Source organism: Papio anubis, chromosome 11 (genome assembly GCF_008728515.1).
Source record: "Papio anubis isolate 15944 chromosome 11, Panubis1.0, whole genome shotgun sequence".
Lineage (NCBI taxonomy): Eukaryota > Metazoa > Chordata > Mammalia > Primates > Cercopithecidae > Papio > Papio anubis.
Window position 1 is genome coordinate 89,068,224 of NC_044986.1, and position 144,179 is coordinate 89,212,402.

At 38.5% G+C, this 144,179-nt stretch overlaps 2 protein-coding genes, 1 long non-coding RNA gene and 1 pseudogene across 15 annotated transcripts in view; 3 read left to right on the forward strand and 1 right to left on the reverse strand.

The window, feature by feature from the left end:
• Nucleotides 1-4,682: 4,682 nt before the first annotated feature.
• ZNF248 (zinc finger protein 248) lies at nucleotides 4,683-34,299 on the forward strand. 13 transcript variants are annotated; one of them, XM_009214299.3, is made up of 7 exons: nucleotides 4,683-4,780; nucleotides 6,251-6,344; nucleotides 6,442-6,483; nucleotides 25,129-25,255; nucleotides 25,539-25,634; nucleotides 30,136-30,224; nucleotides 31,937-34,299. In XM_009214299.3, exons 3-7 carry the CDS (start codon nucleotides 6,469-6,471, stop codon nucleotides 31,964-31,966), a joined length of 357 nt encoding a protein of 118 aa, XP_009212563.1. In that variant the 5' UTR covers nucleotides 4,683-4,780; nucleotides 6,251-6,344; nucleotides 6,442-6,468; the 3' UTR covers nucleotides 31,967-34,299. The 13 variants fall into 13 exon arrangements, 12 of the variants coding, with proteins under 12 accessions (XP_009212563.1, XP_003903605.1, XP_021798899.1 ...); XM_009214298.4 differs by lacking the exon at nucleotides 4,683-4,780 and adding an exon at nucleotides 5,164-5,609; XM_009214300.3 differs by lacking the exon at nucleotides 4,683-4,780 and adding an exon at nucleotides 5,164-5,213.
• Nucleotides 34,300-34,755: 456 nt separating this feature from the next.
• LOC103887429 lies at nucleotides 34,756-63,831 on the reverse strand. Its single transcript, XR_001906284.3, has 3 exons — nucleotides 63,213-63,831; nucleotides 36,768-36,822; nucleotides 34,756-34,868 (listed from the first exon to the last, which is right to left on the reverse strand). It is a non-coding gene; the product is annotated as an uncharacterized LOC103887429 (long non-coding RNA).
• On the forward strand, nucleotides 42,371-46,853 carry LOC101015028 (annotated as a pseudogene).
• A 79,673-nt stretch (nucleotides 63,832-143,504) lies between the features above and the next one.
• Nucleotides 143,505-144,179, forward strand: part of LOC100998409 (ankyrin repeat domain-containing protein 30A-like) — an 86,851-nt gene continuing 86,176 nt past the window's right edge. The window contains 1 exon segment of the mRNA XM_031652378.1: nucleotides 143,505-144,001. Coding sequence (XP_031508238.1) covers nucleotides 143,882-144,001 — 120 coding nt within the window. The 5' untranslated portion in view covers nucleotides 143,505-143,881.

The window sequence follows — 144,179 nt, forward strand, 5'->3', positions numbered from 1 at the left end:
TCTGTCTCGGGGGGTAAAAAAGAAGAAAAGAAAAGAAAAATACATATGCAAAGAAACAAGCAAACAAGAATATTGACTTATATTTCAATGTCATAAAAAATTATCTCAAAATGAATTATAGGCTTAAATACACTTAAAATTCTACAACTTACAGATGTATACGTAGGAGAAAGTCTTTGTGGCCTTGATTAGGCAAAGAGTTTTTAAATTTTACACAAACATCACAATTTATAAAAGAAAAAAATGATAAATTAGACTTTATTAAAATTGAAACTTCTTGCTCTGTGAGAAGATACTGTGTAGAGAAAAAAAGAGAAAAAAGGTTGGGTACGGTGGCTCACACCTGTAATCCCAGCACTTTGGGAGGCTGAGGCGGGTGGATCACCTGAGGTCAGGAGTTTGAGACCAGCCTGGCCAACATGGTGAAACCCTGTCTCTACTAAAAGTACAAAAATTAGCCGGGCATGGTGACAAGTGCCTGTAATCCCAGCTACTCAGGAGGCTGAGGCAGGAGAACAGCTTGAACCTGGGAAGCAGAGGTTTGCAGTGGGCTGAGATTGCGCCACTGCACTCTAGCCTGGGTGATAAGAGTAAGACTCCATCTCAACAACAACAATAACAACAACAACAACAACAACAACAACAACAAAAAGAATGCAACCATTTGTCTTTCACCTACCTTTGACCTGGAAGCACCCTCCCTGCTTCCAGTTGTCCTGCTTTTGCCACCTTTTTGGACGGAACCAATGTTCATTTTACATATGTTGATTGATGTCTCATGTTTCCCTAAAATGTATAAAAGCAAGCTGTGCTCTGACCATCTTGGGCACATGTCAGGACCTTCTGAGGCTATGTCACAGGCCTGTGTCCTCAACCTTGGCAAAACAAACATTCTTTTTTTTTTGAGACAGAGTATCAGGCTGGTCGTTAACTGCTGACCTCATGATCCATCCGCCTTGGCTTCCCAAAGTGCTAGGATTACAGGTGTGAGCCACAGCACCCAGCCGCAAAACAAACTTTCTAAATTAACTGAGACCTGTCTCAAGTTTTCATAGTTCACACAGGAAATCACCATTTGGAACACCACAGTAATAATGGTTGCAGCCAAGATCCACCAATGATAACTAAAATCAGTGGAAAAGCAGAAATAGGGTATTTACATAGTCTCAAAGAATCTCTCCCTGAATTTACTAATCAGTGTGGTAATTTAAAAATATAACCACAAATTTAAAATGGAGCTTATTTCCTTTCCAACTGAGTGTGGGCTGGACATACAGACCCACTTACACATACAGACTAGAAACAGAAAAATAGGGAGAATCCTATCCGACACCACCTTAACCAAGTGTTAAAAGACAAATTTTAGAAAATTAAGTTTAGCCGAGTTCATTTCAGCAAAGAAAGATTCTTGAATCAGACAATACTCAGAACTAGAAGAGGTTCAGAGAACTCTATAAAGTGGGCAGGGAATATTTGTAGATAGAAAACAAGCTAGGTTTTGTTTGTTTACATACCAAAGTAGGTTGCGATTCCTTACATCGGCCCTAAAGGTAGGGAGGCAGCGTCAGTACAAATTTAAATTAATTTAATACTTGTAATCATGGTCAATCAATCAGTAAAAAGTCATGTTGAGATCATGCCATCTGATATCACACTATGGGAAAGCCACATACTGTTTGTGGGGTGCTTCCTAAAAACTCACAACCTCAATCTAATCAGGAGAATGTTACCACCTAACTGGGTTATTCTTGGCTGCTGCCTAGAAAAAAGCCAATAAACTGAGAACGATAAGATTGCAGCACAAAAAGAATTTAATAATTGCAGGGTGGCTAAGCAAGTAGGATAAGAGACAATTCTCACATCTACCTTCCTGAGAATTTGGAGGCTACAGTTTTTCAAGGATGAAAAACTTTGAACCTCTCTAGCCTTCTGCCCACCAGGAGGCTAGAGAATGGGGAATGCTGATTGGGCAGGTCAGGGATGAAATCATAGGCGTGTTAACTGTCTTCTTGGGCTGAATCATTTCCTGAAGGGGGTCACAGGATCAGCTGAGTCCATTTTTTGCTGTGGGTTACTGGTCCCAGTGGCACCAGTTGGTCCATCAGAATGTAAAGTCTGAAAAATATTTCAAATACTAGTTTTAAGTTTTACAATAGTGACATTATCTATAGGGACAATTGGAGATGTTATAAATCTTGTGACCACTGGCTATGTGACTCTGGAGTAGTAAGTAGTCACAAAAAGGCAGGTTATAAAGCAATAACTGGTTAGGTTTATGCCTACATCTTACAGAATTCAGGTCCCTATCATAATTCTAAACTTGTGGACTTCCACTAGTTTTACAAAGGTGGTTTTTGTCCCCAAACAAGGAGGGGGTTAGTTTCAGGAATGGATCATTATCATTCTTGTTTTAAAGTTAAACTATAGGCTGGGTGTGGTGGCTCATTCCTGTAATCCCAGCACTTTGGGAAGCCAAGGTAGGAGGACTGAAGTCAAGAGAGCATGCTTTCGTCTCCACATCAAGGTCATGAAAGACAAGGTAAGAGCAAGAAACTATTATAAATTGGCCAAGGCTAAGACATGACAAGTAAATGTACTGTGATATTGAGAGACAGGACTAGGATTTCCTAGGCCAAGAATCCCTAAGCCAAGCTGGGAAGGTGACCACATCCACCTTTAAACATGGGGCTTGCAACTTAGCTCACACCTGACCAATCAGGTAGTAAAGAGAGCTCACTAAAATGCTAATTACGCAAAAACAGGAGGTAAAGAAATAAATAGTCAATCATCTATTGCCTGAGAGAACAGCAGGAGGGACAATAAGCCAGATATAAATCCAGGCATTCCAGCCCACAAGGGCTACCCTCTTTGGGTCCCCTCCTTTTGTATGGGAGCTGTTTTCACTCTATTAAATATTGCAACTGCATTCTCTTCTGGTCCGTGTTTGTTATGGCTCCAACTGAGCTTCATCCATCACTGCTGTTTGCCGCCTTTGCAGACCCATCCGCTTTCTTCTATCCCTCTGGATCCAGCAGGGTGTTGGCTGTGCTCCTGATCCAGTGAAGCGCCCACTGCTGCTCCCGAGTTGGGTTAAAGGCAGGTCATCTGCTGTGCTCCTGATCCAGCGAGGCGCCCACTGCTGCTCCAGTCTGGCTAAAGGTTTGCCATTGTTTCTGCACAGCTAAGTCCCGGGTTTGTCCTAATCGAGCTGAACACTAGTCACTGGGTTTCAGTTCTCTTCCATGACCCACGGCTTCTAATAGAGCTATAACACTCACTGCATAGCCTAAGATTCCATTCCTTGGAATCTGTGAGGCAAAGAAACCCAGGTCAGAGAACACGAGGTTTGCCACCATCTTGGAAGTGGCCAAGCACCATCTTGGGAGCTCTGGGAGCAAGGACCTCCGGTAACAATATCCTTGATTGGATGCTGGAACAGAAAAAGGGCATTAGTGGAAGAACTGCTTAAGTCTGAATAAACTCTGCAGTTTATACCCATGGTATTTTCTTAGTTTGATAAATATACCATGGTCATGTAAAATACTAACGCTAGTAGAATCTGAGTGAAAGGCATATGGGAACTATCTTTGCAACTCTTCTGTAAATCTGAAATTATGAGCAAATGAAAAGTTTAAAAAAAATGGACAGTGACCAAGGAGTTGCTTTTTTGAGGTAGTCTCCTGTGTCGCCCAGGCTGGAGTGCGGCAGCGATCTCGGCTCACTGCAAGCTCGCCTCTCCGGGTTCGCCATTCTCCGCTCAGCCTCGAGTAGCTGGGACTACGGCGCCCGCCACCCGCCGGCTAGTTTTTGTATTTTAGTAGAGGCGGGGTTTCACCATGTTAGCCAGGATGGTCGATCTCCTGGCCTGCGTGATCCACCCAGCCTCGGCCTCCCAAAGTGCTGGGATTACAGGCTTGAGCCACCGCGCCCGGCCTGAGTTGCTTTTTTAAATGAAAAGTTGTAACACACCCATATGCTCATAGTGTGCTGAAAATGCCAGATATGCACATGAAAGAATGTATGCGTAGTTTTGGGTAAAATAAGAGCGTGCTTTTTCTTCAAATACGTTACTCAAAGAGCTTTTTTTTTTTTTTTTTTTAAACTTATAAACAATTTTATGTTTGGGTCTTGAATTGCTAGCTTCTATTTTTCCTTATTCCAGATAATAACCATACTGGTCACAGACGTTATTCTCTTCTAGTCTTTCAGTTAAACATTAACATGCATGTTCGTGAATGAATTCAAGCACACCTTTCCTTCTCCTGGCTTGTGTCTAAAAGGCACATTGGTTTGATCCACAACCTCTGGGGGTACTGACAGAATCCTGGTTCCAAGCAAGAGTGGGTAACTGAGACAGTAATCTCTCAACCCACTAAACAAGGCTGTTTTGTAGGAAAGCCTCATTTATGATGACCAGCATGATACAAAATGGGGAATCTTGAGAAATATACTGAACAATGTATGTGTCAGACACCGGTTTAAGTGCTTTTACAACGTAAGCGCCTCCAATTCTCATAAAACTCCTACTAGCTAGGCACTATCATTAGCCTCATTTTACAATTGAGGGGTGCGGCCAGAGCAGACCAACACCCTCCTGGGGCTTCGCTTCTAGGAGGTAGCGCCGCTTCCATGCCCCGCAGCCACCAGCCTAACTCGGGCGCTCGGCCGCTCCTTCTGCGCATGTGCATCCCCGCCTTCCCCTTCTGGCGTGTCCTTCCTCGGCCTCCAGTCCGTTGTGGGAAACCCCTCGCCTCCGGGTCCACGCGGCGAGAAGCGGCGGGTGAGCCCCGGAGTACTGGGCCAGGGCCAGGGGGTCCCCGCGCTGCCCCAAAGGCGGGCGGGCAGCGGCTACAGCTCGAAGGTGGGGAGGGATCCCTGGCGCCTGCGGCGTTGAAGGGACTGTGGGGCGAGGGCGTCTCTATCATAAAAGGATGAGGTCTGGCGTGGGAACGTGAGTTCCGGGGCTCGCGGGGGTCCTTATGCGTCAAGTTCCTGCGCTGGCGCCCAGCTGAGTCTTGTAGCAGCGAATGGATAGTGCGCGTTAGCCCGAAGGGGAGGGAACTGGCTCCGGGGGGCGGGGGGAACAGCCCGCGTGCGTAGCGCGTGACGTTTGCCGTGCGCGTGCGCATGGCGTTTGATATGTGCGTGTGTGCTTTTTGTGCGCTGGGCCCGCGGGGAGGGGGCGGGGCTGCGGGGGAGAACGACTGCGCCGGGTGCGTGACAAATGAATTAGACACAATTACCCACGGGAGACTCGGTTTTCCTCTCTGTAAATTGCGGATATCTGGAATACTTGCCGCCTTGGGTTGTTTTGAGCACTTTCGTTGTTTAGGTGCTGTATTTACTGGGTGTGCGTTTCCTGGGAGGGTCCGGGGGAGACGGCGCCTGCACCGGCCCCAGGGCCTCTCTGCGGGTGGAGTGCAGGAGCAAAGGGGCTGGCCTAGCTGCCCACCAGGGCCCCTTCTGGCTCTGACCGCCCTCGTATCCCAAGTAATTATTTACACGTTGCGCGTTCGTTTATGTATTATGTGTAATCATGGCACAGTATCCTGAAGCCGTCGGAGTCTGTGTGCCGGTGCAAGGTCTGGGACAAGTTTAAGAAGAGAGAGGTGAGCTGGAGTTGAGGGGTGGGCGCGCAGGCTAACAGGAGTGTCACCTCTGGAGAGTCTGAGGGTAGGGACGGGTGAAAGGCTCACGGCCATAGCGAAGGAAATACTGTCATCACCCCTCCCGAACACCCGGCACATCCAGATGAACTGCTGAGCTTCCTCCTCTCCTGGCCTGATACCCCGCCGGATGGTAGTGCAGGCAGGTCCTACTTGGGTTATCTGTTGTGATCTTATTTGAAAACGGAAAAACAAAACTGAGTTTGAGGAGGTGACTAGTTCAGATCTTGTCATTCGTTAGAGGCAGACTGAGATTAGAAGTCAAGTCTGCAGTTTCCCTAGCCACTGCTTCCTATTTTGTTGCTCTATGTCACAGTTTCTCTTTAAAAGATCCTTTTGAGGAATTGTTAGCAAGTTAGAACATTTTTAAACTTGGTTAAACACCGCATCCCTTTTTTTAGAGGTTTTTTGCATTGTCTGACCTCAGGGCGTTAATGGTGTTAACAGGTAAATAGGTAAACAATATGGCCTGAATTTTTTTTTTCCCTACAAGGAATTTTGACAAACCCATAGTGTTTCTTCCTTTAGATTATTGTTACTTGTTAAACTCATCTTTTCATGTTTTTAATTTTTCTGTGTCACAGAACCTAAATTGGTAATAAGTAAGAAATATTTACATTCACTCAGTGAAAAGTGTCATGTCTGAGCTCAGCATATATCGGAGCCACACATGGACACGTAAGTATCTTGTGTGTGGAGCTGTATAGGCAGGTGAATCTCCGAACTGCAAGGCTGGCCAAGGCTCTCCTGACATTCTTCCTTTCTAATCCTTCAGCTCTCCCTCCTCCACTAAGAGCAGAAAATGAACAAATCCCAGGTGAGATTCTTGTTTCTTTATTCCCAGTTTGTTTTAAAATGGATTTCTGAAGTTTATAAGGATTTATGTTTTGAAAATGGAAAAATAGAAATAGGCAAAAATTGACATTAAGGGAAATAAAACTGAAGTAGCAAATCCAAAATAGTGCAGTTAGCAAATCAGATGCAGGATTTTTAATTTTGCAGAATTATCCAAATTATTGTAATGTTATCTGTGATTGTTCTAATAAAAATTGTGAAATAAATGCAGTAAGTTGTCTAGAAGTGTTTCTTGGTAGAAACAAAGAACACAGTTACACAGCAAAACTCAGTGCATATGCTTTTCAGGAGACCAGACACTGAGGTTTGATGGTCCTGCTTGATCCAGGAATAAAACCTTGACGATGTGGAGGAATGGAGGGACTGCAAGTCCTCAGAACAGTTTCCCCTAACTCTTTGTGTCAGCTCGTTCTTATTTCTAGGTTGAATCACTGACAGTTCCGACTTGTTTCTGTGTTTTTCATTTGTGTTTCAATCTGATGAATGCAACCTTGTTCCCTCACTTAAACTCACCTGAATCAGTTCTGGCAAAGGCCACCAAATCATAATCAAGGCCAGTGGATGTTTTTGCCTTTGTGTTACTTCCCTGGTCTGCTGCATATATTGTTAACCATGGTCTTTGTTTGGAGAGTCTCCTCTGTAGGTGTGTATAATGCCACCCTCTGCACTGTCCTTCCCTAACTTTGATTCCCTCCCTAGTCGTCATGAAGGCATCTTTTCTTTTTGCTCCAGGCATTGCTTTTCCTTGTGTTTCCATCCTTAGCCTACTTAGGTTCTTCTTGATCTGTTTTTCCTGACTGGTCTTATTTTTTTTTCCTTAATAAAGTGCTTTTGAATTAATAATACGTTAACATAATAATACATTACTTTTACTTTTTAAAAAGTAAGTGATAACAAAATATGTACATACATATTCACTCTCCCTCTGTTCATGCAGTTTCTCCAGGTAGGGTGACATCTATTTATCATTCAAACTGATACATTTTCACTGAGAGTGAGAGGTTTTATAAATACTTATGCAGAGACAACTGGCATATATTAGGACAATCCCAGACATACTGGAATACATGGTCACCCTACCAAAGATGTCTATTTTTTTTCTAGTTTTTGGTTTACTTTGCCAGTGTTTGTTTATCCAGTTTAAATAAAATATGTATGTATATTCTTATTTGCTTCCTCAGTTTACTTAAAAAGGAATCTGTTATCTCTAGGGCATATCAAACTTAAATGTGATTGTGCATCCCTGGAATCTTTTTAATATGCAGGTTCTGATTTAGTAGCTATGGACTATGGATGGGGTCCTTGATTCTGAAGTTCTGATAAACCTCTAGCTTAAGCTGATTCTGATGCTTGACGTATACACTATTTTCCATTATTCCTTTTTCGCTTAACAGCATGCAGATGTTTCTATGACAGAACATGAATGGCATTTTCTCTCTTTGTCACAATTGCATACTAATTCAAGTCTATAGTTAACTACTTCCAGCCATTTGCTGTGACAAACCATGTTGTAATGAATAATCTTGTACATTTATAATTTTGTGTGTATATGTTTATATATCAGATGAATTCCCAGAACTTAATCAACTTAGTGGGCATGCCTGTCCTAGAGATAGTATTATTTTGTTTTCCCATTGGCAATGCATGGGAATGCTTATTTCTTCACAGCTCCTCCCATAGAATATGTGGTTCAACTTTTGGATTAGGGGCAACTGATAGATAAAAAGTGGTATTTCATATAGTTTGCATCTGCGATTTTCTTCACTGAGTGAGGTTGAATACCTTTTCCTGTGTCTTATAAGGGTGTCTTATATTTATTTTTCTGTGAACTTAATGGTTAATATCTTTTGCCTATTTTTCTCTTGGGTTTTCTGGTCTTTTTTCCCCCCAATGTCTTTTACCCCTATGTATTATATGAGTTGCAAGCCATTATTTTTTGGTATATCATTTGTCTTTTGATAATTGTTCATGGTGTTTTTCTCTATGCAGAAATATGTGGTTATTTTTGTTGTCTAGTTTATTAATCTTTTCCTTGTGGTTTTGGACTGACAGCATTTGGAGACATAGTTAGAAAGTCCTTCCCACATCATGATTATAAAGAATCTGCCCATGTATTCTAATATTTTTATGCATTTTGTGTTTAAATTTTTAATCCATTTGGAGTTTACTTGTATGTAAGAACTTAATTAAATTACCACACTATCATTCCATTTACTCCATCCCCACATGCGTACTGTTGTTTTGATGCTTTCTTCTCCTTGTGTTCTAAATCCCACAAGGTATCTTTAGTATTACGACTTTAGAGAGTGGGTAGGCTTTCGTATTTACTGAAATAATTGCCCTTTCCTGTGCTCTTTCTTCCCTTTTGCAGTATCATGCTTCATCTACAGTTATTTGCCTTTACCCCAAAGAAGTTTTATTGTTTCTTGTGCAGATCTTTTGGTGACAAATTCTCTCATCTTTTTTTTGTTTGTTTGAAGATGTCTATATTTCTTCATTTTGAAGGATATTTTCACTAAAGACAGAATTCTGGAGTGAGAGCTTTTTTTTTTTACCTTTTCTTTTTAGCACTTTAAAGATACCATTCCGATGACTTCTGGATTGTTGTTGTTTTTGTCTTAAATCATCCTCCCCGTTGAAGGCAATTGATCTTTTTCCCTCTGGTTGGTTATGAGATTTTCTCTTTTGTTTTGATTTTCAGCACTTGTTACTTAATATAACTTGGTTTGATTTTCTCTCTCTTTATCCTGTAGTATTTTGGCGGGAGTTGATTCTAAGGTATGATATCCTTGTCAGTTTAAAAATTCTCAGCCTTGGCCGGGTGTGGTGGCTCACCTTGTATAAGGTGTGAGGTTTAGATTGAGGCTGTTTTTGCCTATGGATGTACAATTACTTGTAGTACCAATTGTTAAAACTTTTTTTTCAACAAATTTGTGAAAATTTTACTGAACTGCTTTTGTACCTTTGTCAGAAATCACTTAAGTATATTTGTGTGGACCTATTTCTGGGTTATCTTCTGTGTTCCGTTAGTGTATGTGTCTATGTCTCTGCTAATACCATGTTATCTTGATGACTGACCATACAGTAAGGTTTAATATTGAACACAGTGATTCCTTTTACTTTATTCTTCTTCATAGTTGCTTTAGCTCTTCTTAGCATCTGTGCCTTTTTTATAAGTTTTAGAATAAGCTTGACTGTGCTTATAAAAATCCTTGTTGGGATTTTGATAGGAATTTCATCAAGATACTGATTTTAAGGGTAAGATTTTTTTTTGACTGACTCTGCCATTTTTTCAGCAAATATCTTTCCTTTACCTGAAGTTAGCATTTTTTTTGGTGTCTTTCTTAATCTAGTCATTCATTCATTTAGCAGCTATTTATGACGTTCTGTCTTACTAAATCTTGTTGAATTGCAAATACTGTTCAAAGAGAGTTGCTATAGTTTAAATTGCTCACTTGTAATGTGATGGCTGTTTAGTATACAAGGAGCTTTAGGCTGCCTTAGCTGGGCATTTGGGGTAGAGGAAAACAAGCCTGAAGTGCGCTTGTTAGCCATTTTTTTTTTTCCTTTTTTTTTTAAGACAGAGTCTGTCACTCTGTCGCCAAGGCTGGAGTGCAGTGGTGTGATCTCAGCTCATTGCAACCTCTGCCTGCCGGGTTCAAGCAATTCTCCTGCCTAAGCCTCCTGAGTAGCTGGGATTACAGGCACCTGCCACTGCACCTGAGTAATTTTTGTATTTTTAGTAGAGATGGGGTTTCACCATCTTGGCCAGGCTGGTCTTGAACTCCTGACCTTGTGATCCACATCCCTTGGCCTTCCAAAGTGTTGGAATTAGAGGCGTGAACCACTGCGTCCAGCCCCCTGAACCTCTTTATATTTATTTTTATTTCTCTTTTGTACTATTTTCCATGTTCATTCTATTTCTAAAACATCTTTAAAGGTTCTTTGAATTTTTTTTTTTTTTTTTTTTTTTGAGACAGTGTCTTGTTCTGTTGCCCAGGCTGGAGTGCAGTGGCATGATCTCAGTTCACTGCAAGCTCCGCCTCCCAGGTTCACGCCATTCTCCTGTCTCAGCCTCCCGAGTAGTAGCTGGGACTACAGGCGCCCTTCACCACGCCCATCTATTTTTTTTTGTATTCTTAGTAGAGATGGAGTTTCACCTTGTTAGCCAGGCTGGCCTTGAGCTCCTGACTTCAGGTGATCTGCCCGCCTTGACCTCCCAAAGTGCTGGGATTACAAGGTGTGAGCCACTGTGCCCTGCCAGTTCTTTGAAATTTTAAAAAAGTTTTCACCATTTGTGAAAATTTTACAATTTCACCGTGTTGTTCAGTTTCTTTCCTATTTTTTTTTTTTTTCTTTAGAGACAGGATCTCACTCTTTTACCCAGGCTGGAATACAGTGGTGTAATAGTCAGTAGTCATAGCTCACTGCAGCCTCAAATTCCTGTGCTCAGGTCATCTGCCTTAGTCTCTCAAAGTGCTGGGATTATAGGTGTGAGCCACCATGTCTGGCCTGTTTTTAATTTCTTACTGCTCTTTCTTTCTCCCTGAAGGCTTCTTACCATGGCAGTGTGTTCTTGGTTTATGGAAGGAATAGTTTTAAAAATCTGTTTGAAGATATTAGAATTAATTTTTCATTTCTATTTCTTATGTTGATTTGGTTTCTTAGCATTCATTTCTAGTCATCTTGGTGAGTATGCTTTATGCTGTTGCTTTTCCTCAAATATCTAGTAAATCTTTATTTTCCATTCATATTTAAAAGTGAAGAACTAGTTTGATCAGCACAGGTAGCTAATGTGAATTCACTCAACTGTTGAGAAATGTGTCCTCTATTACTACTGTCTCCCACAATGGAAAGGCCGATTCAAGGATTGTAGGTGAATTGGTAAGGAAACATAATAGGTAAAAAATCCAGCAGGTTTCTTGCAGGAACCCAGAACATCTCCAAGCTTATGGCTGTGCTTGAAATGGACTTCCTGCCTCTGACTTCTGTTTGGTCTTACCATTCTGTGTCTTTCAGAAATTACTCAAAATGTTTGTTCTGCTGAGGGGGGAATACTCCCTTCCAGGGAGTATTCTTTTTTTTTTTTGAGATGGAGTCTGTCTGGCTCTGTTACCCAGGCTAGAGTGCAGTGATGTGATCTCGGCTCACTGCAACCTCTGCCTCCTGGGTTCAAGTGATTCTCCTGCCTCAGCCTCCCGAGTAGCTGGGATTACAGGCGCCGGCCACCATGAATGGCTAATTTTTCTGTTTTTAGTAGAGACGGGGTTTCCCCATGTTGTCCAGGCTGGTCTTGAACTCCTGAGCTCAGGCGATCTGTCCATCTCAGCCTCCCAAAGTGCTCAGTTTATAGGCATGAGGCACTGTGCCTGGCTGTATTCTTTTTTTTTTTTTTTCTTTCGAGGGCAGTCTTGTTCTGTTGCCCAGGCTGGATGTAGTGCAGTGGCGTGATGTCGACTCACTGCCACTTCCGCCTCCTGGGTTCAAGCGATTCTCCTGCCTCAGCCTCCCGAGTAGCTGGGACTGCAGGTGTATGCCACTATGCTCAACTAATTTTTTTTTTGTATTTTAGTAGAGATGAGTTTTGCCATGTTGGTTAGGCTGATCTCAAACTCCTGACCTCAGGTGATTCACCCGCCTCAGCCCCCCAAAGTGTTGGGATTACAGGCGTGAGCCACTGCACACTGCCTCTTTTATGTTTCTTCACTGATATTTTTGGAGTTAGGATAGATAAATATGTATTTCAGACTAGAAGTATGCATTCTTCTTTTAGCTTTTTATTTTGGAAAATTGCAAACTTACACAAAAGTGATAAAATACTATATTAACCTCCATGTACCTAGCCATTCTCAGCTTCCTCAGTTATCAGTTCAGGGCTGTCACACTTTTACTTTGACCCATTCCTGCTGAGATTATTTTGACTCAAATTCAAGATAATTTTTTTTTGGGTAAACATATCAATAAGTATCTCTGAAAGCTGAGGCCTTTTTCTTAACTTTTAATATGAAAATTTTCAAACAAAATAAACACTTATATAATTCTTACCTAGATTCATCAGTTAACATTTTTGCCTTTTTTGCTTTATCTCTCCTCTGTATATACATTTTATTCTGAAATATATTTGAAAATAAGTTACCCACATTATAGCACTTTATCCCTAAATAACTTGGTATGAATTTCTTCACCATAAGGACATTTACTTATCTAACCACAATACAATTAATCATGCTAAGAAAATGAGCAGTAATCCACACTGTTACCTAAATCCCTTGTACTTTAAAGTTTCCCAAAATGAGATAGTGTTTTAAAATAAGAAATAACTAGGATATTAGTGGAGGAGGTTGTGGTGAGGAACCATATCCACAAAATTTGCATGTGTATATAGTAATCTTGTTTTTTTTTGAGACAGGGTCTCGCTATGTTGCCCAGGCTGGAGTGCAGTGTTGTGATCATGGCTCACTGCAGCCTCAACCTCTTGACCTCCCAGTCTCCAGTGATTCTCCTGCCTTAGCTTTGCTAGTAGCTGGGATTACAGGTCACGCATCACCATGCCTAATTTTTGTTTTTCTTTTTTAATTGTAGAGATGAGGTCTTGCTGTGTTGCCTAGGCTGATATTGAACTCCTGGGCTTAAGTGATCCTTCCGCCTCGGCCTCCCAAAGTGCTGAGATTACAGCCACGAGCCACCATATCCAACCAAGTATACAGTAATCATTTAAAAATATCTCCCCCATTTTTTTTACTTAAAACAATCTCAAACCTGCAGAAAAGTTGAAAGTATAATACAGTGAAAACGTGTCTACTTTTCATCTCTGTTAACCAATTGTTAACTAATTACTACATTTTGTTTTCTTATCTATTCCACGTTTCTTTGCAGAATCATTTGAAAATAAGTTGTGTAGGCATCCATGATACTACAGCATGTTTCTCCTAAGAAAAAGAATGTTTTCCCTGTATGGAGATGGTAATCTTAGTGTACACTACGAAATGATATATCTCCAGATGTTAAAAAAATACACTTTATATTTTTTTCCAAGTCAGCATCTAGTGAGTGATACCACATTATGTCCAGTTCTCATGCCCTTTAATTTTCTATAATCTAGAGCAGATGATGCCTCTTTTGTCTTTCTTGAAATTGACTTTTTTTTTCTTTTTTTTTTGTTTTTTGAGATAGAATCTTGCTGTCACCCAGGCTGGAGTGCAGTGGTGCCATCTTGGCTCACTGCAAACTCTACCTCCCAGTTTCAAGCAATTCTCATGCCTCAGCCTCCCAAGTAGCTAGAATTACAGGCATGTGCCATTATGCCCCACTAATTTTTGTACTTTTAGTAGAGGCAGGGTTTTGCCATGTTGGCCAGACTGGTCTTGAAATCCTGGCCTCAAGTGATCTGCCTGCCTCGGCCTCCCAAAGTGCTGGGATTACAGGCATAAGCCATCATGCCCAGCCTGAAATTGACATTTTATTTATTTATTTATTTATTTATTTATTTATTTATTTATTTATTTATTTTTTATTTGAGATGGAGTCTTGCTCTGTTGCCCAGGCTGGAGTGCAGTGGCACGATCTCAGCTCACTGTAGCCTCCACCTCCCGGGTTCAAGCAATTCTACTATCTTAGCTTCCCGAGCACCTGCCACCATGCCCGGCTGTTTTGTATTTTTAGTAGAGACGGTGTTTCACCATATTGGTCAGGCTGGTCTTGAACTACTGACCTTAGGTGATCCAACCGCCTTGGCTTCCCAAAGTGCTGGGATTACAGGCGTGAGCCACCACACCTGGCCTGAAATTGACATTTTACAAGAGTGTTGACTATTTGAACTCCTCTGATTACATCTTCATAGTTGTTTCATGTTAAAAATTAGTGTCTGGAATGCTACAAAGGTGATGTACTGTGTTTTCATTTCAAAGGTAGTATGCCTAACAACCTTTCATTCATCCAGTGTTTTTAACATCCGTTGATACTTGTCCGAATCACCTGTTCTACTGGTGGTTGCAGAATTATGATTTCTCACATTTTCTACTCCTTCTACATTAGCTGGCCTTTTTTTTGTTTTTGTTTTTTCTTTTTGAGACAGGGTCTCTCTGTGTCGCCCAAGCTGGAGTGCAGTGGCACAATAACGGCTCATTGCAGCCTTGAGCTCCTGGGCTCCAGCAATCCTCCCACTTCAGCCTCCTGAGTAGATGGGACTCTAGGTGCGTGCTGCCACACCTGGCTAATTTTTTTTTTTTTTTTTGGTACAGATGGGGTCTCACTATGTTACCCAGGGTGGTCTTGAACTACTGTGCTCAAGCAGTCTGCCCACCTTGGCCTCCCAAAGTGCTAGGATTATAGGCATGAGCCACTGTGCCTGGCCTAGCTCCCTTTCTTCTGTAAAAAAGAGCTCCTGCCTACCTCCACTCACACACATACCTTTTTTTTTTTGGTATCACTTCAGATTCATGGATTTTTTGTTTTTTTAGTCTCATTTATTGTTACTATTTTTGATGTTCATATTGTCCCCATGTAGTTAGTGGAACTCCTTCGAAGTGGCTCCTCTATATCCTTGTTAGTCTTTGAGCCTTTATTGTTGTCTGTTAGAACAGAGATACACAAACTTCCCTTGTATCTCCCAGCCCCAGGCATGGAATCTGTTGTTTTTGCCTGGAGTGGTGCTTCCTTTTACAGTGAACTGTTATTTAGAAACCAAGCTCTAAGTGCCTTCAGTGCCCGCATGATGTTACTGCATCAAGACTCTTTTGGTGGATGCTGTATCATTATATATAGCTTTGACTTTTGAATCATGTTAAATGCTTCACATGTTCAAAAAAATTTAAAAAGATGGAAAAAGCAAATTCTAAAATTAAGTACAAATAGAATAAGTGAACCTAACTTTTTAAATTCAAATTGATAAAGTATAACAACATGGAGGAAAAAATTGGTTCAAGAAACTTAAAAAAAATACTGTCCAGGTGTGGTGGCCCAAACCTGTAATCCCAATGCTTTGGGAGGCCGAGGTGGGTGGATCTCTTCAGCTTAGGAGTTCAAGGCCAGTCGGGGCAACATGGTGAAACCCCATCTCTACAAAAATAAAAATGAAGGCCGGGCACATTGGTTCACGTCTGTAATCCCGGCACTTTGGGAGGCTGAGGCGGGTGGATCACCTGAGGTCAGGAATTCGAGACCAGCCTGGCCAATATGGTGAAACCCAGTCTCTACTAAAAATACAAAAATGAGCTGGGCATAGTTGTGTGCACCTGTAGTCTCAGCTGCTCAGGAGACTGAGACAGGAGAATTGCGTGAACCAGGGAGGTGGAGGTTGCAGTGAGCCAAGATTGAGCCACCATACTCCAGCCTGGGTGACAGAGGGAGACTCTGTCTCAATAAATAAATAAATAAATAAATAAATAAAGTAAATAAAAATAAAAAGTTAGCTGGGCATGGTGGCTCGCACCCAGCTACTCAGGAGGCTGAGGTGGGAGGATCAGTTGATCCCAGGAAGTGGAGGGTGCAGTGAGTTGAGATTGTGCCATTGCACTCCAGCTTGGGCCACAGAGTGAGTCCCTGTCTCCAACAACAACAACAACAACAACAACAAAACACCACAATACAGTTACTACAACAAAATTTGAAAATTTCTTAATGTATAATCAGTGTTTTCCAGTTTTTGCATTTTTTTACATTTGTTAAATTAGGATTCAAATATGGTTGAAATGTCTTTTATCTTTAAGGTTTTGTGAGTTGTATATTTCTTCTCTATATCTTTATTTACTGCAGTGTATTTGTTGAAGATTTTCCTTGTTGTATCACTGTGGTTATGTTTAACGTGTTTCTATGATCCCTGTATTTTTCTCTAAGTAGTTGAACTTAATCCTGACTGATGGTTAGGTTTTGGTAAGAATTTATCATAGATTGTGTTGTGTACTTACCTCAGGGCCACATAACATCTCATTGTCCTTTTGTTTGTTGTTGTTTGTTTTCTTGAGTCAGGATCTTGCTCTGTCCCCTAGGCTGGAGTGCATTGGCTCAGTCATGGCTCACTCCAGCCTTGAATTCCTGGGCTCAAGTGATCCTCTTGCCTCAGCCTACTGAGTAGTTGGGACTACAGGTGCATGCCACTATACCTGTCCAATTAAAAATAATTTTTTTTTGTAGAGACAGGGTCCTGCTACCAGGTCCGTTGACCAGGCTGGTCTCGAACTCCTTGGCCCAGGCAATACTCCCATTTTGGCCTCCCAGAGTGCTGGGATTACAGGAATGAGCCACTGCACCTGGCTCCATTGTCTTTTTGTAATGTTTGAAAGTCACTGATTATTGTCTAAGTTTAGTAATTCATTAAAGATTGCAAAATGGTGATACTTGAATTCTATAATTCCTCTTTCTGTTATCAAATCAAACTTGGGTACTCTCACCAAGCACACAGAAAAAGCTAAAACGGACACTGGGATTTGCAGCAAGAGAAATGGAGGCATTTATTGCAGGGCATCAGGCAAGGCGAATTAGGTGGTTAACGCCTAAGACCTGTGATCCCTGGCTTATAAGCAAGGGTTTTTAAAGGTGATGGTACATTACAGGAAAGCAGAAGTTACAGGCAAAATCATACATCCGTACACGAAGGTTATACATTGATTTCGCCAGCTGCCCAAGGTTTGTACCAGTCTACTTTGCCAGCAGCAGTGCATGCGTGTTCTTACTCCACACATTCATCCTGAGACTTGGTATTTTATTTTTTATTTTTGCTCTTCTGTTGGGTGTGTTGTGGTAGTCTTCTGTGGTTATCCTAGAAGTTAAAGCGAGCATTTTTGACATGTAATGAAATACAAACTATTCATTGTACTACCTAAACCCGTAACTCTGAAACATGTTGACTCCATTTATCCCCCTTCATTTCTAGGCTTTTCACTCTTTCCTTTCTTTTCATAGTTCTGTTTTGGGTCATTTTTCCTTTTCATGAAAACTCCCTTTGATGTTTCTTATAATGCATATCTGTTGGTTGTTATTACTCTGTTTATATTTACTATTTATATAATTTAATACTGTTTATATTTATATTACTGTTCATATTTAGTGAAACCCAGTCTCTACTAAAAATCCCAAAGATATTTGGAAATCATAAACAGAGTAATCTTAAACTTTTATTTTTGCTATGTATAGAATTCTACCTTTGAGTTTGTTTGTGTTTTTTCCTTTCACTTTAAAGTTGTCTTTTCATAATGTTTTGGGTTTTTATATGACTGCTTTTAAAGTTCTGTTTTGGTTTTGTTTTAGCTTATATTTATTCTTATTTAAGATCCACTGAACTCTGTGAATGTGACTTAAGTTTTTTCATGAGTTTTTTTTTGTTTTTGTTTTTGTTTTTGTTTTTTAAATCCATTCTGCCAATCTCTGCCTTTTTGTTGGAAGAATTTAACCTATTTTGAATTAAAGTTGGCTGGGCATGGTGGCTCTTGCCCGTAATCCCAGCACTTTGGAAGGCTAAGGCAGGTGAATTGCTTGAGTCCAGGAGTTCAAGACCAGCCTGACATGGTGAAACCCTGCCTCTACAAAAGATACAAAAATTAGCCCAGTGTGGTGGCGTGCACCTGGAGTCCCAGCTCCTCAGGAAGTTCAGGTGGAAGAATCGCTTGAGCTAACCCCCGGGAGGCCAAGGTTGCAGTGAGCCTAGATGGAGGCATTGAACTCCAGTCTGAGCCACAGAGTGAGACCCCATCTCCCAAAAACAAGAAAGAAAGAGAGAGAAGGAGGGAAGGAGAAGGAAGGAAAGGGGAAAGGGGGAAGGGAAAGGGAAACGGGAGGGGGAGGGAAGGGGAAAGGGGAGAGGAAGGAAGAAGGAAGGGGAAATGGAAGGGAAGAAGGAAGGGGAAAGGAAAGGGGAAGGGAAGAAGGAAGGGGAGTGGAAAGGGAAGGAGGGAGGGAAGGGGAAGGGGAGGGGAGGGGAAGGGGAAGGGAAAGGGAAAGAAAAGGAAAGGAAGGAAAGAAGAGAGTTAAAGTTGTTTCTAACAAGGAAGGACTGACTTCTGCCAGTTGCTATATTTTTCTTTCTAATTTTTTGTTCATTTCTTTCACTGCTCTGTTTAGCTGATTTTTTGTAGCATATTTTTATTTACTTCCCATTTCCTTTTGTGTGTTTTTTAAGATATTTTGTTAGTGTTTACCAGATTAACAGTGAACATTCCATATTTATGACAATCTAGTTTAAATACCAGCTTTGTCTCAGTATCATACAAAAACTCTGCTCCTATACAGCTGCCTTCTCCTGCTGTTGTTGTTGCTACAGATTACATCTTTATACATTGTGCACTGAATAACATAGATTTATAGTTACTGTGTATGCATTGGTGGTACACTTCTTTAGGAAATAAAGATTGGAGTTACAAACTACGAGTTGGAGTTACAAAATACAAAATGCTGGCTTTTGTACTTACATAATTTTTTACTGGAGCTCTTTATTTCTTCATACAGCTTTGAGTTATGAAGATCTTTTCATTTCAACCTTCCATTTAGTATTTTCTGTAGGGCACGGTTTATGATAATGAGTTCTCTTGGCTTTTATCTGGAATGTTTTAATTTATCTTTCATTTTTGAAGGATCGATTTGCCAGGTTTACAAATTCCTGGCTGGCAGGATTTTCATTTTTGTTTTTTCCCCTCTTTAACACTTTAAAGATGCCATCCCACTGCCTTCTGGTCTCTGTGGTGTCTGACCTCTGTGGTTGTTATTTGGCTTTTGATAGTTATAATAGTGTGCCTCAGTAGATCTCTTTGAATTTTTCTTACTTGGAGTTTGTTGAGCTTTGTGGATGTAAAATTTGTGTTATTCATAGAGTGTGGGCAGTTTTTATCCCTTATTTCTTTGAGTAATCTTTCTTCCCATTTCTGTTTCTTTTTTCCTTCTAGGACTCCTGTAATTGTATGATAGATAGTCCACTCAAAGTTGTCCCACAGGTCCCTTAGGCTCTATTCACATTTCTTTATTTTTTTTTTCTATTCTGCTCCTCATACCAGATTACTTCAATTTTTATATCCTCCAATTCATGATTCTTTCAGCTGTCCACTCAAATGGGTTGTTAAAACCTCTAGTGGATTTTTAAATTTCAGTCATTTTACTTTTCAGCTTTAGATTTTCTACTTGGTTTCTTTTTAAAGGTTCCAACTCAGTTCAGACATTGTTGTCCTCATTTCTTTTATTTATTTGTAATTTTTGATGACGCTTAAGATAATTTATTTGAAATTTTTGTTTACTAAGTCCAATATCTGGGCTTTCTTAAGGAAGGAATTTGTTTTCCTTGAGTAGGCTCTATATTCTTGTGTCTTTGAATACCTTCTACTTTTTTGTTGGAAATTGGACATTTGAATATTTTAATATGGTAACTTTGGAAATCAGATTTTTACCCTTCCCCAAGGTTTGCTGTTTTTCATTTTTGAAGGCTGCGGTTGTCTATTTGTTCAGGTACCTTACTATGCTTTTTTTTTTTTTTTTGAGACAGTCTCGCTCAGTCGCCAGGCTGGAGTACAGCGTTGCAATCTCGGCTCACTGCAACCTCTGCCTCCCGGGTTCAAGCAATTCTAGATCAGCCTCCCGCGTAGCTGGGACTACAGGCATGCACCACCACGCCCAGCTAATTTTTGTATTTTTTTTTTTAGTAGAGATGGGGTTTCACCATGTTGGCCAGGATGATCTTGACCTGTTGACCTCCCAAAGTACTGAGATTACAGGCATGAGCCACTGTGCTCGGCCACCATGCTATTTTTATAGTCTGGTTTCCTCGTTCTATGTGTGTCACTGAAGTCTCTGTTCCTTAGTTTGCATTCAGCTAATGTTTTTACAGAGATTTCTTTGAATCCCTGGTGCTAAAGACAACAAATAAACACTTCTCCCAGTCTTTGCACATTGACTCTGTGCTGGGGTACTCTTTAACATTTAGCCAGGCTGTTTACAACCTTGCTTTAGCCTTCATGTCCTGATTGCACTGAACCTTGAGAATAGCTGGAGGTGAAAGCTTATGGTCTTCTTAGGGCTTGTGAGTATACATTCTGCCTTGGATATGTGTCCGGATTTCTAAATTTCTCAGTATATGTGGGGGTTTTTGAAAGCCCAAATTTCCCAAAGATACCTTCTCCAGGTTTTCTTCTCAGGCCTTAAGTGGTATACTATATGTCTCAACCATAATCCTCTGCTGCAGACAACTGCAGATATTTTGTTCTCCTTACAGTGTTTTCGAGCAAGGATTATTTTTTTTTCTATCCTAAATGAGTTCTGAGTTAGGTGAAACAGAGACAAGCATATTGCATCAGTCCTTCAGGTATTTCCCACATAGTTGGAACAGATAAACAATTCCTTGTAAGTAAAGTCTGCTCTGGTCCCTCTAGAATCAAGGACCAGGGACTCACATTTGGAACGCCGGGCTGCTGTCTCAAGGCTGTCACCAAGCCAAGGAGGGTTGGGTTAAAGGCAAGTAGAAGTGCCACAGAGCTTTCCTACCATTTTGAAGTTGCCTTTTTTTTTTTTCTTTCTGATTTGGTGTCTATTTGGTTGCGGTCAGCCTTTGACCTATTCAGAATTCTGACGAAGTTTATTCTGATAGTTTCTGCTCGTTTTTTGATGTCTCTGAGGGACCTGAGCTTGGTGCCGCCTACTTCTCCATTATGCTGACATAATTCCACTTCATTAATTTTGTACTCTTACATGTTTTTTTCTTATTATGTAAACTTTTTGCTTTAGAAGAGTTTTAGATTTATGGAAAAGTTGTGAAGACAGTACAAACAGTTTCCATATACATCCCATAAACACAGTTTCCCCTATCATTAACATATTAATGTAGTACATTTGTCACAATTAATGAAACAATATTGATATATTATTAAGTAATGACCACTTTATTGGGATTTTCTTAATTTTTCCCTAATGTAATTTTTCTGTTCCAGGATGCCTACATTCTACTTAGTCATCATGTCTCCTTAGACTCTTCTTGGCTGTGACAGTTTCTCAGACTTTCCTTGTTTTTGATAACCTTGACAATTTGAGGGGTTCAAGTCAGGTGTTTTGTAGAATGTCCCTCAGTTGATATTTGTCTACTGTCTTCCTCATGATTAGACTGAGGTTAGGGTTTCTTAGAGGAAGACCACAGAGGTAGTGTCATTCAGTCATGTCATATCAAAGGAAAATGCTATGAGCATGATTTATCACTGTTGATGTATCACTGTTGATTACCTGGTGGAGGTAGTGTGGTCATGTTTCTCCACTGTAAAGTTACTCCTTTGTCCTCTGTTTTCAACTGTACTCTTTGGAATGAACTGGAGAATTACGCTACACCTCCTTGATGGCAGAGTATCCATATAAATTATTAGGAATTCTGTGCAGGAGATTTGTCTGTTCTCTTGTGTTTATTTAATCATTTATTTATATTCGTATGAACTCATTGCTAGTTATCTTATACTTTGGTTATAATCCAACACTACCTTGTTCATTTTGTTGCTCCAACTGCTTCAGCTTGGCCATGAGGCTGTGTTTTCAGTTGGTTCCTGTGTCCCTTTGACATAGCCCATTATCGTGTTTTCGTTTGAGTACTTTCTCATTTTCTGGTACCAGAAGTGATTTCAGGCTCATTATATACGTGGTCTGCCCCAGCCCTAGAAGCAGCTGGTTTTCAAAGGAGCACTGGTTTTCTTTCTTTCTTTTTTCTTTTTTTTGGAGATGGAGTCTCACTCTGTTGTCCAGGCTGGAGTGCAGTGGCATGATCTCAGCTCACTGCAACCTCTGCCTTCCGGTTTGGGCAATTCTTCTTCCTCAGCCTCCCGAGTAGCTGGGATTACTGGTGTGTGCCACTATACCTGACGAATTTAGATTGTTTAGCTTTGTAAGAAATTGCCAAACTGTCTTCCACAGGTGCTGTATCATTTTGCATTCCCACCAATTGTGAATCAAAATTCCTGTTATTCTGCATCTGAACCTGAAATTGATATTGTCATTGTTTTGGATTTAACCATTTTAATAAATGTTACGGTATCTCATTTTTGTTTCTGTAATGACACATGATGGTGAGCATTTGTTCGTATGTGTATTTGCTATTGGTCTGTCTTTGGTGACGTGTCTATTCAGATCTTTTGCCTGTTTTTCAGGTTGCATAATTTGTGTTCTTATTACTGAGTTTTGAGGGTTCTTTTGCATATTTTGGTTCTAACACCGTTTTAGATAAGTGTTTGCAAATAGTTTTTCTCAGTCTGTGGTCTGTGTTTTTCATTTTTGTAGAAGCATCTTTTGCAGAGCTAAACATGAATTTGATGCTATAAATTTCTCTCTGTGAACTGCTGTCTCTGCATCCCATAAATTTTGATAAGGAGTATTTTCTTTTCTTTTTTTTCTTTTTTTTGAGACAGAGTCTCGCTCTGTGGCCCAGGCTGGAGTGCAGTGGCCGGATCTCAGCTCACTGCAAGCTCCGCCTCCCGGGTTCACGCCATTTTCCTGCCTCAGCCTCCCGAGTAGCTGGGGACTACGGGCGCCCGCCACCTTGCCCGGCTAGTTTTTTGTATTTTTTAGTAGAGATGGGATTTCACCGTGTCAGCCAGGATGGTCTCGATCTCCTGACCTCGTGATCCGCCCGTCTCGGCCTCCCAAAGTGCTGGGATTACAGGCTTGAGCCACCGCGCCCGGCCGATAAGGAATATTTTCATTTAAAACATTAAAAAATTTCTTTTCAGACTTTCTCTTTGATCTATAGGTTGTATGTTGTTTAGCTTTCAGGTATTTGGAGGATTTTTCAACCGTCTCTTGCTTATTGGTTTTATTTAATTCCATTGTAGTCTGAGAACATGTTTTTTGTATGATAGCTATTGCGTTAAGTTATGTTTTATGGCCCAAAATACGTTCTATGTTGAACATGAACAGAATGATAGAATGTATATTTTATTGTTTGGGATGAAGTATTCTATAAATGTCACTTAGATCAAGTTGGTTGATAGTGCTATTTTGGGTCATTTATGTACTTACTGATTTTCTGCCTGTTGATCCATCAGTACTTACAGGGGTGTTAAGCCTCCAATTGTGGTGTATATTTCCAAGTTTTTGCCTTATGTATTTTGATAGTCTTTTGTTAAATGCATAAATATTTCAGATTATGTCTTCTTTAATATGATTTTGAACCCATGCAATGAGCTCTTAATTTCAGATATTGTGCTTTTCAGCTCTAGAATGTCCATTTTATGTATGTATGTGTGTGTGTGTGCATGTGTGTGTATGTGTATACATGTGTAAGAGGTGTCTGAGAGCACGCCCAGGTTATTAATGATGCCCTAGGATGACTCAGCATATTTTGGAGCATGGCATTAGAAACCAAAATTGGGGTGCTAGGTGTGCCTGTTGTTACTGATGTATTGTTTCTTGTAGATCCATAGTCATACTTATGGCTATGATTTATTGTAGTAAAAGGATACAAAGCAAAATCAGCGAAATTCCTAGAGTTTTCTCCCAATGGGGTCTCACAGAACGCGCTTAACTCCTCTAGCAATGACATGTGACAATACACGTAAAATGTATACCAAGGAAACTCACTAGACATTTGGTGCCTAGAATTTTTATTAGAGGCTGGTCACATAGGTACTGTCTGCCTATCATGTACCAAAATTCTAGACTCCCAGAAGCAATGCACATGTCGAGTATAAACCATATTACTTATACAAACAGCTCAGGCTCAGTGAGCCGTTCTTATCAGAGAAGGTTAAGGTCAGAACCTTTCTGAAATCCAAGCTCCCAAATGCCCATCAACGGTGATCTTTTGTAGCAGACCTTTCAAAGGTTAGTAGTCTCAGGCTTGCTGTGTTAACCTTTTTCTGTATAACACACATACCATGTATGTGTTGAACTTCTCCCATTTTCTCATTTATTTTGTTGATATTTTCTTCTGTTTTGTTGAACATGTTAATTCATTTTGAAGTTCTTGTTTGTTAATTCTACTGTCTCAGTCACCTGTGAGTCTGCTTTTGTCTTTTTTTTATTGTCTCTGTCTTTTCACATACCTTGAAGTTTTTTACTAGATGCCAAATATTGTGTTTAAAAACAGTAACATTGGAAACATTGGTGGAAGCTCCAGAAGATGATCTTGTTGAGCGGAGAGGATTCATCCTTTTCTCTGATGGGCATGTAGACTGCGGGGCAGTCACTTGAATCAATATGTGCTGAGCTTGGTCATATTCATTTCATATTCATTTCAGTCCTATTATTTTAATAACAAAGTTTTACTTCCTTGATGACAATTAACTTGGTAATGTAAAAGGTAATATGAAACAACGAATATTTCCTCTGTAACTTCAATCTCCTTGGTACACACTGCTAGTTCCTGCAGTGTGCAACTTAATAAATGTTATTCTGTGTATCTCCTTATCAGGTCATAAGCACTCTGGGAACAGGGACCATGTTTGTCTGTTTTCACCAGTAGGATTTGCAGCACCTAGCACAATTCCAGACCCTTAATAAAAACTCAATTTATACAAGATATTTTGTTTTCTATATAGTATAGCACAGAGGGAGGTAAACTATCTGTCATTTTTTAGTAAACTCTAAAAGTATTAGTTCTTTTAAATCTTTTCTATATCATCTAGTTCTGACCATTTCATGTAAAAAGAGTATGCTATTACAGGAACAAGTGTCATTCAAGGATGTATGTGTGGACTTCACTCAGGAAGAGTGGTATCTGCTGGACCCTGCTCAGAAGATACTATACAGAGATGTGATCCTGGAAAATTATAGCAATCTTGTCTCAGTAGGTAAGGAGTTTTTTTCCCCACATAACTATCAATAGCATGCATTTACTAGTTGATGAAACGTGAATGCCCTGTAGTTTTCTAAATTAAACCTTGAGATTGAAGTCTCTGAGATGACTGATCTCATTTGGCCACCATAAAGGTGCTCTTCCCTCCTCAGGGATTGGTTCATTTGTGCACCTTCTTTGAATAGCTGGTGAAGCTGTGCCTTTCTTCCCCATCATGTATTCAGAGCTCCTGAAACAAAGCTATTTAGCTCCAGTCCTGTGTTATTTTATCTTAACAGGGTATTGCATTACTAAACCAGAAGTGATCTTTAAGATCGAGCAAGGAGAAGAGCCCTGGATATTAGAGAAAGGATTCCCAAGCCAGTGCCACCCAGGTGAGTTAGTGATTTCAAGGCAGATGAAAGCCAGAGGAAATTAGAACTTAGGTAATTGGTTTAGAATTTGTCACCTTTAGAATATTTTTTAGAAATGTCTATTTTTAGCTCCAGACCTTTGGAAATGATCAAAAACAATTGGCCCACATCCCTGTTACCTTAATCACTCCTCCATATGTTATTCTCACTCATAAATGCTTTTCTTGGCTGGGTGCAGTGGCTCATGTCTGTAATCCCAGCACTTTGGGAGGCTGAGGCGGGCGGATCATGAGGTCAAGAGATCGAGACCATTCTGGCCAACATGGTGAAACCCCGTCTCTACTAAAAATACGAAAAATTAACTGGATGTAGTGATACGCTCCTGTAGTCCCAGCTACTCGGGAGGCTGAGACAGGAGAATCGTGAACCTAGGGGGTGGAGGTTGCAGTGAGCTGAGATTGCGCCACTGTACTCCAGCCTGGTGACAGAGTGAGACTATCTCAAAACAAACAAACAAAAAACAAACAAAAAACAACAAAAAACTTTCTTTTATTTTTTTGACATTTTGAAGTATTTTACTTATACCTATAATCCAAACCAGTTGGCTTCATTTTAGATATGTTTTCTTGGTTAGTTTGTCTTTATCTTTTAAAATTGTTTGCCTTCCTTCTGTTGTCTTGGACACCTTTTGTTAGCTGACAGGTATTCATGCAATCCTTCCATATTTTCATTTAACAACATATGATGAGCACTTACTATGTCTGTTATGTTTTAGGTAATTAACAGAATAATGTCCCTGGTATCCTAGTGTGTATTACAATAAAGGACAAAAAAATGCGTGTGTGTGCACATGTCTGTGTGTGTGTATATATGTGCACACCCATGTGCATATGTATGTGTATATAGGTGCACACACACTGTTAGGTCATGGTCAGTGCTGTGAAGAGAATTCACACGGGAAAGGAGGATGAAGAATGACGGTATAGTCTGTTTGGCAAGTAGGTTAGAGAAAACCTTTTTGAGGAGTTCCCACATTAGAGATGAGGCTTTAATAATATGAAAGTGTGAGTTATGTGGATTCAGAGTAGTCCAGGCAGAGAGAACATAAGATACCAAACCTCTTAGACAGGTGTGTTTTTAGAATGTTTGAACACTGTGAGGGAAACCACTGTGGTTGGAAGCTAGTGGGCATGGTGGAGACTGGTGGGAGATAATGTCATGAGAAGTAACATGAACTATGGTAGATACATTAATTTTACTTTTGGTGCTATGAGAAACTGTTTTGAGTAAATGTAAATCAGCTTAAGTTGTCAGATTTGATTTACAGTTTAAAAGGATCTCTCTGACATCTGTGCAGTGTATATACTGTGGTGGGTGGTTATGGGCGGCATGAGTAGGGATAGGGTACCATATGTGCTTCAGAGGAGAGAGGATAGTGGCTGAGACTGTGTTGGAGGTGCCAGAGGTACTGAGAAGTGGTAGGTTTGTACAAATATCTTGAAGATGGAGCCAAGAGCATTTGCTGTCAGATTGTATATGAGAGAAAGGGGAATCAAGTGTGACCCCGATAATTTGTCTCAAGCAGCTAGATAAATTAGGTTATCATTTACTGAGACAGAGAAAAATTAAGAGAGGAGACATATAAGGGAGTTATCACGGATTTAATTTTGAACACCAGAAGTTGGAGATAACTGTTAGAATCAAGTCTGTTTTTGACTAGGAGATTGGATATGTGTAAGTACATGGTTGAGGCCAGAACTAGAAGTATCCATTTGAAAGGCATCAACTTTAGATGATGTTAAAGGAATGAGGCAGAATGAGATCTTCAAGACCAGAAGTCAACAGACTTTTTTGTAAATGACCAGATAGTAAATGTTTGAGGCTTGGCAGGCCACATATGGTTGTGGTTACCGCTGCTCCTCCTCATCTTCTTTCTTTTCCTTATTCCTTCTCTTTCTCCTCTTGCTCTTTCTCTCTCCTCTTTTCCTATTCCCTTTTCTCTACTGTCTCATCCAGCTTTTTCCCTTTAAAAACTTAAAAAACATTCTTAACTCAAGGGCCATTGTCTTGTAGTTATATGCCAACCCCTTTTCTAGAGTGTGATTATATGTAGGTGAGAGTAGTCCTGGGACAATAATGCTTTTAGTAAGTATTAAATTCATCCCATAGAGGATATTGAAGAATAACAATCTGAGCTACACAAAAACCAGAGAGCCTGGTTTCCTGTAGTCAAATAAGGTACATTCTTCCGTGTTACTGCTATCTTGAATGGCAACCATGGCATTGCTGTGCTAATAAACCTGTTAATATCTCCTACTGGTCTCTTTGTTCCTATTGTTATTTTTCATTTAAAACTATCTTCTACATACCTTTATATTCTCACTTTTCATTGTTATAACTCAAAAGCAAAACTATGTCTGTATTCTCTCATTCCTGACTCAGTCTGATTATTAGTTGTCTAATTTCTAATTCCTAGTTGGTTCTTTTCTCTTTTTTTTAGCCTAAATTATTCAATTTATCTTCCTTTAGCTTAACAAACGAACCTAAAGTTGCTGCTTATTAATAAATTAAATTTCCTTTTCTTTTCTTTTAAAAATTTTAAACACTTGTGTCAAGGGCTGACTTTCAATAGATCACAGCAAGGGAGCTGCTCAGTAAATTTCCCTTTCAATGACTATGATAGTGTAGTCGTTTGCTACCTGTCTTAAATTTGTTTGTTTCTGCTCCCTAAAATTTATGTCAAATCCCATCCTATTCTATGTCTTAAATTTTATTTGCAAATGCTTTCTGATTTATTGAAAAACTTCCATTCTTGTTTGCCTTGCCTTTTTTCAGGTAATTCATACTGTGTTTGTAAAGTGTTTAGACATTGAATAGTAATGGCTTGTTATTATTTAACTTGTTTTAAGTTAGAACTTAATTTTTAGCTGAAACTTAAATAGCCCAGATTTTATGACATTAACTCACTAGTGGCTGTATGCCAAAAACTCAGACCTGTTCATATGGCTTAGGGTTGCTTAGGGTTTCTTTCTGTATTGAGATTTTTGTTCTCCAAAAGAGAAGGGCCTCTCTTACTAATTTGGATATATTGATAATTACTTTGTTGATTATCTGTGTAGCCAGATTTAGGAGAGATCATTCATTTTCATACATTCTGAAAGTATTCTATGGTACTCTTTCTAAATACACATCCCCATGTTTTGTCCTCATGTATTATAGCTGATCAGGTACAGGTTGAAAATAATTCAGTGCATGTTGCTTTATAAGAATAATGTACAGTTTACTCAGTGGGGGCAGAGGAAACAAGACTATAGTAACACCTGCCAAGATCTGGACTCTAGTCACAATAGAGGCAATAGCATTGAGCAAGGGATTTATTTTATGTTACAATGAATTATATAGATAGTAACTTCTAAAGGATGGATCAAGTGGAGCCTTAAAATGGTAGAGATGTTATAGAGGTTTTTGCTATCATTATTTTATTATTATTAGTTTTTGTTTTTAAGTTAAAGTAGCAGTTCACTGAAGGATATCCAGGATCTAAGGAGAGATAAGGATAGAATGTTTCTAGTTGAGTGGAAGGTATGTTGTTGGGGATGAGCAATTTCTGAGAGTCTAATCTCTAGCCAAACTGCACAGAAATATTTTTAATAGATTTGCATGATGTTGAGAAGATGAGGGTGTAAACCATGCTTTACCTCTGCCGAACTTAATTCTTATGTTTCTCACTACCACTCACTCAATTTCCTTTTTAAAAAAACAACTCCCTTGAACTCATTCTCTGTGCATTTCCGCTCTTTGAAAAAACAGCTCTTAGAATATCTCTATCTCCTATTTATCATGTCTTGAGTTTATTTCACCTTCCCTAGTATGCTTTTCCTACAGCGTTAAAAAAAAATTATTTCTTCTCAATAAAACTTAAAGAAAACACTGGATCTTGGGCTATATAGGACTATTCTTTTGAACCCAAGGAAGTTGATGTTTTCAGAATGTTAATTTTCTTGTTGATTCAAAGAAAGAAGCGTGTACTCTGGTGGGAATTCTGCCCCAGAAAACTGTGTGTGAGAGGATTAGGACCAAGCTCTATTTTGTCTCCACCAAACTTAATTCATCCTCTGAAACCCCTTGTGTGCTTATCTTCACCATCTCTTTATTCAGTGTTCATTGTCTCTGTTGGGTTCACCCCATTTTCTCCGAGTTTTTCTATTTCTGAATCAGCCACTCTGGTTCTCTGTGCTGTGAATTTTATTTCACCTTTTCTTTTCAGTTTTGAAGGTTATATTTATAAAGTGTTAAATGTCATTGCCAATTTCCTCTCCCTGTTTCCACTGAAGCATGTTTATGTTTTCCACCTAAACCTTGGTGGGTAAAGAAAATGTACACTTGAACTCAGTTCACACCAGGAAACTGAATTTAAAACAAAAGAATTGACTGACTGTATGATAGGGCATTTGTGTAAAAGTCCAATTCCATCAGAAATGTACTAAGGTTCATAAGATGTGGTTATTTTTCTCATTTCTAGAAAGGAAATGGAAAGTTGATGACATGTTAGAGAGCAGCCAGGAAAATGAAGATGACCATTTTTGGGAGCTTCTATTCCACAACAAAACAGTAAGTGTAGAAAATGGAGACAAAGGAGGCAAAACTTTCAATTTGGGCACAGACCCTGTTTCTTTAAGAAATTATCCCTATAAAATATGTGACTCATGTGAAATGAGTTTGAAAAATATTTCGGGCTTAATTATTAGTAAAAAGAACTGTTCCAGAAAGAAGCCTGATGAGTTTAATGTATGTGAGAGATTGCTCCTTGATATTAGGCATGAGAAAATCCCTATTGGAGAGAAGTCTTATAAATATGATCAAAAAAGGAATGCCATTAATTATCACCAGGATCTCAGTCAGTCAAGTTTTGGCCAACCTTTTGAGTATAATAAAAATGGACAAGGCTTCCATGATGAGGCAGCATTTTTTACAAATAAGAGATCTCAGATGGGAGAGACAGTCTGTAAATATAACGAATGTGGAAGAACCTTCATTGAAAGTTTAAAGCTCAATATATCTCAAAGAACTCATTTGGAAATGGAGCCGTATGGATGCAGTATTTGTGGGAAGTCCTTCTGCATGAATTTAAGGTTCGGACATCAGAGAGCTCTTACAAAGGACAATCCTTATGAATATAATGAATATGGGGAAATCTTCTGTGACAATTCAGCTTTCATTATCCATCAGGGAGCTTACACAAGAAAGATTCTCCATGAATATAAAGTGAGTGACAAAACCTGGGAAAAGTCAACTCTCTTAAAACATCAGATAGTACACATGGGGGGAAAGTCTTATGATTATAATGAAAATGGGAGCAATTTCAGCAAGAAGTCACATCTTACCCAGCTTCGGAGAGCTCACACAGGAGAAAAAACCTTTGAATGTGGTGAGTGTGGGAAAACCTTCTGGGAGAAGTCAAACCTTACTCAACATCAGAGAACACACACAGGGGAGAAGCCCTATGAATGTACTGAATGTGGGAAAGCCTTTTGCCAGAAGCCACACCTGACCAACCATCAGCGAACACATACAGGAGAAAAACCATATGAATGTAAGCAATGTGGAAAAACATTCTGCGTGAAGTCAAACCTCACTGAACATCAGAGAACACACACAGGGGAGAAACCCTATGAATGTAATGCGTGTGGGAAATCCTTCTGCCACAGATCAGCCCTCACTGTCCATCAGAGAACACACACAGGGGAGAAACCCTTTATATGTAATGAATGTGGAAAATCCTTCTGTGTGAAGTCAAACCTAATTGTACATCAAAGAACTCACACTGGGGAGAAACCCTATAAGTGTAACGAATGTGGGAAAACCTTCTGTGAAAAATCAGCTCTCACTAAACATCAGAGGACTCACACAGGGGAGAAGCCGTATGAGTGTAATGCATGTGGGAAGACCTTTAGTCAGAGGTCAGTGCTCACCAAACATCAGAGAATTCATACGAGGGTGAAAGCTCTTTCAACATCCTGAATGTTAGAAGCCTTCGTACACCTGTGAAATTGGTTATACAGTTTCAAAAAAGGAGATTAGAGAAAGCCAAAGAATGTCAGACATTTGTAGAAAATGACTTCTTGTTTGAATATGTAAAAGCTTTCAAGAAAAATTAAAACCTTTCATTAGAAAATTTGTACTGAGGGGAATTCTGTTAACCTAAGTAATATGGTGAAAATATTTATCTAGAATTTATGCTGTTTAGTGTTGTATTCCAGATGTGATACCAAAATTGTATTGCAAATATAATGGACAATATTCATTTATACCCATATTCACAGTGGGATCTGAAGCTTGTAAAAGTTGAATGACAGCAGCATTAAACATACATGTGAAGAGTCCCTGATGTTTGTAGACCTTATGTGAGTATGCTAATATAATAAATTTGAGTATGCTTGATTTGTATATTGGAATTCAACATGATTGTAATGAGAAAGTACGTACCCTTAATTGAGTAACTACTATGGTATGTGTTAATATTTTCCACACTAAATACCATTGGTGTCTTTATAGGTTGATATATATGTGTATGTACATATGTTTGTATGTATATGTAAATATATTTCTACACATATACTTAAATATAGTGATGTGCTAGTATAACCTCATACTGACTTAAAAGTTCTGCTGATTGTTAAATTTTAAGGAATTTTGTGAGCCAGTTATTAAAAACAGTCATTATTTAAAATATGTAAACTTACAGTTAAATTAAAAACAAAGGTAATAAATACTCAGCACTCATCACTTCCTAATTATTTTGCTACATTTCACTATTACCTTTGTTGTTTTACTTATTTAATCTGTGTGATGAAAATACTGTATATAGTGTGCACTGCACATCTGTCTCTTCCCAACTCGACATGCAGTGCTGTCTTGTTGGTAGCTTGGACTTAGTAGGAGTGTTTACACCATGGAAATTGACAAACTATAAATCAGGGTTTTAATTTTCTCAGATAACCTGCTGTCAAATATTTACAGCACATCACTGTGTATATATGAAAACGTATTTGGCAATACAAACTGCGTACCCCTTCTCTTTCCTGACGTAAATAAATGGCTATGGCCATTTACAGCTGAACCGCATCTTCAAGAAAGAAGCCAAAAATATTTTCGTGAGGTTTTTAACTACCTCTGAATCCGTCCTACTCTAAATACTACCAGAGTCCCTTTGTCGTTTGGCCAGTATGTGTTTTTAGTGAAATATTATTTTACAAAGAACTATATCATGTACCTTTCCTCTGACTGTTTCCTGGCATATATGCATGAATATGGCCATTATTGAACTGTCACTTGAGTAAAGAAGTTAAACAGTAGTTTTCTGAGGTTTTTCAGCTACCTCTGGGTCATTCTGTAATGTAAATGCTGTTAAGAATGGTTTTTACATAAATTATGCAAAGGTTAACAAACAGTAATACTGCACTCCTCAAATAAAAAGTGGCGGTATGTAATGAAAGGCCCTTTTCATACCCTTGTTATTTCATTATGTATCTGTTTAGGCATGGCCTATGTGACACTAGTTCTGTGTATTAGTATTTTAGAGTGTCTCTGCTTCCCTTGTCCTGTTGTTTCCTTTGCCCCCCCTTGGAACACAGTGGTCAGCAGTTCTAATAGACACTGCCCATGTGATGGCCATTCCCTACTTCATCCTTGCTGAGCTAAATTTTTTATTTTTGTGCATTCTTCTCCCAGATGACTTAAGTGGTAAGTCCAAATTAGTCAAAGCTAATCATGGAAGTTCCATTTTAATGATTTTGTTGGGGTGAACTTGGGAGCAGTGAGATGTTTGGGAATTATTGTGTAGTCCTTCTGGGAAAGATCTCCTTGATACAACATTGTCATGACATGAGAAGAGACTTTGTCTCTTCTACTGGGCTTTTTCATGTCTGTACATGCTATAGGCTTATCGTTTGTATCTGAAGGGCAGTAGGCTGAAGATAACAGTGTACAAGGTGGGAAAACCCAGCTCAGAGGTGATGTTGCCGAGCTACTCTGCTCTCTGTACCTGCTCTCCACTGGGACTTCGTATAATCCTCAATAACTGTTTTTTATTTGGTCTTAGGGCTATCTGATACTTAAGAGCTGAAGGCATTCCAGCTGGCACAGAGGAATATTTTTCTAAGTGTTAATGTTCTATATGGTAATTGGGGGAAGAATTATTTCTTTTGACAAGTTAATATACGGATGGCTGTTTGTATCAACCATGGTTCTTTCTGGCGGAAAACAGAATTCTCCAACTAAAAAGATTTTAATGGCAGACTGATTACAGTGGTGTGGGCCAGAAACAAGGGGCACTGAAACACCCAGAGACTTGCATCAGCAGGAAGCCATTACCATTCTGAGCCTTGAAGGGCAAGGATGGAAACAGTGTTACCAGAGCCCAGTAAGAACTGCTGTCATGGAGGAGGGGCCACCTTGTAAGAGACATCATTACTACCAGAACTGTGGTGCCAAATTGCTGGTGCCTCTCTTTGGAGAAACCAACCAGATACATCTGCGGGAGAGCCCAGGTGGGCACAGAGAAGGGTGGAGAGAGAATCTGGGAAGAGAAATGGAGAATAAGCAGCACAGTGTTTTTCATTTCTGTAAATTCCTATGTAGAAGGCTCAGTGTTAGAAATAAAGTTACTCTACTAGTTGCAAGTTAAGTGTTTCTGTTTGTTCTCCTTTCCTATTGGCATAAGTAAACTCCCTTTGGAACCACGCAGGTATGTCTCTCCTTCAACATGTGTGAAGCAGACATTACATTAAATTACATTATTCATATGTCCCTGTGGTGTTTCTTATTGTATGTGGTGTAAGGTAAGCAGCTCTGTATCCTTCCAAATAAATAGCCAGTTGTCCCTGCACTGTTTGATGAATTCACCCTTTCTTGTGTTAATTTGATACATTTTTATTATGTACTTAAATATGTGTTATGAGTATTGCTTTTGACTGCTCAGTGCAACTTTTCTGCATTCTTCTAGTAATAGAACCTGTCATAGTGATCACGGGGTGGCATTTACCCCAATCCTGGCTCCACAGAGTACTGTGTCTTCATGTCCTCCACATTTGTATTGATCCAGAAATGGTAGTTTGTTACAAAAGAGGCCAGTGACAAGCCATCCTAGAATATTTTTATTGGGAGGTCACTGTAGACCAGAGAGTTTGTGTCCTTATTGCTTCCAGCAGTCATGTTGACAAAGTACATTTGCTCTGTAATCTACTGAAAGTCAGTCTGCAACACAAAAATGAAAAAAGAAAAGAAGATGGCTATGATAAGCACCATAAAGAAAAATCAAAATAGGAAAAGTCAGATACAAGGTTTGATTTTAGATAGGATGGAGAGGAAAAGACCTCACTGAGCAGGCTACATTGAGGGAGGAGTGATGTGGATAGTATCTCGAAGAATAGTGTGTTCACATGTGTGTCTCTAACACATGCATGTAAACCAAAAACTTAAGATTCTGTTTTATGAGATCCTTACCCTAATTACCTGTAATGTACTTTGTTGATATTTTCTCTTATACTGCATTCTATTAAAAGAAATACTTTTTCCCATATACTAAACTGATCTCACAATCAACAGTTTATCCTCCAGTGCACTCATGTTTAAACCAGGATGAGAATTGCTGGGTCATAGATTTGTGATTTCTGAAATGACTAATCACTCCCAGTGCCTGGAAATAGTTTTCTGATAAACTCCTAAGAGCCTGTTTTTGGAACTGGGCTTACTGTCTGTCTTGAAATTGCCTTTCTCTGGTCTAGTGGGCCCTGTCACTTCACACCCTACCTGTATTTAGCAGGGAAATGTGGAACTATTGCTTCTGGTAGGGTTCAGCCCATGGGTATCCTTGATGCCTTCAACCCCTACCCCTGTTTGCTGCTGGCAGCCAGAGACTGTAGCTGTGACTGCCCTGGATCCTTTCATCATATCTGTCCTTTTCTGAGGAAGACTTACCTATTCTCCTTCCTGTTTTTCTGCCGAGTCTTCATCTGTCACCCAGCGACTGGACACTGCACACTCAACCTCCTCCTTTTGTCTGAGGAACTCCAACTCCCTTTTCCCAACCTACCTCTCTTCTCAGATCTTGCATTCCCAGGCTTCTCTTTCAGACAACAAAAAACCAATGTCTTCTCTTAGACAGCAGTTATGAAGAGCAAGGTCTCAGATACTTTGGGAGGTGAGAACTGATGACTAATATGAAGCTATGCCATGTTTGGAGTCCATACTTTGGTATGGCCAATGCTGTCTGTTATTGGTTTCTTTATCTACAGAATGGGGGTAGTTATCCTCTCTATAAAAGTGGGCCTTAACCATAAGCTTGCTTTCAGTAATAGCCAAAAATTCTCCCTTTACCAATCCCCTAAAGGAAGCTCAGGACCTCAGAAAAGAAGACAGGAGTTCAGAATTTCTTCAACTCAGACCCCTTGTAAAGGCTTACCCTATTCTTGTGGATCTCTGATAACATCCCTTAAAACAGAAAACGAACTTGGAGAAACTTGGCAGCCGTGACTGGTGCCCATGACATAGTGGGACTTCCTTAGCTTTCGCAGGCCTAGATTCCCCTGTGCTGATGTCTGCACCAGTTGCCGATATTGGGAGAATAAATATTCTTTGGAATTTGACAGATGAGTTCTCTTCAACCCACCTCACTCACATATTGGTTCACTTCCCTAAAGTAACTTGGTTTTTAGTTCTGTCTGGGCCTTTTTCCATGCACTGTAACCAATATATATGTGCCTGTAGAGAATTTATAACATACTGGAGTTTTATGGACATTTGAGTATTAAAAATCAAGAAATATGGTCAGAATATTAATCAAATGCTAGAATACATACAAAATCATAAGAGATTTGCCTTTAATTAGATCCAGGCATGACTGGAGAGTTGTAAGTTGTATTTTTAATTGCTTCTAAAGAGAAATAAATAGTAGTATCAGCTCAGCCACAGGAAATTAACCTTAGATGAATTGATACTACTATTATGTATGGTTTTTAGTTTTCTCAGATGATTTGGTGATGTGTACACATATTATTGTTACGTTATTACAGTTAAATATATTTTAAAGTTCCTATAGAAATGTTGCCTAAGTTTTCAAACTGGTAATGTTAGTGGTAGTGATGAAAAACATACCTGAACATCAATAACTTTAGAAGAGCAGTCAGATGCTATCAAAGGCTGTGAAGAACTTTAACGATGAAACAACAGGGAGTTAGTTTAGTAGGTAATGATGAGGAAATAATACTCAGAATATAGACATTAAAATCACTGACATGACTTTACCACAGAAGTCATAGGGTTATACTCTCTGAAAATGCATTTTTCCACTTATTTATATGAGAAAATGAGTGGGGAAAATAGTACTTTCTGTTATGTGTGTTAGTTTTGTCAGGGGCTTTTGGTTTGACTTCTTATATTTCAGTGTCCTTTTAGGATACACACACACACACTTACACAATAGAAGTATAATGTATATGGTGAACTCATTTACAGTACATAACAGTTTTCCATCTTAGTTTTCCTACCCTTACCTCACCATTTTTAACAACTACTTAAAATTTCTCAACAATCATTTATCTACAATATTTTATCTACACCTACCAATGGCTCACTTTTAGGTAGTTTCCCATATTTTTACTCTTACAAATGAACATTATTGAGGTACACCTTTGAGCATATACCTTTCTACCCTTGTCCAAGTTTTTTCTCTCTCTCCCTTTTTTTTTCCCCCATCTGCACAGACACAAAACCACCAAGTTGTCTTCAAATTAATTTCTCAGAGTCTACTCTCTGGATAATAGGGGTTCTAATGAAATTGACTCCAGGAAGTCTGTATGGATTTCATTCCCATTCAAAGTTTGGAAACGTGACAGCTGGGTAGGGTGACTAATGCTTGTAATCCCAGCACTTTGGGAGGCCAAGGTGGGAAGAATGCTTGAGCTTAGGAGTTCAACACCAGCCTGGGCAATATGGTGAAACCCTTTCTCTACAGAAAATACAAAAAATTAGCCGGGCATGGTGGTGCACTATAATCTCAGTTACTTGGGAGGCTGCGGTGGGAGAATCACCTAAGCCTGGGAAGTTTAGGCTGCAGTGAGCTGTGATTGTGTCATTGCACTCTAGCCTAGGTGACAGAGTAAGTCCCTGTCTCAAAAACAAAAGAAAAAGTTCGGAAATGTGGGCCCACCATTGCCACAGTGGGTGCTGTTCTTTTTTTTTGTTGTTAAAAAATTCCAACCTTACTAATATAACATGATAAAATAGTTCTTAAACATTTTAGTTTCTAAATTTTCTACAGACATTGAACAATTTAAAAATATTGATTACACCTCACTTTCTTGATGTTGGCTTATATCAGTAGGCTCACTTTAACTGAGGTGCTGATCATTTTATAATAGCTAGTCATGGAAGATTATTAAGATTTTCTTGGTTTATGTGCTCTCACCAATCTAAGTACATAGTTTACCTTTTTACAGGAACAATGGAAACTTGTTTTTTTTACTTTATGAACAACATATCAACAGGATAGTCTTTCTCTTTTCTGGGAGGTATACTTTAAAATTTGTCTATGGGAATATATATATTTTTTAAGTTTTCAAATTACTTCAAGCTTTTAAGTAATTTTGGCTGGGTGCAGTGGCTCACGCCTGTAATCCCAACACTTTGGGAGGCCAAGGCAGGCACATCATGAGGTCAGGAGATCGAGACCATCCTGGTATCACGGTGAAACCCCATCTCTACTTAAAACAAAACAAAACAAAACAAAAAAATTAGCTGAGCGTGGTGGTGGGTGCCTATAGTCTCAGCTACTCGGGAGGCTGAGGCAGGGGAATGGTGTGAACCTGGGAGGTGGAACTTGCAGTGAGCCAAGATCGCGCCACTACAGAGTGAGACTTCGTCTCAAACAAAACAAAACAAAACAAAAAAAACTTTTAAGTAATTTTTTCCCTCTGCAATTGATATGCAATCTTAACATTAAGGTTAGAAATACTCATTATAATTTTTAAACGCTTTGGTAGTTTAAATTTTATATTCCATGTGAAGTATATTTATTATGTGAGGTAAACATTTACACATACCATGTGATCTACAGAGAGAACCACTTACCCCAACACCATTTATTAAATAGGCCTATTTCTCTCTACTTTGAAATGTCATTGTGATGGTTAATTTTATATGTCAACTTGACTGGGTTGTGGAGTGCCCAGATGCTTGGTCTGACATTCTTCTGGGTATATCTGTGAGGGGGTATTGGATGACATTAACATTTAAATCAGTAGACTAAGTAAAGCAGATGAACGTGGGTGGGACTCATCCAATTGATTGAAGGCCTGAATAGAACAAAAGTGCCAACACCCCTGAGTAAGAATTCCTACCAGTGACCTTCAAACTGGACATCAGCTTTTTCCTGCCTTTAGACTCAATTGAAACATTAGCTTTTCCTGGGTCTTGAGCCTTCAGATTGGAACAATACTCTCAGTCCTCCTGGGCCTCGAGTTTGCTAACTCAGCCTGCAGATCTTGGGACTTGCTAGCCTCCATAATCAGGTGAGCCAATTCCTTATCATAAAGCTCTTTCTATATGTACATCTTATTGGTTCCATTTTTCTGGAAAACTGACATAGCCACCATTATCACATACTGAATTCTTACATGATCTTAGGCCTTTACATATTTTTTTTTTCAGACTCTGAAATACTTAGTTTATTCTAGCCATTAAAGATGCATCTTTGCCCCAGTGCGGTGGCTCACGCCTGTAATCCTAGCAATTTAGGGGGCCGAGGTGGGTGGATCACCTGAGGTCAGGAGTTCGAGAACAACCTGGCCAACATGGTGAAACCTTCTCTCTACTAAAAATACAAAAATTAGCTAGGCATGGTGGCACGTGCCTGTAGTCTTAGCTACTCGGGAGGCTAAGACACAAGAATCGCTTGAACCCAGGAGATAGAGGTTGCAGTGAGCTGAGATCATGCCACTGCACTCCAGCCTGGGCGACAGAGCGAGACTGTCTCAAAAAACAACCAAAAAAAAAAAAAAAAAAGATCTCTAGTTAAGCTTCGGTCTGTATCTTCACAAAATTCTCGACCCCCCTCATTATTTCACATAAAATTTACATTTGTTCTAGCAGCAGTACAAAAGATTTGAAAATACAGAACGTTGTTGAGAATTTGTTTGGAATGTTGTGACATAATGTGCATAATTTTTTTTGTTCAAAAAATGATTAGTTCCTGTTACTTGCTTTTTGTTTTGTTTTTTGTTTGTTTGTTTGTTTTTTGTGTTTTTGAGACAGAGTCTCACTCTGTCACCAGGCTGGAGTGCAGTGGCGTGATCTTGGATCACTGCAACCTCCGCCTCTTGGGTTCAAGCGATTCTTCTGCCTCAGCCTCCCGAGTAGCTGGGACTACAGGCACATGCCACCATGCCAAGCTAATTTTTGTATTTTTAGTAGAGACCGGGCTTTACCATGTTGGCCAGGATGGTCTTGATCCCTTGACCTCGTGATTGGCCCACCTCGGCCTCCCAAAGTGCTGGGATTATAGGTATGAGCCACTGCGCCCGGCAACTATTTGCATTTTTTAAGGTGTCATTCAATAAACTTATAGTTTCCTTTACATAGCCTGCACATTTAATTCTTTTTTTTTTTTTTTTTTTTTTTGAGACGGAGTCTCGCGCTGTCGCCCAGGCTGGAGTGCAGTGGCCGGATCTCAGCTCACTGCAAGCTCCGCCTCCCGGGTTCACGCCATTCTCCGGCCTCAGCCTCCCGAGTAGCTGGGACTACAGGCGCTGCCACCTCGCCCGGCTATTTTTTGTATTTCTTAGTAGAGACGGGGTTTCACCGTGTTAGCCAGGATGGTCTCGATCTCCTGACCTCGTGATCCGCCCATCTCGGCCTCCCAAAGTGCTGGGATTACAGGCTTGAGCCACCGCGCCCGGCCTGCACATTTAATTCTATATGTTTTTTAGAACATGTAAACATCTTGACCAAGTTTTATAGTTTCCTTCACATAGACCACACATTTATTTAATTCTAGATATTTTTTAGCACATGGAAGCATCTTGATCAAGCTTGTCTAACCTGTGGCCCATGGGCTGCATGTTGCCCAGGATGGCTTTGAATGCAGCCCAGCACAAATTTGTAAACTTTCTTAAAACATCATGTGTAAGGAGACCCCCTGAAACTGTTGCTACGGAATAAAAGATGAAATGCTTCTGATTATTGTAAATTCAAAATTGCATGCAGGATTGTGTAAAGACCATGCCAGGTTGGACTGTCAGAATGAGCCAACAGCGCGTGATGTGCTTCCCCCTGCAGAGAGCCTATGAATGGACGTGCAGTCAGGGAGGTTTCACATCACCAAGATTCCTATCCCGGAAAAGCAGATGTTTATAGCTGTGGGAATGGAATGCGACCCTCGTGGAAAACCTATAAACAGGCGCATGGGGGGCATCTGTCCATATGGATAAGATAGGGCTATAAATGCCCTTATCTTGCCGTGGCTCTTCTAGGCCTCTTTAGGGTTCATACTCCCTTCTGAGAATTTCTGGTCTAACTGATTGTCTAACTTCACGTTCTGTTTCTATGAATTGTTTGTAACCAGCTTTTGCTGCAACTGTTACTGTTGATTAATATCTTGCTAATCATAGGTTATGGAAAGACCGTGTTCCTGTTTTAAGGCTCTGTTAGAAATTAAACTTCACCTCCTGTTTCTATGAACTGTTTGTAATGAGCTTTTGCTGTAACTGTTACTGCTGTTCCTGTTTTAAGGCTCTGTTGGAAATTACTGATGCACACACTATGTTGTAAATTCTTATCTCTGTATACTGTACTTCTCTGTACAGATGTTATGTTAAAGAATTACTTCATCCCCATGTGACCATCTCACCACATAATCAAATAACCCTAAATCCGTCACTAACGTACCCCCGCCCTCACTAAACTCAATAATAAATGCTGGCATATCCAGGGCATTGTTGGCACCACGGGACCAGAAGGCTGTGACCCCCCTGGACCCAGCTTTCACTATCTTGTGTGTGTCTGTTATTTCTCGACCTGCCGATCCGCCTGGGAGCAAAGAGAGAGCCCCGTTGCATTGCGGACTGCTGGCCAGTTCCCACAATAATTATGAGCTTTTTTTGTGTGACTTTTATTTTTTTTAGCTCATCACCTGTCATTAGTGTTAATGTATTTTATGTGTGGCCAAAGACATTTCTTTCTTCCATTGTGGCCCAGGGAAGACAAAAGATTGGACACCCTGATCAAGATTGGACACCCCTGATCTTGACTATATTATTATAATGAATATAACAGAGGTATTTTATTAATATGTATTTAATACATGTATATTTACTACTGAAGATTCTCGTGGTACATAGTTCAGTGAAGAAATTATCACAAAGCATCATGCCTTTTGTAAAAATGTCAGACTTTGCACTTAAAGTGAATGGAGAGGATGAATCATTTCTTTTAGATTATGTTTTCTGATTTTTTTCTTTTTTGTTTTTGTTTTTTTTTTGTTTGTTTGTTTGTTTGTTTGTTTGTTTTTTGAGACGGAGTCTTGCTCTGCCGCCCAGGCTGGAGTACAGTGGCCGGATCTCAGCTCACTGCAAGCTCCGCCTCCCGGGTTCACTCCATTCTCCTGCCTCAGCCTCCCGAGTAGCTGGGACTACAGGCGCCTGCCACCTCGCCCGGCTAGTTTTTTTTTGTATTTTTAGTAGAGACGGGGTTTCACCGTGTTAGCCAGGATGGTCTCGATCTCCTGACCTCGTGATCCGCCCATCTCGGCCTCCCAAAGTGCTGGGATTACTTTAATATATATGTAATTTTTCCAAGTTGATATATTTTGCAACCTGGGAAAAAAACAGTCATGGAGATGACACTTTAATTGTTGGTCTCGTTTTCAGCTTTATTTAAATGTTTTTTCTGTGTTCACAAGTGAAATTGATAAACAGTTTGTGGTAGCTTTCTACGTAGACACAGGCTGTTATTTAAGATGACTCCAGACCATGTCCATTGTGATTCTGAAGGGGCAAGGCCTCCAGGGAGAGGAGATTAATTTGAGCAGCACCAACTTATTACAACTTTTGGAATGATTGCTACCAAGTGTCTACAGTGGCTCATGGGACACTAAATTCAGCAATGTGATGATTTGGGCCTCTGACGACACAGGGAGGGGAAGGCATAGCCCCTTGTGTGGGGCTTATGTTGTCTTCAGCTTCTGAGGGAGCTGATTACTGAGCCTCCAGTCTTCAGCCTTTATCCTTTGGAGAACTGGTTCTGGGCATAGAACTGGTTCTGGGCAGAGAACTGGAAAGGAAGTTTGTGCACAATTGGAATTGGTTTGAGGGGAGTTCGGTGGTATTTAGTAGTTAGAAAAGGTGAGATTAGCTTATAGTAGATGGGATCCAAAACTCCAAATGACTGTCATTTGTGTCTGTTAGCATCTTGGGTTTTCAAGCCTGTCCTGGATGTAGGTAAAGGCCTTTGATGATAGGCTGTGCTCCAGGATCAGGGTTGAAGAGGGAGTAAGGGTAGGGACTGGGACTGAGCAGTGGGTTGGCTGTGGTTGCATTTGTTGCTTTCTTTGAGGAAAGCTCCCTGTGTAAGTGGCCAAGTATGTTCAGTAAAATGTGTAGGCCTTAATTCCAGAAGAACTGCACCTCTGCAGCTGTCTATACTGGGGAGTGAGGCTCTTGAATGTGATTGAAGAGTTGTTAAAGGCCATCTAGTAAGAGCTGGACTGAGAGGTGTGAACAGTCCATAGTAAAGCACACTGTTCAAGAGCACAGACTTTGGAGTCAGTGAGGCCTGCATATACATCCACCACACTTAACACATATGTGACTGGACAAGTAATTTAACTACTGAAAACCTCAGTTTCTTCCTTTCTAAATGTGAATGGTAGTAGTACCTACTTTGTGGGGTTATTCTGAGAGTTAAATAAGATAACCAAGGAAATCCTAAATATATTCATCCAACCAATAGGTATAAGTCATTTTCATAGTTGCTTAGGAGTTATTTCTAAATGAAATAGACAAAACTCTCTGCTTTTATAGAACTTATTTTCTAGTGGGGCAATAAATATAAAAAGTTACCATGACTTCCACAATGGCAGCATGAGGACCTCTGTAGACCTACTTCTCAGTAAAGTGAGCATAACTGATGAAAATTATATAGGTCTTTGGGATCCCAGAGCACCTTTAGTCCCTGGAGACGCTCTGCCAGCCAGAAGTGATGGAAGAATTGTATAGCCTGGACCCACAACGGCAGGAATTATTGGAGGCCAGGTTTACTACAGTAGGTGTTAGTAAGGAAAACTAGAAAAGAAGAGGAAAAAACAATAAATCGATGCAAGAAGAAATAAATATATTGCAAAACAGAAGAATGGGAAATATTCAAGAGTTGGAAGATCAGGAAACAAAAGGCGAAATGAAGGAGAGTACATCAGATATAACGAAAGGGACCACTTAATAGTGAGTCTTCCAACCAGAGCTTATGCAGTGTGGGATCCTTGAGTGATAAAGAAGTAGAGACTCCCGAGAAAAAGCAGAATGACCAGCGAAAGCTGAAAAGAAAAGCTGAACCATATGAAACTAGCCAAGGGAAAGGCACTACTAGGGTACATAAAATTAGTGATTACTTTGAGTTTGCTGGGGGAAGCGGGCCAGGAACCAGCCCTGACAGAAGTGTTCCACCAGTTGCACAATTCTCACCGCAACATTCCTTATCCAGTCCCTTACTGCGATGCGTAGAGCAGCCCCTCTGTGGTTTAGATGGCAGCGCTACAAAGGAGGTGATGGAGGAGCAGTCTGCTCTGCCAACAGCCTCATGTCAGCAATGATAACAAAACCTCGGCTTGACACAGAGCAGCTGGCACCAAGGGGAGCTGGCCTCTGCTTCACTTCTGTTTCAGCTCAGCAAAACAGTCCCTCATCTACGGGATCTGGCAACATGGAGCATTCCTGCAGCTCCCAAAAACAGATCTCCATCTGGCACAGACAGACCCAGTCCGACCTCACAATAGAAAAAATATCTGCACTAGAAAACAGTTAAGAATTCTGACTTAAGAAGGAGGGAAGAATAGATGATTTATTAAGAGCCAACTGTGATTTGACACAGATTGATGAACAGCAAAAGATGCTACAGAGATACAAGGAAAATTAAATAGATGTGTGACAATGAGCAAGAAAGTCGTTATAGAAAAGTCAAAAAGAGAAGATGGAATGTAGAGATAAGAGCATGCAAGACCACTTGAGGTTGGACCACTTTTCTACTGTCTGACAAGGGACCTCTTTTACTGAACAGTGGACAGATGGTTATGCTTTTCAGAATCTTACCAAGCAACAGGAAAGGCTAAATTCACAGAGGGAAGAGATAGACAATGGAATATGTTAGCATTTTCTACTGTCTGACAAGGTACCTCTTTTACTGAACAGTGGACAGATGGTTATGCTTTTCAGAATCTTATCAAGCAACAGGAAAGGATAAATTCACAGAGGGAAGAGATATACAATGGAAAATGTTAGCAAAACAGAAACCTCCTGCAATGAGTCAGGACCCTCCTGCAACCAGTGAGCAGAAACAGCAGAAAAGCAAGACCAATGGAGCTGAAAATGAAACGTTAACATAGCAGAATACCATGAACAAGAAGAAATCTTCAAACTCAGGTTAGGTCATCTTAAAAAGGAGGAAGCAGAGATCCAAGCAGAGCTGGAAAGGCTAGAAAGGGTTAGAAATCTATATATCAGGGAACTAAAAAGGATACGTAATGAAAATAACTCACAATTTAAATATCACCCAACACTAAATGACAGATATTTGTTGTTACGTCTTTTGGGTAGAGGAGGTTTCAGTGAAGTTTACAAGGCATTTGAACTGACAGAGCCAAGATACATAGCTGTAAAAATTCACCAGTTAAATAAAAACTGGAGAGGAGAAAAAGGAGAATTACCACAAGCGTGTATGTAGGGAATACCGGATTCATAAAGAACTGGATCATCCCAGAATAATTAAGCTGTATGATTACTTTTCTCTGGATACTGATTCGTTTTGTACAGTGTTAGAATACTGTGAGGGGAATGATCTGAACTTCTATCTGAAACAGCACAAATTAATGTCACAGAAAGAGGCCCGGTCCATTATCATGCAGATTGTGAATGCTTTAAAGTACTTAAATAAAAGAAAACCTCCCGTCATACACTATAACCTCAAACCAGGGAATATTCTTCTAGTAAATGGTACAGCGTGTGGAGAGATAAAAATTACAGAGCTTGGCCTTTTGAAGATCATGGATGATAGCTACAATTCAGTGGGTGGCACGGAGCTAACATCACAAGGTGCTGGTACTTATTGCTGTTTACCACCAGAGTGTTTTGTGGTTGAGAAAGAACCACCAAAGATCTCAAAGGTGATGTGTGGTCGGTGGGTGTGATCTTCTATCAGTGTTTTTCTGGAGGGAAGCCTTTTGGCCATAACCAGTCTCAGCAAGACATCCTGCAAGAGAATACTATTTGTAAAGCTACTGAAGTGCAGTTCCCACCAAAATGAGTAGTAACACTTGAAGCAAAGGCGTTTATTCCACGATGCTTGGCCTACCGAAAAGAGGACCCCATTGATGCCCAGCAACTGGCGTGTGACCCCCTACTTGCTGCATCGTATCTGAAAATTGGTCTCTGTGAGTAGCCCTGCTGGAGCTGCTATTGCATCAACCTTTGGGGCGTCCAATAGCAGTTCTTCGAATTGAGACCGACTCCAAGGTCACAGACTGTTCAACACGCACAAAGTGGACAAATGGCATTTAGCAGCAGGTTTGGAACATAGCAATTTTGAATGGATCTGAGGAAACCTGAACCAGGTGCTTATTTTCTTGCTTTTTTCCCATCCATTGAGCATGACTGCATGAATTCTTTTTAAGGAGACACCATGGGCAGCTCTGGACAGGCCTGGTAGGAAAAGGCCCCACCCAAGGTTCTGGTGTCAGTGGCCACTGTGTGTGGCTACTCTGACTGAGGAAAAAATTAAAAAGAAAAACTGGTTCCGTGTACTGTGAATTTGAAAACATGCAGACTCAGGGGAGTCCCTGATACAGTGCTTCAGATGAAGAATGTGGACTTGAAAATACAGACTAGATGACTGGGTGCGGTGGCTTACGCCTGTAATCCCAGCACTTTGGGAGGCTGAGGCAGGCGGGTCACAAGGTCAGGAGATCGAGACCATACTGGCTAACACGGTGAAACCCCGTCTGTACTAAAAATACAAAAAAATTAGCCAGGCGTGGTGGTGGGCGCCTATAGTCCCAGCTACTCAGGAGGCTGAGGCAGGAGAATGGTGTGAACCCAAGAGGCAGAGCTTGCAGCGAGCCAAGATCACGCCACTGCACTCCAGCCTGGGCGACAGAGCGATACTCCATCTCAAAAAAAAAAAAAAAAAAAAAAAAATACACATTAGTCCCGTGTCTATATTTAAACTTGTTCTTTTCTTTTAATAAAGTTTAGGTAACATCTTCTGAAAAGCTTGTAGCACAAAGGCTGAGCTGCAGATGGTGTTTGACTTTGGAGGAAAAAAAATGCTGTTGCCTGTTAAAGGCACTAGAGTTAGTGTTTTATCCCTAAATAATTGCAATTTTTAAAAATATACAGATTCCCTCACCCCTTTTTTATTTTTGAAAGAATACATTTGGTTGTAAAGTGAAACCCGTATTAGCAAGTACGTGGCAATGTTCATTCCAATCAGATGCAGCTTTCTCCTCCGTCTGGTCTCCTGTTTGCAATTGCTTCCCTCGTCTCAGTAGGGAAAAAAATGAGTGGGAGTACTGAGATGTGTGGGTTTTTGCCATTGGACAAAGAATGAGGTTAGAAGACTGCAACTTGGAGTCTCTAAGGTTTTCAACTGTTTCTTCACAATTTGAACACTTGATGATGGTCCCTTTTAATTTATTTGAAATGCTATTTTTTTAAAAAATAAAGGTTCATCCATGCAAAAAAAAAAGAAAAGAAAATCAAATAGGTCTTTGGAAGTGGTTCTTAGGGAATACAGCAACTAAGCACTACTTATTCAAGAAAATTTAAAAGTCATTAGGAATAGTGAGTATCTGTAGTATTTGAACCACAACTAGTTCCACCCCGTCTTCCTCCCAGATCAATATGACAAACTCTAGGTGGGTGCAGCGAAGAAAACAGAGCTCCCTTGCCTCCCAGCTCCCATTTGAGGGCAGTGGCATCTACATGGGAGGGGCAGACTGCTAGTATTTCTCATACATCTACAAGTTGTTTAAGAGGCTAAATTGCAGGTCAGTACAGCTGAGGAGAATTCCAGGACTCCCTTCCACCCAGACCCCATTCACTTGACACAGGCTCTATCTCAGGCATGGTGTCCTGAGAATATAGGGGTCCAGTTACCCTTACTTTGACTCAGTAGGGTAGAGGTTCCAAGCCAGAAGAGGAAAGCCAAGAAGACCATCACCTTCCTACCCTCCCTACCCTCCCTACCCAGCACCCTTCTCCTAAAACATGGATGCTAGAAATAATCATTCCTAGAAATAATCACTCCACCCTAGCCTCTGGGGCATGGCTCAGAGATTTCATCGAATGGGGAAAACAATTCGTAAAATCAAGAGGTCAAAAGCTCTGCTAATGAACTGACGTTATTGAATGGGTGTACAGGAAAGGTCAAATCTAAGGGCACTCAAAAACAAGATTTTGATGGAAAACAAGAAGCTGACAGCTTCAGTGAGAGATCCAAGCTAAACATAGGCCACATATTTACCAGAGGTGAACCAAGGAAAGAGATGACTAATCATAGGCCCCCGTGGTGTCAGAACAAACCTCCAATACTGACCTCAAAGGCTGTTCCTGTAGGAAGGCTTGTGTGGCAAATTGTGGTTACATGTGGTTAATTTTAGCTTTGAACATGGTAGTGGCTACCCATCACTCACCCCCAGCAACTTTGTATGTGTTCCTGAAGCAGCTTGCAGAAGCCAGGATAGGCATTAGGGCCCTGTTCTGCAAATATTGGGGAACCGTGCTTTAGTCACTGATTGCTCCTTCTGATCATGGAGGTGCAGACACAGAGGTATAAACACAGAGGTGAGCAGCTATTGCAACTCATTGCCATTATTGCAAGCGCTTGCCCTTATTCACTGGAGAGATGCTCTTTTGATTTAATGAATTACTTTTCCCCTGTCCCTCATCCCCACCTCCTTGGCAAAATGTCTCAGCCATGCCCAGAGCCTAGGGTGGAGAAAGTGAAATGGTTCTTTCTAGTGCAATTGTTTTAGATGAAGTGAGTTCCTGGGGATTTAAAGACTTGGTGCTTTTCCCCTTCATTTCTCTCTCTCTCTCTTTTTTTTTTTTTTTTTTTTTTCCATTTTGGGAACCAGAAATGTAAGGACTGGGACCTTTGGCAACCACATATACGGAAAAATTTAGACAGTTGCCATGCATGCCCAGGAAAAGGTCCAGACTTAGAAATGAACTCAGAAGAGCTTCAGTTTACATCTCAGGCTAATCTTTATTATGCAGACACCCTGTAACTATTTTTTTAAACTAAATGAATGAGAACAAAAAGCCTAGCAGAATCTGATCTCCAGAGATACCACACCATAAATTTCAAATGTCCAGTTTTCAACAACAACAAAAAAATCACAAGGTGAATAAAGAAACAAAGTATGACTAATTGAAAGCAAAAAAGAAAAGAAACTGCCCCTGAAAAAGACCAGACTGTGGGTTTACCAGACAAATTAAAAACACTGTCTTAAAGATGTTTAAAGAGTTAAAAGATGATGTGGACAGTCAAGAAAACTATAAACAAAATGGAAACATCAATACACATAGAGAAAAATTCTGGAGCTGAAAAGTACAACAAATTTGCTAGAGGGATTTAAAAGCATATTTGAGCAAGCAGAAGAATGAGTGAATTTGAAGATAGGGTCATTGAAATCAAATTTAAGGAACAGAAATAAAAAAGACTGAAGCTGGGCATGGTGGCTTATGACTATAATCCCAGCACTTTGGGAGGCTGAGGCAGGCAGATCACCTGAGGTTAGGAGTTTGAGACTAGCCTGGCCAACATGGTGAAACTCTGTCTCTACTAAAAATACAAAAATTAGCCATGCATGGTGGCGTGTGCCTGTAATCCCAGCTATTTGGGAGGCTGAGGCAGGAGAATCACTTGAACCCAGGAGGCAGAGGTTGTAGTGAGCCAAGATCACGCCACTATACTCCAGCCTGGGGAACAGACCAAGACTCTGTCTCAAAAAAAAAGTCTGAAAAAATAAATGAACAAAGCCTATGAGACGTGTGGGACACCATCAAGTGGATGAATATATGCATTGTTCGGAGTGCCAGATAGAGAAAGCATAGAGATAATTTGGAGAAATAATTGGTGAAACATTATAAAATTTGATGAAATATATGAATATAAACCTAGAAGAAACACAATAAACTTCAAGCAATATAAAATTAAAGAGGGCCACACTGAGGCACATTATAATCAAACTGTTAAAGGCCAAAGACAAAGTTTTAGAGCAGCAAGAAAGAAGCAGCATATACATAACATAAATACATACAGGCTATCCTCAATAAAGTTATTAGCAGACTTCTTATCAGATCTTGGAGACCAGAAGGCAGTGGGTTGAAATGTTCAAAATGCTGAAGGGAAAAAAAAATTTGTCAGCAAACAATTCTGTATTTGGTAAAGTTTTCCATCAAAAGTGAGGCTGAAATTAAGACATTCCTGGATAAACAAAAGCTGATGGAGTTTGATAGCAGTAGACCTGCCCTGCAAGAAAGCTAAAAAGAGTCCTTCAGGTTGAACTGAAAGGACACTAGACAGAAACTAATGCCATAAAAGAAATGAAGATATCTGATAAAGGGAAATGCACAGGCAGTTGTAATACAAAGATGTATTACTGTAACTTTGGTTGGTAATTCCACTTTTTGATGATTTTTACATGATTTGAGAGACTAATGCATAAAAAGGTTTTGTGTCTCTGGACACAATGTATAACAAGGTCATTTTGTGACATCAATAATTTAAAAAGTAGTGGGGACAGCGCTATGTAGGAGCCAAGTTTTTTTTTTTATGTTATTGAGGTTAAGCTAGTATAAATTTAATTTATAGTGTTATGACTTTAGGATGTTAAATGTAACAAAGAAAACAGCTATAGAGAATACACACAAAAAGAAATGAGAAGGGAATTAAAAGATTTAGTACCAAAAATCTACTAAAAAGAAAAGAATTGTAATTCAGGAAATGAGGGGAAAAAATGCTGTAAGACATAGAAAACAAAAGCACAATGATAGATGTAGATCCTTCATTTTTGGTAATTACTTTAAAGGTAAATGGCTTAAATGCTTCAATCAAAAGAGAGATTGGCAGAATGGATTAAATAAAACCAAATGTGATTGAACATGACTGTCTACAAGAGACACAGGTTCTGATCTGTGTCCAAAGACATTAATGAGTTAAAAGTGAAAGAATGAAAAAAGATATCCCATGCAAGTTGTAAAAAGAGCAGGAGTGAGTACAGCTGCTCCTTGAACAATTGGTGGTGAGTTAGGGGCACTGACCCCCAACACAGAAACACACAAACACATGCACACGCACATAACTTTGGCCTCCCCCAAAATGTAACTGCTAGTGGCCTACTATTGACCAGAAGACTTACCAATAACATAAATAGCTAATTAACATGTATTATGTATATATATTATATACTGTATTCTTACAATAAAGTAAGCTAAAGAAGATATTAAGAAAATCATAAGGAAGATAACAATATGTTTATTCATTAAGTGCAAGTGGATCATCATTAAGGTCCTCATCCTCATTATCTTCACATTGAATAGGCCTATGAGGAGGAGGGAGAGGAGGAGTCAGTGTTGCTGTCTCAGGGGTGGCAGAGGCAGAAGAAGTGGAGAAGATGGAAGGGAGGCAGGAGAGGCAAGCATACCTGGTATAACTTTCCAGAACTACACCATAATTTCTGTCTGATGTTTTTTGCTTTTCTAAAAAGGTATCTATACAGTAACAGTCCTATTGTTTTCTTTAATTTCAGCACCTGTATTACAGAAGGATCCATGTCATAAAAGAAGTTAAAAGCATTCTTGAATAATTGGAAACCTTCTGCCAGATTATCTAATAGCAATTTGTTTTATGACATTGTTACTTGTACGTCTTCTACGTCTTATGCCTCATAGTCAGGCTTTGGAAGTGTTCATCTCTATCAAGTCATCCTCTGTTAATTCCTCTGGTGTGATGTCTATTAGATCTTGAATTTCTCCAAGATCCATATATTGAAATCTTTACTCTCCTGCTTCCACCATCTTTTTTTTTTTTTTTTTTTTTTTGCCATATCCACAATCTCTTTTATGATTTCCTTGATTGGCTCTGTCATAAGTTATGTGAAGTCATATACAACATCTGGATATAGTTTTCTCCAGAAGGAATTTATTGTTTTGGGGTCAATGGCTTCTATGGCTTTTTCTTTGACAGTCATGCCATCTTCAGTGCCAGTGGTGTCATGCTTCCAGTCTTTCATGATGTTCTATCAAGGTTCTCTTCCATAGCATTAACCATCCTTTCCCTGGAGTACCATTGTAATGAGACTTAAAGTTCCTTATGCCCTCCTCATCTAGAGGCTGAATTAGAGACACTGGGGGCACATAGACCACTTTGATGTCTTCGGTGTTGAACTGATGGGGTTCTGGGTGGCCAGGGGCATGCTCAATGTCAAAGGAGCTTCAGAAGGCAGTCCCTTACTAGAAAGGTATATCCTGACTTCAGGGACAAAGCATGGATGAAACCAATCCGGAAAAATGGTTCTCACTGTGCAGGCCTTTGTATTGTGCAACCAAAAGACTGGAAGCTGATGTTTATCTTTTCTCTTCAAGGCTGGGTGTTAGCAGTTTTATAGAAAAGGGCAGACCTAATCATAAAGCCAGCTGCATTTGCACCAAAGTAGAGTTAGCCTTTCCCTTCCTGCCTTTAATCTTGGTGTTCATTTCTCTTCCTTAGTATAACAAATGTCCCTTGTGGCACTTTTTTGTTTTTCCCCAAAGATACTTTTGTCTACATTAAAGACCTGTTCAAGCAGATATCTTTCCTCCTCAATGATTTTCTTTTTTCCTTTTTTTGAGACAGGGTCTTGCTCTGTCACCCAGGCTGGAGTGCAGTGGAGTGGTCATGACTCACTGCAGACTTGACCTCCTGGGATCAATTGATCCTCTCACCCCAGCCCCTCGAGTAGCTGGGACTAAAGGCATGTGCCACCATGCCTGGCTAATTTTTGTATTTTTTGTAGAGAAGGAGTTTTGCCATGTTGCCCAGGCTGGTCTCGAACTCCTGGGTTCAAGGAATCTGCTTGCCTTGACTTCCCAAAGTGCTGGGATTACAGATGTGAGCCACTGCGCCGAACCCTCAGTGATTTTCTTAATGGCATCTGGGACCTTGTCTGCTGCCTCTTGGTCAGCAGAAGCAGATTCTTCTGTTATTGTGACATTTTTATTTTTTATTGTTTACATTTTTCGAGACAAGTTCTCACTGTCACCCAGGCTGCAGTCCAGTGGCATGATCACAGCTTACTTGCAGCCTTGACCCCCCTGGCTCAAACAATCCTCCCACCTCAGCTTCCCAAGCAGCTAGGACTACAGGGTCATGCCACCACACCTGCCTTTTTTTTTTTTTTTTTGTAGAGACAGGGTTTTGCCATGTTGCCCAGACTGGTCTTGAACTCTTCGGCTCAAGCAGTCTGTCCACTTCTGCCTCCCAAAGTGCTGGGATTACAGGCACGAGCCACTGTGCCCTGCCTAGAAATTTCAAACGCCAAACATCTTTCTAAAACTATCAAGCCATTCTTTGCTGGCTTTAAATTCTCCAGCTTTAAATCCTTCATGTTTTTGTTTGTTTGTTTGTTTTTGCTCTAAGTTGTCATATAACTTCACTATTTCTCAAATTGGATTAGAGTCTATAGGTATGCCTTATGGCAATCCTGAAGCCACATAAAAAATGCATTTTCAATATGAGATTACAAGGTATTTTGCTAAAAGTGCAAAGTTTTTGCACCTGTGGCACAGCTGCAGTGACAGCTTCATAAATTTTCTTTTTATACAGCGGTTCTTACACTGAATTCAATTATCTTGAAATAGTGGGTAACCACAGCTGCAGACCTCAATCTACAGTACATATTAAGCAATCCGTCTTTTTCTTGTAATATCATGACTTTTCTTTGCATCTTGGGAGCACTTCCAGCATCACTAGTGGCACTTCATATGGGTCCAATAGTGTTATTCAGTGTTTATGGAAATGCACTAAAAATGATGAAAAATATGTGAAAACTGTAAGAGATTACTTTTACTGTCCAGCAGTTTACTGGAGAAATGAACTGCTCACACAGAGATGATTAGCTTTACATGATATTTTAAGTGGATACTTCAGCTCACCACAATAGCAACAGGACTTGGCTGTGAAATTATTATAGTAGTATACTATATACTACAGGTAATTTTATGCAGTTATGATTTAATACTACCTCTTCATGTCTGTTAACATTTCTCTTGACTGCTAATGGTGCCATGTATAGTCTTTCTTTGTGCATGTTTTATTAAATTTTAACTTTTTATAGGAAATTTGTATATTTCTGGATAGTAAATGGTAAAATAGACTAGTATCTTCATATATTTTATACATTTATTTCATACCTCTTTTGCTTAATTTTTTCACTATTTCTAGGCCACATGGTTTATCTGCAAGTTTTTTTTCAAATTGTGACAAATCTCCAAAAATCTTTTCCAATATGTTGGAAAAACTCCATGTATAATAGACCCATGCAGTTTAAACCCATGTTGTTCATGGGTCAACTGTATGTTAACATCAGACAAAATAGGCCTTAAATCAAAAAGGTCACAAGAGATAAAGAAGGATATTGTATGTTAGTAAAAGTTCAATACAGCAAGAAGATACAGCAATAATGAACATTTATGCACTTAATAAGATAACATCAAAATAAATGAAGTGAAAATTGACAGAACTAAAGGGAAAAATAGACAGTTCTACTGTAATAGTTGGAAACATCAATATGTCATTCCAATAATGGATAGAACAGTGAGATAGAAGGTGGAAACACAGGACTTAAAAACACAATAAGCCAACTTGATTTAACAGACATCTAAATTAAATTATGTTTGCAGTTCAATCAAGGTTAAGGTTATTTTTAGGGCCTAACTGGCTTTGTCTGCTCTAGGATTATCCAGACCTGGTCTGCATTTAAAAATTTGCCTCAGTACTCCCTTTTAGGATCAAGTAATACACAACACTATATCCAACAACAACTACTACAGAATACCTATTCTTCTCAAATGCACATTAGTTATTCTCCAGGGTAAACCATATGTTAGGTCACAAATTAAGTCTCAATAGATTTTAAAATACAGATATTATACAAAGTATATTCTATGACCACAACAGTATGAAGTTAGAAAATAATAAAAAGAAAACTGGAACATTTATACATTTGTGGAAATAATTTAAATAATATACCTTTAAACAACTCATAAGTAAAAGAAAAAAATCACAAGGGAAATTGAAAAATACTCAGAGATGACTGAAAGCAGAAACAAAACATACAGAAACTTACGGGATGCAGCAAAAGTTGTGCTAAAGGGGATATTTATAGCTATAGGTGCTTGCATTTAAAAAGAAGAAAAATCTCAAATCAGATATCTAACATTACATCTTAAGGACCTAGAAAAATAGCTAACTAAAGGCTGGGAGCAGTGGCTCATGCCTGTAATCCCAGCACTTTGGGAGGCTGAGGCGGGTGAATCACCTGAAGTCAGGAGTTCAAGACCAGCCTGGCCAACATGGTGAAACCCTGTCTCTACTAAAAATACAAAAATTAGCCAGGCACGGTGGCAGGTGCCTGTAATCCCAGCTACTTAGGAGCCTGAGGTGGGAGAATCAGTTGAACCTGTGAGGTGGAGGCTGCAGTGAGCCATGATCATGCCACTGCACTCCGGTATCGGTGACAGAACTAGACTCCATCTCAAAACAAACAAACAAACAAACAAAAAACTAAGCTCAACGGTATCAGAAGGAAGGAAATAAGGACAGAGACAAAAAAAAAAATTAAAGAATAGAAAAACAATAGAGAAAATCAATTAAACCAAGAATTGGTTGTTTGAAAAGATCAACCAAATTGACAAACCCTTATCTAACTAGACTAAGAAAATGACTTAAATTACGAAAATCAGAAATGAAGACAGGGATATAAAGACTGATTCTACAGAAATAAAATATAAGAGAGTACTAAGAACAACTTACTACAACAAATTGAATAACATGGATGAAATGGCTCAATATCTAGGAACACAGTATCATTGAAATAAGTCAATACTGACTCATGAAGAAATAGAAAATTATGTAAGTACATAATTAATAAGGAGACTGAATCAGTAATCAAAAAACTCTTGACAAAGAAATGCCCCAGACCTGATGCCTTCCTTGGTGAATTCTACCAAACATTTAAAGACCAACTAATATCAGTCTTTTTTAGACTCTTCCAAAAAATTAAAATGAAGGGAACATTTCCAAATTTGTTCTGTGAGGTTAGTATTAATTTGATATCATAGCCATACAAAGATACTATATGAAAATAAAACTGCACAGTAATATCCCTTATGAACACTAACACTTATGAACAGTAATATCCCTTATGAACAACAATCTTCAACAAATACTACCAAACTGAACTCAGCAGCATATTAAAAATATGTACCAGCTGGGCATGGTGGCTTCTGCTTGTAATCTCAGCATTTTGGGAGGCCAAGACAAGTGGATCACTTGAGGCCAGGAGTTTGAGACCAGCCTGGCCAACATGGCGAAACTCCATCTCTACTAAAAATACAAAAAATTAGCCAGGTGTGGTGGGGTGTGCTTGTAATCCCAGCTTCTCAGGAGGTTGAGGCAGAGGAATTGCTTGAACCCAGGCAGTGGAGGTTGCAGTAATGTGAGGTCACATCATTGCACTCCACTCCAGCCTGGGCGACAGAGCGAGATTCTGTCTCAGAAAAAAACAAAGAAAAAAAAAAAAGAAAAAAAGATTATATACCATGACCAAGCAGGAATTTTTTCTGTTTATTTCTGTAATACAAGTATGGCTTAACATATGAAAGCCAAGTAATGTAATACATCACATTAATAGAATGGAGGGAAAAACATAATGTCAATTGATGAAGAGAGAAACCACTGACATATTTCAACACTCTTTCATGATAAGCAATGCACATGTGATAAATCAACACACAGAAATAGAAGGAAACTACGTTAATGTAATAAAAACCATGTATTAAAAATACACAGCTAATGTCATACTCGGGTAAAAGACTGAAAGGTTATATTCAGCATAATATGGAAGTTCTAGCCAGAGCAAATAGGCAATAAAAAATAAATAAAAGGCATACAGATTGGAAAGAAGTAATTTTTTTGTGTGTTCTTATATGATTTTATATGTAGAAAGCCCTAAAGAGTCCATCCACTAAAAATGGTTAGAATAAATAGACTCAGCAAAGGAGCAGAATACAAAATCAACACACAAAAATCATTTGTGTTTGTATATACTAACAATAGAAAATCCTAAAAGGAAATTCAGAAAACAATTTTAGGTACTATAGCATCAGAAAAGATAAATCAAGGAGGCAAAAGACTTGTACACTGAAAACTACAAAATGTTGCTGAAATGTATTAAAGAATAAATGGAGATGTATAAATCCATTCATGTACATTGATAGGAAGACTTAATATTGTTAAGATATTATATAGTACTACCCAAAGCAATCTACAGGTTCAGTGCGATCTCTATCAAAATACCAAAGGTGTTTTTGCAGTAATAGAAAAATATATCCAAAAACTTATATGGAATCCAAAGGGACCCCCGATAGTCAAAATAATTTTAATAAAGAACAACATTGGAGATCTCGCACCTCCTGCTCTCACACCTCCTGATTTTAAGAGTTGTTAGAAAGCTATAAATCATAAGAGTGTAATAGTGTGGTGCTGCTATAAAGACAGATGTATAGAACAATGAAAAATATAGAAAGCCAAGAGGCCCTCAAAAGTATGAGTAAATGGTTTTAGACAAGGGTACCAAGACCATTCAATGGCAAGGACAGTCTTAAAAAAATGATGCTGGTGAGCGTGGTGGCACATATCTGTAATTCCAGCTACTCAGGAGGCTGAGACAGGAGAATCACTTGAACCTTGGAGTTGGAGTTTGCAGTGAGCAGAGACGGGGCCACTGCATTCCAGCCTGGGTGACAGAGTGAGACTGTATCTCAAAAAAAGAAAAAAAAAATGCTGGGAAAACTGGGTATTGACATGCAAAAGAATGAAGTTGGATTCTTACCTAACACCATATTCTCAAAGTAACTCAACATGGATTAAAGGCCTACATGTAAGAGTTAAGATTGTAAAGCTCCCAGAAGAAAGCACAGGGGGAAAGCTTGATGACACTGGATTTGGCAATGATTTATTGGATATGACACCAAAAGCACAAGCCACAAAAGAAAATATAGACAAATTTTACTTTATCAAAATTTATAACACCTTTATGTTTTTTAAAAGGACACTATCAACAATGAAAAGGCAACACACAGAATGTGAAAAATCTTTCAAAACACATATTTGATAAGAGATTAATATTCAGAATATATAGATAACTCCTAAAACTCAACAACAACAAAATGAACAAATTGATTAAAAAATGGGCCAAGGACTTGAGTAGACATTAAAAAAAAAGATATTCAGATGGCCCATAAGCATATGAAAAGACACTCAACATCACTAGTTATTAAGGAAATGCAAATTAAAACCAAAATGAGATACTACCTCATCCTCAATGGAATGGCTACTATCAAAAGACGGAAGGGAGGGAGAAAGAAAGAAGATAGGAATTAAAAATATCAGGTGTAGTTGAGGATGTGGAGAAGTTGGAACTCTTGTGCATTGTTGATAGGAATGTAAAATGGTACAGCTGCTGTGGAAAATGGTGCAGCTATTGTGGCAGTTGCTCAAAAAATTAGAAATAGAATTACTATATGATCCAGCAATTCCACTTCTGAGTATATACCCAAAATAATTGAAAGCAGAATCTGAAAGATATTTTCACATCGATGTTTATGGCAGCATTATTCACAAAAGCCAAAAAGTGAAAGCAACCCATGTGTCCATTGATGGATGAATGGATAAACAAATTGTAGTATGTGCATACAATGCAATATTGTTCAGATTGAAAGGGTTAAACATAATTTTACCATCTTGCTCAACAATTCTACTCCTAGAAATATACCGAAGAGAAATGAAAACAGATACTCAAATGCTTGTACACAAATGTTCAAATATACATGTTTGTACTGCGTGTATTCATATTTGTCCTGCAAATGCTTGTACACAAATGTTCAAATGTACATGTTTGTACTGCGTGTATTCATATGTGTCCTGCAAATGCAAAAATCTGCATGTGTGTGTGCATATGCATGTGTGTGTGTATCTCTATATATAATATGCTATTGGTGAATATTCTTAACATTGTGTAGGTAACCACCCAACACTTTTTTTACAATGATGCAAAAATATAAAAAGGATATTATTAAGTGAGAATATTTGTATACAATTTCCCTATCCCAGAGAATGGCTCTATCATGCATATTGACCCAATGATCCCTTATATACTCCTCTTACAAGAAAAACTGAGACATGATGAAAAATTTTGGAGAGGTTATTTGAGCAAAAGCAATTTGTAAATCAAGAAACACCAAACCAAAAGAAGCATAAGGGACAGGTTTTTACAGAGTGAATGTGGAAATAAAGAAAATATTTGATGGGTTACAGTTGTACAGTTGCCTTATTTGATCTATTCCATTAGAAAGTCCCTAGTTATGTAAGTTAGTTGGCTGCTTCTGATTGGTTGAGCATGTATCATATATCTCTGATAACCTGCTTTAAAGTCTGCTCTATCTGAAACTAATTGGCTATCCCCTGTTTCTTTTCATTAGTACTAGCATTCAGATATTAAATTGTACCAGCATCATTTATTGTACAGATCTTATTTTCCCATTGAATTACATTGGCAACTCAATAGTGTACAATTGCCTAGGTTCAGCTCATGTGGAGAAATGGTAAATGACCTAGTGAAGAAAAAGCTAGAAATCCTCAGGGTGCCCAGGCAGGGCTCCTCCTCTCTAGAATTGAATTTTTGTTATCCTCATTGCTTCTACCACTCTCCGACGTCTTTGAAAATACAAAAAATACAACTGTTATTATTTGTTTAGTGTTTTTTCCAGGTGTTGAAGTGGGAGCACTGGCCTAATACAACTTAGTAACTATATCTTTTTTTAGGAGTGGAACACAGAATGACATAATATGATTCCTTCTTGTGGACGGCAAGCCACCCAGATGCCGAGGCAAGAGATTGAGGGCATGAGCTGTTCCAGTATAATAAAATATATAAAATAAGAATAGTTATAGTACATATAGATAATAGATATGATTATGTATGAATATCATTAATCATTAGTTTGTAGCAGTTACTCTTTATTCCAATATTATAATAATCCTTGCTCTACAATTATAACTTAGGAAAAACCAGGCCATACAGAGATAGGAGCTGAGGGGACATAGTGAGAAGTGACCAGAAAACAAGAATGTGAGCCTTCTGTTACGCCCGGGCAGGGCCACCACAGGGCTCCTTGGTCTAGCGGTAATGCCAGCGTCTGGGAAGACGCCCGTTGCCAAGCGGACCGTGTTCTAGCGGTAGCGTCAGTCTCAAGGAAAAACACCCACTACTTAGCAGACCAGGAAAGGGAGTCTCTCTTTCTCCAGAGGAGTTCACAGAAGACTCTACTCCTCCACCTCCTCTGGAGGGCCTGACATGAGTCAGGCCCACCCGCAGTTATCCGGAGGCTTAACCATCTCCCTGTGATGCTGTGTTTCAGTGGTCACACTCCTAGTCCGCCTTCATGTTCCATCCTGTACACCTGGCTCTGCCTTTTAGATAACAGTAGCAAATTAGTGAAAGTACTAGAAGTCTCTGATATGCAGAAATAATAGCGTAAGTTCTCTCTCTCTCTCTCCTCTCTTTCTCTCTGCCTCGGCTGCCAGGCAGGGAAGGGCCCCCTGTCCAGTGGACATGTGACCCACATGACTTTACCTATCATTGGAGATGGCTCTCACTCCTTACCCTGCCCCTTTGTCTTGTATCCAATAAATATCAGCGCGGCCTGACATTCGGGGCCACTACTGGTCTCCGTGTTTTGGTGGTAGTGGTCCCCCAGGCCCAGCTGTCTTTTCTTTTATCTCTTTGTCTTGTGTCTTTATTTCTACAATCTCTCCTCTCCACACACGGGGAGAAAAACCCACCGACCCTGTGGGGCTGGACCCTACACTTCCAAATTAAAATAAACTTGTAATGAATCAGAATTTATAAGCTGATATACAAAATAAAGTATAAATAATGTTTATTATCATTATACAATTATTTAGCTATTAAAGAAGAATGAACTCCATTACTTTATGCTTATGAATGACCCATACTCTCATTTTATGAACTTGGAAACTTTATTTGATAACTCATCCTTGATATTAAGATTCACATTATTAATATCAGGCTGGATGCAGTGGCTTATTCCTAAAATCCCAGCACTTTGGGCAACCCAGGCAGGGTGAGTGGATCACTCTAGCCCAGGAGTTCGAGACCAGCCTAGCCAACATGGCAAGACCTTGTCTCTACAAATAATTAAAAAATAATTAGCCGGGTGTGGTGGCAGGTGCCTGTAGTCCTAACTACTCGGGAGGCTGAGGTGGGAGGATCACTTGAGTCAGGGAGGCAGAGGTTGCAGTGAGCCAAGATCGCAACACTGCACTCCAGTCTGGGTGACAGAGTGAGACCTTGTCTCAAATAAATAAATAAATAAGATTCACTATTATAATTCAAATAATCATTTCAATAATGTATAATTATGTTTTCTACTCAGTAATTAAGTAGTAATGCTAGTTACAAGGCTGAAAAAGTATTCCTGAAAATCTTCAATTTATGAACTGAAGTTTGATGTTATAACAAGATAGATATTCAAACTACCACCCTCAGGTACAGTTAATGTAGTAGATTGCACTCTGAAATATCCAAATTAATGCCCAAATTAAAAAACAATATTAAAGAATAAATATGCTACCGTGGTTGTAGGTATATGTTAAGGATGTGTCATTTCTAAGGTATATTCTTATGGGAAAAACTAGTCTTAAAACATATGGGTATTCTATGGACCTAACTGGTGTATGTAGAATTCATTTGGATTTTTTTCTGAGGAAAATCTTCAAACATAAAGTAGAAATAATATGCCTATTATTTCACAGAACACATTTTCTTTTCTTTTTCTTTTTTCTTTTTTTATGAAACAGAGTCTCCCTTTGTCGCCCAGGCTTGAATGCAGTGGTGCCGTCCTGGCTCACTGCAACCTCCACCTCGTGGGTTCAAACAATTCTCCCACCTCAGTGCCCATCGCCGCCTGCCCCACCTCCAGTAGCTGGGATTACAGGAGCGCACCATCATGATCGACTAAGTTTTTGTATTTTTTGTAGAGAGGAGGTCTTGTTATGTTGCCCGAATTTGTCTGGAACTCCTGAGCTCAAGTGATCTGCCCGCCTTGGCCTCCCAAAGTGTTGAAATTACAGGCATGAGCCACTGCGCCCAGTCGTGGCATATTTTCATTGCCTAGATTAAACACTATATTTTGCTATATTTGTTGTTACTTTTTGCACAAAACATTTGAAATTCTTAAGTATTGCATTTCTAAAAGTTAAGCACATTTTTTACAGAACCACAATGCATATTAGTATCGCAACCAGTAAATGTAACAATAATTTCTTAATATTATAAATAGTTCAATTTTAATAAAAATTATCCTATTTGTTCCTAAAATGTCTTTTACAGTTGATTTGCTTACACCATATCCAATACAAAACTATGCATTTGACTTGTTTGTTATGTCAGTAGTCACATTCGCATCCATAACTTGGCGGTGTTTAGAAGGGCACCGTGTAACAGAAACCTTTAAAATAAATTGGAAACGCTGACATTTCCCAGGGAGCAGGAGCGAGTGCACAGGCTTATGGGAAATGTACTTTTTTTCCGGTATTGGCGCGGGGGGGGGGGGGGGGCACGCCTTCCGGCGCGGGCCCCCCAACCCCTGTTGGTAAATTGACTCCCCTCAGGGGCTGGGCCACACCACTGGGGAGCAGGGAGGGGCGGGTGAGCCCCAGAGGGTTGGGCGAAGGTCCAGGGGCATTGGCGTCTCTGTCGCGGGAGGCGTGCGTGGGCTTCAAGTAATGCAAACGGGTGGGAGGCTGAGGCGGGGGGATCGCTCGAGCCGGGGAGGCGAAGGCGACGATGAGCCGAGATGGCGCCGCTGCACTCCAGCCGGGGTGAACAGAGACAGAGAGAGAGAGAGACCCTGTCTCAAAAAAAAAAAAAAAAAAAAAAAGAAAGAAAAGAAAAGAAAAAGAAAACAAGTTTAGAGAGGTGAACTGACTTACCCAAGATCATATAACCAGCAGCTGCAGGAACCTAGTTTGAACTCTGTTCTCCATGTCTCCTTGTTCTTTTTAATTATCCACCGTGTCTAAAACCCAGCATCGTTATTCACAGCATTGAGCGCTGATGTGCCTTCACAGGAAACTTGGCCCCGTGTGTTTCTGGGATTCTTGATGTTTCTTCTGAGCTCCAGGGTCAGGCAGTATGATTGAAGTTTCTAAGCCAGGTAAGCCTTGTCCAGCATTTGTCCTTGAAGGACTCTGTTTGAATTCGTAGATGGCCCAGGCCTTGATTCTCAGAGAAAGTATGTTATCTGAAGGTCAGGTTGAAGATTCCAACTGAATTTACTTTGTCCCCTTGTCCCAGCATCCTTGGAACAAAGAAGCTTGTGAGGTAATAAGGAGTAGTTCCTAAGAACCCACGTGGAGGGTCACACTTCTGATCTGAGACCTTTCAGCAGAGCCTGAGAGCAGAGTGGAAAGGGCCAGGAAGGAACATGTCCGGAACTGCCTGTTTACTGAAGACATTTTTGCTGCTCCTGTACAGTTAAGTAACACTTGGTGATGTCAGCACATGCGGAAACCACGGCAGACTGTCCAGTGGATGGGCTTTCAGGAGGAGATTAGCTGCCAGCGTGAGCAAGGGGCAGGCAGCACAGGAGAGGACATGTCACTGCCCACTGTGAGGATTGTGAGAACACAGTCTGGGGAAGGCATCGCCTAGATGGGGAACTCGTCCCTGCTGCTCCCTTCCTGTCTACTCATTGTCTTTGAAGCCTGTAGAGATGCATCATTGTTCCTATTCTGATGTTACAAAAATCAAGTGACAGTGTTGTATAAAGGTGAAAAAATGGGCCTAGAAGATATGACTTATTTAATCATGTCATTTGTTAGTGGCATACTCAGAAAATAACTCATTAGGGCTGGGCTCAGTGGCTCATGCCTGTAATCCCAGCACTTTGGGAGGCCAACGTGGGAGGACTGCTTGAGCCCAGGAATTCAAGACCAGTCTGGGCAACATAGTGAGACCCGGTCTCTAGAAAAAAAAAATTATCTGGCTGTGGTGGTGCGTACCTGTAGTCCTCCTACTTAAGAGGCTGTGACTTGAGGATCACTTGAGCTTCAGACCAGGAGTTCAAGGCTGCAGTGAGCTGTGAATCGTGCCACTGTGGTCCAGCCCAGGCAACAGAGCCAGACCCTGTCTCAAACCAAAAAACAAAAAAGTCTAAGTGCCATCCAGTCTTAAACAATTAAGCCACATCAAGTTTTTAAAATTAAAAGATGCTTTTGAGAAACTGCAACTGAGTTAAAATAAACAATTAAAGCACCCCCATTGTTTTCTGGAAATGTTGAGGAGGATTTTCTAACTGAAGGGACAAGTGCTATCATTAAGAAGGCTAAGAAACAGTACAGCCAGGGCATTTTTTCCAGTGTAATGACGGCTCAGTCTTTCTTTTCTGTATTGTAATTTGCTTAATTGACTGTCTGCTGTTTTAAACTTTTCTTTTAGCCAATGGGAGGGGAACATGCATTTTTTGTGAATCAGTAGGAAATATTTACACTGATTTAATGAAGAATTGCATGTCTAAATTTGTGGTGACCTGTCAGAGTCAGCATGGACATGTGGGTGTTCCTCCACAGGGTCTTTCCTGTTCTTAGGGTTAAAGGGACATTGCCCCCAGGGGCCTTGCATGCAAGTTTTGTAGGCAGGTGAGTCTGTGTGCTGCATGGCAGCCAGGCTGCACAGGATCTCATTCTCTTTCCTTCTTCCCCAGCTTTACCTTTATAATTCTCTTCCATTCTCCATGAGTAACAAGAAACGAACGGACCTCAGGTGAGTTGTTTATTCTCACTTTGTTTTACAATGGACTTTGTGAGATTTATAAGGGGACAGAAATTAAAACAGAAAAAAATAGAAATAGATAAAACTCAATATCAGGGAAACTATAAAGTAGCAGGTCAGTAACTGAGCAAAGTCAGTTTTCGATACATGCAGGTCCTGTAATGTCCCAGATTATCCAAGTTGAGCTGCAGATTTGCCTCTGATCTTTCTGACAGCAAAAGAGAATTCAAAGAAAAGTCTTTCAGGAGATGAAAACATTGGGGTTCAAGTGGACAGTTTTTCAGTGGTCTTGCTTCATCCAGAGATAAGATTCAGAGTATCCAGAAGAAGGCTGAATGGTCTGCATGCCCTTAACATAGCTCTGCTTGAACAATTCCCTCCTGTCATCTGTGGTACTACACGTGAGACTGCCACTCACTCTGCTTCCTTGCTGACACTTGGTGTTGTCGGACTTTAGACTTCTTGCCAATGTAACTTCTGTGAAAACCCTGTCATTTTAATATGCATTTTTCAGATTACTAATGAGCTTATATATCCTATATTTATGTTTTTTTGTGAACAGATTACTATTTTTGAATCATTTTTCTATATTATTATTTTTTTGATTTTTTTAAAATTTATTTTTTATTATTATTATACTTTAAGTTCTAGGGTACATGTGCATAACGTGCAGGTTTGTTACATATGTATACTTGTGCCATGTTGGTGTGCTGCACCCATCAACTCGTCATTTACATCAGGTATAACTCCCAGTGCAATCCCTCCCCTCTGCCCCTTCCCCATGATAGGCCCCAGTGTGTGATGTTCCCCTTCCCAAGTCCAAGTGATCTCATTGTTCAGTTCCCACCTATGAGTGAGAACATATGGTGTTTGGTTTTCTGTTCTTGTGATAGTCTGCTAAGAATGATGGTTTCCAGCTGCATCCATGTCCCTACAAAGGACATAAACTCATCCTTTTTTATGGCTGCATAGTATTCCATGGTGTGTATGTGCCACATTTTCTTAATCCAGTCTGCCACTGATGGACATTTGGGTTGATTCCAAGTCTTTGCTATTGTGAATAGTGCCGCAATAAACATACGTGTGCATGTGTCTTTATAGCAGCATAATTTATAATCCTTTGGGTATATCCCCAGTAATGGGATGGCTGGGTCATATGGTACATCTAGTTCTAGATCGTTGAGGAATCGCCATACTGTTTTCCATAATGATTGAACTAGTTTACAATCCCACCAACAGTGTAAAAGTGTTCCTATTGCTCCACATCCTCTCCAGCACCTGTTGTTTCCTGACTTTTTAATGATCGCCATTCTATGTGAGATGGTATCTCATTGTGGTTTTGATTTGCATTTCTCTGATGGGCAGTGATGATGAGCATTTTTTCATGTGTCTGTTGGCTGACTGAATGTCTTCTTTTGAGAAATGTCTGTTCATATCCTTTGCCCACTTTTTGATGGGGTTGTTTGTTTTTTTCTTGTAAATTTGTTTGAGTTCTTTGTAGGTTCTGGATATTAGCCCTTTGTCAGATGAGTAGATTGCAAAAATTTGCTCCCATTCTGTAGGCTGCCTGTTCACTCTGATGGTAGTTTCTTTTGCTGTGCAGAAGCTCTTTAGTTTAATTAGATCCCATTTGTCAATTTTGGCTTTTGCTGCCGTTGCTTTTGGTGTTTTAGACATGAAGTCTTTGCCCATGCCTATGTCCTGAATGGTACTACCTAGGTTTTCCTCTAGGGTTTTTATGGTATTAGGTCTAACATTTAAGTCTCTAATCCATCTTGAATTAATTTTCGTATAAGGTTCTACATTATTTTTAAGGCTCTTCTATATATTTTGGAGAATAATTCTTTGTGTATTATATTTGTTACCAACTCTCCAAGTTTTTCTCTTGTATTTTACTTATGCAGTGCCTTTGGCTTTATGAGAATGTTTTTATCTAGGCTGATCTGTTGATTTTTTTGTATTTGAGTTTTTTTTAAAGTTCTTATTTAATTCAATATAGTGATTTTTTTTTTTTTTTGAGACGGAGTCTTGCTCTGTCACCCAGGCTGGAGTGCAGTGACACAATCTCAGCTCACTGCAACCTCTACCTCCTGGGTTCAAGGGATTCTCGTTCCTCAGCCTCCTGAGTAGCTGGGTCTACAGGCGCGTGCCACCACGTCCAGCTAATTTTTTGTATTTTTAGTAGAGATGGAGTTTCACCATGTTAGCCCGATGGTCTCGATCTCCTGACCTCATTATCTGCCTGCCTCGGCCTCCCAAGGTGCTGGGATTACAGGTGTGAGCCACCATGACCAGCCAATATAATGATATTTTTCAAAAAATGTTGTTTAGGCCAGGCACAGTGGCTCACGTCTGTAATCCCAGCACTTTGGGAGGCTGAGGTGGGCAGATCACCTGAGGTTGGGAGTTTGAGATCAGCCTGGCCAATATGGCGAAACCCCGTCTCTACTAAAAATACAAAAATTACCTGGGCGTAGTGGCGGATGCCTGTAATCCCAGCTACTTGGGAGGCTGAGGCAGGAGAACCTGGGAGGCGGAGGTTGCAGTGAGCTGAGATCATGCCACTGCACAGCCTGGGTGACAGAGCGAGGCTCCATTTCAAAAAAAAAAAAAAAAAAAAAAAAAAGAAAAAAAAAAGAAAAAAGAAAAAACGTTGTTTAATGTTTATACACTGCTGGTGGGAATGTAAATTAGTTCAGCCACTGTGGAAAGCAGTTTAGTGATTTCTCAAAGAACTTAAAACAGAACTACCATTCTACCTAGCAACCTCATTAGTGAGTATATACCCAAAGGAATATAAGTCATTCTGCCATAAAGACACATGCACACATATGTTCATTGCAGCACTATTCACAATAGCAAAGACATGGAATCAACCTACATACCAATCAATAGTAGACTGGATAAAGAATATATTGTACATATGCACCATGGAATACTATGCAGCCATAAAAAAGAATGAGATCATGTCTTTTGCAGCAACAAAAGGTGGAGCTGGAGGCCATTATCCTAAGTGAACTAACACAGGAACAGAAAACCAAATACTATATATTCTCACTTATAAGTGGGAGCTAGACATTGAGTACACATGAACACAAAGAAAGGAACAAGAGACACTGGGGACTATTTGAGGGTAGAGGATAGGAGGAAGGTGAATGTCGAAAAACTACCTGTGGAGTACTATGCTTATTACCTGGGTGACAAAATAATCTGTAAACCAAAATTCATGACATTCAACTTACCTATATAACAAACCCATACATGTACCCGTGAACCTAAATTTTTTTTAAATTTTTAAATTAATATACTATTTCTAGTGTTTTCTTTTTTCTTTCTTTTCTTTTTTTATTTTTATTTTCAACAGAGACAGGGTCTCATTATGTTGCTCAGGTGTGTCTTGAACTCTTGGGCTCAAGCAATCCTCCTACCTCAGCCTCCCAAAGTGCTGGGAAAACAAGCATGAGCCACCACACCTGGCCTACTTCTAGTATTTTTTAATACTAGAAAAATATTTAAGTCTTGACTCAATCGGGAACTCATTATCGTAGATAATATGAAGACAAATCTAATTTTACTTTTTTCCACATAATACCAGTTGCAGCGAACCCTAGTTATTAGCGTTTTTCTCCAGTGAATTATAATGCCACAGTTATCATTACATGTATTACTATCTCTGTGTATTTTTTCTTCCATTCGTCCTTAATTAATTCTCCATTAGGTTCGTCTTGTCCTGTCTCACCCTTTTTACTGGTCTTACAGAGTGACAGCTGGCATCCTTACCTTGCACCTGATTTTCAGAGATAACTCAGGAAGTGTTAGCAAACACTAGAATACTTTTTTATTTTTGACAAAGTCTTGCTCTGTCGCCAGGTTGGAGTGCCGTGGCGCGATCTCAACCTACTGGAACCTCTGCCTCCCGTGTTCAAGCAATTCTGCTTCAGCCTCCCAAGTAGATAGGACTATAGGCGTGCGCAATCACGCTCAGCTAAATCTCATATTTTTAGTAGAGATGGGGTTTCACCATGTTGGCCAGGGTGGTCTTGATCTCTTGACTTCGGGATCTGCCTGCCTCAGCCTCCCAAAGTGCTGGGATTACAGACATGAGCCACTGTGCCCGGCCAACACTGGAATACTTTCTGTAGGCTTGGAGTCTATATTCACTATCCTGTTATGTAAGTTTCTTCCTACACCTTACTTGCCAGGAGAAATTTTTTTTCAAGTTTTGATGTCCATTATACCTTTTGTGTTTTCTGTACCTTTAAAGATAGATTTTGATTACTAATTTGATTTCTTAGTTGGTTTATAGTTTTTCTGGTTTTCTAATAACTCTGGTACAATTTTGGATACACATTTATTGTATTTTTTCACACACTTATTTTAAAATTGTACATTTTTTAAGGTTTTTTATTTATATTAATCTTTAAAAGGCATGATTCTTAAAATCTTTAATCTGTAGTTAATGTTAATTTTTCATTCCGGTTTTTATCACTTATTATATTGCACTTTAATATGGAAACTGTTGATTAGAAAATGAAAAACTGTCTTCTGGCTGGTCAAACATCTGAAGACCTAGGTTGGCTACTGGGTTTTTTCAACATGCTCCCAGTCTTTTGTTGTTAAAGGAATTAGAATGTTTATTACATTTATAAGGTTAATTTTTATTCAAATGGCTTTCTTCTTTTTGTCTTTTGTTACTGCTTTTAATTATTTGGAGAAGGTTATATGCTTTTCATAATGATGACATCCCATTGAAATCCATCTGTCTCCCACCTCCCTATTGTGGGGTGGCTATTTCAAGTTCATCAGATAAGCCAGAAGCTAATCTCCACCTCTTCAATTGGTATATGAAAAACAGAAAAAGCCCCATACAAAAGAGTATACCTGAAAACAAATATACCTGAAACTACTAGTGTGCTAAAACTGCCAAGGTTTTACTCACATTTTTGTATCAGTGTATTCACATCTAGCATAATAAATGGCCAATAAAATACTGTAGAAATAAATAACAAAGGCTGGGCGCAGTGGCTCATGCCTGTAATCCCGGCAATTTTGGGAGGCTGAGGCAGGCAGATCATGAGGACAGGAGATTGAGACCATCCTGGCTAACACGGTGAAACCCCGTCTCTACTAAAAATACAAAAAATTAGTCGGGCGTGGTAATGGGTGCCTGTAGTCCCAGCTACTCGAGAGGCTGAGGCAGGAGAATGATGTGAACCCGGGAGGCAGACCTTGTAGTGAGTTGAGATCATGCCACTGCACTCCAGCCTGGGAGACAGAGTGAGACACCATCTCAGGAAAAAAAAAAAAAAAAGGAAATAACAAAGTATAAGAAAAACAAAAACATAGACCATTTTTCAACCTCAACGTGGGAACCTGACTGTCAGAGCTAAAGTATGCTTCCAGTACACATTTTTGTTTTTAGATAGGAGGGTCTCACTCTCTTGCCCAGGATGGAGTGCAGTTGTTCAGTCATGGCTCACTGCCGCCTTGACCTTCTGGGCTCAAGCAATGTTCCAATCTAAGCCTCCCATGTAGCTGGGACTACAGGAGTGCACACTCACACTTGGCTAACTTTTTTTTTATTTTTTAAAAATTTTATTTATTTATTTATTTATTCAGAGACGGAGCCTCGCTCTGTCACTAGGCTGGAGTGCAGTGATGCCATCTTGGCTCACTGCAACCACCGCCTCCCAGGTTCAAGCAATTCTGCCTCAGCCTCCGAGTAGCTGGGACTACAGGCATGTGCCACTATGCCCAGCTAATTTTGGTATTTTTAGTAGAGATGGGGTTTCACCATGTTGATCTCTTGACCTCGTAATCCACCTAACTCCGCCTCCCAAAGTGCTGGGATTACAGGTGTGAGCCACTGTGCCCGGCCTAACTTTTTATTTTGTAGAGACAGGGTCTCCCTATGTTGCCCAGACTGGTCTTGAACTCCCAGGCTGAAGTGATTTTCCAGCTTCAGCCTCCCAAAATGCTGGATTACAGGCATGCGCCACCATTCCCAGCCCTAGTATACATTTTTTAAGAGCTCTCCGAAAGGGAGAAAATTAGTCATTCCCAAATACACCTCACTATACATCTGCCTTCCAAACTTTTCTTCTATTCATCCAGGAGGGTTTTTAATTTAATTAATTAATTAATTTAGACGGAGTCTCACTCTGTCGCCCAGGCTGGAGTGCAGTGGTGTGATCTTGGCTCACTGCAAGCTCCGCCTCCTGGGTTCACGCCATTCTTCTGCCTCAGCCTCCCGAGTAGCTGGGACTACAGGCGCCCACCACCACGGGTGGCTTATTTATTTATTTATTTCGTATTTTTAGTAGAGACGGGATTTCCCCATGTTAGCCAGGATGGTCTTGATCTCCTGACCTCGTGATCTACCTGCCTCAGCCTCCCAAAGTGCTGGGATTACAGGTGTGAGCCACCGTGCTTGGCCCCAAGCAGGTTGTAAGTACAATTGAAAGAAAAGATAAAGCTTGTGGTTCATTCATCCACTTCCTACTAGAGTGGAAGTAGTGTCCTAACACTTCAGATGTTCTTAGTAAACTAAGCTGGAGGAATTTTTCCCTTGTTCTAGTCCAGAGCAAATACTTGTTTATCAAGAAATACATAACTCCTTCCCCTATCTGTGTTAGTCACCTGTAAAGAGATGAATACAGGCTGGTATTCTGTTCCTCTAGGCTCCTCAGTCAACACAGCTGATGTTACAGAGTTCATATTTTCTGAGAAGAAACTTTTTTACAATAAAGGTACCAGAGAGAGGCTGAATGCCATCAGCTCTGTGTACTTGGGTACATTTTTGGATGAGTAAGCTAATAAATTATCTGTTGTTCTATAATTATGTTTGCACCCTGCCTGAGAGAAAAAGATCTTCATTGCCCTGTCCCTTGAAAGCACTGACAAGGGGTTATCAAAAAAGACACTTCTGAAAATGGCTTATCTTTCTAGATTACCATAAAACACCATTTTAGTTGACACTGATATTCAGCAGACACCTTTTGAGCTCTTCCTGAAATGTTTGCCCTCTCCACCTAACAATAAGTTTATGGAGTCTGAAAAATTAATCTGTAGAGGGCATTTTTCCTCAAAGCAGTCTGCATTGGCTTTTTAGCAGGTTTTTTTTTTGAGATATAATTTATGTAATTTAACATTCATCCACTGTATGTACAATTCAGTGATATTTATTAAATTTTAACAGTTGTGCAAACATCGCCACAATCCAATTTTACATTTATATCACCCAAAAACATTCCTTCGCGCCAATATGCTGTCAATTCCCACTGTAACCCTCAGCCAATCACTGATCTGCCCTGTCTCTATAAAATTATCTTTCAGCCTGGCCAACATGGTGAAACCCTGTCTCTAACAAAAAATGTAAACTTTAGCCGGAGGTGGAGGCATGTGCCTGTAGTCCCAGCTGCTCAGGAGGCTGAGGTGGGAGAATTGCTTGAACCCAGGAAGCAGAGGTTGCAGTGAGCCAAGATTGTGCCACTGCACTCCAGCCTGGGAGACAAAGTGAGACCCTGTCTCAAAAAAAAAAAAAAAAAAGTCTTTCTAAACATTCATATAAATATTTAGTCTTTTATGTCTAACTCCTTTTATTTAACAAAATGATTGTTTTAGGTTCATCCATGTTGTAGGGGTTCCAGTTTCTCCATATCCTCAACGTCATTTGTTATTGTCTGTTTTTATAATAACCATTCTAGTAATTATGTAGTGGTATCTCATTGTATGTTTAATTTGTAGTTCTCTAGTGACTACTGATGTTTGCTTTGTTTGCATGTGTGTATTTTCTTTATTTTTTGAGATGGAGTCTTGTTCCATCACCCAGGCTGGTGTGCAGTGGTGCCTTCATGGCTCACTGCAACCTCCACCTCCCGGGTTCAAGTGATTCTCCTGCCTCAGTCTCCTGAGTAGCTAGGAGTACAGGCACAGGTCACCACGCCTGGGTAATTTTTGTATTTTTAGTAGAGATGGGGTTTCACTATGTTGACCAGACTAGTCTTGATCTCCTGACCTCAGGCAATCCACCTGCTTCAGCCTCCCAAAGTGCTGGGATTACAGGTGTGAGCCACCACGTCTGGCCCTTGCATTTATATATTTTCTTTGATAAATGTCTCATTCAAGTCTTTTGCATGTTTTTAGAATTGGATTATTTGTCTTATTAAGTTGTAAGTCTTTTTTTTTTTTTTTTGAGACAGAGTCTCACTCTGTCACTCAGGCTGGGGTACAGTGGCATGATATCTTGGCTTACTGCAAACTCCACCTCCCGGGTTCAAGCAATTCTCCCGCCTCAGCCTCCTGAGTAGCTGGGACTACAGGCGCCCAGCACTACACCTGGCTAATTTTTTTATTAGTAGTAGAGATGGGGTTTCACCATGTTGGCCAGGCTGGTCTCGAACTCCTGACCTCAGGTGATCTGCCTGCCTTGGCCTCTCAATGTGCTGGGATTACAGACTTGAGCCACCGTGCCTGGCCAAATTACAAGTCTTTATATATTCAAGTTATAAGACTTATCAGAAATATTACTTGCAAATGTTTTCTACTAATATATAGCTTATCTTTTCATTGTCTCAGTGTTATCTTTTGAATCACAATAGCTATCACTTTTAGTGAAATCTAGTTTACAATTTTTTTTTTGTATGAATTGTGCTTTGTCTTGTCTAAGAACTCTTTGCCTAACCAATGGTCACAAATTTCCTGCTGTCATGGCTACTCCATTCTTGGGCTTGTGTGAACACTCATGGGATCTAGGCTGACAGCCACTGGATAAATGATTCTGTTCACTGCTTCTTCTGTGGTAGCTGATCTTTGACGGACATTAACAAAAGGCTCAAAGATCTGCACAATTTGTGTGCACTACCAGATATCCAACCCACTTCTTCTTTACAAGACCTCCTTGGCTCCAGTCTTCCAATCCTGTTCCAACCAATCAGTCTGTTTGCCAATCTTCAAAAATCTGGGTATTACCTTAGCTCACTTTTCTTGCCACAGATAATAATAAACAAGTGTGTAATTTGAAGCTGTGTTCATTGTGAGGATTTCCCCATCACCACCATCTATCAGTGACATTCCTGAGTGGAATTTTAGTGGACATGGAAGACACCAATGTGAGAGAACCAGGCCCAGGATTCTCCTCTTATACTCTGTCACAGCGAATACTCCATGGAGTATTCATTCTTGACTGAGAGAGAAAGATCTTTATTGAACTCTCTACATGAATTGAAGTAGAGGTAGTCATATGACAGAGGTAAGTGCCATGGGTCACCTATTTGTATCAATTACTTAAGTTGCTGAGACCTGTTCAGGCCCAATTTCCAATGTACCATTTTTGTTGTACAATAAACTGTTGTTTCCCTGCCTGTTTTATGACTTGGTGTGAGTCTGAAAGTAACCCCACACCATGGGCAGCTGTAGTCACATAGTCAATAGATTACACTAAGTCAGCTGCTCAGTTTGTACTAGGATCAAGTAGTACACAGGAGCTGCTTTTGAAACAACGAGAGGTTCTTTGCTGCAGATGGCATAGTTTTGCTCCAGAATCCTAGAGGACTGTGCTGTTACTGGGCTGTTTTGGCTTGTCAGAACCCCACACAGTGTTATGTTATACCACTGAGAACTTTAGTGCCATTGGATGAAGGACAACAGATGGAACCTGCTGTGAAACCCTTTCCTGCTGTGGGCCCCATTCAAAACTGGCCTTCCTCCAAGGCACCCAGTAAGTGGGACAAAACAATATTCCCAAGTGTAGTAGGTGTTTCCCCCATGTGCAAACAGACCTTTCAGATACCTTTCCTTTTTTTTTAGCAGTAGGAGACTCAAGTTGTGTAATAACTTGATCTTAACACTGGGGGGAGTGTCCAACCTTGTACCAGACACCAAAATGCTCATATAGGTGTGTTTGTTTGTTTGTTTGTTTCTCAGCCTCTAGTAAACACTTATCTTACCAAGGTATGCAGAGTCCTTGCCACTTTTTCCTCACCAGGTTCCATTGATGTGCCATCCATGTAGTGGCCAGGGTGATGTTTTGTGGAACTCACTGTGTACTACACTGTGACAGAGGGCAGGAGAATTAACAAGACTAGGACAAGACAATATATGCTGCTATCTAGTGTAGAACAAAGTGAACTGCATTTGAGTCTTCTTCAGGGAAGTTAAAAAGGATCCTTTTGCAGTTTAATAGCTGCATATTAAGCTCCAGAGATTACTATTTTTTCTAGTAAAAGCACGATTAGCACAACAGCTATGATTATGACCATTCTGGGATTGGTATTGCTTCTGATTTACCAATTTAGCCAGGGAGAGGGAAATCTTAATTGGCACCACTGGCCTTAACTACAATTAATGGCTCTTACTCCACAAGTCCAGAAGGCAGTGTGAAAGCTCTGCTGCCTGATAAGTTTATCCATTCCAATTATTCACTCAAGGGCGGAGTAAAAGACAGCAGGACGTATCTGTATACCCTGGACTTTAAGATGGACTTGGATGAGGACTCTAACATCTGGCCTTTGTACATTCATAACATGCATAATAGTGGCATTTTGGGTTCCCTGGTTTCAGTCAGATTATACTCTGAATATAAACATTCCAAAGATCTAATATTCCTTTTTTGCCAGTGTACTGTTGCTCTGGTAAATGCATAGACACCTCTTTGGGAGGCTGGGCACAGCGGTTCATGCCTGTAATCCCAGCAATTTGGGAGGCCGAGGCAGACAGATCACCTGAGGTAGAGAGTTCAAGACCAGCCTGACCAACGTGGAGAAACCCCATCTTTACTAAAAATACAAAATTAGCTAGGCATGGTGGTGCATGCCTGTAATCCCAGCTACTCAGGAGGCTGAGGCAGGAGAATTGCTTGAACCTGGGAGGTGGAGATTGCGTGAGCCAAGATCACGCCATTACACTCCAGCCTGGGCAACAAGAGGAAAACTCTGTCTTAAAAAAAAAGCAAGTCTCTTTGGGGGAAATGTTAAGGGACTAGCTATTGTATATAATTGCTATGGCTTTGGGAGGCCCTCACAAATATTCTTCTTTCCTTCCATCTGTAAACTCTGGATCTCAGAACTGGTTCAAGGATGAAAACTGGGTGAGGGATTGTTATTATTTTTCCATTACACCACCTAATGTCAACCCATCCGATCTTGACCTGTTTTTTATTGTGTAAGCTAAATGTTTCAGAAAGTGAATTGTCACTTCTCTTTTCACTTTCTTGATAACATCATTTGATGTACAAAAGTTTTTAACTTTGACAAAATCTTATTTATTTTTTGCTTTGGCTGGTTGCACTTTTGGTGCCCTGTATAAGACCACATTGCCATATCCAGAGTCATGAAGATTCACCCCTATATTTTCTTCTAAAAGTATTATGGTTTTATCTCCTATATTTAGGTTATATATCCATTTTGAGATAATTTGTATATATGATATGAGAGGGATTCAGCTTTTTATGCTCTCCTTTAACAGTATAGTTTCTCTCTCAATGGTAACTGCTTCCTGGGAATAAGATGGGGCATGATATGACCAGTGAATACTCCAGAGATTGTCTATTGCTAGGTATTCTTGGCTGTAAAGTGGCACCATTCTTTGACTAGATATGTTTAGAAATTTAAGCATGTGACATTGTCCACTCAGGAGTTCTTGAGTGGTATGGTCTGCATCTGCCATGCAGATAAGAATTGTTGTGCCATACCCAAAAAAGGTTTCTAGCACAGTCAATGCTGGTAGTATCCTCAAGAAGAGGGTTGAGCGTCTGTATGGTCTATTTGCTAGGGCCTTCCAGATTTGGTGCCCCAAGCTATGTGCTCTGGAGTCCCTTTGCCATTTGTATTAGTTTCCTGGGGGCTGCCATGACAAAGTACCTAAAATTGGGTGGCTTAAACAATAGAAATGTATTCTCTCACAGTTCTGGAGGCTAGAGTGTAAGCCTCCAAAATGTTGTAGGGCCATGTTGTTTCTGAAGCCTGCTGGGGAGAATCCTCCCTTGCCTCTTCCTAGCTTCTGGTTGTTGCTGGCAATCCTCAGCATTCCTTGACTTGTATGCACATCATTCCAGTCTCTGCCTCCATATCAAATGGTGTCCTCCAAATGTATCTCTGTGTCTACAGTTTCCTCACCTTATAAGGACACCAGTCATTAGAAAAGGGCCTACTTAATCCACTGTGACCTGATTTTAACTTGATTACATCTGAAAATACCCTATTTCCAAATAAAGTTACATTCACATGTACCATGTGTTAGGACTTGAACATGTCTTTTTGGGAGGACACAGTTCAACCCACAACCTGCCCTCTGCCCCCCAATCCCCGCCAAAATTCATATCCTTCCTATGTGCTAAATATATTCACCTGTTCCCAATGTTCTAAATATAATAAATTCAAAAACTCCTAAATTCAATCTTGTAAATCATCTTAATCAGTCATGGTCCATCCTGGGGTAAAATTCCTCTCTGTCTACAAATCTGTGAAACTCAAAAAAACAAATCATCTTTTCCCAAAATACAATGGTGTGGGACATAGTACTAGAGGCAAGACCACAGCTGGTGGAATGGTGATTGGCTGCACATACTCCTGGTAGATTGACTTCATTGAATTCTTCAGGTGGGTTTTGCTGTTCCAGCCTTTGAAACTGAACCAGATAATATTTCATTTAATGTACATTCATATACTCAAGTGTCTGTAACTGATAATGCTAAATTTATTGTAAAAATTGATGTTTTCATTATGTGTAATACTTCTCCGAATTGTAAGGCATGTTCCCAGTGTGGAAATTACACAATTACAATGGATCCTGGGACAAGTGCACAGGCAGCCTTCCCTAGCCCAGTCATGTACTGTCAGTCAATAAATGCAGGGGAAGCTTAAAAACCTTATTAAAGAGTTGGTAGAGACAGGAGTGCTTCACTGTTCAACAAGCTGTACAGACTGCTCTCCCACTCAGGCCAATTAGTCCTAATAAGCCTTTAGAGCTACAAATGTCAGTGCCTGGTCAGTGTACAAACTAGAGTCACCTAAGCATCAATCACACCTTTCACATACATAAAAAAGTAGCCAGTTACTTTCCCAAGTGCAGGTAGCCCAGAGGTTGGAGTCTGTTGGGTGCTGGTACACTGAAGTCCCCGAGGAGGCCCAGACTGGGCTAACAGATTAGCTGAATTAAATGCTGAGGGGTGTACTGAGGCATTATGGCTGTGCAACTACAGAAAAAACTGTTACAAACTTTACACAAAAAAGAAAACTCCAACCAATGGGCTGAGCTGTGGGCCAGGGGGTTGTCCTGGATGGCACACCTTCAAATATATCTTGCTACATTTTCACTGCCTTATGGACAACAGTCAATAAGATGGCAAGTGGTCCAAGACCTGGACACAGGAACAAGTCCTAAACCCTGTCAGGTGGTACATTATGACAGCAGATAGTCCAGTATTCTTACCTCTGTCACTCACGTGGGCTCCCATGGAAAAGACCCTTCACAATGAATATCGGTGGCATCAACAGATGTTGGGTCCGGCTGATCAGACCTGAGTTACCCAGGTAAAGACCGTAGACATCTGGATATAACATCACACAGGACATGGTAGTCCTATATTCCAGGACCCTTTTTGAAATAAAAGCACATTCTAGGCTTCTGGGTAGACAAGAATTTTGAAAGCACACTATTAAACCCAGTACATTACAAGGGTCGAATTAACATCATATCCCTGCAGTTCACGTGTCCCGAATGGTCCCCAACAAAAAAGTGTCCGGAATGGTCCCCAACAACTCTGCGCGTTTTGCAATCTCTTGCAGTGCTTCCCTTCGTTTCTGTTCCTTATAGAGACCTTCAGGTCTATACACCGCTCCTGCAGCGGGTTCAGCCCGAGTGGGACAGGCAGCCTAGCTGAGGAGATTTGGGCTAGGTTCAGGGTCCCGCGCGGCTCGGGGGCAGTGGGAGCGGGGGCGGGGCGTCCCTGTGAGTCAGAGGGTGGGCACGTGCGCGCGTGTCCAGGCCCAGCGCGGGGTGTGCGCCTTGGCCCTGGAAGGGCTCCAGCTCCGCTTCCAGGCTGAGTTGGGTGTGAATTGGTCCCTACGGCCAGAGGATGGACCTGCGTGGGATGAGGAGTCCTCACCTGTAGAGGGATGCTGTTAATATGTCTACCAAGAAGAGTCGAAGACCAGGCTGCAATGCAGTAAAGCAAGGCGTTTATTGGGGTATTAGGAATTACAATTCGGGAGACGCATTGGGCTAGAAGCCAAATTGTATTCCAAAGAGAGGTAGGGGAACAGGGGGAAAATCAGAAAGGAAGCTACGGGTGTTTACGCAAGTTCTGAAAGAATTATCCGTTGGTGGAAGCGGGTGACTTAGTACCTGAGTCCATAGTTCATTGGTTGTTACTGTTCAAGAGTTGCAACGCTGGCGAAATTCAGCTGTTTTCCAGAATTTTGTGGTCGTTGTAGTTTGGCCCACTTCAAAGGTTCAAGGCAAGTTCCATTTTTTTTTTTTCCTGCAGTTTTGTAGGATGTGCTGGCAGCCCTTAGAATGACTTCCTACCTCCAGTTTAGAGCTCTCAGTCAGAGTAAGACCATTTTGTATAGCACATCCCACCGATATGTGCCACGCGGAGTGGTTCTGAGTTTCACATTTTTGGCATATGTAAAAAATTGGCAGAGTTTAGTAGTTAACCTCAGCTGATAAGGTATTTGGAAAATAGTTTGTTCTTCTCATTAGCTCTTTCATTTAGTCCTTACAACAATCTTTATGTGACTGTTTTCCGTCTTGACAAACAAGAAAACTGAGGTTCTGAGGGTTCAGGTGAAATGGTCAAGGTCACATGTCCAGGGTAGACCACCCTACCTACAACCGTCTTGTATTCCTGAAATCATACTAAAGTGGGTGGGGGGCGGCTGAGTCTCACCTTGTAGTCATGTATTTTGGGGTTTCTCAGCATCTCGAAGCCCTTGGGTCAGGCTGCATGACTGTGTTGCTTGGACTCCTGCACTGTCCAACCTTCAGCATAGTCAGTGCCTTCAGAGTTTAGACAAGGAAGTTCTCTGAGATTTGGAATCCTGAGTGAAGCTTCTGAATAAAATGGCTTTGTCCTTTAAGCTCAGGTTTCAGCTCCTCGGAAGAAAGCAGTTCTTGTGAAGTAAGAAGAAGGGGCCTAGGAACAGGAATCCCACCTTGAAGATCGCTTCTCTAACCTGAACGTTGTCAGTCCAACTTCAGAGCAAAGGCAGGAAACTGCCAGAAAGGGCAGAGCCTGATGGTTTGCACAGCCGGAAGTAATTCTTCCTCCTGCTTAGAATGAGTGATACTCTGTAAATGTCATCACATCCGGAAGGTCTCCCCTCTATGGTGAAAGGTTTGGACCATGTTTCAGAAAAGATAGGTGACTGGACTGAGTGGTGGCAAGGGGTATGCTGGTGGAAATATTAATCTTGGAGGGTTGGTGTGGGCATGGTCTGCAGGGAGAGATCACTGGGCGTAGCTGGAGGAGTTCTAGCTCTAGTCTTTAACCAACGTGTCCCACATTCAATCTCCATGGTCTTTGTCCAGGTTCTGAGCTGCTCTCTTACCATGTCCATTGTGATATGGGCCCTCTAGAGATGTGGTGTTGCCTTATCTACCCTGATCCTATAGAGGTAGAGAATAGGGGTGTCTGTGTCTGCATCATTACAAAGCTGAGAAACCGTGACTCTTGGATGTATAAGTAACCTGTCCAGACTCACCCAGTTTGTAAATGGCAGAGCAGGAATAGAAAACACCCGTCCATCTTATAACAGATAAGTCACCTGCCAGTTTCTGTTGCAACTGAGTTAGAAGCAAACAATCTTAAAACAGATCTTTCTCCAAAGCACTCCCATCATCTTCTGCAGCATGATTTCTTTAAGGGTTAGTAACTCAGTAGGAATGTAAGTAAACAAATATCCTGAGTATTTCACCTATGGGAGTGAACATGGCAGGTAACAATTTGTCTTCTGATATAATATTTGTTGAATTAGTCCTGGATTCGTTCTGAAAGAAAAATGAAATTGACCGTTAGGAAGTGAACCCAGTGAAAAGTTGCATAGCCAACTTCTGTGAGATCTTGTCAGATTTACACATGTGAATTCTCACTCAGCATAGCTCTTGCTGTCTCCTCAAGGAACAAAGAAACTTTTTCCCATAGAGGAGTGTTTAACCAGTTGGTGGGCAGCAGTTTTTAGGAAGTCTCAAAGGTCCATAGCAGGCCAGATCTTACATGACCACCCCTATGTTTTTCTCCCGTAACTGTACACTCAGCTTCCCCTGCACTTTCCCAAGAGCAACAGAAAAAAAACAAATGCCAGGTGAGTTGTTTATTCATTTCTTATGTTTCCATTGCATAAAATGATAAAAGAGTACCATGATGAAAATTATTAAGGAATTTATAGTTAACAGATCTAAAATAGGGAAAAGTCAACATATTAATTGTAAAGACATCAAGATAATTATAATAGTTTTATTTTAGTGTGTATATATTATACATTGTGTTGTATAACTGTAATTATTATTAGTGACATGCAGACTTATCTCTGATACTCTGCGCAAAAGGACAATGCTTTGTTTTGACCATAAGAATAAACAAAAGAGGCCAGGTGTGGTAGCTCATGCCTATAATCCTAGCACTTTGGGAGGCCGAGGTGGGTGGATCATTTGAGGTCAAGAGTTTGAGACCAGCTTGGCCACATGATGAGACCTGGTGTCTACTAAAAATACAAAAACTAGCCAGCGGTGGTGGCATGTTCCTGTAATCCCAGCTACTCGGGAGGCTGAGGTAGGAGAATTGCTTGAACCCTGGAGGCAGAGGTTGCAGTGAACTGACATTGTGCCACTGCACTCCAGCCTGCATGACAGAATGAGACTCTGTCTAAAAAAAAAAAAAAAGGATAAACAAAAGTAATTCTTCATGGAACACAAAGACTTCCTGGCCTGAAGTCTAAGAAAATGTCTTTAACTCTCTTCATGAAAGTGATGTAGTTGACACCCTTAGTTAACAAGCCTGAAATGCATGCTGCCTGTGATTGCCACGCTAATTATTCTTTAGTGGCACAGAAGGCAGAAAGTCAAAGGACAGCTCAATTGATTCAGGTTGTGGATTTCTTCTGTCTGCTTCATGTTCTTGTCTTCCTGGAGTTTTATAAGCCTAGCATATCCCCAGGTGTTTTATAACTCTTACCCTCTTTTTCTTGACTGATTACATACTCTCTAGATTTTTAACTATATCAAAGGATAAGGTAACCCCTCAAGAGCTGAAACATGAAACATGAATTTGGTGCCTTTAAAGTGATAGCTCTCAGTGGTTAGATGTGCTCTCACTGAGCAAAGCAAACTGTTAATTTTCTATAGAATTTTTGCAATATGTTGGTGTATTAATTTCCTGTGACTGCGGTAACAAATAGCCACAATCTTTTTGTTCTGTTAACAGAAATTTATTCTCTCCCAGTTCTGGAGCAGTCTGCAATCAAAGTGCCATCAGGGCCATGCTCCTGCTGACAGACCTAGAGGAGACTATTCCCCATTTCTTCGGGTGGCTGTCAGGAGAGAGGGAGGGAAATGGAATGGAGGAAAAACTTTAAGATGAAGAAAAATAACATGCCTTAAGCCCTGTGTCAATCACTGTTCTCCAGAGAAACAACTGATAGAATATGGGTGCATGTGCCTGTTTTTTTTTTTTGTGTGTGTGTGTGTGTGTATTCATTTTAAGAAATTGGTTTATGTGATTATGGGGGCTGGTTGAATGTAAAATTTGTAGGGCAGACCAGCAGGCTGGGAGCTAGGTAGAAGTGAATGCTGCAGTCTTGAGGCATAATTCCTTCTCTGAAGCCCTAACCCCCCAATGCCTCAGAATGTGACTGTATTGGAGATAGGGCCTTTACAGAGGTAATTAAGTTAAAATGAGACTATTAGTGTGAGCCATGATCCAGTCTAACTGGTATCTTCATAAGAAAGAGAGATGAGGATGTGCACCAGGGGGATGTGTGTAGAGAGGGTGACTTTGTGAAGAGACAGTAAGAGGATGACCACCTGTAAGCCAAGGAGAGGGGCCTAAGAAGAAACCAACCCTGTTGACACTAGGAGAATGACAAATAAATTCCTGTTGTTTAAGCCACCCAGTCTGTGGTACTTTGTTATGGGATCCCCAGAAAATGAATGTATACAAATAGTGATTCTATTTTTAACATTTTGAGGAAGTGCCATACTGTTTTCCATAGCGGCTGCATTGTTTTATGTCCCTCCAACAGTGAAAAATGTTCCAATTTCTCTATATTTTCACCAACACTTTCTGTTTTTTAATAGTCATCCTAATAGCTGTGAAGTGAAGTAACATTCTCTTGAGTATAATTGAGCATACTAATAATCTCCGGTGTCTCCAAAAACAGTCTCTTCTGATTCTTGATACAGTTTATTATTATTATTATTATTATTATTATTTACTTTTTAGATGGAGTCTTGTTCTGTTGCCCAGGCTGGAGTGCTGTGGTATGATTCTGGCTCACTGAAACCTCTGCCTCCTGGTTCAAGTGATTCTCCTGCCTCAGCCTCCTGAGTAGCTGGGATTACAGGTCTGTGCCACCACATCCAGCTAATTTTTGTATTTTAGTACAGGCGGGGTTTCACCACATTGGCCAGGCTGGTCTCAAACTCCTGACTTCAAGCGATCCACCCGCCTTGGCATCCCCCATTTTTTTTTTGATAGTCACATCTTCAGTTCATCTTGGTACGTACGTAGTTTGTGTTACCGGTTCTCAAATTTCTAGTGAAACTTCTTCATTTTCCATTTACATTTATAAGTGAAGATTTGGTTTGATTAATGTAGGTGACTATTGTGAGTTTAGTCAGAAATGTGGAACGCTGTTACTTCATCTGTTTACTTCCCTCAATGAAAGAGCTGACTTCAAGAATCTGTAAATGAAATCATTGGAAAGATGAACAGGGATAGATTCCCTCTCACGTTATCAACAGGGAGCATATAGGTGACTAAAGGGATTCTCCATGTCTAAAGTGCAGATTTCTCATACTGTGGCATTAGATCACTGTGATCTGTCTCATCGAAGACTTGCCTTAAAGCAAAATCTTTTTCTCTCTGGTTGACTTGGCCATAATCAGAGCCCCAAGTATTTACCCATATTTACATAATACATTCTTTTTATCTGCTTTATCTTTCAGCCGCCGCTGTGCTTATACAGTGGCAACTTCCTAAAGGGATCTGATAGTCCTTCAGTTGTTTTCTCAGCTAGTCCATCAGCACACTGCCCACTTGGAGTTCCGTGGTGTCTGGTAGCAATATACATATATATATGTATATATATACACACACATATATATTTTTAAAATTATACTTTATGTTCTACGGCACAAGTGCATAATATGCAGGTTTGTTACATATGTGTACATGTGCCATGTTGGTGTGCTGCACCCACTAACTCGTCATTTACATTAGGTATTTCTCCTAATGCTATCCCTCCCCCTCCCCCTACCCCACAGGCCCAGGTGTGTGATGTTCCTCTTCCTGTGTCCAAGTGATCTCATTGTTCAATTCCCACCTATAAGTGAGAACATGAGTTGTTTGGTTTTCTGTTCTTGTGATAGTTTGCTGAGAATGATGGTTTCCAGCTGCATCCATGTCCCTACAAAGGACACGAACTCATCCTTTTTTATGGCTGCATAGTATTCCATGGTGTATATGTGCCACATTTTCTTAATCCAGTCTGTCATTGATGGACATTTGGGTTGATTCCGAGTCTTTGCTATTGTGAATAGTGCCGCAATAAACATACGTATGCATGTGTCTTTATAGCAGCATGATTTATAACCCTTCGGATATATACCCAGTAATGGAATGGCTGGGTCAAGTGGTATTTCTAGTTCTAGACTCTTGAGGAATCGCCACACTGTCTTCCATAATGGTTGAACTAGTTTACAAACCCACCAACAGTGTAAAAGTGTTCCTATTTCTCCACATCCTCTCCAGCATCTGTTGTTTCCTGACTTTTTAATGATTGCCATTCTGATTGGTATGAGATGGTATCTCATTGTGGTTTTGATTTGCATTTCTCTGATTCAAGTGAGGATGAGCATTTTTTCATGTGTCTGTTGGCTGCATAAATGTCTTCTTTTAAGAAGTGTCTGTTCATGTCCTTTGCCCACTTTTTGATGGGGTTGTTCGTTTTTTTCTTGTAAATTTGTTTGAGTTCTTTGTAGGTTCTGGGTATTTGCCCTTTGTCAGATGAGTAGATTGCAAAAATTTTCTCCAATTCTGTAGGTTGCCTATTCACTCTGATGGGAGTTTCTTTTGCTGTGCAGAAACTCTTTAGTTTTATTAGATCTCATTTGTCAATTTTGGCTTTTGTTGCCATTGCTGTTGATGTTTTAGACATGAAGTCCTTGCCCATGCCTATGTCCTGAATAGTATTACCTAGGTTTTCTTCGAGGGTTTTTATGGTATTAGGTCTAACGTTTAAGTCTCTAATCCATCTTGAATTATTTTTTGTACAAGGAGTAAGGAAAGGATCCAGTTTCAGCTTTCTACTTATGACTAGCCAGTTTTCGCAGCACCATTTATTAAATAGGGAATCCTTTCCCCATTTCTTGTTTTTGTCAGGTTTGTCAAAAATCAGATGGTTGTAGAAGTGTGGTATTATTTCTGAGGGCTCTGTTCTGTTCCATTGGTCTATATCTCTGTTTTGGTACCAGTACCATGCTGTTTTGGTTACTGTAGCCTTGTAGTATAGTTTGAAGTCAGGTAGCATGATGCCTCCAGCTTTGTTCTTTTGACTTAGGATTGTCTTGGCAATGTGGGCTCTTTTTTGGTTCCATATAAACTTTAGTTTTCTCCAATTCTGTGGAGGAAGTCATTGGTAGCTTAATGGGATGGCACTGAATTCATAAAATTACCCGGTAGTATGGCCATTTTCATGATGTTGATTCTTCCTATCCATGAGCATGGAATGATCTTCCATTTGTTTGTGTCCTCTTTTATTTCATTGAGCAGTGGTTTACAGTTCTCCTTGAAGAGGTCCTTCACATCCCTAGAGTTTGGATTCCTAGGTATTTTATTCTCTTGAAGCAATTGTGAATGGAGTCACCATGATATAGCTCTCTGTTTGCATGTTATTGTATATAGGAATGCTTTGTGATTTTTTGCACAATAATTTTGTATCCTGAGACTTTGCTGAAGTTGCTTATCAGCTTGGAGGAGATTTTTTGGGCTGAGACAATGGGTTTTCTAAATATACAATCACAAGCCATCTGCAAACAGAGACAATTTGACTCCTCTTTTCCTAATTGAATACTCCCTTTATTTCTTTCTGTTGCTTGATTGCCCTAGCTAGAACTCTGCAACACTGTGTTGAATAGGAGGGCAGAGGGGCATCCCTGTGTTGTGCCAGTTTCTTTTAAGGGGAATGCTTCCAGCTTTTTGCCCATTCAGTATGATATTGTCTGTGGGTTGGTCATAAATAGCTCCTTTTTTTAAATATAAAAGTTCTTTTTATTGATCATCATGCTATATTTTTATTATTATATTTTAAGTCTCTAGGGTACATGTGCATAACCGTAGGTTTGTTTTCACATATGTATACTTGTTACAGCTATGCTGCACTCATCAACTCGTCAGCACCCATCAACTCATCATTTACATCAGGTATAACTCTCGATGCCATCCCTCCCCTACCCTCCCTACATGATAGGCCCCAGTGTATGATGTTCCCTTCCGAAACTAAGTGATCTCATTGTTCAGTTCCTCCCACCCCATGAATGAGAGAACATGCGGTAAGGTTTTCTGTTCTTGTGATAGTTTGCTAAGAATGATGGTTTCAGTTGAACGTAGCGTCCCTACAAAGGACAATAAACTCATCCTTTTTATGGCTAGTATTCCATGGTGTATATGTGTGCCACATTTTCTTAATCCAGTCTGTCACTGATGGACATTTGGGTTGATTCCAGTCTTTGCTATTGTGAATAGTGCCACAATAAACATATGTGTGCATGTGTCTCTTCATCACAGCATACTTATAATCCTTTTGGGTATACCCAGTAATGGGATGGTTAATATGGTACACCTAGTTCTAGATCCTTGAGGAATCGCCATAATTGCTTCCAATGGTTCTGAACTAGTTTACAATCCCAGCAAATAGTGTAAAAGTGTTCTATTTCTCCACATCCTCCAGCACCTGTTGTTTCTGACTTTTAATGATTGCCATTCTAACTGGTGTGAGATGGTATCTCATTGTGGTTTTGATTTGCATTTTGATGCACAGTGATGATGAGCATTTTTTCATGTGTCTGGCTGTATGAATGTCTCTTTGCGAAATGTCTGTTCATATCCTTTGCCCACTTCTTGATGGGTTTGTTTGTTTTTCTTGTAACTTGTTTGAGTTCTGCAGGGTTCTGATATTAGCCCCTTTGTCAGATGAGTAGGATTGCAAAAATTTTCCCCATTCTTGTGGTTGCCGTCTGTTCAATTCTGATGGTAGTTTCCTTTGCTGCAGAAGCTTTAGTTTACCTTAGATCCCATTTTGGCTTCAATTCTTTGGCTTTGCTGCCATTGCTTTTGGTGTTTTGTGGACATGAAGTCTTTTGCCCATGCCTCTTATGTCCTGAATTTCCTCAGTCGATACTACTGTTTTCTCTCTCTAGGGTTTTTATGGTATTAGGTCTAACATTTAAGTCTCTAATCCATCTTAAATAATTTTTTGTATAAGGAGTAAGGAAAAGGATCCAGTTTCAGCTTTCACTTATGTATTAGCTAATTTTCCCAGCACCATTTATTAAATAGAGAATCCTTTCCCCATTTCTTTTGTTCTCTCAGGTTTGTCAAAGATCAGGATGGCTGTAGATGTGTGTGTTATTTCTGAGGACTCTGTTCTGTTCCATTGGTCTATATCTCTCCTGTTTTGGTACCAGTACCATGCTGTTTTGTTATTGTAGCCTTGTAGTATAATTGAAGTCAGGTAGCATGATGCCTCCCAGCTTTGTTCTCCTTTGACTTAGGGATTGTCTTGGCAATGTGGGCCTTTTTAACTCCATATGAACTTTAAAAGCAGTTTTTTCCAATTCTGTGAAGAAACTCATTGGTAGCTTGATGGGGATGGCATTGAAATGAAGTTGAACTCTGAATAGACCCAATAGTAGGCTCTGAAATTGGAGGCAATAATTAATAGCCTACCAACCAAAGTCCAGGACCAGATGGATCTAGAGCTGAATTCCTACCAGGAGGTACAAGGAGGAGCTGGTACCATTCCTTCTGGAAACTATTCCAATCATTAGAAAAAAAAAAGAGGGAATCCTCCCTAACTCATTACTCTTATGAGGCCAACATCATCCCAGATACCAAAGCTCGGCAGACACACAATAAGTAGGGAATGACCAATATCCCCTGATGAACATCGATGCAAAAATCCTCAACAAATACTGGCAAACCGGATTCAGCAGCACATCAAAAGCTTATCCACCATGGTCAAGTGGGCTTCATCCCTGGATGCAAGGTTATTCCAATATCTACAAATCAATAAACATAATCCAGCATATAAACAGAACCAAAGACAAGAACTACATGATTATTCCTCTAATAGATGCAGAGAAGGCTTTTGACAAAATTCAACAGCCCTTCATGCTAAAAACGCTCAATACCTGCTGGTATTGATGGAACGCACTTCAAAAAATAATAGGAGCTATTTATGACAAACCCACAGCCAATAATGTACTGAATGGGCAAAACCGGAAAATTCCCTTTGAAAACTGGCACAGACAGGGATGCCCTTCCTCTCACCAATTCTAATCAACATAGTGTTGAAGTCTGGCTAGGGCAATCAGGCAAGGGAAAGAAATCAAGGGTATTCAGTTAGGAAAAGAAGAAGTCAAATTGTCCCTCTTTGCAGATGACATGATTTCACAGGCTATTTAGAAAACCCCACTGTCTCAGCCCAAAACTCCAAGCTGATAGGCACCTCAGCAAAGTCTCAGGGATACAAAAATTAATGTGCAAAATCACAAGCATTCTTATACACCAGTAACAGACAAACAGAGAGCCAAATCATGAATGAACTTCCATTCATAATTGCTTCAAAGAGAATAAAATACCTAGGAATCCAACTAAAAGGGATGTAAAGGACCTGTTCAAGGAGAACTACAAACCAGTGCTCAGTGAAATAAAAGAGGACACAAACAAATGGAAGAACATACCATGCTCATGGATAGGAAGAATCAATATCGTGAAAAGGGCCATACTGCCCAAGGTTATGTTCCCATTTTTAAATTCCTTTAAATACTGCAACAAATATGTAAAAGACTTACTTAGATGTTTTCTAAGAGCTTAAAAGGTATTTATTTTCATAAAGATTTAACTCCTGGACTAGTCTGTCCACAAGCTTGTTGTAAAATGGTCTTATGATGGCTCTCATTACTTCTAGTTTCAAAGGTTTTTTTTGTTTGTTTGTTTTTGTTTTTGTTTTTTCCTGAATCTCATATCTTTGTTGTTTCTTTCTTCCAAAAGGTATTTTTTAGAATAGGCAAGTAAGATTTTGAAAATCAGTATTTCACAAAGTAGTTTTTTTCCAAACTCATATTGGATGGATAGTTTAGGTATAGAATTCTAAATCATAAATCCCGTTTTTCAGATGTTTGAAGGCATTTTTTTCTACTTTGCTGTTTATAGTCTGATTCCATTCTGATTCTTGACTTGTTATATAAGATCCTTTACTTTTGCACCCCCCATAAGAAGATCGTGAGACATGTATTTTTATTGTTTAGAAATATTAATAATGGTTTGAACTAACTGATCTTTCATTTTTGTATATGGTAAATAGTGTGAACTTTTAATCTAAAATATTGCTTTTCAATATTGAATTTGTTCTTATATTTTTTCTTTGAAAATATTCTCTGCATTGTGTTCTCTGGTTTTCAACTGTGCAACTTCCATTATTTGGATATTGAACATTCTGGAATATACCCCATTAAAATATTTTTCTAATGTTTTCTATTTTTACTATACTTCCTGAAAACTTTTCTCAGTTTCATCTTTCATATTATAAGAACATTGAAATACATATTTTTACAATGTCTTTCTTATTTTCCTTTATTTTTTAGTTGTTTGGTAATATTTATCATAACTTGCTAAGAACATTACTTGTTTTATCTTTAAAAATTTTCTTTAATTCCTAAATTGTCTGTTACCTCCAATCTGCCAGACTCTCCTAGGCCTTTTCATTTGTTTTGGTCTCTCTAATATTAAAGCCTTTCTTCAAATACCTGACATCTCTGACTTTAACTCCTAAATTCGAGCAATACAAAGTCAACTGACAATATTGTATGTGTGTTTGTGTGAGTGTGTGTGTGTGTGTGTGTGTGCAGATTTCTGAATGATGGACTTCACTGACTGGTGACCAGATGGGTGAAATGCCAGGATTTTTTTTTCAAGAAATTTAATTGTAAGTAGTTGGAATGCATTTTTCTGGGACATCTCAAATCCCATACAAAAACTTTTATAGCCACCTGCTTCATAAAGGTGGGTGGGTATGTAGAAGCAGTGAGAGTTAGCAAACTTAATTTTTAGTATACTGACCCCTAAACACAAAGATTGAGTTTGGAGATTAAACTAATTCCTGTGCAAACTTTGCTTCAGACGTGAATCTCATGTTCCATTCTATCTGGGATTTTTGAGTATTTAATCCACATAATTATAATTCTTCAGGTTTACTTTTGTCTCATGTACTATTAGATCTTTTAAAAAGGTTCTGGTTAACAAATAAGATTGTATTATAAGTTTATCACTAAGTTCTCTCTCTTTCTAGAAAATAGAACCCTTTCTTATTTCTGTGAGACTTTCTAGGAGTTCAATGTTCTGTTTCAGTTAGAATTTCTCTATAAAACAAATAGCACACTTAAAATGGGTAACAGGAGGAGAGTTGGAAAGAAGATCTCTCCACAATGGTGTGGGAAGGCACAATGTAGAGTAACCACAAGGGATCATGCAGTATTCCAATGGGTTGTGTATTAGGTCATTCTTGCATTGCTATCAAAAATACCTGAGACTGGGTAATTTATAAAGAAGAGGTTTAATTGACCCACGTGAGAAACAGACTCACTTGTTCAAACCGAAAGAATGGACTCAGAGACCCAGAAAATAGCAAAAGTGAGACTTTTTAATGATGGTCTTGCAAGGTTGGGTGTCTGATGAGCAGGCACACCCAGCACAGTTTTAACAAGCAATTTATCCCCTAGTATGCAAGTCTCTCTCCAGGCTCCTCATAGCCTGAGTACTATAGGGTCACAATCTTCCTGGACGTCACCTATTGGTTGTTGGGTAGGGGCTTTAGGTATTCTTTTTATGGTTGCCTTTCTGAATTTTATTGCAGCCCACAATGCATTGCAATCCTAGTTAGCTCAGGGGCTTTTTAAGTATTTGACTTATGACCTAAGTAGCTGGGCAAGCTGATAAGAACAGACAAAACAAGCTATTTTGCAGGCTACTAAACTTTTATCTTAGACAACTTTTTTGGTTCAGGTGAGGGTAACTAAAGGTGGGGGGCAATAAGGAGAGGAAGGCTGACAAGCAGGCATTGGCTACCCAAGTAAGGGCCTAGTACATTCTGTTTCTTTTGCAGTTTGCTGACCTAAGCCGATTAAAGGCACTTTGTCTTGGAAATGGAGCACTGTATATATTATTTCCTTCAGCCATGGTTCTGGAAGCTGTACAAGAAGCATAGTGGCATCTGCTTCTCGGGAGGCCTCTGGAAGCTTACAGTCACGGTGGGAGGACAAGCGGGAGCTTTCATATCACATAGTGAAAGCAGTAGCAAGAGAGCAAGGGAGGAGGTGCCACATACTTCTAAACAACCAGATCTCTCAAGGACTCACTATCACGACAGCCCCAAAGGGATGGTGCTAAACCATTCATGAGAAGCCACCCCCATGATCCAATCACCTCACACCAGACCCCAACTCTTAACATTGGGGATTACATTTCAACATGAGATTTTAACAAGGACACACATGCAAACTATGTCAGTTGATAATACAGAAAAATATGTATAAGCATGGAACTGTTAATATTATTAAGAATGACACTGATGGCCAGGCACGGTGGGCTCATGCCTGTAATCCCAGCACTTTGGGAGGCCGAGGTGGGCGGCTCACCTGAGGTCAGGAGTTTAAGACCAGCCTGACCAACATGGAGAAAGCCCATCTCTACTAAAAATACAAAATTAGCGGGGCATGGTGGCACATGCCTGTAATCCCAGCTACTCAGGAGGGTGAGGCAGGAGAATTGCTTGAACCTGGGAGGCGGAGGTTGTGGTGAGCCGAGATCGTGCCATTGCACTCCAGCCTGGGCAACAAGAGCAAAACTCCATCTCAAAGAAAAAAAAATGACATTGAAAAGTTATATTTTCTAAGTATATTTATAACTAAAACAGTGTTTTTCTAGATTGTTAACTCCATGAATGTGGGAACCAAGTCTCCATTTCATTTAGATATGGTCCATTCTAAAGAATAAACACCCAGTAAGTCCTGGAGCATTTCAAAGTATCATATGGTTTTAATGCGAAACAAATATTTGGAGCCTGATCTTCATGTTTCCATGTTAGAACTAAATGTATTTAAACACACAATCTAAGGAACTACTTAGGTGATTTTCCAAGGCCAAATACTAGTGTCAGAGTAACTTTTTGAGCTATGGTTTTTCAATGACTGTTGGGATAGGCAAATTTTAAACTGGTGCTGTGAAATTTTTATTCCTGGTGTGTGTTCTCTGTATAATATCCTCCCTTAGAGTACAGAAAGAACCTGTGAATATAATGTAATATCAGTCCTCTGCTCAAATTACTAAACAGTTGACTTTAATTTTATCAAAATGGACATTATCCAGTTGAGTCTGACCTAATTAGGTAAGTCTTTAACGGGTATGAGAACCTACCTGAAGTCAGTTTGCAGCTGATTATGAAGACACAGCCTCTAGGCTGTGCATGCGAGGAAGTAAATATGTCAAGAGCCACAGGAGCTTGGAAAAGAACCCTGGGCCCAAAGTGAAATTACACCCCAGTCTGACATATCAATTTCAGCCTGTTGAGGCCTCGAGGGAAGGACTAAGCTAACCTGTATCTGGGCTCTTTAATGTTAGAAACTGTGATACTAAACTTGTATTTTTTCAAACATTTAAGTTTGTAGCAATTTGTTGAATAGCCAAAGAAAATTGATGCACTAAGCACAAAGAACAAAGCTGGAGGCATCATCACATTACCTGACTGCAAACTATACTACAAGACTACAGTAAAACTCTGGAAGATAACCTAGGAAATACCATTCTGGCCATAGGACCTGGCAAAGGTTTCATGATGAAGATGCTAGAAACCATTACAACAAAAACAGGAATTGAAAAATGGGACTCAATTAAACTTAAGAGCTCCCATACAGCAAAAGAAACTGTTGACCGAATAACAGACAACCTACAGAATGTGAAAAATATTTATAAACTATGCATCTGACAAAGATATAATATCTAGCATCTATAAATAACTTAAACAAATTTACAAGAAAATACCAATCAACCACATTAAAAAGTGTGCAAAGGACATGAACCGACACTTTTCAAAAGAAAACATACATGCGGCTAACAAGCCTATGAAAAAATGCTCAACATACTAATCATTAGAGAAATGCAATCAAAACCACAATGAGATACCATCTTACACCATTCAGAATGGCTAATATTAGAATGTCAGAAAATAACAATTTGTCAAGGTTGTGGAGAAAAAGGAATGCTTATACACTGCTGATGGTAATGCAAATTAGTTCAGCCACTGTGGAAAGCAGTTTGGTGATTTTTCAAAGAACGCAAAATAGAACTACTATTTATCCCAACAATCCCATTATTAGGTATATATACCCAAAGGAAAATAAATTGTTCTACTCTAAAGACACATACATGTGTATGTTCACCACAGCACTAATCATAATAGTGAAGACATGGAATCAACCTTGATACCCATCAGCAGTAGACTGAATAAAAAATGTGGTACATATACATAATAGACTACTATGCAGCTATATAAAAGAATGAGATCATGTTCTTTGTGGCAATATGGATAGAGGCCATCATCTTAAGCAAACTAAAACAGAAACAGAAAACCAAATACTGCATATTCTCACTTATGAGTGGGAGCTGAACTTTGAATACACATGGACACAAAGAAGGGAACAATAGTCACTAGGGCCTATTTAAGGGTGGAGACTGGGAGAAGGATGAAGATTGCGAAACTACCTATCAGGTATAATGCTTATTACCTGGGTGACAAAATGATGTGTACACCAAACCCCCACGACACTCAAATTACATATGTAAAAAAACCTGACTGGGCGTGGTGGCTCACTCCTGTAATCTCAGCACTTTTGGAGGCTGAGGTGGGTGGATCACGAGGTCAGGAGATCGAGACCAGCCTGGCTAACATGGTGAAACCCTGTCTCTACTAAAAATACAAAAATTAGCTGGGTGTGGTGGCATGTACCTGTAATTTTAGCTACTCGGGAGGCTGAGGCAAGAGAGTCGCTTGAACCAGGGAGTTGGAGGTTGCTGTGAGCTGAGATCATGCCATTGCAGCACTCCAGCCTGGCAACAGAGCGAGACTCCATTGGAAAACAAAAAACAAAAAACAAACAAACAAACAAAACCTGCACATATACTCCTGAACTTAAAATAAAAGTTTAAAAAAGAAAATAATGGACAAATCTAGATAGCTCTCATTCTGTGACAATTTAGTGCTTCCTAAATGTCATTTTCTGTAAATATTTAATTCTTCTGACACAAATCTAGATAGAATGGAAAACAATTTTCTATGGCTAATCAGCTTCTTTTTTTTTTTTTTCCCTGTTCATTAAAGATTTTATTTTTTATTTTTTATTTTTTTAATTTATTTATTATTATTATACTTTAAGTTGTAGGGTACATGTGCACCGCGATACGGAGTTTATTTACATATATATACTTATTGCCATGTTAATTGTGCTGCACCCATCAACTCGTCATTTACATCAGGGTATAACTCCTAATGCAATCCCTCCCCCTCCCTCCCCACTTGATAGGCCCGGTGTGTGATGTTCCCTTCCTGGGTCAAGTGATCTCATTGTTCAGTTCCCACCTATGGTGAGAACATGCGATTGTTGTGGTTTTTCTGTTCGTTGATAGTTTTGCTTTCACAGAATGATGGTTTCCCGGCTGCATCCATGTCCCTAGGACACCAAACTCATCCTTTTATGTGCACTTAGTATTCCATGAATTGTATATATTGCCACATTTTTTCTTAATCCAATCTGTCACTGGGGACATTTTGGGTTGATTCAAGTCTTTGCTATTGTGAATAGTGCTGCAATAGGCTTATCACGTGTGCATGTAACATAGCAGCATAATTTATAATCCTTTGGGTATATACACAGTAATGGGATAGCTGGGTCATATGGTACATCTAGTTCTAGATCGTTGAGGAATCATACATACTGTTTTTCCATAATGGTTGAACTAGTTTACAGTCCCACCAGCAGTGTAAAGCGTTCCTATTTCTCCACATCCTCTCAGCACCTGTTGTTTCCTGACTTTTTAATGATTGCCATTCTAACTGTGGTGTGAGATGGTATCTCATTGTGGTTTTGATTTGCATTTCTCTGATGGCCAGTGATGATGGTATTTTTTCATGTGTCTGTTGGCTGTATAGATGTCTTCTTTTGAAATGTCTGTTCATATCCTTTCCCTTTGATAAGGAATTGTTTATTTTGCTTATGAGATTTGTTTAGCGAGTTCTTTGTGAGTTCTGGATATTAGCCCTTTGTCAGATGAGTAGACAAAATTTTCTCCCACATTCTGTATGGGTTACCTATTCACTCTGATAGTAGTTTCTTTTGCTGTGCAGCTCTTTAGTTTAATCGAGATCCCATTGTCAATTACAGCACTGCTGCTGTTGCTTTTGGTGTTTTAGACCTTGAAGTCTTTTGCCCATGCCTGTGTCCTGAATGGCCTCTGTCAGAAAGGATTTTTCCTCTGGGATTTTTTATGGTATTAGGTCTAACATTTGAAGTCTCTAATCCATCTTGAATTAATTTTAGGTATAAGGAGTAAGGAAAGGATCCAGTTTCAGCTTTCTGCTTATGGCTGTGAATTTTCCCAGCACCATTTATTGGAAATGAGAATCCTTTCCCCGTGCTTTGTTTCTCTCAGGTTTTGTCCAAAGATCAGATGGCTGTAGATGTGTGGTATTATTTCTGAGGACTCTGTTCTGTTCCATTGGTCTATATCTCTGTTTTGGTACCAGTACCATGCTGTTTTAGTTACTGTAGCCTTGTAGTATAGTTTGAAGTCAGGTAGCGTGATGCCTCGGCTTTGTTCTTTTTGACTTGGGGATTGTCTTGGAATCACGGGCTCCTTTTTGGTTCCATATATAGACTTTAAAAGCAGTTTTCCAATTCTGTAGAAGAAACTTTCATTGGTAGCTTGATGGGGATGGCATTGAATCTATAAATTACCTTTGGCAGTATGGCCATTTCAGATATTGATTCTTCCTATCCATGGGCATGGTATGTTTCTTCCCGTTTTGTTTGTGTCCTCTTTTTATTTCACTTTGGGCAGTGGTTTGTAGTTCTCGCCAGAGAGGGTCCTTTACATCCCTTGTAGTTGGATTCCCTAGGTATTTTATTCTCTTTGAAGCAATTGTGAATGGAAGTTCATTCCTGATTTATCTCTGTTTGTCTATTTACTGGTGTATAAGAATGCTTGCCTTGATTTTTGCATTAATTTTGTATCCTGAGACTGTGCTGGAAGTTGCTTTATCAGCTTAAGGAGATTTTGGGCTGAGACAATGGGGTTTTCTAAATATGCAATCATGTCATCTGCAGAGCAGGGACAGACATTTCTTCTTTTCCTCACTGAATGCCATGATTTCTTTCTCTTGCCTAATTGCCTAGCCAGAACTTTAACTATGTTGACTAGGAGTGGTGAGAGAGGGACATCCCTGTCAACTGTGCCAGTTTTCAAGGGAATTTTCCAGTTTTGCCCATTCAGTATGATATTGGCTGTGGGTTTATCATAAATGGCTCTTATTTATTTTGCAGGTGATTCCATCAATACCTTGAATTTATTGGCGTTTTTTAGCATGAAGGGCTGTTGAATTTTGTCAAAGCCTTCTCTGCATCTATTGAGATAATCATGTAGTTCTTGTCTTTGGTTTCTGTTTATATGCTGGATGCGTTTTATTGATTTCTGCGAATGTTGAACCAGCCTTGCATCCAGTGAAGCCCTTGATCATAGTGGATAAAGCTTTTTGATGTGTTGCTGGTCGGTTTGCCAGTATTTTTGTGAGGATTTTTGCATCGATGTTCATCAGGGATATTGGTCTAAAATTCTCTTTCTGTTATTATGTCACTGGGCTTTGTTATGGGATGATGTGTTGGCCTCATAAAATGGAGTTAGGATTCCCTCTTTTTCTGTTGATTGGAATAGTTTCAGAAGGAATGGTACCAGCTCCTCCTTGTACCTCTGGTAGAATTCAGCTGTGAATCCATCTGGTCCTGGACTTTTTTTGGTTGGTAGGCTGGTAATTGTGCCTCAATTTCAGAGCCTGTGGCCTATTCAGGGATTCAACTTCTTCCTGGTTTAGTCTTGGAGAGTGTAAGTGTCAGGAGAATTATCCATTTCTTCTAAGATTTTCCAGTTTATTTCGTAGAGAGGGTTTATAGTATTCTCTGATGGTAGTTTGTATTTCTGTAGGGTCGGTGGTGATAGCCCTTTATAATTTTAATTAAATCGATTTGATTCTTCTCTACTTCTTTGTGAGTCTTGCTAGTGGTCTGTCGAATTTTGTTGATCTTTTCAAAAACCAACTCCTGGATTCATTGATTTTTGGAGGGTTTTGTATCTCTATCTCCTTCAGTTCTGCTCTGATCTTAGTTATTTCTTGCTATTCACCACTGTAAGCTTTTGAATGTGTTTGCTCTTGCTTCTCTAGTTCTTTTAATTGTGATGTTTAGAGTGTCAATTTCCATCTTTCCTGCTTTCTCTTGTGGGCATTTAGATTGCTATAATTTCCCTCTACACACTGCTTTAAGTATCCCAGAGATTCTGGTATATTTGTATCTTTGTTCTCATTGGTTTAAAGAACATCTTTATTTCTGCCTTCATTTGTGATGTACCAGTAGTCATTCAGAGAGACAGGTTGTTCAGTTCCATGTAGTTGAGCGGTTTTTGATTGGGTTTTCTTAGTCCTGAGTTCTGGTTTGATTGCACTGTGGTCTTTGAGAGACAGTTTGTTATTTATAATTTCTGTTCTTGTACATTTTGTAGAATTGCTTTGCTTCCAATTGTATGAATGAATTTTTGGAGTAAGTACGATGTGGTGCTGAGGAAAGAATGTATATTCTGTTGATTTGGGATGGAGAGTTCTATAGATGTCTATTAGGTCTGCTTGCAGAGATGAGTTCAATTCCTGGACATCCTTGTTAACTTTCTGTCTAGTTGATCTGTCTAATGTTGACAGTGGGTGTTGAAGTCTCCCATTATTTAGTATGTAGGTCCTAAGTCTCTTGTAAGTCTCTAAGGACTTGCTTTATGAATCTAGGTGCTCCTGTATTGGGTGCATATATATTTAGAGATAGTTAGCTCTTCCTGTTGAATTGATCCTTGGCCATTGTAATGGCCTTCTTTGTCTCTTTTGATCTTTGATGGTTTAAAAGTCTGTTTTATCAGAGACTAGTATTTACAGCCCCAGCTTTTTTGTTCTCCATTTGTAGTAATCTTCCTCACATCCTTTATTTTGAGCCTATGTATGTCTCATAAATTGTAGAGATAGGTCTCCTGAATACAGCAGACTGATGGGTCTTGACTCTTTATCCAGTTTGCCAGTCTGTCTTTTTAATTGGAGCATTTTAGTCCATTTACATTTTAAAGGTTAAAGATTGTTATGTGTGAACAGTCCTGCCATTATGATATTAACTGGTTATTTTCGTTAGTTGAGTGCAGTTTCTTTCTAGCCTCGATGGTCTTTACATTTTGGCATGTTTTGCAATGGCTGGTACGGCCGTTCCTTTCCATGTTGAGTGCTTCCTTAGAGTCTCTTGTAAAGGCAGGCCTAGTGGTGACAAAATCTCTAAGCATTTGCTTATCTGTAAAGGATTTTATTTCTCCTTCATATGAAACTTAGTTTGGCTGGATGAAATTCTGGGTTGAAAATTCTTTTCTTTAAGAATGTTGAATATTGGCCCCCCCACTCTCTTCTGAGCATAGAGTTTCTGCTGGGAGATCTGCTATTAGTCCTGATGGAAGCTGCTTGTAAGGTAACCCGACTCTCTCTGGCTGCCCTTAAGATTTTTCCTTCATTTCAACTTTGGTGAATCTGGCAATTATGTGTCTTGGGTTGCTCTTCTCGAGGTATCTTTGTAGCGTTCTCTGTTTCCTGGATTTGAATGTTGGCCTGCTTACCCTACTAGGTTGAGGAAGTTCTCCTGGATGATATCCTGAAGAGTGTTTTTCCAACTTGGGTTTCCATTTTCCCCCCCTCACTTTCCAGGCACCCCAATCAGCAGGCGTGGGTTGGTCTTTTTTACATAATCCCATGCTTCTTGCAGGCTTTGTTCATTTCTTTTTCTTCTTTTTCTTTTTGGTTTCTCTTCCTCACTTCATTTCATTCCTTTGATCATATTAAATGCAATTACTCTTTCTTCCAGTTAGTCCGGTGGTCGGTTACTGGAAGCTTGTGCATTTTATGCGTATTTCTCGTGTCATGGTTTCATCTCTTTCATTTTAGTTTTATGACCTTCTCTGCATTAATTACTCTAGCCATCAATTCTTCCACTTTTTTCCAAGATTTTTTAGTTTCTTTCGCTGGAGTACGTAATTCCTCCTTTAGCTCTGGGGAATTTGATGGACTGAAGCCTTCTTCTCTCATCTGGAATCAAGTCATTCTCCGATCAGCTTTGATCCGTTGCTGGCGATGAGCTGCGCTCCTTTGCGGGGAGATGCGCTCTTATTTTTTGAATTCCAGCTTTTCGCTGCTTTCCCCATCTTTGTGGTTTTCTATCTGCCTCTGGTCTTAGATGATGGTGATGTCCTGATGGGGTTTTGGTGCCAGGTGTCCCTTCCTGTTTGATAGTTTTCCTTCCCGTAGTCAGGACCCTCAGCTGCTGGAGTCTATTGGGGAGATTTGCTTGAGGTCCGCCAGACCCTGTTTGCCCTGGGTATCAGCAGCAGAGGGCTGCAGAAGATGGGAATATTTCTGAACAGCAAGTGTACCTGTCTGATTCTTGTAGGCTTCCTCTCAGGGTGGCCTCACCTGTGAGGTGTGGGGTCAGACTGCCCTGGTGGGGATGTCTCCCGTTAGGCTACTCAGGGGTCAGGGACCCACTTGAGCAGGGAGTCTGTCCCTTCTCCAGATCTCAGCTCATGTTTGGTCACTGCTCCTCTTCAAGCTGTCAGACAGAGTGAGTTTGCGTCTGCAGAGCCTGTGTTACTGTGCTGTCCCCAGAGGTGGAGTCTATATAGAGAGAGACAGGCGGGTTTCCTTGAGCTGCTGTAGGCTCCACCCGGGTTGGAGCTTCCAGCAGCTTGTTCTCATAAGCCTCAGCCGTGGTGAGCCCTCCCCCAGCCTGGCTGCTGCCTTTGCCGGTGAATCACAGACTGCTGTGCTATGTGAGGGAGGCTCCGTGGGCAGGACCCTCGGCCAGGTGTGGGATATGATCTCCTGGTGTGCCCTGTTTGCTTAGCGCAGTATTGGGGTGGGAGTTACCCGATTTACCAGGAGTGTTGTGTCTCGGTTCCCTGGCTGGGAAAAGGGACCGCCTTCCCGCTAAACTTCCCAGGTGAGGCGATGCACCTGCGCCCTGCTTCAACTCTGGCTGGTGGGCTGCAGCAGCTGAGCAGCACCGATGGTCTGGCGCCCCAGTGAGATAGACCCAGTACCTCAGTTGAAAATGCAGAAATCACCGGTCTTCTGTGTCGCTCGCGCTGGGAGTTGGAGACTGGAGCTGTTCCTATTCGGCCATCTTGCTCCGCCCTCCCTAATCAGCTTCTAATTACCCAGATTGCAAGTAACACCTTTGAACATAAAATGTCAGATAACTCATTAATTTTTAAAAATTTTATCTTATTTTTAATTGATACATAATATCTGTGCATAGTTATGGGGTAGAATGTGCTGTTTTGATACATGTATACATTGTAGAATCATCAAATCAGGATGATTAGCAAATCCATCAGCTCAAACATTTAACATTTCTTTGTGGTGAGAATATTCAAAGTCCTTTTTTCTAGCTATTTTGAAATATTCAAGACACTATTACTAACTAAGAAGTCACCCTACTGTGCAATAGGACACTAGAGCTTGTTCCTCCTATCTAACTGTAACTTTGTAACTATTGACCAACCTCTTCCTGTCCTCCTTTCCCCTTCTCCTTCCAGAGTCTGCTAAGCACCATTCTACTCTAAACTTCTATGAAATCAGCTTTTAAGATTTTACATATGAGGGAGCTCATGAGATATTTGTTTGTGTCTGGCTTATTTCACTTAACATAATGTTCTCTAGATTCATCCATTGTTTCACAAATGACAGGATTTCATTCTTTTTTATGGATAAATAGCATTCAATTGTGTACCACATTTTCTTTATGTATTTGTTGCTGGATACTTAGGTTGATGTCATATCTTGGTTTGGGGGAATAATGCTGTAATAAACATGGAAGTGTAGATATCTCTTCAGCACACCGATTTTATTTTCTTCGAATATATACCCAGTAGTAGGATTACTGGATTATATAGTAGCTCTATTTTTAACTTTTTGAGGAACCTCCACACTGTTTTTCATAATAGCTGTACTACTTGACATTCCACTAACAATGTGTAAGGGCTCTCGACATCATTGCAACGCTGGTTATCTTTTGTCTTTTTAATAACCATTCTAACTGGAATGGAATGACATCTTATTGTAGTTTTGATTTCCTTTTGCCTGATAAGTGATGTTCAGCATCTATTCATAAACCTATTGGCCAGTGTCAACAAGACTTTCCCCTATGTTTTCTCCTAGTAATTTCACAGGCTCATGTATGCCTTACATTTAAGTCTTTACTCCACTTTTCGTCAAGTTTTGCATAACTCGCTAATTTTAGCAGTGCACTGTATGGCATTATTGCCTAAGATTTGGAAGTCCAAACAGTCAGCTGGCTTCCTACTGGTAACATTAGAGCATTTGGTTTCCATCTAAAAGTGCAGGATGACAAATATAGATCTAGAAAAACAACTTGTATTTTATTCTCATTAAAGGTGTACTCTGTGGAATGCATTTATCAACCATGTTGAGATTATTTTAACTATGATATATAAATATGCACTTCCCCTAGCATAATAGTCTCTTCTGTAAGTACACATTAGTATGCATTCTCTGAATATAGTAATGTATAAAATACGCTTAGATAATCACAATTTTTTGAGGCTTTTTTCTCTAGCCTGACTTCTAACTACCCACCATGAACACTATTAAAGTGTGATGGAAAGCTAATGTTCAATTGAAGTAAAGATAATTAAAAGTATACCATTTTTTATGGCCTCATTGATGTCAATGAAAGACTGAAAATGTTTTCTGCAAGTGTGTATTTTAAAACACATTTACATGTACCTATAATTTTTCTGAAAAAAGGAAAAAACTGAATTTGAATTTACATGAATATAACAGAATTTATAGGGGGAAAAACTATTTCAGCAAAGTGAAAAAAGTACTTAAGACCAATAATGAAGAAGGAAAAATCAAAGGTAAGCAAAATGTTAGGATAATTGTAAACGTGGATCTATATAAATTGTTTTATAAAATATCACGACAACTGAAAAGGAAGACATTCAATGATCGTGGTTTTTGTGTTGTTATTGTTCTGTATTGACTGCATCCTGACACTACTTGTGCTTTTCAAGTTAACCTGAGCAAAGTGTCTGAAGCACGTTCACTGTTAGATGTAACAAAGTGCTTTTCATAGGTTTTTAATTTGTAAAAAAGTGTAAAGATACAGAAAATTTGTAAGAATTATACAATATTATACAATGTATTCTGGTACACACACACACACACACATACACACACACACAGACACACTCTCTCTCTTTCTTTGCGTGTTTTAAAATTAAGTTGCAGTCATCAAGACTCCTTGTCTTCAGTACATCAGCACGCATCTCCTAAGAACAGTGGCAATATGCCATCACTATACCCCAAATATTTATCACTAGATATGGTATTATAATATTACCTAATGTATAGTATGTAATCAAATTTTCTTAATTGTACCCAAAATGTCATTCATAGCTTTTTTTCAAATCTAGAGACCAATTAAAAATCATATATGGTACTGAGGTTTTACGTTTCTTTAGTCTCCTTAATCAGAGCATTTCCCTGTCTGTGTTTATGTTTTAGATTATTGACATATTTGAGTAATCTGGGTTAATTGTTTACTAGTATCTTCCACTATTAGTATTGTGTAATAATTGTTTTGATTCAACTCAATATTTTGTTTTGTTTTTGCAAGAATGCTGTAGAAATTGTGTTTTTAGTATCTATTGCATAGATAAATAGGTAAATATTGTCATTTTCCCAAAATGAATTACTTGATTCAGGTGGTTTCTGTGAAAACACTCCATTACCAAGGTACCCCTTTCCCTTGATGAATAAGAAGTATTAGTTACTACTTGGGTGATGCAAGCCTCAACAACATGTAATTTATCCATGTAACAAACCGGCACATGTACACCCTGAAACCAAAATAAAGGTGGAAAAAGCAAATAAAATAAATAAATGCTCTCCAGCTGTTCCGGGGGAATTAAAGGGCACTGATCTAAAATGAAAAAAAAAACAAACCGAGGCTGTGGGGGACATGTAATAGTTAGTATGAATCTCTGGACCTCCTTACCCCACAAACTTTCTCCACAATTATTTTAGCATGGATTGAGTATCGTTGTCAAAGTCAATTATTTCATTGAGAATTTAACATGGCTATTTTCTGTGTTATAATTTCTTTCACATTTATTGGGCAGTAGTATTCTGTTAAAAGATTCTTACATTAAAAATTCTTTCACTAAAAATTCCATTAATGTAATTCACCATATTAATTGATATAAAAAGAGATAAATAATGTGATCATCCCTATAGCTGCTAAAAGACATTCCTTTACAAAATTTAATAACCATTACCTAATAAAATAAAAATTAATGAATGCTTTCTTAATATGATAACATATATTAAACTAGAAAGAGCTTAGAATATACACTTAGAAGATCTAGTTTCAGTGTCAGAAGGCTCTGAATCTGCTCCAGACCCAAAATTTACTTTCTCTGTGACTTTGGGAAATAAAATAAACTTCTGCACCTCAATTATTTCATCCATGAGTTGAGTTAATAGAGTTTTTCCCATTGCATGGTGCATAGGTAATATTCCATTAATACTAAACAATATAATTTCTGTAGGTATAATTACTATTTTTATTTTTTCTTCAGTAATTACTTAAAAGAAGGCATAATAATAGAGTGTTCAATCAAATTAATAATCTTTATTTTTACATAAAAATATTGGAGACAAAGATAATTATACTCTTTCTGAAATATAATAGTAAACAATGCATTGAGAGATTTTAAACTCCCATCTCAAACCCTCCTTGGGCAGTGAAGATCTGGCTTTCTTTTGAAAAAGAAGAATTGGGAAAGGAACAGGAATAGGAATTGACTCAAATCTGAGCCCTGGACACAGACTGGAGTTGCTGCAGCTGGATTTCCATTCATACCTCAGGGTATGGCTTAAGACTTGACTATATACCTCCTGCTCCACTAAGATAATAAATAGGGAAAAGCAGTGAAAAGATGGTAATGGAGTAAAAATGGACATTCTGGTGCCCTGTGGAATTCACACATAATGATAAAGGGAAATGTTCTAGGAGCCGAAAGAGTCTTCCGTTTTATGGCCAGGAATGACTTCTGAGAAGATTGCTGTTGGGACTGGGGACATTTCTATCTTTTTCTTTCTCGTCATCTATGCAGAAAGGGGTCTCTTTTCTGTCATAGATGCTTTCTGCTACAATATGTAAATAACACAAGAAAACTTTATTTTAAAGTGAAAATTTAAATTAAATAGTTAATAGTAAAAGAAAAATATAAAGAAATGTTGTATAAATAGTATAAGCTATACAGTTACTGCTTACATTAAAGTAATGCTATCACTTAGCAGTTTTTAGAAGTAGAATTAAAATTAACATGTTACATTTAGTTGTTTTATCAATCTTTCCAAATTGTACTTATTTGCATATAATATGAAAATAATAAAATGTAGATTTAAGTGTCTAGTTTGATGTGTTTTGGCAAATGCATCTCCTCATGTAACCTAAGCCCTAAAAATAAAGGACATTTTAATTACCCTAGTCAGTTCCTTGGTTTCCACAATTATATTTGAACTTTATTAAACTTTATACAGAGAACCCACTACATTCATTTATTAAATAACCAGTTAGATTTTTTCATTTTTTTCTTAACACAATAATTTCATATGCAACTAGAAGACAGGTTAATTTTTCTTCGAAAACTTTAATCTATTTGTTTCTGTCATACCAGCTAGCAACTTGTGTAATATTTGTACAAGTTGACATAGCAGATGTGCTTATCTTTATAATGATATCACAGAGAAAGCATTCAATATTTCACTACTGAATGAGATAGTAGGTGTTTAATTTTGGTAGATATTCTTATAAAGACAATAGCTTTTACTTATGTTTTTCTGACATTCATTATCCATAGCTAGTTATTGTATTTGATAAAATATTCAATTATTTTATCAAAATCTAAAAATTCATCTCACAAGATGATGGTCATTTTTTCCCATTTTCTTGTTAATGTGACTAGTTTATTGATATTCAAGAGAAGAATTTGCCTTATAAAATAAATCATATTTATTATTTGATTTATATGTAATGAGATCTTGTTTGTTGTTTTGTGTAGAATGTTTATGTCTATTTTCCTGAGAGTCATTGGCCTATACTTGTCCTTCTTGTACTATCCTTTGTAGATGTTGGTATCAAGTTTATCTTTACCTCATACAATGAATAAAAAGTGTACCCTCTTTCTCTACATTCTGAAACAATCTGTAAGACTCATCATTTCTTTCCTAAAGATTTTGAAAATTTGCCAGTTAGCCCATTTCTTCCTGGAATTTTCTTTGTGGGATGATCTGAATTAAAAAAATATTTTATTAGCAGATAAAAATTATTCAGATAGTCCTTTGTCAGGATTGACAAATTGTGTCTCAACAAGTGTTTCCATTCATGGAGGTTTTAAAAATAATTGAAATAAAGTACATAAATATTATTACTATTATATTAATTCTATTATTATTTGCAGGATTTATGATAAAACCCCCTTTTAAATTCATATTATCTCTTCTTTTGTCAACTGGTCAGCAAAATTCTAAAAAATAAAAAGGGGAATGATGGCATAGAAATACTAAGTCAGGCCAGAAATCCTGCCAGTGAACTTTATTTCATGGTACGGCCCAGAAAACTTTCTGTTTACCAAAAGATGTGTGAAGAGCTGCTGAGAAGGGTAGCAGCATCTTTAATTCTCTAATCCTAGGGTTATGGTAGATAATCACATCAATATTAAAGATCTAAAAGGTGCAATAGTGGTTCATGATCCCACTTAATTTACTAGTCAAATTTCTAAAAAACAGCATGATTAACAGTAGACTATTTAAAAATTACTAATAAGTGGCCCCACTGTAGTTATGGTGCAGGTATTGTATTTTTGCTCTACCAGGTTAATATAATCTGTGTTCATAAAGCCCTAACAGTTCAGAAGCATGAACATATTTATGGAGCATTGTCTCTCAATAGTAGTATTGCAGTACAAGGCAGGGACTCAAAATCTAAGTAGTTAAGGGTTTTATATAGGCATTCACTAAATTATTAAGATGTTATATATATGTTTTCTACACTCTTGAATATGTGCAAAACTTTACTATTAAAGCATTAAAATATTTTTTAAAATAAATAAAATATTGAGTCCAATGACCAACAGTTGGTAGGCAATAAATAAGTTTCTTTAGTCTTTACTGTTCTTTTCATCTTCTCTTTAAAATATGTATTATATAGAAAGATACAGTAAATGCACATATATGTTTTTTATATATATGTGTGTGTGCAACTGACTAAACTGTCATTAGAATGAAAATTTTAAAAATAACTCATTTGAGCTTTTTGGAGAATGATTATTTTTATAGCCAATGCTATCTAGCTCAAAACAGAAAAATAATTACTATGATGCATACAATCTAAGTTTTCTTACAGATCATATTTTATATATGTAAGCCCCCTTTAATCCTTTCATAAAACATATCATGGGTTATCATAATAATTAAACAAGGTACAAAGATTATAATTAACTTTTTGGTGCCCTTGTGCAATACGGAGAAAATGAGGTAATTATTAAATAGATGAGTTATAAATGGATAGGGATTTGTGAAATGTTTATTACTGAAAATACATAATTTTCATTCACAAATAATGCTTCTTTGGAATGTTATACAAGAATGGAAAAGAACCTTGTTATGAAGTGTCACATACCTCAGTGGCCTTCTTAAGAATAGGATTCTGGGCCGGGCGCGGTGGCTCAAGCCTGTAATCCCAGTACTTTGGGAGGCCAAGACGGGCGGATCACGAGGTCAGGAGATCGAGACCATCCTGGCTAACACGGTGAAACCCCGTCTCTATTAAGAAATACAAAAAACTAGCCGGGCGAGGTGGCGGGCGCCTGTAGTCCCAGCTACTCGGGAGGCTGAGGCCGGAGAATGGCGTGAACCCGGGAGGCGGAGCTTGCAGTGAGCTGAGATCCGGCCACTGCACTCCAGCCTGGGCGACAGAGCGAGACTCCGTCTCAAAAAAAAAAAAAAAAAAAAAAAGAATAGGATTCTGTCTGTAATTTAATGAAAGGTCACTTGTCACCTGGATGTGCAATCTCAGCTCTTCACATTATGAACCTCTTTCTGAAGCTATGTCTGTTCAGTTGATGATAGAATTATTCTTATGGAAGTCCTTAAATAACACTCAGCTGAATGCACATGGTCTGGATGAACTATATGGGGTATAACTGGCAGAGACTCAGAAGAATCAATCACTCTGATTTAACCACTCAGTAAATGGACTGAAGCTGGTGGTCTAAATTGAAAGTAATAGTTGGAGTGTTCTATGATGGCTCTGCTCCAGAGCATGTAAGACAACTTCACTGAACACTTTGAGCACCAGATGATTACATCTCAAAATTCAGTTAATATCTTCCTGAGCAATCTATGTAATTTATATATCACATTTCCTCACATAAATGCATTTTCACACTTTGTATGGCTTATTAAAGCATTGTTACTGGTGCTTTGTCAAAAACATCATCATGATGAGAAAAAAAAAACGCTTCTAGCAAATACAATTACTATGCTAATTATAGACTAGCATAATAATAGCGTCTTCTGTTTGACATCTCCATGTTTAGACTCCAGATTGTCATATATATTTATCATTCTAGTATTAGCTGACCTATACCAACAGATGAGAAAGTAGTGAGGACACTTTCTTGTATACTTTCATTTTTATGCATACTTAGTGATATATTTAATGTAAATATGAATTTTTAGTTGGGTAATTTGATACATAGAAGTTAAATGACATGGGATTTATCTTTATTAACCATTTCTCTTTCAATTTACATGTAAATTAATTTTATGACCTTGTTCACATAGTTATTTTTCTTTTATCAATCATATTGAGATTATTTTTACTATGATATATATAAATATGCGCTTCCTGAAATATAAAAGAAAGTTATATTTTTTCACTTTAGTTTTTGGAAAAAAGATTTATTTTGGACCAGGCGCGGTGGCTCACGCCTGTAATCCTAGCACTCTGGGAGGCCAAGGTGGGCGGATCACGAGGTCAGGAGATCGAGACCATCCTGGCTAACACGGCGAAACCCCATCTCTACTAAAAATACAAAAAATTAGCTGGGCGTGGTGGCGGGCGCCTGTAGTCCCAGCTACTGGGGAAGCTGAGGCAGGAGAATGGCCTGAACCCGAGAGGCGGAGCTTGCAGTGAGCTGGGATCGCGCCGCAGCACTCCAGCCTGGGTGACACAGCAAGACTCCGTCTCAAAAACAAACAAACAAACAAACAAACAAACAAACAAACAAAAACGGTGTATTTTGAAAACAATTTACAGACATACCTCAAAGATATTGCAAGTTTGGTTCCAGAAAACCACAATAAGCAAATATTGCAATAAAGCAAGTAACATGAATTTTTTTCATTTCTCAGTTTATATAAAAGCTGTGTTTACACTATACTAGAGTCTATATAGTGTTGTCAGAAAACAGAAAATCTGAAAGAAAAGTGTTTAAGGTGACCTGAGATGGTCGCAGTTTGGACATATGGGTAATAGAAATGAGGCCTATGAACTAAAGCTGAACTCTTACCAATATAGCTGGAATCTGTCAAATATTTCACTGACTTGTACTGATTACAACCTTGCCTATCAGACAAAGTACAGTCAGGATAGAATCAGTCGTCCTTCTCCAGACCCTAAAACACCTTCATGCTTGTTTACCCTATATACATTCACCATATATCTGTTTATCTTATGTACTTGCATCACTGAGCACCAATCAAAACTGTAAGAATGTCATCTTTGTTTCACTACCCCCTTCTCCCATCTTCTATATTACACAACGTATAATTACTGTGTCTTATGTAGCCCACTGTGGACACTCCCTTGGTTTGCACTGGGTTTATGTTTCCAAGACTGTTAGTCCTCAAACTTCACTCAGAATAAAATTAACCTTAAATTCTCTTTAAGTTATAATGCCATTTAGTTACCCTTACCATCAGCAGTATGCAATAACTTCATGTCTAAAAAAGCAATATACATATCTTAATTAAAAATAACTATCATCTGAGCCTTCAGCGAGTCATACATTGTTTGCTGGTGGAGGCTCTTGACTTCATATTGATGTCTGCTGACTGATGGGGGCAGTGGTTGTTGAAGATTGAGATGGCAGTGGCAATTTCTTAAAACAAGATGATGAGGTTTGCCTCTTTGACTCTTCCTTTTAAGAAAAATTTCTATTGCATTCAATGCTGTTTGATAGTACTTTACCCATAGTAGAACTTCTTTCAAAATTATAGCCAATCCTCTCAAACCCTGCTGCTGCTTAATCAACTAATATATAGTATTCTAAGTCCTTTGTTGTCGTTTCAACAACATTCACAGTATCTTCACCAGGAGTAAGTTCCAACTCAATACACTGCTTAAGACATTGCTCTTTTTTTTGGCTCATGTGTAAGGCAACTTTTCATCCATTAAAGTTTTATCATAAGATTGCAACAATTTAGTTCCATCTTCAAGCTCCCCTTCTAATTCTGCTTCTCTTGCTATTTCTATCATATCTGCTGTTAGTTTCTCTACTGAAGTTTTGAACTCCTCAAAATCATCTATGGGGTTTGAAATCAACTTCTTATAAACTCTCATTAATGTTGATATTTTAACCTCCTCCCATGAATCACAAATATTTTGAATGGTATCTAGAATGGTGACTGTATTACAGAGATTTTTCAATTTATTTTGCCCAGATACACCATAAGAATCACTGTCCATGTAAGATATAGCCTTACAAAATATATTTCTGAAAATCATAAGACTTGAAAGTCAAAATTAATCCTTGATCCAGAGGCTGCAGAATGGATATTGTTTTAGCAGGCATGAAAACATTAATCTTGTACGTTTCCACCAGAGCTCTTGGATGACAGGTGCATTGTTAATGAGCAGTAATATTTTGAAAAGAATATTTTTTTCTGAGCAGTATGTCTCAATAGTGGGCCTAAAATATTCAGTAACTCATGCTATAAACAGATATGTCATATATCTACACAGAATGGTGAATGAGATACCTGTATCCAAGAGAACTATAAAATTTTGAGTTCCCCCCTCCAAATCTCCAATCTTATGTAGTTTAATATTTAAAGTTGCTCAAGCTGAGTATAGATGAAGGAAAAAATTTAGTAGTGCAGAGTAAGTGGGCACCTTCATGTGGGTAAAGAAGAGACTGACAAAACTCATTTAATGTAGCTTTTAGCAATCTTTTGGCTGCTCCCAGCTCAACCACATGAACTTCTAGTGTTTTGGACTCATCCAAGCCTCAACATTAGCTCTAAGGATTCCTTGATACTTTCAGGAGGAGAAAAATAATGATATGATGTCATATCATATCTGTTTACAAGAGCACAGGCAAAGCAGATTTAGCAAAATTCTTAAGGACTCTAGGATTCTTGGAATGGTAAATAAGCATTGGCTTCAACTTAAAGTCACCAACCAGCTGCATTAGTCTTTAACAACAGAGTCAGACTGTCTTTGAAGCTTTAAAGCCAGGCATGACTTTTCCTCTCTAGGTATGTGATATGGTCTGGCTCTGTGTCCCCACCCAAATCTCGTCTTGAATTTTAATCTAAATTGTGATCCCCATGTGTTGGGGGAAGGACCTCGTGGGAGGTGATTAGATCATGTGCGTGGTTCCCCATGCTATTCTCATGATAGTGAGTGAGTTCTCACAAGAGCTGATGGTTTGTTTTTTGTTTGTTTTTTTAGATGGAGTTTCGCTCTTATTGCCCAGGCTGGAGTGCAATGGGATGATCACGGCTCACTGCAATCTCTGCTTCCTGGGTTCAAGCGATTCTCCTACCTCAGACTCCCAAGCAGTTAGGATTACAGGCATGCACTACCACGCCTGGCTAATTATTGTATTTTTAGTAGAGACAGAGTTTCACCGTTTTGGCCAGGCTTGTCTCAAACTTGTGACCTCGTGATCCACACGCCTTGGACCCCCAAAGTGCTGGGATTACAGATGTGAGCCACCGTGCCAGGCCGAGAGCTGATGGTTTTATAAGGGAGCCTTACTTCCCCTTTGTCTTCTTCCATGATTGTAAGTTTCCTGAGGCTTCCCCAACCATGCACAACTGTAAGTCAATTAAATCTCTTTCTTTATAAATTATCCAGTCTTGGGTATTTCTTCATAGCAGCACAGAATGGATTAATACAGTATGAATATTCAAGATGGTATTTTCTTTCAAAAGAAAGCTGTTTCATCACGAAAATCCAGTGTTTAGTGTAGCTGCCTTCATAAATTATCTTAGCTGGAATTTCTAGATAACTTCTAGCTGCTTTATGTTTTATTTTTATGTCATTAAGATGGCTTCTTTCCTTAAACCTCGTGAACCAACCTCTGCTAGCTTCAAACTTTTCTTCTGCAGCTTCCTCACCTCTGTCAGCCTTCAAAGAATTGAGAAAATTTAGGGCTTTGTTCTATATTAGGCTTTGGCTTCAGGAATTGTTGTGGCTGGTTTGATATTCTGTCCAGAACACACAAAAAAATTCTCTATATCAGCATTAAGACTTATTTAATTTATTATCATTTGTATTTTCACTGGAGTATCAATTTTAATTTCCTCCAATAACTTTTCCTTTGTATTTCCCACTTGGTTCACTCATGTGAAAAGCCTAGCTTTCAGGCTATCTTGGCTTTCAATATACCTTCATCTTCAATCATTTCTAGCTTTTGATTTAAAGTGAGAGATGTGTGACTCTTCTTTTTACTTGAACACTTAAAGGATTATTAATTGTTATTGTTGTATCTCAGGGAATAGGGAGGCCTAAGGAGAGGGAGAGAGCCAGAAGAATGGCCAATTGGTAGAGCAGTGAGAACACACACAACATTTATCAATTAAGTTTGTCATTTTATATGGCTGTGGTTTGTGGTACCCCAAAAACAAACAAAAACAATTGCAATAGTAACATCAAAGATCATTAATCCAAATAAATGTAACATATATAATAATAATTAAAATGTTGGAAGTGTTGTGAGAATTAGCAAAATATGCCACAAACACATAAAGTGAGTTCATGTTGTTGGATAAATGGTGCTGGTACCTTGCTGGAACCAGGCTTGCCACAAACCTTCAAGTTGTAAAAAATGTACTATCTACAAAGTGCACTAAAGCAAAGCACAATGAAATGAGATATGCCTGTACATATAAGTGATTGTTTATTAAGTTTATTAAGTGCATCAAATTTCATAACAGTGCTTTAAAATAAAGAGAACATGATATGCTTAACGGAGTGCAAAAAATTTGCATGTGACAGGCATCATATTTTTACTGGGTCTTTGCTGTACACCTGTTCAATATGTAGCAGACACCCAATAGGTATTTGTTAAATGCTGACTAGATAAAGAATGAAGGTGAAAATAATACCTGTGATATTTCAGAGACAGTACATGTAATAGTTGGAAGTTCCAGAGTGTGGAACTAGCCTTATTTATTTATTTAGTGGGGTCTTTGATTACCTAATAGGTAGCTGACTTTGCTTAGAAGTGAGACTGCAAAGGTGAATATATCAAGTCCATGAACTAAGGTATCTTCAATTAAATGGCCAAGACAAGTGTCCATAAAGAATGATTATGGTGTAACACATTAATTTATGAAAAGGTAAAGATAAAAATAAAGCAAATAATAGGTTGTGGAAGAGAGTTTAGAGACTGTTAGCTGGAATACTAAGAGAGGGTGCATCTTTCACACCAAGGATGTGACATATGTAAAATCACTGAAAAGTGAAAAAGCATAGCCAAAATGAATCACAATAATTATCTTGAAATGTCTAAAACACAGATGGGATTGACTAAAAAAAGGGATACGAGGGAAATTATAAAACACATATATGCAAACAAGGGACATGAAATGTAATCTCACTCCTTTTTGATATCTCATTTGGTTAATTTAGATATGTAGCCAATGACTAGCTGGTAAATTTTAGGACAATAAAATAGTGCTAGGAAATGAACCTGACCAAAGATAGAATGGACGACTACCAAGGAAAGTTAAACCTTTCCATCAAGTTACAATATTTCATGTATGGTCAACAAACACTCCTACAAGTACAGCATGTTTGAATAAGATAATACCAAAATTCTCTTTCACCTTAATATCTTAAATATTTATCATACCTTCAAGTTTCTAAGATATATTTTGAAAATGTTTGCAACAATGTCTTATGCTAAATTTTCTAGTGAAAATTCATAACCATATGAGAAGTCACCATTACATAAAATAAAGAAAATTACAATATTTATGAATTCTCTAAGGTGTGCAATGTTATAAAAGACTTCCTTTGATTTTTTAGTTCAAATATTACCTTACAGCATTTTACATTTTACAAAATGTGCTGAAATAATATGAAAAGCACATAAGGTTACAAGCGTGGATCTGTCTTCTTCTTGACTGAAATGAACCCTTAATTATTTTATAAAGACTGTTTTCCCTTTAAGAAGTTTGCTTTTGGCTATGATTAAAGGTGGATTGCGAACTATGAGAGATATTTTTTTTTTCTTCAGATCTCTAAAGATAGTAGTTCTGTGTAGAACTGTGTAGATTTATCAAACTTATTCAATAGCTTGGCTGAGTTATGTCTTTGTTTTTATGAACATATGAGAGAAGTTTTTAGTTTGTTTTAAATTTTGGTAAAATACATATAAAATTTGCCACCTTTTTTTTTTTCTGTTTGATCCTTTTATTTATTTATTTATTTATCTATCTATTTATTTATTTTTATTATACTTTAAGTTCTAGGGTACATGTGCACAATGTGCAGGTTTGTTACATATGTATACATGTGCCATTAGGTATACAGTCAAGTAGTATTAAATACGTTCACTTTGTTGTACAACAATCAACATCATCTTCCTAACTTTTCCTCTTGAAATATTGACGCTCTACACTCATTAGGTAAGAACTCCCCAATCTTCCTTTCCCTCAGCACCTGGTCACCATTTTACTTTATGTGTCTACGATAAAGTAGACACATAGGTGCCCCTTATCAGTAAAGTTATACAATATGTGTCTTTTTGTGACTGTCTCAGTTTACTTAACATAATCCACATAAACCTCATCTATGTCGTAGCATGTACCAGAATTTCCTCCCTTTTTAGGTCTGAAAAAGATTCTGTTGTATATTTATAACACATTTGGTTTTCCATTTGTCCACGGATGGACACATGCCTACCTCCACCATCTTGCATTATGAAAAATGCTGCTATGGGCCGGGCGCGGAGGCTCACGCTTGTAATCCTAACACTTTTGGAGGCCAAGGTGGGTGGATCACGAGGTCAGGAGATAGAGACCATCCTGGCTAACATGCTGAAACCCTATCTCTACTAAAAACACAAAAAATTAGCTGGGCGTGGTGGCACACGCCTGTAATCCCAGCTGCTCGGGAGGCTGAGGCAGGAGAATTCACGCGATCCCGGGAGGCGGAGGTTGCAGAGAGCTGAGATCTAGCCACTGTACTTCAGCCTGGGTGACAGAGTGAGACTCTGACTTAAAAAAAAATAAAATAAGAAAAGAAAAGAAAGAAAACTACAAAAATGCTGCTATTAACATGGTTGTATAATGTTGTACTCTCAAACATGCAAATTACTAGCTGAGTAATTTTTGTATCATTTTTAAAGCTTTTTAGAATGGCATTTGCTTGTCATTGGTTTGTTTTGTCCCATTTTTACCTAAAATAAGAACTTCGGGGAGAGTCAATAAGTTTTCAGGTCAAAAGGAAATAAATATGACCTAATATTGTATTTACCTCTCACATATGTTTGCTTATAAGACTAATAATTTTGTAATTCCATCCTTCCTATAAAATGCTTATTATTGGTGTGATTAAAGTATTGCAAAACTGAATGCTTAAGGAAAGCAAAAAATTACAATCTTTTCATAAGGATTCTTGATGAAATTTTAAGGATACAGCAATGACCTCTATTGGAGATGCACCAATTATCTTCAGTTAAACACAAGCAAAGAGAAAATTGCTCAAATTTAGTGATGTCAATGTGAGCAAAACATATTTTCTATCACTTTAAATACTTAGCATAAAAGACATACTGGAGTATTTTAGACAGAAATTATCCTATATGGTCAGCTAATTCTGTATTAATAAAATTATGCAACCACAGCATAACATATTTCACTGTCTCGAAATTGAAATAGTTTCCAAATACTTATTTCAGAATTAATACAATATGATTTATTTATAATAACTTTAAGAAAAAGACAAAAACAAATAATGTTTTAAACATTTCAAGATCAATAGAATTAGGTTCATACTTATAAAGTAAACAAACTATTAAATCACATTATTTATTAATTGTGAATTGATATAATTTACATGGCTTATTAAAATGATTAATGTGGCCTATGGATAAAAACCTCAATTGAGATATTATTTAAAACATATAATAACTATCATATAAATACATTACTAAGACAGATATTATGAAACATAACAAATTAAAATCTTTAAGGAGAAACACATGTGAGTATATAATATTATAAACATTTCAGAATGTTATTAATTTTAGAAATAAATACATAGAATGCTAGAGCAGCAGTTATATAACTGCTAATACAGATTTCAAATAGCATTCATTGCAAAGCATCGGGGTTGTTTAAAATGAACAAATTTCACTTGTCAAAGATCTCCAGACAAAGGCCACCAAGAACACACCTATAGTTGAACAAGTTGAACTTATGACTCTTTGCATGAAAGGCAAACACACAGCAAAGAAAGCCATAGTGCCTCTCTCAGTAAGAGAAAGACCTATTAGGATTTGAGCTTTGGTTGGGTAATTCAGGGGGGGGTCCAAGGAAGTTAGGTTTTGATCATGATTGGATGCTCTCAGGAAGCCAGACAAGTTTATAATTGAGAACCTCAACCAAATGTCTCAAGAAGGGCAGACTACACAAAGAAGCAGTCATAGTTCATTTTAGTAGAGAGAGGGAGATGTTTGGGTACTTCATGGGGTGCATGGTGACTTTGTTTTGTCTCACTTTATCATCCCCTTAAAGTGATCTGACGTTGTTATGCTCTGTGAGATTGTTTATGTTCACCAGGAGAACAGTGTTCTCTAGCTGTGAGCATCAAGCCAGCTTGTAATAACACATAACCCTACCTGTGAACTTTAGATCCGTCCAGGATGTTAGGTATTGTTTTCTTTCTCATGATTTAGTGAGGCAGCTAGCTCTATATATTCAAAACATAGAGGTTCATAAAATAGTGACAATGCTGAAAATGATGTAAACTCTGCTTGATTATGCATTCATAGTTGTATGACTACATTATGTCTTAAAAGAGTTTAAGTCAATTGCTAACAGATTGTCACTGATTTTTGACACAGTCAGGAAGCAAATTCATTTCTTTTGATCTGAGTGCTAGACATTGTCTATTGTATCAGGTTCTTCTCCCAAATGACATGGCATGTGCATTTTGATAATGCAGTCACTATGCTCTAGAATAGTAAGTCATGAAGTGGTTCATAAATCTTGTTTCTTTTACAGTGGTGGCTAATGAGGGGTAAACAGATATAATTGCAAGTTGAGTGTCTAGGATACCATGATCTCCACAATTAATTCAGGCAGATAAGCTCTGCTTATATCAATTTCATATATTGCATCTTGTGTATTTATATATGATGCAATATATTAATTTAGAATCATACATATAAAATTCTACCCAATGTTTAATTTAAAATGTTTATTTAATTGTTAAAAATGATTATAAACACTGATGTATGCAATAGATGTACAAGTTGGTGGTACTAAATCATTATTATGTGATAAGAGAGAAAATTTGATTCACAGAAATAAGTGTTCAGAGTCATATAATATTCTTTTAAAATTTATTTTCTGTTTTTTTTTTTTTAATTTTATTTTAAATTCAGGGATACAAGTGCAGATATATTACATAGGTAAGCTTGTGTCACAGAGGTTTGTTGTACAGATTATTTCATCACCCAGGTATTAAGCCTGGTACCCATTAGTTATTTTTCCCTGATCCTCTCTTTCCTCCCACCCTACCATGTCTCTGTGTGTGTTGTTCCCCTCTACGTGTCTATATGTTCTCATCATTTAGCATCCACTTATAAATGAGAACATGTGGTATTTGGTTTTCTGTTCTTGTGTTAGTTTGTTAAGGATAATGATCTTTTCAGAAATCTATAAGGATACTTATTAAAATGCAAGTGATATATAAATGAACTATGGTAGGAAGCTAATTGGCACATTTTACCATTTCATCTCACCAACTTGTTATGCTAAAGACCTTTGAAAATTATTACATAAAATTTCAGCATTTTTAAAAAGTTAAATTGTAGATTTAAATTCAAAATTATTAACTTCATTACAAAACTTCTTTCGCTTATCTATCACAAAGGAGATAAAAGTATATTGCTAATATTGCTATACTCATAATAGGTTATGACAGCTTGTTTTTTAAAAGAAAATGCATTCATCAAGCAACTGGAGATTTAATGCATGCAATCAGCATTCAGCAGAGGAAAGACACATTTTGGTTTTTTAAAAAACTGTTTGTATACTAAGTACAGAAAGTCCTTGCTTGATGTTGTTGCTAAATTCTTGGCAACTGTGACTTTAAGCAACATTGCATATGAAAAGTCTTTGAGTAACATCATTTTGTTCAAAATTGTTTGGTTATGACATTGATAAGAAAAAAATGGGTTTTGTTATGTGCCATTTTGAATAGATATTTAGAATTTCAGTGTATTTTCCTATATAAAACTATTATATTTGGTAAATTAATTAGACCATCCTCTTTGCAGAATAAAATATTTACCAATTGTAAAGGGAAGAAAGGATAGTGATTTATGGAGAGGAAAGGAAAGTTGAAATACACGCCGAGTAAAAGAAATGTTTAACTATATGGCACTGGAAACAAGCAATTTGAGTTTGAAGGACACATTTTCTCTCAAGGATTATATAATATGAGAAATTAATCAGAAATTGAAGCAATGAATTCAACCAATTATGAAAATTAGTAGAATGGTATGAAGTATAAATGAAGAAAACTAATTTTAAAGTATAGAAAATTTGGAACCATGGTGTATGTCCCAACACAATAAAAATTTGATTGTGCAAAAGATGATAACTAAATTTACTAATATAATTTGATGAGGGTGGATATTGAATGCTAGGAGATGGGTAACAGAAAGTTTCAATAAGGTATTTTCTAATAATTTCATAAACTTCTTAACTTTCAATAGCTACTTGCTACCTCCAGTTTATTGGTGGATCTCCTGTCACTGGGCTTCATCAAAGTATCTCAAAATAATAAGAGCTATTTATGACAAACCCACAGCCAATATCATACTGAATGGGCAAAAACTGGAAGCATTCCCGTTGAAAACTGGCACAAGACAGGGATGCCCTCTTTCACCACTCCTATTCAACATAGTGTTGGAAGTTCTGGCTAGGGCAATCAGGCAAGAGAAAGAAATAAAGGGTATTCAGTTAGGAAAAGAAGAAGTCAAATTGTCCCTGTTTGCCAATGACATGATTGTATATTTAGAAAACCCCATCATCTGAGCCCAAAATCTCCTTAAGCTGATAAGTAACTTCAGCAAAGTATCACAATGCAAAATTAATGTGCAAAAATCACAAGCATTCTTATACACCAGTAACAGACAGAGAGCCAAATCATGAATGAACTACCATTCACAATTGCTTCAAAGAGAATAAAATACTAGGAATCCAACTTACAAGGGATGTAAAGGACCTCTTCAAGGAGAACTACAAACCACTGCTCAGTGAAATAAAAGAGGACACAAACAAATGGAAGAACCTACCAGGCTCATGGATAGGAAGAATCAATATTGTGAAAATGGCCATACTGCCAAAGGTAATTAATAGATTCAATGCCATTCCCATCAAGCTACCAATGACTTTCTTCACAGAATCGGAAAAAACTGCATTAAAGTTCATATGGAACCAAAAAAGAGCCCACATTGCCAAGACAATCCTAAGCCAAAAGGACAAAGCTGGAGGCATCACACTACCTGACTTCAAACTATACTACAAGGCTACAGTAACCAAAACAGCATGGTACTGGTACCAAAACAGAGATACAGACCAATGGAACGGAACAGAGCCCTCAGAAATAATGCCACACATCTACAGCCATCTGATCTTTGACAAACCTGACAAAAACAAGAAACAGGGAAAGGATTCACTATTTAATAAATGGTGCTGGGAAAACTGGCTAGCCATAAGCAGAAAGCCGAAACTGGATCCTTTCCTTACTCCTTACACGAAAATTAATTCAAGATGGATTCAAGACTTAAATGTTAGACCTAATACCATAAAAACCCTAGAAGAAAACCTAGGTAATGCCATTCAGGACATAGGCATGGGTAAGGACTTCATGTCTAAAACACCAAAAGCAATGGCAATAAAAGTCAAAATTGACAAATGGGATCTAATTATACTAAAGAGCTTCTGCACAGCAAAAGAAACTACCATCAGAGTGAACAGGCAACCTACAGAATGGGAGAAAATTTTTGCAATCTTCTCATCTGACAAAGGGCTAATATCCAGAACCTACAAAGAACTCAAACAAATTTACAAGAAAAAAAAAAAAAAAACAACCCCATCAAAAAGTGGTCAAAGGATATGAATAGACATTTCTCAAAAGAAAACATTCATACAGCCAACAGACACATGAAGAAATGCTCATCATCACTGGCCATCAGAGAAATGCAAATCAAAACCACAATGAGATATCATCTCACACCAGTTAGAATGGCAATCATTACAAAGTCAGGAAACAACAGGTGCTGGAGATGCTGTGGAGAAATAGGAACACTTTTACACTGTTGGTGGGATTGTAAACTAGTTCAACCATTGTGGAAAACAGTATGGCGATTCCTCAAGGATCTAGAACTAGAAATACCATATGACCCAGCCATCCCATTACTGGGTATATACCCAAAGGATTATAAATCATGCTGCTATAAAGACACATGCACACGTATGTTTATTTTTTTTTTCTTTTTTTTTTTTTTTTGAGACGGAGTCTCGCGCTGTGTCACCCAGGCTGGAGTGCAGTGGCGCGATCTCGGCTCACTGCAAGCTCCGCCTCCCAGGTTCAGGCCATTCTCCTGCCTCAGCCTCCGAGTAGCTGGGACTACAGGCGCCCGCCACCACGCCCGGCTAGTTTTTTGTATTTTTAGTAGAGACGGGGTTTCACCATGTTAGCCAGGATGGTCTCGATCTCCTGACCTCGTGATCCGCCCGCCTCGGCCTCCCAAAGTGCTGGGATTACAGGCTTGAGCCACCGCGCCCGGCCAACACACGTATGTTTATTGCGGCACTATTCACAATAGCAAAGACTTGGAATCAACCCAAATGTCCATCAGTGACAGACTGGATTAAGAAAATGTGGCACATATACACCATGGAATACTATGCAGCCATAAAAAAGGATGAGTTCGTGTCTTTTGTAGGGACATGAGTGCAGCTGGAAACCATTATTCTCAGCAAACTATCGCAAGAACAGAAAACCCAACACCGCATGTTCTCACTTACAGGTGGGAATTGAACAATGAGATCACTTGGACATGGGAAGGGGAACATCACACACCGGGGCCTATTTTGGGGAGGGGGAAGGGGGAGAGATGGCATTGGGAGTTATACCTGATGTAAATGACGAGTTGATGGGTGCTGACGAGTTGATGGGTGCAGCACACCAACACGGCACATGTATACATATGTAACAAACCTGCACGTTGTGCACATGTACCCTAGAACTTAAAGTGTAAATAAAAAAAAAAAAGAAAAACAAAGAAAAAAATAAAAACAAATCTGTGGCATTTATGTCAAGTCAGAAGAATCCATGCATTCAGAATTGTGGTAGGAACTGCATATGAATAAAGGAGTCCCTTTACTACATTCTAAGGAAGAATTTGCATGTTCTATTACAGACAATGATTTGTTCTCAGCCATGTCTGTCCTGATATGGCTATCCAGATAGATTTATCTTCCAATTCCTCTGACTCAGCGAATCTTTTTATTGTATCCTCTGGAATTCATGGCCAGTCAGCATCAAAATTCTATATAATCTCAATATATTCATTTTATTTGAATGTTGCCCTAATAGGAGATTATGTTGAAGACACAGCTTGTTCAGCAGCTCATATCATTCACATCTCCCTATGCTTTTCTTCATTCTAATGTGAATTTGTTTTTTAGCACTGCAGGCCCAAAATGTTGTTGAATAGATAGTCTGACTTTCAAGATTTTTAGATGCCTCCTTCTGCCCCTTTCAATTGGCAAATGCGTCATAGCAAAAATCTGAACAGAACATCTAATTTATGTTCGTGTGCTTCTCTTCTTTCGGGAGTCTTGCATCCTCAAGTCTCTGCTGCTTGGTAGCTCTCAGGTGCCCTCTAACACATTATCTTTCATATTTTACCCAGCCTTACTAACTAGTCTAGAAAGAGGGATTGCCATATTCAAGTTCTTCTACTATAGCTAGAAGCAAATATCCTTGTGTTAGCTATTAAGATTTGACAAGGCATGAGAAATAAAGAGGCAAAATTGTCATCATTTACAGATGATACGATTCAACACTTTCAGCATACAGGAGCCAAGACTGAAGAAAATGACTTTAAACATGATGATAAATTAGTATGACAGGAGAACAAAAAATAAAAATACATTGTTTGTAATGTATACACTATATAATTAGAAAACATTCTATTTTGCAAAGCAAAAAACTTGAAGCAGACCTCACAATCAATGTGCATGATTTTTAAAGAGAAAAATTATATACTATTGGAGGATTTAAAGTAAGTTGTTAACAAGTAATAGACATTTAATGTCTTGGAATAAAAACACAGCACCATAATGATGACAATTCTGTCAATATTAATATGTAAATTTAAAGAACAGTAAAATAGAAATATGTTTTCTACAATCACTGTCAAGTCAAGCCCAAATTTTATATAGAAAGATAAAACAACCAGAAAATTCCTAATAAGGCGGATAGTCGGGAGGAACAAGAATGAACATATAAGAAAATATTGTATAAACTTATTAAATAATTTTATTTAAAGTATCAACTTGATCCTATTCCTATTTTAGAAAAATCACTGTGATATATAGAAAGCATTATGAAACAACAACACTGAGGGGAGAAGTTAGCTTTTTCGGTGATACTTTCAAAATAATAGAATTCTGAATTAGCGAAATAGCAGTAAGGCAAGAGGGAGAGATTTAGTAGATGTTATCAATTGTAATACTCTTAACACTGCAGTAGCTGCCACATAGAGTGTGTAAGGTGCTGTGTATATTTCAATGTATTTAACCCACACAAAAACCTTTGTGTTGAGTTCTACTTTAATTCCAATTTGGCAGATGTGGGAATTAAGGCATAGAATGATTGCATTAATTGTCCAAGATCATGCAGTTACTTTTAAAAAAAGCATGATTCTGGCTTCAGATTCTGGGCTCACACCCTTAAAAGTATACAATTTCACTAAGAGTTTCTGTGACATCATTGGCTGTGGCCTGTGACAATGCCAATGAACTTGTGTCTGACTTGGGGTGTGGGTGAATTGTAGTAGAGCCATGTATAGAAAGTTGTACACACACACACACACACACACACACACACACACACCAACAACTAAGAATAAAAGAACTTGGGTCATCTTTTGAGAAGCATGATTTGAATGATGTCTCATAAGCAGTGTATATATAAATTCAGCTATGATTAGTGATAGCTGAGCTGGCAGAAGAGACCTGGGAATTATCAGTCCATCTATAATAATTAAAGGCATGAAAATGAGATACAAAAGCATTACAAATAAGAAGCAACTTGAACTGTCATTGATCTCTAAATAAGAGACACACTGTAAAGAACAGACAGAATAAATTGAATGAAGATGAACTGAGAAGGCATATCCAGAGAGGGAGAGAGAGAGAAAGAAAGAAGCAAACTCAAAGAAGTATGGTGTTCCGCATGATTATGTAAGTGCACAGAGTTTTTGAAGGTAAAATTCACATAGACAACTGCCATGGTTTGAATATTTATCTCAAAACTTAACGTTGATATTTAATCATCAGTGTAATGATATTGGGAAATGGGGCCTTTATGAGGTGATTAGGCCAGGAGGGATCTGCCCACATGGGTGAGTTAAACAACTTTCAAAAAGGACATTCAGAAATGAGTTTCAGCTCCTCTGTTCTGCCATGTGGGGAACAGTGTTCCCTCCCTCTGGAGGTTACATCTTGGAAGCAGAGGTGGGGTCCCTTTTGGACACCAAACCTGCTGATGCCTTGATCTTAAACTTCTCAGCCCCCAGAACTGTGAGAAAAAAAAAAAAAAATTCTCTTATTTATCAGTTACCCAATTTCAGGTATTTTTTTTTTTTTTTTTTTTTTTTGTAGAAGCACAAAACAGACTAAGATAATAACTCCTATTTTTATTCTTATATAATTTTAATATAATTCTTTTCTAAGATTCCAGAAATATTAGCCCTGTCATTTTCTCTGCATTATTTAAAGCAATTTTTCTTTTAAAAATTCAGCTTTTATTTTAAATACGGAGGTATATGTGTAGGAATGTTACATGATATACTAGACCCAGGTAATGAGCATAGCACCCAAGGGGTAGTTTTTTCACCCATGTCCCCCTCTTTCCACCCTTTCCCCTTTCCCTAGTAATCTACAGTGTCTATTATTTCTATGTTTATATCCATGTGTGCTCAATGTTTACCTCCCATATATACATTCTTAGTATGGGGTTACCATTCTTACCTGTAGGGCAACAGCAAACATTACTATCTGTGAACTTGCAGAGTTGTGGTTCCACTGGCATGAAAACACATTATTATTCCATTAGACCAAGACCTAGTTTATAGCAAAGGAGAAGAGCAAGTGGGCCCATGACCATGAGATGACATAATTACCCATCCAGAAGCTGTCAGCTTGAGGGACTGTTGAAAAGGCCTGCATAGCTAAAATGCCACTTTGGAGCCAATACTTTCTGAGAATTGTATTTTGTCATCTAGGATGCAGCAGATAGATTGAATAGAAGAACTTGGATGGCTCTGTAGCTCTAGTGGAAAGAATATATGCATTTGGAATCTAAGGTATGCAAAGAAAAATGGCCCTATTAATTAATATAATAGTTCCCCCTTATCCTCAGTGGATCTATTCCAAGGTCCCCCCAAGGAAGGATTCCTGCATGGAATTGCAGGTAGTAACGTATCCTATGTATACTAAGTTTCTTCCTATGTATACATATCTATCATACAGCTTAATTTATAAATTAGGAACAGTAGAGATAACAATAACTAATAATACAATAAAAAATTAAGATAGTATGCCAGTATTATTAATCTTGAGCTTTGGGGTTATTGTTAAGTAAAATAAGGTTTACTTAAGCAAAACCACTCAAGCACTAATAGCCTACTACTGACCAAAAGGTTTACTAACAACATAAACAGTAAATTGAAATACATTTTGTATGTAATTTGTATTATACACTGCATTCTTAACAAAAAAATTAAGCTAAAGAACAGAATGTTATTAAGAAAATCAGGCCGGGTGCAGTGGCTCATGCCTGTAATCGCAGCACTTTGGGAGGCCGAGGTGGGCGGGTCTCTAGGTCAGGAGATTGAGACCATCCTGGCTAACATGGTGAAACTCCATCTCTAACAAGAATACAAAAAAATTAGGCAGGCGTGGTGGCGGCCGCCTGTAGTCCCAGCTACTTGAGAGGCTGAGGCAGGAGAATGGCATGAACCTGGGAGGAGAAAATACATAAAATATACTTAGTATTCGTAAAGTGGAAGTGGATCATCATAGTGATCTTCGTCTTCGTCATCTTCATGCTGAGTAGACTTAGGAGGAGGAAGAAGAAAAAGGGTTAGTCTTGCTGTCTCAAGAGTGGCAGAGACAGAAGAGGTAGAGAAAGTGGAAGGGAAGGTAGGAAAGGCAGTCACACTTGTAACTTTAATTTTAAAAAATCACATATAAGTGGGCCCGTTGAGTTCAAACTTGTGTTGTTCAAGGGTCAACTGTATATTAAAGTTAGTACGCGTTGGCACAGAGCTGTTCATAGTGAAATGTTGTACATAACTTAAGTGTCAGATCAAGACCGCCCAAATAAATTAGAGCACACCTGTACAATGGAATAATATTTAGCAAAAAAAGGAGCAAGTCCTTTTTATAAAATCATCAATATATATTTAATGTGAATAAAGAATGGTGCTGAGATATATATAGAATGATATTAGTTTTGTAACTTAAGCAAAATAATTGTAAAAATCTTTGCTTCTGTATGCCTAAAACCACTGGAAAGATTGACAAGAAACTAATAATGTGATTATATTTTGAGTAATGGTTGTACTGAGCGGACTGAGGATGATTTTCACTGAATAACCATATATATTTAGGTATCTGTTTAATGGTTTAGCTACTCAAAAAGTATATAAAGTTATGTCAAGGGCAAATTATTCCAATGAGCAGGATTAAAAATATTTCTAACATAAATATTATAACTTAAATATTATCTACTTATTAAGAGACAAATAAATGACTAAACTGCTTCACTATTCGCTAACGTTTTGTTTGGACCAAAGAGGGAAATAATTTAAAAAGCAGTATATTTTAAAATATCTTAGTCTAAAGTACACTAAACTACTTGTTGCTTAAACTCCATCACTTTAAGTTTTACCTGCAAAGCCATCTAAATAAATACTTAAAGTTAGAGGGGGAAGAGAAATAAGTAGCTTTTCATCTGAGTACATTACACTTGAATTACAGTTGATCTTTAAATAACATGGGTTTCAACTACACCACTCCACTATAGTAGATTTTCTTCAGCCTCTGTTATCCCTAAGACAGCAAGGCCAACTTCTCCTCTTAGCCTATTCAATGTGAAGACAACGTGGATTGAGACCTTTATGATAATCCATTTCTACTTTATGAAAAATACATATATTTTCTCTTCCTTACTATTTTAATGTTTTCTTTTCTTTAGCTTACTTTACTGTTAAAAATACAGTTTTTTAAATATATATATATATGTCATACAAAATATGTCCTAATTGACTTCATATGTTATTGGTAAGCTTCTGGTCAGCAGCAGGCTATTGGTAGTTAAGTTTTGGGGGAATCAAAAGATTTATGGGGATTTTTCAACTGCTCCAGGGATGGTGCTCCTAACTCTAGAGTTTTTCAAGTGTCCATTGTATTCTTGCATTTTCTGTTAGTGTAGTAAGGTGTCCAATTTAGAGTACTAGGAGTTGTTGCAAACTTTTCTATTTGACTAACCATGAATGATCAACTGGTAGACAAATACTGATAATAAAAATCTCCATTTGTGTGTGTGTGTGTGTGTGTGTGCATGTGTGTATGTGTGCAGGTATTGAATACATTTTATTACTATTAATAAATAGACCTAAAGATTCCTCCCTGTTTTGCTGAGACTGTTAATTCATTAATCTACTATATACTAGGTATATTTAATTATTTCATTGTAAAGTCTGATATAAACATCTCTCTTTCATGATGCTTGTGAGGTTATTCTGGAAAGAGGCCATGACATTTTTCGTCATTATGGCTTTGTCATTTTACAGAGTGAATGACAACAAGTGTTTGTTGAATAAATGCATTGATATGAGATCTACTTCATAAAAATGCAAATGAATGCATGAAGGAAATTAGAAGAATCATAGTGAAAATTATGACTGTGACTCTTCTTTTCCAGTTTTATATTTTTGCTTCAGAATAATTCTTACTTTCCTAAATTGTCATAGAAATTACAAAGGGTCTAGTCCAAAATGCTTATCTCATATCTATTATTTAACAACAGGAGCCCTTGAAGCTATGTATTTTCAATTACTTTATAATTACATACATTGCGTGATTGAAATCAAATTGAGAAACATGTTTCTCTTGTGAATACAAAAAGTCTTATCATTGCCAAGGTGCAGCCACTTCTGACAATTAAAGTTCTTTACGTCAAGAACTGTTTTTCATTTTCAGTCAAAGATGCTAAACATCAATTCAAGTGTTTTTCTTATTTTTTATCACATTCATGGACTTGTTGAGATGGAAGCTAGAAACAGAGGTAAAGAATAACTCTCATCTGAGATACAGGAAGAAAACTCAGATATGTAGGTAAACATTAGTATAATGCTTTAGGCCAAAGAGAGCACATCACCGTCACATGCAGCTTTAGCTTTTGGGGATTTGATATGGTTTGGCTGTGTCCCCATCAAATTTCATCTTGAATTATAATCTCCATAATCCTTACCTGTTGTGGACAGGACCTGGTGGGAGGTGATTGGATCATGGGAACAGTTTCCTCCATGCTGTTCTCATGATAGTGAGTGAGTTCTCATGAGATCTGATGGTTTTATAAGTGTTTGACAGTTCCTCCCATGCTCTCTCTCTTTTTCTCTCTCTCTCTCATTCTCGCTCTCTTGCCTGCTGCCATGTAAGACATGACTGCTTCTCCTTCTGCCACGATTGTAAGTTTCCTGAGGCCTCCCCATCCATGCTCCTGGAACTGTGAGTCAATTAAACTTCTTTCTGTTGTAAAATTACCAGTCTCTGGCAGTTCTTTATAGCAGTGTGTAAACGGACTAATACAAGATTGATATAAATACAAATAAAAATACCCATTTGCCATACAGCCTCTGCCAATCCTGTGATTCTGACAACTCTCAGAGACAACCCTGATTCAGGTAAGCAGGTTTATACCAATTACCCGTATATTACAAAATGTTTCCAATTCTGTATCATTCTAAATATAAAAGTACAGTTATCTAAAGTCTACTTTGTATATATATCTAACTTGAAAGTATGTGAAATTATGCAAAAGCCTAGGAATGAACTTCAATCTCTGTTCTTTTCCTTAAATTATTTATGCACACCATTTAAAATTCCAATAAGCTATCAAACTATTTGGCAATTTCAATAATAAAAATTCTCTAGACTTTTAAAAAACTCAGATGTTGTAATATATCTATCCTTTTATACTGTTCTTTTAAAATTCTTTTATTTTGGTAAAAGTCTTTAAAAATTATTAATTTTAATAAAGATTTAAACACAATTTTCAATTATTTATTATTGATTTTCAATTATTTATTAATATATTAATATTTGATTAAATAATTTAAATATTAATATATTAATATTTATTAATATATTAAATATTTTCAATTATTTATTATTGTAATGTGCTTTAAAATTTATGAGATTATCTAACTTAATTATTACAAACCCCTTGAAATAGTTATTAGTATGGTTCAATTTTACAGATGAGGACATCAGGCTCTGATTTATTACATTCCATTCTCACTTGAACCAATTCCATTCCAACACTTCAAAAAAACAAAATGAAACTATTACTTCCAGTGTTACAAATAAAATCCGTTTTGAAAATCTAATGTAAACTTTTAATTTACTTCCTGCCTGATCTTAGAATCTTCCCACAACCATTTACCTAGAAACTGTTCCTTTATTTCAGAGACAACATATCTTCTTTTCTCTCTCATGTCTTGCTTGCAGGTCCTTCTTACTTTATTCAGAAACTCATCATCCAATCTCCAACCATATAACTTTGAAATGTTCCACAGCTGAATTTGAGGCCACTTCATTTATTATCAAGATTCACTCTCCTGGTTCCTAAATCCTGTCTCATGGCTTTAAATATCATTTAGATGCTGAAAATTAAAAACAAAATGCATCTCCAGTTATGGCCTCTATTTTAAAATCCAGAGTCACGTTTAATTAACAATTTGACATTTTTTCTTGAACATACAGTACGGTAGACAATCTCAAATTAATATGCCACAATCTGAACTCAATCTAACCTTTTCATACTCCGATCGATCACTCCCTTCAGATTTGCTTTTATTCAAGGATTCCATATTTTATAAAAATGAACATGTAAAAATATTTGCAAATAGCCTTTATCCTATTAGCATAGTCCAAAATATTTGAATTTTCATCGACTCCTCTATTTATCTTACACCATGTATTTAATCTAACAGGAAATTCAATTAGCACTATTTATGTAATATAACCACAATAACTGGTTCTTGCCACCACCACCATTTCTCTACTATATATTTTTCACAACGACCTTTAGATTTTCTTGCTTCTGATTTGTCAGCTCTAAGATCAATCCAGGAGCCATTGTCAGTTTTTCAAAATGAAGTGAGAATGTATGATTCTTCTGTTCTCTGGTTTCTCATCTCACTCAGAAAACACATGCACCATTCTTTGTGCACCAAATAGCACAATCTTTAAAAGTAAAGGTTTGTATTTTACTTTATATGTATTTCATCATCAATTTCCTTGAAATATATATTTCTGGTCAGTACAAACCACAGATTACTAGAGACTCTTCAGCAGAATAAGAAACAAACTGAATATTATAATAAATAAATAACATTCCAAAATAAGGAAAGGCTTCTGATGAATCTTGCCATTTTCAGGAAATCCACCTGGAAGCCCATTCTCACAGTATTGGAACTCCCTCATTCTCCTTTTAGCTCATCACTGTTCACCTAGTCTTTTCACTCTCTCCACCAAAAAAAAAAAAATTTTCCTCAGGAAAGGCTCTGATAGAGGAGTCATAGTTACATGAACCAAAGCTTCAAATTCTACATTTTCTCATGTGTGTGTGTGTGTGTGTGTGTGTGTATGTATGTATGTATGTATATATACAACGTTAGCAATAAAAAACAAGTAGGCTTTAATACTCATACTTTATAATTCATTTTGCTGGTCACTTTAGCTGGTCACTGTGCACCTAGTCGTCTCACTCTCTCTACCAAAAAAAAATTTCCTCAGGAAAGTATTGGGGGTAACTAGTCCCTGATATTTCACATGGGTTCTTTTCTATTTCCCTAAGTGTCAGCCGGTCTGAGAAATAAAGGGAAACAGTACAAAAAAGAGAAATTTTAAAACTGGGTGTCCGGGAGAGACATCACATGTTGGCAAGTTCCATGATGTCCCCCAAGTTGCAAAACCAGAAAGTTTTTATTAGTGATTTTCAAAAGGGGAGGGAGTGTAGGAATAGGGTGTGGGTCACAGACATCACATGCTTCACAAGGTAATAAAATATCACAAGGCAAATGGAAGCAGGGTGATATCACAGGACAGGGTGAAATTAAAATTGCTAATGAAGTTTCGGGCACTCATTGTCATTAATAACATCTTATCAGGAGACAGGGTTTGAGAGCAGACAACTGGTCTGAACAAAATTTATTAGGTGAGAATTTCCTTATCCTCATAGGCCTGGGAGCACTAGAGAAGAAGGACGGGCACTTATTTCATCCCTTATTTGCAACCATAAAAGACAGACGTTCCCAAAGTGGCCATTTCAGAGGCCTCCCCTTAGGAACACATTCTCTTTCTCAGGGATGTTCCTTGCTGAGAAAAAGAACTCAGTGATATTTCTCCTATTTGCCTTTTAAAGAAGAGAAATATGGCTCTGTTCCATCCAGCCCACAGGCAGCCAGACTTTAAGGTTATCTCTTTTGTTCCCTGAACATCACTGTTATCCTGTTCTTTTTTCGAGGTGCCCAGATTTCATGTTGTTTAAACAATTTGTGCAGTCAACACAATCATCACAGGGTCCTGAGGCGACATTCATCCTCAGCTTATGAAGATGATGGGATTAAGAGATTAAAGTAAAGACAGGCATAGGAAATCACAAGAGTATTGATTGGGGAAGTGATAAGTGTTCATGAAATCTTCACAATTTATATTCAGAGATTGCAGTAAAGACAGGTGTAAGAAATTATAAAAGTATTAATTAGGAGAACTAATAAATGTCCATGAAATCTTCACAAATTATGTTCTTCTGCCATGGCTTCAGCCAGTCCCTCCTTTTGGGGTCCCTGACTTCCCGCAACAGGAAAGGCTCTGACCGATGAATCATAGTTAGATGAACTAAAGCTTCAGTTTCTACATATATATATATAACTTTATATATATTAATAATATATATATTACTTTAGCATGTATATTTTTATATATATTATATATATTACTTTAGCAATAAAAAACAAGTGGACTTTAATACTCTTATACTTTATAATTGATTTAGGAAAAGAAGGAACACCTTTGCAGCTACTCCTGCTAAGTTACCAAGGATTTTTTCAATACTAATCTTCACAATTCATATTCAAATACTAAGAATCCCTAATCCCTTTAAAAATACATGTGTATTTCCAATAATTTGATATAGGCTCTCAAAAAGTCGTTACATTTTGAGGGTATAATTGAAACAACCTAAACACTAATGCCAAGTAGTGAATATAATAATTCCCACATATTAAACAGTTAATCCATATGTGTAACAAATTCATATATATATATTTATACACAAAAACAAACATATGTGTGTATAAAATCTCAACAAGTCCCCACAAATATTATTAGAACTAGTAATCAGACACAGTTGTTCTACTTCTGTAACCCATGATCTTAAACCATTATAGAATAAACCTTAAAAGCGATCATTATTTTTGAAGACAATTTTGAAACTTGCCTTGTGCAGGTTAGTAAATAACTGTGCTCCTTGGTTTCCTCATCTGTTACATGGGTAGAACCTACACTGTGACATGAAGATTAGTTAATAGATAGTATATTTTAGTATTTATAGATCTAGAATATAAAAGGGAATTAATAAGTTTTAAGGAGAAAAAATAAGGGAAAAATAGTCTTATTTTCAAGCCTACTAAACATAAAATGTTTCTTGCATTTAATTTATACATACAGGGCAGGTCAGTATACTAAAAATAAAGCACATTAAATTAGAAATTTTAGAAAGGGTAGATTGTTCTTATTTAGAGAATTGCAATACATTTTAATTTGCGAGCAGGAGTTCATGGTGTTATTTAGAAACAGTGACAAGAAACTTTTTTTGGCTATTATAAATGGAAATGGAAAAAAAAGAAAGAAAGAAAAGCCAAGAGTAGTCATTTGACTCCTACAAGCAGTTTTTAAAAACTATTTCATTCGATTATCAGTTTCAATTTGAAAGGTTATATATCGGATAAACAAAACACAAAGGAAAAGCTTGATAATTAACTAAAAACTCTATAGTATTTCTTTTTTTCATCTTTTTCCAGTTCAGATTCTTGCAAGCACAGGGAAATTAGTGTTTATTCAAGATTTAATGACAATGTTAATGCCACTGTCAATCTGGATTCTTTATCTAGAAAGGCAAATCTGATTTACATTAACCTGAACACCCTAATAACTAATTAAAATCTCAACATTCTGGCTAAGTTCCTAGACATTTATTTTGTTTAACTCAGCAACAAAATATTATTAGTCACTTCCTTTTGAGAAAGGTTAGTCTAATTTATTGGTACTATTAGGACATTTTATAATCTGCAACCTAATTAGCCTTAACAAAAGATTTTGTACTCAGCATGACTCAAATATTTTACCCAATAACTTACTGAAAAATAATGCTGCCATTACATTTCCACTCTAATATACTGCAGTGATTTTGTGTTTGCACATATTTGTCCATGTCATATGTTTGCTTAAAAGAATGTAAAACAAAGAATGCATATAGATTCTTAAAGAAATCCTCCCAAATTTGTTCACATATATTAGATCCTAAAACTAAATAAGTTAGTGTTTTTTTCCTCAATTGAAATAGATCAACAGAACATATTAACTGAAATAACTTTGTCATATTATTTATAATTCTTATCAGATACATGTAATTGAGCCTATGAGCATGAAGACTGTATAAAGGACATCGCTCAATATGATTTTCTTTAATTTTGATCTGAAAGACTGTTAATAGAAAGACTGAAATTCTGTCAAACAAATTGATTACATTTCTACTGGATTTGGGAAATATGTAGCATCTGTGATAAATTAAAGCACTTAATCATCACTTATTGTCTTTAGTATACAATTTATTATATCCCTATTTTTATACCCCTCAAAGTATTTGCAAAGTTAATAGAACTTCCTTAAGAATATAGTGACTGTCCTCAAAATCCACATAATAAATTGGTAGCCTCGAATTTATATTTCATCTACTCTTCCAAAATAATTATTTTTTTTAAATATAACATCTTATTTCTTTTCTATTTTATCATATGCTTTTCTGGTGCATATTTTTTTCTGCTTTATGTTTATTTTTATGATCCTATTTTTTCTTTATTTGGTTTTATGTGTAACTCTTGTTATTTTGGTAGTTACTTCATAGTTCATAATATGCAGCTTTAACTTATCACAGTCTACCTTCATATGATATTACATCACTCAGACTCTAATTTGTGAGTACAGAGAGACTGAGCAGGGACATATATGATGAATCAGAATCACCTGACTCATTTAAAAGGCTCATTAATCTTAGTAAAATAAATCCATACAGAAAATTCTTTTATTTTAAGGTGAGTAAACATGCACACACACAGCCCTTCAAGGTCAACCTTAATTCAACCCGTGAGATATCAGTTTGCCAGTTTATAATCATTGCCATAGAACAGATTTTATTTTAAATTTTAAGTTTAAACTGAAGACTCAATGGATGTGGAACTAGTTTACTTTTTGAGCAAGAAAATAACTCAATTAAATGTACTATGTCTCAAAATATGCAGTATACACCATCATGAAAATGAGACAAGAGTAAATAAATTATGACATCTAGAAAATGTAGGTAAGACAGTGTTCAATAATGAGGCAAAATAGGATGTGAATGTCACCTACACTATCAAATATAGAGAAATGTGGGGTTTCATCCAATAAAGGTGAGGTTTAATATATAGAATGTTATTTCAAATATGTCTTGATTTGTGTCTAAATTTATATCCTATAAAATCATGCAGAAAATGAGGAGTCATTATTTAATTTTAAGTAGGAAAAACGTGAATCTATACTAATAGTAAAAACTAATAATTTATTCAATGCCAGGCAATGTTTCCAGTGTTTCATGTTTTCAGAAAACAATTATGAGATAATTATGAAGAAAACAATTTACTTTTCAAGATAGAAAACCAAACTATTGAGAAACTAAGTAAGTGACCCACCCAAGGTCATCATATAGTTAAGAAATGACAAAGTTGTAGACCTTATAGACCTTAACATGTTTTGTTTGTTTGTTTTGAGATGGTGTCTTGCACTGTTGCCCAGGCTGGAGTGCAGTGGCATGATCTCAGCTCACTGCAAGCTCTGCCTCCTGGGTTCACGCCATTCTCCCGCCTCAGTCTCCCGAGTAGCTGGGACTATAGGTGTCTGCCACCACTCCCGGATAATTTTTTTGTGTTTTCAGTAGAGACAGAGTTTCATTGGGTTAGCTAGGATGGCCTCGATCTCCTGACCTCATGATCTGCCTGCCTCGGCCTCCCAAAGTGCTGGGGTTACAGGCGTGAGCCATGCCCGGCCGACCTTAGCATGTTTTTTTTTTTAATATTATTTTTCTTGTGTAATATTTGCTCTATCTCTCATATATACATAAAAATATGAATATAATCATAAAGGTACTTATAATAGCCAACTTTCTCTATATTTCAGAGATATTGGTTTGGCATTACTTTCAGCCAGGTATTTCAACATTAGCCTTTAGAGTGGAGTTGGGTACAGGTTGATTTCAGTGTTTCAAAAATATATGAGTACTGTGAACCTATGTTAGTGGATTTCCTATTCTCAACTTCTAGTTGAACACTATCAAAATTGACAACTAAAAAAATAATGAAATGAGAGAAAATGTTTATAGCCCTTAAGAGGATAAATTAGTATCTTTATGTCTAGATTTTATATTAAGGAAAGAGCTTTCAGGAAAAGTAAATGACAGTTAATGATTTTGATTATAATCAGTCAGATTTTTTCCATATTTGAGCAAAAATTGTAATTCACTTATCCAATGCTTTCAGTGTAGATTAGCTGAATCATCTAACTTATGTCATTTCTTATAATTTGAGATGAAAAATGAAGAAATGATTTATTTATCTTAAAACAGTTCTATGTTGATAATATAAAAACTGACAGGTTCATCTTAAATATGTTTGGATAAGTTACTTTATATATGATTCATATCTTATGTATAACTTATATATGATATTTGATTTGGTTCATACACAAAGGAACAAATGTTTCTATATAAGAAAGTTATTTTACTTGTTATAGAGTTTAAAACTAAAATGATTCTTCCATGATGGCCATTTAACAATTTAAATTTAGGAAACATCTGGCATGTTCGATTGAGTATTTACTTTGTATAATTGTGTTCCATATCTTAATGCCTTCCCTTTAGCAATTTCTTTCAGCAAGCAACACAAGTGAACTTGTTTCTCACTAAACATTTTTTATTTTAGCAAAGTTTTAAACCTACAGATTTAAAGAAAAATTGTAAAGACGTTACAAAGGTGAACTCTTGAACCAAATCTTTTATTTTTAAGCATGCAAAATGGTGTGGTTTTTTTTTTAAACCCTGAAGACATAAATGTACCACTTAGAACCGAAAGAAAATTGGACCATTTTGTTTCGTGATTTGATGTTTGAAAAATAAAATTATTTAGTTCCCTTTAATTTTTCCTCAGAGAATACAAACCGTGTCGTGATGTCAAACTCATTCTAAGTTTAGATGCCCCATGGGCAAATTGTTTGCTCCAATTAAAAAAAAATGAAGACAAATCTCTTACACGTAAATCTTTGATGGTGGTTGGAAGTGTTGCTTCATGTTTTTAAAGTCTTCCCAGAAGTCGAAATGCCTCTCAATCTTGTAACTCTACTTTTTATAGCTACCTAAAATAATTATTAAGGCATATTTGATATACTGAAATCAATTTATGTTTGTGTTTTGTTTAATAATTGGGATCCTTGGGACGATTTGCTGCAAATATCCTATATTAAAAAATTTTGTCTAAATATATCATGCAGAAAAATAGTTATACCTAAAAATATAAACTCCATTAACAAAAATTGTTCAACAAATCTCTATTAATTCAATACATTGTATGCTTAATTTTCGCAGTCATTTTTTCCTTTTCTTCTCTTTAATGATGTGATGTTATTCAATGTCTTCTGAAAACTTGAGCATAGGAAGTTGAAAGTGTATAAAGTAAAACAAATTGTAAGGAGAGAATTTAGAATGCTAATTTTTGAAGGGGAAATATAAATTTTACAACTCTTAGTTTGCATTTTAAATTTATGTTATTACCTGTATTTAAGTATTTAAGTTGATTTTCACCAGTGTGTTAGTGTGTTTGTGATGTTGTAAAACAAATACTTAAGACTGGCTCGTTTTTAAAGAAAATTGATTTATTTGGCCCTTGGTTCTACACACAATGCATAGTGTCAGCAGCTGCTTGTGGTGAGAGCCTCAGGAAGATTACAGTCATGGCAGAATTTGAAGGGGAGCCAGCATGTCATTGGGCAAGAGAGGGAGCAAGAGAGAAAGGGAAAGTGCCACATTCTTTTAAACAACTAGATCTCCTGTAAACTCTTTACCACTCATTACCCAGGGTAGGGAACCAAACCATTCATGAGGGATTTGCCCCCATGACCTAATACCTCCCACTAGGCCCCACATTCAACAATACAGGTCACATTTTAATATGAGATTTGGAGGGGACAAAACATCCAAACCATGTCAACTGTTCACTGCTAACTACTAAATCAAAGAGTTACTTTTTTACAGACAATGTATTATTTTTTTCTTCATTCAAAAGAAAAATACTTGATTGGACCTTATGAGGAGAAAATGTTAATCTCTTACAGTTTTTAATTAAATAAAATAATTTGAGGCTATGTTTGCAAATTAAGACCATTGAGAAGGACTCTAGACTCTAAAAAGATTCCAGACATTTTCTATAAACATATGTGTGTGTGTGTGTATATATATATATAAATAGTTGTTATCATAGTAGATTTACACCACTGCCATCTGGAAGTAATTCCCTTATTCAATACAGAAGGATTTCTCATCTTTCTAAATATTTTCTTCTAGCTCAGAGTGCCTGTGGCCAAAAACAAGAGATTTTAAAACAACAAAAACAAAAAATTCTGCATCCCCATATGGGTTATCTTTCTTTTGTAGTCTTCTTTTCACTTGAGTTAAAATATTTCCTTTGAATTTAGACTGACAAAGATATCGAAGGACATCTAATGTCGTTTAGAGCACTGTTCCTGTGCCTGTGTTCACTAGATCAATAGAGGAGGTGATTGGAGGTATTGGAAGAAAGGAATAAACTAGGGTAGCTCATATCACCCATTCCATGTTTTTTCTCTTTAGGATGTCCCAGTCTGCAGTGAAAATGAATTCTGTTCTGCCTCTGCTATGCGGTAAATTTAGCAATAAAGTTTCTGCTCCATATGTGACCGACTAGGTAAGGGTGCCCTGTAATGGAGTGTAGTGTAGGAAAATCCCTGTTGCTAAGCACCGCGCCAACAACACCATGAACTACAAAGCTCACATGTTTATTTCATTATGCTTTACTTCTATGTCTATCTTGAATTGCTCAGTATTCAGAGAAAACACAAAGGTAAGTTGTTAACATTCTTCATTGCAACAAATTTTTTAGAACTAATTCTATATTGAGGAATGTCTTAAATTTTAACCAAAACCCTTTGATAAATTACAGAGTTGCTGAATTTATCTAGATCTAAATCTTAAACTGTATCTATCATATAGATTTATATGATTTATCAAGAGCTATTATCAGGGATATATACTTGATTCCTTTTACAATTTTCATAATGTAACCATAATGTAACCAGAAAATGACCCTTGAGATCCTTGAGAGTGATTATATAATCATACCCTTGATTTCATGTCTCCAGCCTAATTATCACAGTTAAAATTTTGGTATCAAAATGGAGCAAAGATAATAAGACTTGTAAAGCAGCAGACCTTACAAAATGTTAAAAACAATTTTATTTACATAGTGCATCCACACAGACCTAATTATATGTATTAAACCTAATGTTTAACATTATTAGCAAGTCAGAGAATTTAGAATAATCAGTTAGACATAATTTTAGATAAAGTAAATATTAATATTAGTCATTAATATTAATCCCTATTTGATAAAATGACTCTATATGAAAATAACTGCCCTCAAATTATTTTCAGCTCACAAATTTTTAATGAAAGGAGATGGTGGCTGGGCGTAGTGGCTCACGCCTATAACGACAACACTTTGGGAGACCAAGGCGGGCAGATCACTTGAGTTCAGGAGTTCAAGACCATCCTGGCCAACATGGTGAAACTCCATCTCTACTAAAAATACAAAAGTTAGCTGGTTGTGGTGGTGGGTGTAATTCTAGCTACTGAGGAAGTTAAAGCAGGAGAAATCGCTTGAACACAGGAGGTGGAGGTTGCAGTGAGCCGAGATTGTGCTACTGCACTCCAACCTTGGCAAGAGATCAAAACTCTGTCTCAATGAATGAATGAATAAATAAATAAATAAATAAAGAGATGGTATGGAATCATTATTAATTTTGGGCCCTTCATGTTAGCTAATATGTTTAAGCCTAAGTCAAGATAGAAACTGACCCAGATTATTAGCATGTTTCAGTGAATAATATTTTAAAATAATTCAACACTGACACATAATACTATAGTATTCCACTTAGATATAAAAAATATGATAAAAGAAGTCTCATATTCTTATCCTGGCATGGTGGCTCACACCTGTAATCCTAGGACTTTGGGAAACCAAGGGCGGGGGGGATCCTTGATGCCAGGAGTTTGAAACCAGACTGGACAATATAGTGACACCTCTCTCTACAGAAAACTTAAAAACTAGCTGGGCGTTGCCGCAAGCACCTGTAGTCCCAGCTACTGGGGAGGCTGAGGTGGGAGAATTGCTTTTCCCAGGAGTTCCAGGCTACAATGAGCTATGATCACATCACTGCACCCCAGCCTGGGTGATACAGTGAGACCCTGTCTCTTAAACAAACAAACAAAAAGTAATCCCAGAACTCTAATGATCTTATATGTTATAGGACTTTAAAAAATTAGCCAGGCATGGTGGCGCATACCTGTAGCCCCAGCTGCTTGGAAGGCTGAGGCATGAGAATCTCTTGAGCCTGGGAGGCAGAGGTTGCCCTGGATGATAGAGGAAACTCTGTCTCAAAATAAGTAAATAAATGAATGAAAGTATACCGAAAGTTTTAACTTAACAAATTTTATTTACGCCTCGCATTGATGAAGTGATAAGAACAGATAAGTAATACTAATACACATATAAGATATTTTACAATTTTTTTTAAAATTAGACCCTTATGATATACAAAGGAATTTAATTTTTTTCTTTTCTTTTGAGACGAAGTCTCGCTCTGTCACCAGGCTGGAGTGCAGTGGTGCGATCTTAGCTTGCTGCAATCTCCACCTCCTGGATTCAAGCAATTCTCCTGCCTCAGCCTCCCGAGCAGGGACTACAGACATGCGCCACCACGCCCGGCTAATTTTTTGTATTTTTAGTAGAGACGGGGTTTCACCATGTTGGCCAGGATGGTCTCAATCTCTTGACCTCGTGATCCACCCGCCTCAGCCTCCCAAAGTGCTGGCGTTACAGTTGTGAACCACTGCGCTCGGCTGCAAAGAGATTTAAATCTATCAATTTTATCTTAATGCAAAATTTTTGTCATTTGTGATATTTTCCAATAGCCTATCTGAATTCCTTAGAATCAGATTTCAAAATAAAGTTTCAAAGTCAGGTTTCTTTGAAATTACAATTCAAAAATATTTAGATTTTAGAAAGATAATGTGGTAAATATACTGCCTATTATGGAATATCCCTAGTGGCAAATCATATGAATAATCACATGAACTGGGATCAATAAGACTATAAATACCCTTGGTCGGGTGTGGTGGCTCACACCTATAATCCTAGCACTTGGGGAGGTTGAGGCTGGCGGATCACGAGGTCAGGAGATCGAGACCATCCTGGCTAACACGGTGAAACTCTGTCTCTACTAAAAATACAAAAAATTAGCCGGGCGTGATGACAGGCGCATGTAGTCCCAGCTCCTCGGGAGGCTGAGGCAGGAGAATGGCCTGAACCCAGGAGGTGCAGCTTGCAGTGAGCGGAGATCGCGCCACTGCACTCTAGCCTGGGCCACAGAGGGAGACTACGTCTCAAAAAAAAAAAAAAAAAAATTATCTGGATGTGGGCAGGTGCCTGTCATCCCTGCTACACGGGAGGCTGAGGCAAGAGAATTACTTGAACCCAAAAGCTGGAGGTTGCAGTGAGCCGAGATCGCACCATTGCACTCCAGCCCAGGCAACAGAGCAAAAGTTCCAAGCTCCGTTTCAAAAAAAGAGACTATAAATATCCCTACATCAGCATAGATCAGATTTTTACCAAACTTACGTTTAGGTATTCATAACTGTTGGATTTTGTAATTCCCCATGAAGAATAGTAGATCTGCATATATTTTCAAGTATTAATAGTTAGAATTACGTAGTTTATAATTTATAAGTCCAATTTTTGGTTATTTTCATTATTAATACTTTTCCATTCCTCTACCCTTTCCGAAAGACAATACAATACGTTTCTTTTCTTTTTTCTTTCCTTTTTATTTTGTTTTATTTTATTTTATTTTTGAGAAGGAGTCTTACTCTGCCCCCAGGCTAGAGTGCAGTGGCACGATCTCTACTCAGTGCAACCACCAGCTCCCAGGTTCAAGCAATTCTCCTGCCTCAGCCTACTAAGTAGCTGGGACTACAGGTGTATGCCACCATGCCCAGCTAATTTTCATACTTTTAGTAAACATGGGATTTCATCATGTTGGCCAGGCTGGTCTAGAACTCCTGACCTCAAGTGATTTACCTGCTTCAGCTTCCCAGAGTGCTGGCATTACAGGTGTGAGTCACCACACCCGGTCAAGAATACAATATGTTTCTAAGTTGATAGTCTATCGTTTATCCACGTTTCTATGATGAACTCAAGTAATTTCTAATTTCTCCCTATTAGAAAGAATGCTGCTTCAAATAATTTCATTTATGTATATTTTTGTTCATTTAAACAATTTCCTTAGAATAAATTCCGAAGCATAAGCCACTAGATCAAAGAGAATTAAATCCTTTTATTTTAAAAAACATATTGGCAGATTTCTTCCAGAAAGAACTATGCTAATTTACAATGTCCCCAGAAAAATGTTAGTATGCTTTTTCGGTAGTATTATTAACTGGACCATCGGTATTCCTTTCTTATGCCCATTTAATACTGTAGGATGGTTCATTTACTCTTTTTTATATTAGCATTTCTTTAATTACTACTAGTGAAAAGAACACAGTCCCATGTATACACGTATGTGTTAACTGCGCATTCATTTTCTTTGTCCTTTTGTTGATCAAGGTCTTAGTGGTGGCCATGTATATTTGAATATGTTTTTAGTTATTAGCCCTTCATCATGTTATAGTTATTTTGGTCATTTTACTGATGCTTAACTGGTAAGAATCAATTTCACTAGGGATAAAAGTCAGAAGAACAGAAATTGTGAGTTCCTTTGTGAAGATCCAAGGACCTTCAAGGACTCCTGAAGAGCCAAGAATAATCATTCCTATTTTTCATCTTCAATGGAAAAAAGAGCCCATTATACCTTTCTAGCCTATTCTGGAATAAATAATAATTAAATTTTATTTACTGTAAACTAACAAAGGAAACAGTGTAAGTTAATGAAATGTAGTCTCTACAACTTGTTAGACTTTTTATTTTTTATTTGTTATTTTTAGTTGGACTTTGTTTTTGAGACAGAATCTCACTCTGTCACCCAGTCTGGAGTGCAATAGCTTGATCTCAGCTCACTGCAACCTTTGCCTCCCAGGTTCAAGTGATTCTCCCTGCCTCAGCCTCCCTAGTAGCTGGGATTACAGGCGCACACCACCATGCCCGGCTATTTCTAGTAGAGACAGGGTTTTGCCATGTTGACCAGGCAGATCTCCAACTCCTGACCTCAGGCCATCTGCCCGCTTTGACCTCCCAAAGTGCTGGGATTACAGGCTTGAGCCACCGCACCAGGCAACAAGCTAATTTTTGTGTGTTTAGTAGAGACCGGCCTTCACTTCATGTTGGCCAGACAGGTCTCGAACTAGACCTCAAGTGATCCACCGGGCTCGGCCTCCCAAAGTGCTGGGTTTACAGGCCAGAGACCCCGCGCCCGGCTGGCATTGATGTTACTTAAATTACAAAGTAACTGGTCAGGTGCGGCCGCTCACACCTGTAATCCCAGCATTTTCAGAGGCCGAGGCAGGCGAATCACCTGAGGTCGCGAGTTCCTGAGACCAGCCTGACCAACATGGAGAAACCCCGTCTCTACTAAAAAATAAAAATACAAAATTAGCCGGCATGGTGGCACATGCCTGTATTCCCTGCTATTCAGGAGGCTGAGGCAGGAGAATCGCTTCAACCTGGGAGGCAGAGGTTGCTGCAGTGAGCCGAGATCGCACCATTGCACTGTAGCCTGGGCGACAAGAGCCAGACTCCGTCTCAAGAAATAAACATTACAGCCTGGCACGGTGGCTTATGCCTGTAGGCCCAGCACTTTGGGAGGCCCAGGCAGGCAGATCACTAGATCAGGATCAGCCCTAGGCTGAGCTGCAGCTGGCATTTGAACGTGGCAGCAGCGGTGGCAACCCAGTACCTGTCCGTGCCACCAGCAGCGGCGAACCCCAGGGTCGGACACCGCCACTGCGCCTAAGTCAGGCGGTAGGACCTCAGCTGTGGGAGGGCGGGAACCTGCCGCAAAGCCTCATCGCGTCAGCTATACAGGGCCCAGAGGTCGCGAGCTTGAGCTGCCAGCGCCGGCCAAGGAAGAGCAGAGCCCAGGGTGGAAGGGGGTGCACTCGGCGACCCTCAGCGGTCTGGGCCCAGCCCTGCAGCCTCCACTGTGGACTCAGGTGCAGCTCCCACCTGAACATGGCACGCGGCAGCAGGGGCTCCAACCCTGACCCTGTCAGCGCCACCAGCAGGGCGGATACTTGGGCCAGAAGCCTCCAGGGCGCCTCAGTCAGGGGGTCGGTCCCCAGTTGCAGGAAGGTGGGAATCGACGCTCAGCGCCACCCTGGAGGCTGCACGGTGCCCAGCACCAGGGTCTAGCTCCTGGATCGCGGGTCGAGGAGGGGCCAGGGGCGGCTACGTCAAGCAGGCCGTGTTGCAGGGCGCCCGCCACCTTCCGCTCCAAGGAGGCCTGCCAGCCCGGCAGTGCCTCAGCGGC

What these genes read in the sequence shown, in the direction of transcription:
- ZNF248 (XM_003903556.3), top strand. An exon ending in TAGCAATCTTGTCTCAGTAG is followed by an intron (nt 25,256 to 25,538) that starts GTAAGGAGTTTT and finishes TTATCTTAACAG; the next exon opens with GGTATTGCATTACTAAACCA. An exon ending in CCCAAGCCAGTGCCACCCAG is followed by an intron (nt 25,635 to 30,135) that starts GTGAGTTAGTGA and finishes TCTCATTTCTAG; the next exon opens with AAAGGAAATGGAAAGTTGAT.